This window comes from Heterodontus francisci, chromosome 3 (genome assembly GCF_036365525.1).
Source record: "Heterodontus francisci isolate sHetFra1 chromosome 3, sHetFra1.hap1, whole genome shotgun sequence".
Taxonomy (NCBI): Eukaryota; Metazoa; Chordata; class Chondrichthyes; order Heterodontiformes; family Heterodontidae; genus Heterodontus; species Heterodontus francisci.
In genome coordinates, this window is record NC_090373.1 from 59,807,153 (window position 1) to 59,951,331 (window position 144,179).

Below are 144,179 nucleotides of genomic sequence, written 5' to 3' on the forward strand. Positions count from 1 at the left end.
AGTTAGTTGATCTCAGTCAGTGCTGGGACTGGTGGGAGCAACATTTGATCTTGGCATTATTGGACTAAACAAGGAGTCCTGCTGGAAAGTAGACATTTGTGGACATTTTGTGAGAACTGGATTGGGCTTGGATATGATGGTTTCTATAGTTAAATAGCTATTTGACAATCCACTTTAGCCTCCTACATGAAGAATAGCCACTTGGATGACACACGAGAAGGCTGTTGACACTTGTGGAGCTGAACATCAGGTTTCAAACTTGCTCAGTGATAGCATTCTCACCTGAATCATAGATTTGAGACCCACTCCAGAGATTTGAGCATCTCTGGCAGCTCAATGCAATACCGGGTCTATTGACGGTACTATCTTTTGGATGAAATTGAACTGTTTACGTTCTGGTGGATGTAAAATATCTCATAGCATTATTCCAAGAAAAAAATGGGGAGTTCTGTCAGTGGTATGGCCAATATTTATCACTCAACTTCTCCACTTTTCCAGATTTTCCAAGCTTTCCTCTTCCTCTGCTATTCTGCTGTAACCATTTACACCTCCTCTGGATCCATCTTTTGCCCCACTATCACCCCATTCTGCCTTGTCCAATCATCATTTTTGTCACTCCTGCCCCTTCCCTTTTGTTTTTTCCCTTGGCTCTACTTTGCTTTAAAGCTCTTCAGATTTAACATCTTCCAGTTCTGATAATGTCATCAATCTGAAATATGAACTTAGTTTCACTGCACAGATGTAGCCTGACCTGCTGAGTGTCTCCAACATTTTTTTAAAATTTCACTAAGGAATAGATGGTCTGGTCATTTATCTCATAGCTTCCTTTGGGACCTTGTATAGTGCAAATTGGCTGCCACATTTCCTGCTTTACAACAGTGCCTACATTTCAAAAGTGCCTAATTGGCTGTGAGTCACTTTGGGATGTCCTGAGGTCATGTATGGTGCTGTATAAATCAGTTATTTCTTTCCTACTTCAGCACAAATAAACATCTTTAGGAAAAAATAGGGAGAAATTTGAAAGTGGAGAGAGGGACCTGATAGAACGAATGTCTAAGGATAGGTACAGCAAAGATTATAGTACATTGGATGGTAATAAAGACATTGTTAAATACTCAATTAAATTCAATTTTGAAAACCATTGCCAGACAGATTTAGAAAATAAAGATTGTGTTCAGTTCTGAAGAGCAGGTCTGAACTTTTTGAACGAAAGAGCTGGGTAGAAAATGCCACAGTTTAATTAGAGTTGAAATAAAGGGCTGGATTTTACCAAGCCCTCGACGTTGGGCACCATGGCGGAGGGTGAGGGGGGTGCTTCAAAAGATGGGGCTGGCAGCGGTCTGCCACTGAGGCCAACGCCGGTGGGCCTGACCCGATCCTCCCGGTGGCAGCAAGGCTCCGTGGCGGCCCCTCCACTGTTGAGCGACGGGACCTGGATTTCAATATTTAAATTAATGACATGCATAAATTTAAATGAACTTACCTTCAATCTTCCGGGCCCACCGTGATCTTTGGCACAGTGGCAGGCACTCCTGTGCCTTCAATTCCCCACCCAGGGAAAGCCGCATGACACTGGTGGGGAGGGGAGAGGAGTTAAGATTTTCAGTGCCTGTGGGGTGGGGGGTTGGTGGAATGGGTCAAATAAATGTCATGGGTGTAGGGGATGGTGGGAAGGGGTGAACTTGAAACTTTGTGCAGTCTGGAGAGGGAAGGTCAGATTTAAAAGGTGTGTTTTTTGGGGGGAAGGGCAAATAGTTAATGTAATTGTTATTGGGGGAGTGGGAAAGGGCATTAGAAATTTATTTAATAAATGTTTGGGGAAGTATCTTTAAAAATTCAAATTAACCGACAGGGCTGGCTCCCCTTTAAAAATGGCTGTGCACAGGCAGCTGACGCCATTGCTGGGGACAGAAAGCCCACTCCCTCCACGAGATTGTCGGGGGGTGGGGGGGGCGCGGTGGTGGGTGCGGGCTGACTCAGCTATTTAAATGAGCTGTCGTACTTAAGATCACGGTGGCTCTTTAGCCTACAACCCGCATGCCATTTTTTGAGCTCTCTTAAAATCCAGCCCAAAGATTTGTTGCTCAGAATTGATTCTGAGTCAAATTTTTTTTTAAAAATTCATTCATGGGATGTGGGCATCGCTGGCTAGGCCAGCATTTATTGCCCATCCCTAATTGCCCTTGAGAAGGTGGTGGTGAGCTGCCTTCTTGAACCGCTGCAGTCCATTTGGGGTAGGTGCACCCACAGTGCTGTTTGGAAGGGAGTTCCAGGAATTTGACTCAGTGACAGTGAAGGAACGGCGATACAGTTCCAAGTCAGGATGGTGTGTGACTTGGAGGGGGACTTGCAGGTGGTGGTGTTCCTATGCATTTGCTGCCCTTGTCCTTCTAGTTGGTAGAGCTCACGGGTTTGGAAGGTGCTGTCTAAGGAGCCTTGATGCATTGCCTCAGTGCATCTTGTAGATGGTACACACTGCTGCCACTGTGCACTGGCGGTGGAGGGAGTGAATGTTTGTGGATGGGGTGCAAATCAAGCAGGCTGCTTTGTCCTGGATGGTGTCGAGCTTCTTGAGTGTTGTTGCAGCTGTATCCATCCAGGCAAATGGAGAGTATTCCATCACATTCCTGACTTGTGCCTTGTAAATGGTGGACAGGCTTTGGGGAGTCAGGAGGTGAGTTACTCACCACAGGATTCCTAGCCTCTGACCTACTCTTGTAGCCACGGTATTTATATGGCTACTCCAATTCAGTTTCTGGTCAATGGTAGCGCCTAGGAGGTTGTTAGTGGCCGATTCAGTGATGGTAATGCCATTGAATGTCAAAGGGGAGATGGTTAGATTCTCTCTTGTTGGAGATTGTCATTGCCTGGCACTTGTGTGGCGCAAATGTTACTTGCCACTTACCAGCCCAAGCCTGGATATTATCCAGGTCTTGCTGCATTTCTACACGGACTGCTTCAGTATCTGAGGAGTGACGAATGGTGCTGAACATTGTACAATCATCAGCGAACATCCCCACTTCTGACCTTATGATTGAAGGAAGATCATTGATGAAGCAGCTGAAGATGGTTGGGCCGAGGACACTACCCTGAGGAACTCCTGCACTGATGTCCTGGAGCTCAGATGATTGACCTCCAAGAACCACAACCATCTTTTGACTCCAGCCAACGGAGGGTTTTCCCCGATTCCCATTGACTTCAGTTTTGCCAGGGCTCCTTGATGCCATACTCGGTCAAATGCTGCCTTGATGTCAAGGGCAGTCACTCTCACCTCACCTCTGGAGTTCAGCTCTTTTGTCTATGTTTGAACCAAGGCTGTAATGAGGTCAGGAGCTGAGTGGCCCTGGCAGAACCCAAACTGAGCGTCACTGAGCAGGTTATTGCTAAGCAAGTGCCGCTTGATGGCACTGTTGATGACACTTTCCATCACTTTACTGATGATTGAGATTAGGCTGATGGGGCGGTAATTGGCCGGGTTGGACTTGTCCTGCTTTTTGTATACAGGACATACCTGGGCAATTTTCCACATTGCAGGGTAGATGCCAGTTTTGTAGCTGTACTGGAACAGCTTGGCTAGGGGCGAGGCAAGTTCTGGAGCACAGGTCTTCAGTACTATTGCCGGAATATTGTCAGGGCCCATAGCCTTTGCAGTATCCAGTGCCTTCAGTCGTTTCTTGATATCACGTGGAGTGAATCGAATTGGCTGAAGTCTGGCATCTGTGATGGTGGGGACTTCAGGAGGAGGCCGAGATGGATCCATCAACTCGGCACTTCTGGCTGAAGATTGTTGCAAATGCTTCAGCTTTATCTTTCGTACTGATGTGCTGGGCTCCCCCATCATTGAGGATGGGGATATTTGTGGAGCCACCTCCTCCAGTTAGTTGTTTAATTGTCCACCACCATTCATGGCTGAATGTGGCAGGACTGTAGAGCTTAGATCTGATCCGTTGGTTATGGGATTGCTTAGCTCTGTCTAGCGCATGCTGCTTACACAGTTTGGTACGCAGATAGTCCTGTCCTGTAGCTTCACCAGGTTGACACTTCATTTTGACGTATGCCTGGAGCTGCTCCTGGCATGCCCTCCTGCACTCTTCATTGAACCAGGGTTGGTCTCCTGGCTTGATGGTAATGGTAGAGTGAGGGATATGCCGGGCCATGAGGTTACAGATTGTGGTTGAGTACAATTCTGCTGCTGCTGATGGCCCACAGCGTCTCATGGATGCTCAGTTTTGCATTGCTAGATCTGTTTGAAATCTATCCCATTTAGCACGGTGGTAGTGCCACACAACACGAAAGAGGGTATCCTCAATGTGATGGCGGGACTTCGTCTCCACAACGACTGTGCGGTGGTCACTCCTACCAATACAGTCATGGACAGCTGCATCTGCGGCAGGGAGATTGATGAGGACGAGGTCAAGTTTGTTTTCCCCTCTTGTTCGTTCCCTCACCACCTGCTGCATACCCAGTCTAGCAGATATGTCCATTAGGACTCAGCCAGCTCAGTCGGTAGTGGTGCTACCAAGCCAATCTTGCTGATGGACATTGAAGTCCCCCACCCAGAGTACATTTTGTGCCCTTGTCACCCTCAGTGCTTCCTCCAAGTGCTGTTCAACATGGAGGAGTACTGACTCATCAGCTGAGGGAGGTCGGTAGGTGATATTCAGCAGGAGGTTTCTTTGTCCATGTTTGATCTGATGCCATGAGATTTCATGGGGTCCAGAGTCGATGTTGAGGACTCCCAGGGCAACTCCCTCCCTACTGTATACCACTGTTCCACCACCTCTGCTGGTTCTGTCCTGCCGGTGGGACAGGACATACCCGGGGATGGTGATGGCAGTGTCTGGGGCATTGTCTGTCAGGTATGATTCCGTGAGTATGACTATGTCAGGCTGTTGCTTGATTAGTCTGTGGGACAGCTCTCCCAACTTTGGCACAAGCCCCCACATGTTAGTAAGGAGGACTTTGCAGGGTCGTCAAGGCTGGGTTTTCCGTTGTCGTTTCCAGTGCCTAGGTCGATGCTGGGTGGTCCGTCCAGTTTCATTCCTTTTTATTTACTTCGTCGCGGTTAGATACAACTGAGCGGCTTGTAAGAGTCAACCACATTGCTGTGGGTCTGGAGTTACAATGATAATAATTTAAGGCCTTATCTATATAAACTGGCAACTGGACATGCCATTTAAATCCTTGCCTAGTGTCACCCGATCTGCCTCCCAACGACCATGTCAACCCCTTTGGTAGGTGAAGGAGAAGGTATTGGGTAGGAGACAGAGCTGATGATAGAAACAAAATATATAGGTTGTGCACGAATTGTTTATTGATTGCAAGATAAAAATAAGTATGTTACAAGAAATGTTGCATAGACGTTCCTAAATATCCATAGTCATACTTTACAGAAATGAAAATAAGATTTAAAAGTTGAGATTAGTACGGAGGCACAGTCTGTCTGACAGTATAAATCAAACACTGATGTGGGTCATAACTTTCAGCTGTTACTGCTGGGTAATAGATATCACTGACTGTCTCGTCCATACACAGTGAATTCACATAATCACTCATTTCCTAATATGAAAGGCAAAGTTATTTGACAGATGCAAAGACAACATATCTAGCAATGTTCTTAAGATTGTCACTTCAAATCTTATATCTAATATACAGTTCAGTTTGCTTCTAAGAAAAGTAAGTGTTTTTGGAGTTATTGATTTTTTTTATTCATTCATGGGATGTAGGCATCACTGGCTAGGCCAGCATTTATTACCATAGAGAGATACAGCACTGAAACAAGCCCCTCAGCCCACCAAGTCTGTGCTGGCCATCAACCACCCATTTTATACTAATCCTACATTAATCCCATGTCCCCTACTACATCCCCACCTTCTGTCAATTCTCCGACCTACACTAGGGGCAATTTACAATGGTCTATCAACCTGCAAGTCTTTGGCTGTGGGAGGAAACCGGAGCACCCAATGGAAACCCACGCAGTCACAGGGAGAACTTGCAAACTCCACACAGGCAGTACCCAGAACTGAACCCAGGTCGCTGGAGCTGTGAGGCTGCAGTGCTCACCACTGCCCATCCCTTGAGAAAGTGGACGTAAGCTGCCTTCTTAAACTGCTGCAGTCCTTGGGGTGTAAGCATGCCAACAGTGCTGTTAGGAAGGAAGTTCCAGGATTTTGACCCAGCGACAGTGAAGGAACAGTGATATAGTTCCAAGTCAGGAAGGTGCATGGCTTGGAGGGAAACTTGCAGGTGGTAGTGTTCCCATGCATTTGCTGCCCTTGTCCTTCTAGGTGGTAGAGGTCGTGTGTTTGGAAGGTACTGTCGAAGGAGCCTTGGTGAATTGCTGCAGTGCATCTTAGAGATGGTACACACTGCTGCCACTATGCATCGTTGGTGAAGGGAGGGAATGTTGAAGGTGGTGGACGGGGTGCCAATCAAGCAGGCTGCTTTGTCCTGGATGGTGTTGATCTTCTTGAGTGTTGTTGGAGCTGCACCCATCCAGGCAAGTGCAGAGTATTCCATCACACTCTTGACTTGTTCTTTGTAGATGGTGGTCAGGCATTGGGGAGACAGGAGGTGAGTTACTTGCCGCAGAATTCCTAGCCTCTGATTTTCTCTTGTAGCCACAGTATTTATGCGGCTGGTCCAGTTCAGCTTCTGGTCAATGGTAGCCCCCAGGATGTTGATAGTGTGGGATTCAGCGATGGTAATGCCATTGAATGTCAAAGGGAGATGGTTAGATTCTCTTTTGTTTGAAATGGTCATTGCCTGGCACTTGTGTGGCATGAATGTTACTTGCCACTTATCAGCCCAAGCCTGGATGTTGTCCAGGTCATGCTGCATATGGACATGGGCTGCTTCAGTATCTGAGGAGTCACGAATGGTGCTAAACATTGATCAATCATCAGCGACAATCCCCATTTCTGATCTTATGATTGAAGGAAGGTCATTGATGAAGCAGCTGAAGATGGTTGGGCCTAGGACACTACCCTGAGGAATTCCTGCACTGATGTCCTAGGACTGAGATGATTGACCTCCAACAACCACAACCATCTTCCTTTGTGCAGGTTATGACTCCAGCCAACGGAGGGTTTTCCCCGATTCCCATTGACTTCAGTTTTGCCAGGGCTCCTTGATGCCAAACCCGGTCAAATGCTGCCTTGATGTCAAGGGCAGTCACTCCCACCTCACCTCCGGAGTTCAGCTCCTTGGTCCATGTTTCGATCAAGGCTGTAATGAGGTGAGGAGTGGAGTGGCCCTGGCGGAACCCAAACTGAGTGTCAGTGAGCAGGTTATTGCTGAGCAAGTGCTGCTTGATAGCACTGTCGACGACACCTTCCATCACTTTACTGATGATCGAGAGTAGACTGATGGGGTGGTAATTGGCTGGGTTGGATTTGTCTGCTTTTGTGGACAGGACATACCTGGGCAATTTTCCACATTGCTGGGTAGGTGCCAGTGTTGTAGCTGTACTGTAACAGCTCGGCTGGGGCCATGGCTTGTTCTGGAGCACAGGTCTTCAGTACTATTGCCGGAATGTGTTCAGGGCCCTTAGCCTTTACAGTATCCAGTGCCTTCAGCTGTTTCTTGATATCACATTGAGTGAATCGAATTGGCTGAAGACTGGCATTTGTGAGGCTGGGAACTTCAGGAGGAGGCCAAGATGGATCATCCACTCGGCATTTCTGGCTGAAGATGGACGCAAATGCTTCAGCCATCCAAATAGAAACATAGAAAATAGGAGCAGGAGTAGGCTATTCAGGCCTGCTCCGCCACTCAAAAAAGATCACGGCTGATCGTCTAATTCAGTATCCTGTTCCTGCTTTCTCCCCATATCCCTTGATCCCTTTGGCATTAAGAAATATATCTATTTCCTTCTTGAATATATTTGATGACTTGGCCTCCACTGCCTTCTGCGGTAGAGAATTCCACAGGTTCACCACCCCCGAATGAAGACATTTCTCCTCATATCGGTTCTAAATGGCATATCCCGTATCCTGAGACTGTAAGCCCTGGTCCTGGACTCCCCAGCCATCAGGAACATCCTCCCTGCATCTAGTCTGTCTAGTCCTGTTAGAATTTTATAGGTTTCTATGAGATCCCCTCTCATTCTTCTAAACTCGAGTGAATATAGTCCTAGTCGATCCAATCTCTCCTCATACGTCAATCCTGCCATCCCAGGAATCAGCCTAGTAAATCGTCTTTGCATTCCTTCCATGGCAAGAACATCCTTCCTCTGACAGGGAGACCAAAACTGCACACAATACTCCAGATGTGGTATCACCAAGGCCCTGTATAACTGCAGTAGGACATCTTTGCTCCTGTACTCAAATCCTCTTGCAATGAAGGCCAACATACCATTCGCCTTCCTAACTGCTTGCTGCACCTGAATGCTTGCTTTCAGCGACTGGTGAACAAGGACACCCAGGTCTCGTTGCAACCTCCCCCTTGCCTAATCTTTCACCATTCGGATAATAATCAGCCTTTCTGTTTTTACAACCAAGTGGATAGCCTCACATTTATCCACGTTATACTGCATCGGCCATGCATTTGCCCACTCACCCAACTTGTCCAAATCACATTGGAGCCTCTATTCATCTTCCTCACAGCTCATATTCCCTCCCAGCTTTGTGTCATCTGCAAACTTTGAAATGTTACATTTAGTTCCCTCACCCAAGTCATTAATATATATTGTGAATAGCTGGGGCCCAAGCACTGATCCCTGCGGTACCCCACCAGTCACTGCCAGCCACCCGGAAAAAGACAAGTTTATTCCTACTCTTTGTTTCCTGTCTGTCAACCAATTCTCAATCCATGCCAGTATATTACCCCCAATCCCATGTGCTTTAATTTTGCACACTAACCTCTTTTGTGGGACCTTATCAAAAGCCTTCTGAAAATCCAAATACACCACATCCACTGGTTCTCCCTTATCTATTCTACTAGTTACATCCTCAAAAAACTCCAGTAGACTTGTTAAGCATGATTTCCCTTTTGTAAACCCATGCTGACTTTGTCCAATCCCGTCTATACTTTCCAGGTGTTCTGCTATCACATCCTTTATAATAGACTCTAGCATTTTCCCCACTACTGATGTAAGCCTAACTGGTCTGTAATTCCCTGTTTTTTCTCTCCCTCCTTTTTTAAACAGTGGGGTTACATTTGTTCCCTCCAATCTGTAGGAATTGCTCCAGAGTCTATAGAATATTGGAAGATGACCACCAATGCATCCACTATTTCCAGGGCCACTTCCTTTAGTACTCTGGGATGTAGATTATTAGGCCCTGGGGATTTGTCAGCCTTTAACCCCATTAATTTCCCTGCTAATACTGATTTCCTTCAGTTCCTCTCTCTCATTAGACCCTTGGTTCCCTAACATTTCTGGGAGGTTATTTGTGTCCTCGTTTGTGAAGACAGAACCAAAGTATGTGTTCAATTGTTCTGCCATTTCTTTGTTCCCCATTATAATTTCCGCCATTTCTGACTGTAAGGGACCTACATTTGTCGTCACTAATCTTTTTCTCTTCACATACTTATAGAAGCTTTTACAGTCAGTTTTTATGTTCCCCGCAAGTTTACTCTCATACTCTATTTCCCCCCACTTAATCAACCTCTTTGTCCTCCTTTGCTAAATTCTAAACTGCTCCCAATCCTCAGAGTTGCTACTTTTTCTGGCAATTTTATATGCCTCCTCTTTGGATCTAATACTATCCCTAATTTCTTTTGTAAGCCACGGTTGAGCCACCTTTCTGGTTTTATTTTTGCGTCAGACAGGAATGAATAATTGTTGTAATTCATGTACACATTCTTTAAATATTATCCATTGTCTATCCTTTTAGTAAAGTTCCCTAATCTACCATAGCCAACTCGCGCCTCATACCTTCATAGTTTCTTTTATTTAGATTCAGGACCCCAGTTTCGGATTCAACTACTTCACTCTCCATCTTAATGAAGAATTCTATCATGTTATGGTCACTCCTCCCCAAGGGACTCTGCACAACAAGATTGTTAATTAATCCTTTCTCATTGCACAATACCCAATCTAGGGTAACCTGTTCTCTCGTTGGTTCCTCAATATATTGGTCTAAAAAACCGTCACGTACACACTCCAGGAAATCCTCTTCCACAGTATTATTGCTAATTTGTTTGACCAGTCTATATGTAGATTAAAGTCACCCATGATTACAGTTTTACTCTTATTGCATGCGTCTCTAATTTCCTGTTTAATGCCATCCCTTACTTCTTCAGCCATGAATACCGAAAGTCTAATGAGTAGAAGATAAAGCTTTTTCTTCCAGCTTTATCATGTATGAATGATACATATCTACCAATATAGAGTCAAATAATAGTCCATATTTTCGACTTTAGGACCGATCAATGGAGCTACACTGGTGTCTGTCACCTTTCTAATAAGGTCATCGAGTGGAGGTTGTGCTCGAGAGAGGCTGTTCATATGTACTTTTATTAGAAAGGGAGACACAAACAGGTTTATAGATTATGTTGCAGTATATTTGAGTTTGAATAATCTGTATTCTGATATTTACTTTTTCTGTTTATAGAAGGATTTGATCAATCATTTATACTCCTTACGCTGCATTGCTGCTTACGATAAGATTTTTGTGGTGCTGGCATTAAACGTTTAGTATAACTTTGATGATGCTGGTTTTATGAATCTAACTGAGGCAAACTGACTTTACTTTTCTTCGTATTCCTTGTATTTACTTATCAATGTTTTTTTTTAAAATCGGCTATCTTGTTTCTCAACTTTGTGATCTCTCTGGTCTTTCACACATGGTCTATGGGGCTGAGGAGCGTGATGCCCACTTGGTTGGATTCAGTGAGATTAGCCATATATTTTCTACCAAATGGCCTCAAGTGTTCTGAAGAGTCTCTCTTCAACCATTAGGAAACTAACTGGCAGTTGGAGGGTTCAATGAAGTTGTTTGCAGTTGAGCATGCATGTGTGAAGCTCTGTAACATTTCCAATTCCATATCAGGATAAATGGATGGTATGACTATTTGTTTCCTGCTTACTTCATTACATAAAATTGTGAGGAAAGTGCAGTAAACAATAGCATTAAACATGTCTGGCAGAGCCAGCTGTGAGGCCAGTGTTGTGTTAATGAACAATGACTTATATTTATATAAAATAAAAATCTGTGGAGAGAGATGCTGCCTGACCACCTGAGTATTTCCAGCACTTTCTATTTTTATTTCAAATTTTCAGCATCCGCAGTATTGTATTTATATAGTGCCTTTAATGTATTAAAGGAGGTATGAGGGAAGATGGCAAAAAGCTGGGTCAAAGAGCTAGGTTTTAAGGAGTATCTTAAAGGAGGAAAGAGAGGTAAGGCAGCAGAGAAGTGTAAGGAGGGAATTCCTGAGCTTAAGGCCTTGGCAATTGAAGGCATGGCCACCAATGGTGAAGGGTTTAATATTGGTTTTGCGCAAGAGAAAAAAATTGGAGGAGTGCAGATATCTCGGAGGGTTGTAGGGCTGGGCGAAATTAAAAAGATAGTGAGGGGTGAAGCCATGGACCGATTTGAAAACAAGGCTGAGAATTTTAAAATTGTGGCGCTGTTTAACTGGGAACCAATGTAGGTCAGCAAGCACACTGGTGATAGATGAAAGGCACTTGGCTTGACCTCAAGTTTACAGAGGGTGAAACATGTGAGGCTGGCCTGTATTGTATTGGAATTGTCAAGTCTAGAGGTGACAAAGGCATGGATGAATGTTTTAGCAGCAGATGAGCTGAGGTGGGGAGGAGTAGGTCGATGTTTCACAGGTGGTCTTAGTAAAGGCCTGCTCAGGTCAGGGAAAAAAAACCCAACCCGATCCCAACAGAACCACATCAGACCCGACCTGACCCGGCCCGAGTCTCTCCATTTTTTCCTGCGCCCAACTCGACTTGAGCCTCACCCGACCACCGGAATGTTCCCGATACCTACCCTGCGACTCCAAATCTGCAGGAAGCTGCAGCATGAGCATAATGACATCACAGAGATGCTCACTCGCTCTCTGCACATACTCAGAGATTCCCTCCTTGACATCGCGGACTCCCAGCTCACGTAGGTTTTTTACTTTTAACACTTACCAGCAATACTTACTTTGTGCGCCCGACCCAGACCCGGCTCGACCCGACCTGAGCCCAACACATGTCGTTGGGTCCCGTCGGGTTCGGGTTGGGTAGTAGGCCTTTAGGTCTTAGTGATCGCACAGCAATGCAGTCGGAGGCTCACCTCAGGGTCAAATGTGGCAGCAAGGTTACAAACAGTGTGGTTTAGCCTCGGACAGCTGCAAGGACTGAGGGATGGAGTCAGTAGCTCGCGAATGCAGTTTGTGTCAGGGACAGAAGACCATGGCTTTGGTCTTCCCAATATTTAGTTGGGAGAAAATTTCTCATCCGATTTTGAATGTTGTACAAGCAGATGGACAACTTGGAGACAGGTCGAGGGAGGTGCTGGTGAGGTAGAGCTGGGTGTCATCAGGGTATGTGTGGAAACACACTTTTTTAAAGATGATGTCATCAAGCGGCAGAATATAGATGAAAAATAGGTGTGAACCAAGGATAGATCTTTGTGAAGCACGAGGTAACAGTGCGGGAGTGGGGAGAGAAGCTATTCTCTGATAGAACTAGATATATAAGAATGAAACCAGGTGAGTGTAATCTTACTCAACTGGATGACGGTGGAGAGGCATTCGTGGAGGATGTAGGGAGGTTGGGAAATAAATATTCCAGTATACACAATATTTTGAAAAGACAGGCAGTTTGGAAAAGGAGGAGGAGTAGCCCTGATAATAAAGGATGACATATGGAGTAGTTTGTAGGCCCCCTAACAGTAGCCATACCAGTGGACAGAACATTAAACAAGAAATTACTGGAGCTTGTAACAAAGGCAATGTATTATTTGTGAGGACTTTAATCTTCATATAGACTGGACCAATCAAATTGGCAAAGGTGGTCTGGAAGATGAGATGTAGAGTGCTTTTATGACAATTCCCTGGAGCAATATGTTGTGGAACCAACTAGGGATAAAGCTATTTTAGATCTAGTATTGTGCAATGAGGCATGGTGAATTAGAAACGTCATATGTCACATCCACGCATGGCGGAATTATGAACTATATAATGAATTTATGAAACAAACTGAAAACGGACATTTTCCCTGAAAAACGAGATGGAGTCCAGAGATCAGGTGACTTTATCCTGTACTGCTGCTAATACATGTAGAAACTACAAGAACCCTGAGTCAATCTTCATGTCTGGACCAGCCTTGGAGAAGGCATTAAAATGCAAATAGCCCATTCTGTGTTAATGGCTACCTGTCCTCAACAAATTGGGTTAACAATGGCATGGCAGACTTGGTGTTTCCAAATTCAAATTCAAATGAATGAGTGTGGAATAAACTCCCTTCTGGACTGGCCCCGGCAACCCCGCCTCACCTCCCTCTTGTCTGCGGTTCTAGTGCTGGTCCTGGGTCTCAGGCCTCTGCAGTACAGGCAGTGGCTACTGCTCCTGGTGGCATTGCCAGCCCTCTGATTTGTTGGCAGCTCATGGAGGCGGAATCCCCATCTTTAAAGGGACAGGGATCCCGGATCGTGAATCTTTAATTGAAAACACTGGAGGATTGCTCAGGGAGGCCATGAAAATTCAGAGGTGGGGTCCCCCCTGCCTTTTCAGCCTGGCGGTGGGAGCCCCGCCTCCTACACAACCTCCGGCTCAAAGGATGGTGAATCTTTGGAATTTGTGAAGTGATGCATTTTGGTAGGAAGAATGAGGCAAGGCAATATGAACTAAATGGTACCATTTTAAAGGGGATACGGCAATAGAGCGACCTGGGAGTATATGTACACAAATCTTTGACAGTAGTAGGTTAAGATGAGAAGGCTGTTAGAAAAGAAAATGGAATCCTTGGCTGTATTAATAGAGGAATAGAGTACAAAAGCAAGGAACCTTTACAAAACACTGATTTAGCCTCAGCTGGAGTATTGTGTTCAATTCTGGACACTACATTTTAGGAAGGATGTCAAGGCCTTGGAGAGGATATAGAATAGATTTACTAGAATCAGGGGTGAGGGACTTCTTGTTGCATCTTGATGCAGAGAAGGTTAAGGGGAGATTTAATATAGAGTATTTTGATAGAGTAAATAAGGAGAAACTGGGCGGTGTTTTATGCTCTACCCCATGGTTCTCATACTGCACCCTGGCTGATATTACTAGGATTCTCCCATGGTGGTTTGAAATGACCCAATGCAGCCACCAGCTTCATAGCCAGAGATAGAGAGCAGAGTGGCAGAAGCTGGCAGAGCTCTTCTATTGCCTCTTTAATGATGCGCATTCTCTAATGATCTGTTCCTCCACTTACTCGGCCACTGCACGTGCACCTTGGTGCGACTTCTTCTGTCCTCTCCCTATTGCTTATGTGGAGCCTTTATGTATTGTCACTGTGCTATACTGGTCAGTGTGCCATTAATATTAAAGGAGGATAGTAGACTTTGGGTCAAAGCAACAGGAGTTTATTTACAGGGGTCTTATCTCTAAGGCATCTACATTAACACTGTGCAACACGAGGTTCACTCTTTCGATGAATCTCCTAGGTGCATAAACCTGTTTTTCCTTCTCCGAGTGCAAATATTGCATGAACAGCGTTGGCTGCTCACGTTCTACAAGAGGGTCATGGGACTGGAGTGGCCTTTCTCTTATAGAGAGTCTGCTAGGTGCAATGGGACAGAGAGCATAGAATCATAGAATAATACAACACAGAAGGAAGCCATTTGGCCCATTGTACCTATGCTGGCTCCTGTGATGATGTACACTACATACATAATCCACCCAGCAACAACTTATATTACATTATACTACAGTAACCATTTCTCCTGTTCCTTTAATTCAAACCTGCATCAGAATATCTCCCCATCAGCCTTCCAATCTTGCTGACGCTCCTTCTCATCAGCCTCAAATTTGCACTCCAGCTTCTTTGTAATCTCTAGTTTCAGCGTTTCTTTGTTCTTTGTTTTTTTTCTTCGCAACTCATTGGGAAAACTGTAGCTCACAAGCTACAGAACTTCCTGTAGTAGTTCTGATGGTGTTGTTCTGTTTAATTTATGTGTATAAATTCTAATAGCCTAAATTTTCTCCATTAATAATTATCTAATCTCATTACAGCCTTGGCTGACAAGGAGGATGGAGAAGGCCATCGTTTGTGAGAAGGACTGAGAAAGCCATGATCTATGAGGGGGTTTGGATGGCTAAACAAATACCACGCCACTTTACAATGGTGTAAAAATTAAACAAATATATATTTAAAAATGTCAAAAATTTAGTTTAAATTTAAAATGGGATCATAAGCTGCATTTGTACCTGCTTCTCATGAGCAGAATTCCGTGATTTGAGTATTTCTATTTTGCAATAGAGTCATACAGCACAGAAACAGGCCCTTCGGCCCATTGTGTCTGTGCCGGCCATCAAGCACCTAACTATTCTAATCCCATTTTCCAGCACTTGGCCTGTAGCCTTGTATGCCATGGCGTTTCACGTGCTCATCTAAATACTTCTTAAATGTTGTGATGGTTCCTACCTCTACCACCTCTTCAGGCAGTACGTTCCAGATTTCAACCACCCTCTGAGTGAAAACATATTTCCTCAAATCCCCTCTAAACCTCCTGCCCCTTACCTTAAATCTATGCCCCCTGGTTATTGACCGTTCCGCTAAGAAAAGAAGTTTCTTCCTATCTAATCTATCAATGCCCTTCATAATTTTGTATACCTCAATCATGTCCCCCTTAGCCTTCTCTGCTCTAAGGAAAACAACCCTAGCCTTTTCAGTCTCTCCATAGCTGAAACGCTCCAGCCCAGGCAATATCCTGGTGAATCTCCCCTGCACCCTCTCCAGTGCAATCACATCCTTTCTATTGTGTGGTGACCAGAACTGTGCACAGTACTCCAGCTGTGGCCTAACTAGTGTTTTTCCAGCTCCATCATCATCTCCCTGCTCTTATATTCTATGCCTCGGCTAATAAAGGCAAGTATCCCATATGCCTTCCTAACCACCTTATCTACCTTTGCTGCTGCCTTCAGTGATCTATGGACATATGCACCAAGGTCCCTCTGACCTTCGGTACTTCCGAGGGTCCTACCATCCATTGCATATTCTCTTGCCTTGTTCGTCCTCCCAAAATGCATCACCTCATACTTCTCAGGAGTAAATTCCATTTACCACTGCTCCGCCCATCTTACCAGCCCATCTATATCGTCCTGTATTCTAAGGCTTTCCTCCTCACTATTTACAACACCACCAATGTTCATGTCATCTGCAAACTTACTGATCATACCTCCTATATTCCCATCTAAATAATTAATGTACACTACAAACAGCAAGGGTCCCAGCATTGATCTCTGTGGTGCACCACTGATCACAGGCTTCCACTTAAAGAAACAACCCTCAACCATCACCCTCTGCCTCCTGCCACTAAGCTAATTTTGGATCCAAATTGCCCTGGATCCCATGGGCTATTACCTTCTTAACAAATCTCCCATGCAGGACCTTATCAAAAACCTTATTGAAGTCCATGTAGACTACATCAACTGCTTTACCCTCATCTGCACATCTTGTCACCGCCTCGAAAAATTCAATCAAGTTAGTTAGACACGATCTCCCCCTGACAAAGCCATTCTGATTAATCCCTGCCTCTCCAAGTGGAGATTAATCCTGTCCCTCAGAATTTTTTCCAATAGTTTCCTTACCACTGATGTTAGTCTCACCAGTCTGTAATTACCTGGCTTATCCTTGCTACCCTTCATGAATAATGGTACCACATTCGTTGTCCTCCAATCCTCTGGTATCTCTCCTGTGGCCAGAGAGGATTTGAAAATTTGTGTCAGAGCCCCTGCTATCTCCTCCCTTGCCTCACATAACAGCCTGGGATACATCTCATCTGGGTCTGGGGATTTATCCACTTTTAAGCCCACTAAAACAGCTAATACTTCCTCCCTTTTAATGCTAATATGTTCAAGTACATCACAATCCCCCTCCCTGATCTCTACACCTACATCATCCTTCTCCATCGTGAACACAATGAAAAGTAATCATTTAAAACTTCGCCTATATCCTCCGACTCCACAAACAGATTGCCACTTTGGTCCCTAATGGGCCCTACTCTTTCCCTGGTTATCCTCTTGCCCTTAATATACTTATAAAATGCCTTAGGAGTTTCCTTTATCTTGCCCGCCAGTGTTTTTTCATGTCCCTTCTTTGCTCTCCTAATTATTTTTTTAAGTACCCCACTACACTTTCTATACCGCTCGAGTGCTTCCGCTGTTTTCAGTGCTCCAAATCTGCCATAAGCCTCCTTTTTGTTTACTGACCCAATCCTCTATATCTCTTGACATCCAGGATTCCCTGGACTTGTCAGTCCTACCCTTCACCTTAATGGGTATATGTTGGCTTGAACTCTCACAATTTCCTCTTTGAATGACTTCCACTGGTTTGATGTAGACTTTCCTACAAGTAGCTGCTCCCAGTCCACTTATGCAAAATCCGGCTTTATCATATTGAAATTGGCCTTCCCCCAATGCAGTACCTTTATTTCCGGTCCATCTTTGTCTTTTTCCATAACTACCTTAAATCTTTTAGAGTTATGGTCACTCTCCACGAAATGCTTCCCCACTGACACTTCTACCACTTGTCCAGCTTCATTCCCTAGGATTAGGTCCATTACTGCCCCTTCTCTTGTAGAACTTTCTACGTGCTGGCTCAAAAAGCTCTCCTGTATACATTTTAAGAATTCCGCCCCCCTTAAGCCTTTTGCACTCAGACTATCCAAGTTGATATTAGGGAAGTTGAAATCCCCTACTATTATTACCCTATATTTTTACACCTCTCTGAGATTTGCCTACATATCTTCTCCTCTATCTCTCCCTGACTGTTTGGAGGCCTGCAGTACACTGCCAGCCAAGTGATTGCCCCCTTTTTGTTTTTAAGTTCTACCCATATGGCCTCATTTCAGGAACCTTCTAAGATATCATCCCTCCTTACTGCAGTAATTGACTCGTTGATCAATACCACCTCCTCTTTTATCCCCTCCCCTGTCACGCCTGAAGATTCTATACCCTGGAATATTGAGCTGCCAGTTCTGCCCCTCCCTCAACCATGTCTCTGTGATAGCAATAATATCATAATGCCATGTGCTAATCAACGCCCTCAATTCATCTGCCTTACCAGTAAGACTCCTTGCATTAAAATAGATGCAATCCAGCCTTGCATTTTTCCCTTGTGCCTTAACAGGTCTATATTTGGTCTGCCTTCCAGACTGACTCAGTTTCTTTTCTATTTTTGACTGTGCACCACCCCTTACTGTACCTCCATTCTGTATCCCATCCCCTTTCCAAATTAGGTTAAACCCCCAAATGGTTGTGCTTTGTTACTTAATTGAAAAATGCTCCTTTTATAACCAAAATTTGACTCCAATTGAGAATAGTGGTAGCTGTGTGAAACCTTGGTTACTGTGCAGCTAATGACAGTCAGAAATAGTACTGTAAAAAGGTGATAACACACAGGTGTCGCCATACTGTTTGAGGTCACTTCCTTTGCATAAAAGGATTTGCAGATTTAGTTGCTGATCTCCTGTTATCCTGTCATTATTTTTCTTATCACCTTAAATTCATGAAATGTGGAGGTTATTGCTTGACTCCGGGGATTTGCATTCACTAAATAATTTTCTTATTCTGCATAGGAACATAAGAGCAGGAGTAGGCCATTCTGCCCATCGAGCCTGCTCCGCCATTCAATACGATCATGGCTGATCATCCACTTCAATGCCTTTTTCCCACACTATCCTCATATCCGCTTATGTCATTGGTATTTAGAAATCTGTCAATCTCTGCTTTAAACTTACTCTGTGCTATTTTAATTCTTTGTGGTTTCCATTTCTTTCATTTTGTTTTAATCACCTTGCTGCATTAAAATATATTTAGTTCTCCTCTCTTGCCTTTTAAAACTTTTTATTAATTTCAGATAGATTATTTGCTTTTAGTTGGTTTCTTGTTCAGATGGACCTTTTTCCTTTTTCTCATCCCTTTTGCAAATAATTGATTGTGTTCTTACTCAGAAGGGTTGAGAGAAAAAAAATCAGCACTTTCTGATAAGTGACCTAGTTTAGGTGCACCGAGCACATCCTTTCTTTCTGCCAGGGCCTTAAGACCTGACTCTGCAGAGTTCCAGCAGCAGGGTTTAGCCATCGTTGAGGTAAGTGGAACTCAGCATCAGAATTCACAAGGGGCAGCAGCATTTGGAGTAGATGTGATCTGAAGGCAGCAGTACTCAGGAGGAATTTGCACACCGCTGTCTGATTAGAACATTACAGCGCAGTACAGGCCCTTCGGCCCTCGATGTTGCGCCGACCTGTGAAACCATCTGACCTACACTATTCCATTTTCATCCATATGTCTATCCAATGACCACTTAAATGCCCTTAAAGTTGGCGAGTCTACTACTGTTGCAGGCAGGGCGTTCCACGCCCCGACTACTCTCTGAGTAAAGAAACTACCTCTAACATCTGTCCTATATCTATCACCCCTCAACTTAAAGCTATGTCCCCTCGTGTTTGCCATCACCATCTGAGGAAAAAGACTCTCACTATCCACCCTATCTAACCCTCTGATTATCTTATATGTCTCTATTAAGTCACCTCTCCTCCTCCTTCTCTCCAACGAAAACAACCTCAAGTCCCTCAGCCTTTCCTCGTAAGACCTTCCCTCCATACCAGGCAACATCCTAGTAAATCTCCTCTGCACCCTTTCCAAAGCTTCCACATCCTTCCTATAATGCGGTGACCAGAACTGCACGCAATACTCCAGGTGCGGTCTCACCAGAGTTTTGTACAGCTGCAGCATGACCTCGTGGCTCCGAAACTTGATCCCCCTACTAATAAAAGCTAACACACCATATGCCTTCTTAACAGCCCTATTAACCTGGGTAGCAACTTTCAGTGATTTATGTACCTGGACACCAAGATCTCTCTGTTCATCTACACTACCAAGAATCTTCCCATTAGCCCAGTACTCTGCATTCCTGTTACTCCTTCCAAAGTGAATCACCTCACACTTTTCCGCATTAAACTCCATTTGCCATCTCTCAGCCCAGCTCTGCAGCTTATCTATGTCCCTCTGTACCCTCTGCTATTCGGATTGCCTCTCAACAGTACAGCTTTTATTATCTATTAGGAATAGAACATCAGAGTACAAGGTAGGTCAGAAGGAGGGCTTGGGCACTGATTGAAGGGGAGGTGCGAGCTGGGAGAGTGCAGGGGGAAGGAGTGAGAAAGCAGGGAAGTGGAAAAGAAAAGGTAAAACATGGAAACAAGAGTGGTGAACCAGGACGTGTTAAATGTGGGAGTAAGTGATAAAGTTAAATTATACATAGCTGTAGAAGACAAATTCTTCCCCTTCCCTTCTCCTCCTCCCACCAATATTGATGCATTCCATCATTACTTTTGCTAAAGTTCACGGAAGAGAAAGGTCATTTTGGAATTGAATCAATTTTCAAAATGCCTTCTCATGCAGGAAAGCTTGAAAATCATAGGATCATACAGGGGATTTAGAAAACATCTCCAAAGGTATATCCATTATATAACTTGAAGAGCACGTAGGTAGGCACTAGTGCAAAACCGCAGCACTAGATTGTAGATGTCACAATAATTGGAATATATGATGTAAATGTCAGAGTGCAAATACATTATGTGGGAATTGATGCCTGAAGATTTCACTTGCATATTAATGTTTTTGTGCAATCACTTATCCTGTAGCTGTATCCAGATTGTATGTGTTTTTTATGTGAAATTATGTCCGATTATGAATTAATTATGCTCTAGCTCTTCTCTGCCTCTGATAAATGCAGACCATTCATCATAATGTAGCTAGCAGAGACCCGCAAAATATTTTAAGTCAGATTAATATCTTTATTGCAACAGTACTTCTTTAACTACAGCATTTCTGGTTATTCTTTCACCAAAGACTTTAGTAGAATCAAAACTTCTCACTCTGGAAAAAGCTACATAAAGCTGTCCATGAGTTAAAAACAGGCCCAGGAATATAAATACAAATTTTGTCAAGAGTCTGGCTTTGTGACTTGTTAATAGTCAGAGAATATGAAAGTCTAATTGGGAACTGTTTTCTCCTGAGTTGAAAAGGTAGGTTTACATCTGATGTACTCAATATTATTTGAGGAATAAACACACTCTATTTCCATGAAATCTGCCTGGTATAAGTTCAGCATCTATCACGGAAGAAAACAGCTTCCTAACTCCCAATCTAGTGTAGTGTAGTGGTAATATCATGGGGCTAGTAATCCAGAGGTCCAGGTGAATGGCCTGGGGACACGGGTTTAAATCCCACCACGGCAGCTGGTGCAATTTAAATTCAATTAATTAATAAATTCAATTAGTTATTAAAAATCTGGAATTGAAAGGTAGTCTCAGCAATGGTGCCATGATTGTATCATCGATTGTCATAAAAACCCATCTGGTTCAATAATGTCCTTTAGGGAAGGAAATCTGCCACCATTACCTGGTCTGGCCTACATGTGACTCCAGACCCACAGCAATGTGATTGACTCTTAACTGCTCTCTGAAATGGCCTAGCAAGCCACTCAGTTGCCAAGGGCACTTAGGGATGGGCAACAAATGCTGGCCTTGCCAGTGATGCCACATCCCATGAAAGAATTAAATAAAAAGCTTTCAACTTCTTTATCTATAGAATCAAAGCTGATGTATTCTTTTAATCCACCCAATAGCTTTTCTAAAACTTTTTCATTCAAATCTAGTGAATCTTAATTTTTAACACAAAGAATAACTTTTGAATAATAAGTTGTATCAAATAATTGTCCCTGCCATTTTGCCACACTTAACCAATTCCATCATCTCATGCCACCCCTCCCATGCCATCCCTCCTATGCCATCCCTATCCTGTTCTTGCCATCCCCACCCCTCCCATCAATCCCATCCCATCTCTCACAGAAATAATCTCTTCGGCTGAGTAAATTTTGTTGTGGGGCTCCCCTTACCTTCTGCCGTTTTTGTTCTCCACCAACACCCCCACCCTGCTGTTGCTGTTGCTGCCACTGCCACCAACTGTTGGCAGCCACCCATGTATCACACGCTCTAGTCCTCTGTGCACCCCACGTGCCTCCTTGTGTGACAGGCACCGCATACCAAATCAACTCATCAATAGATAAATCCCTTAAACTGACCAATCAAAACAATCAAGACAGACAAAAACCGAGTATTATTATTATAGATTGCCTTTAATGCCTGATAACGCACCAATTTGTACAAAAATGAAGGGGGAGGGCTCCTTCACACATGAAATTATGTGAAGGTTATTTCTTGCCATTATGTTGTTTTAAAGGACCAAAGTTGTCCACTGCTTTGTTTGTGGTCTAGGGGAAAAGACGAGGTTTGCAATGTACAAGCTGGTCCATGTTGTTTGGGGAAATGGCAACATAATGTCCTGACTTGTCTAAGGCTCAGCACCATAATTAGGAGCTCAATCCTGTGAGATCAAATTGAGTGAACCAACCTATTTTTATTGTACACTCACAGCAAGACTACTTCTCACCAGATATATCTTTATTTGGCCATCATTAAGGGTATCAACAACCTGGTTGAATGACCATTAAGCAATATGCAAATCAAATCATTCAGATAAAACATTTAAATTTTAAAAATACTTACCTTTCAGTCATTCCTCTAGGAGCTGACACTAGTAGCTCGTAAACAAAACTGTCCCACAATGCATCAGATGCTCCCTGTTTCTTCGTCTTTCTGCATCATTGATATTACAGAATGCTTTATCTAATATGCACTTTAATTTCTGTTACTCTTTAAATAAATAAACAAAGGAATTTATTAAACAAAGGGCTCAGAAACTTTGTAACCTCTTAATGAATTTAACAAACCACACTCATAAAGACAAATGACATTTGTCTCAGTGTCCAATTTGACACAGAAACCAGAATGTCTGTGAAAACTGAGTCGCTTTACAAATCACACTTAAAAAATAGTAAATTGGAATTTTGATGCTGAAGGGGTAGATTACCATGATTGAAAATCTAGAGGGTTCCTTTACAGGCAAATGTTTTTACCTGGCTGATTTTTTGATATTTTCTGTGCCCAGGGGATCCAGTGAACCTGTGTCATTGCTCTCAGTTATAGATGCAAAAATGATCTTCAAATAATGAAAAAGAAAGTGGATCACTGACTTGGAGCCTGCTTTTTACAAACAGTTACAACTGTCTTTTTGACTGATCTCTGGAGTCAATAATCAGTTGCATTTACCTACATTTAGAGCAGCAGCCTTAAAGGCAGAGGACAGATTAGCAGCTGAACTTCACAATTGTGCTTCAGATCCAAGACTGCTTGTGATCAATGCTGTATGAGAATCATTGCATTGAGTGTGCAGTGGAACGATTTTCCTGGGCAGGTGGGTCTGGGGCAACAGCTGCATAGAATGCATGGCGGCAAAGAAGTGGAGGAACTGAACTCTGGCTGTGCTGTCCAGAGGCCAAGGAAAAGATGGTTGAAGTTCTGACCCTTGTAATCTCTATTGCAGTGATTCTCAAACCTTTCTCATTAAAGAACCCCTTTTCAAATGGATTTGTAATAGGGACTCCCCAAATAATCATAATACTTGTCACGAAAACGTGCTTTATGTCAAATGATGATTTTTAATACAACAGTTGGAAATGTGAATTAAAACTTTGAAAAAAACAAAGATTTAAGGTGACTCAATGCTTGCACTTAAAGATGGCCACCCCAATTTGCATCACTGTACCTTCCACATTCTAATATAATTTGCATCACTGTACCTTTTACATTCCGATAAATTGAGATGGAGTCAGTATGTCTGCAAGGTCAATGACCTGGGGAATCTGAGTGAACACTTATCCTGTTCCCATGTTCCCATTAGCAAGGCATCGAGGCCATCAACTGTGGTATTCAACTGGTAGAGACGAACCACTCAAACCTAATCAGTTGAATAATGGGACCCTAGCTGTGAGAAGGGGATTCCTAGACATGGACTAATTTAGTTGAAAGAGGGAATACGCTAATAATGACCATGCTTGAATCACTGGGTGACGGTCATGTGACAGGCCAACCCTTCATGTCCTTAAGGTTCTGTTTTCTCTACAGTAAGGAGACAAGCAATTAGACACTGATGAGAGAGGACTCGAGTGGTGTCCCTCTTCCTTTCTCTCTCTCCAACCCTGCTTCGAAAGCTTTTGCAAGCTTCGAACCCTGTTTGCTGACCGTGGCCACCCAGGGATGCCCTTGCTGCAGACAGGGACTCCTTGAAGGAAATCAACCCTGCACTGCTGTCTCCAGGAGAACAGCCAAATCAGCCATCCACATCGTCAAATCAGAAGCCTCAGGACCACCAAAGGAAAGTCGCACATCCACTGAATTCAGCCTGAAATCAGCCAGTCACCAACCTCCACAAACTGCATATATATTTCTCTGGACTTCGAGTTGATCAACCTATCGTTCCCCATTCTGTAACCTGTTTATGTGATGGCACTGGAGAGGGTGCAGAGGAGATTCACCAGGATGTTGCCTTGGCTGGAGAATTTCAGCTTTTAAGAGAGGCTGAAAAGGCTGGGGTTGTTTTCCTTAGAGCAGAGAAGGCTGAGGGGAGATATGTTTGAGGTATACAAAATTATGAGGGGCATTGATATGTTAGATAGGAAGAAACTTTTTCCCTTAGCGGAGGGGTCAATAACCAGGGGGCATAGATTTAAGGTAAGGTGCAGGAGGTTTAGAGGGGATTTGAGGAAAAACTTTTTCGCTCAGAGGATGGTTGGAATCTGGAACGCACTGCCTGAAGAGGTGGTGGAGGCAGGAACCCTCACAACATTTAACAAGTATTTATATGAGCACTTGAAATGCCATAGCATACAAGGCTACAGGCCAAGTGCTGGGAAATGGGATTAGTATAGGTAGGTGCTTGATGGCCGGCACAGACACGATGGGCCGAAGGGCCTGTTTCTGTGCTGTATAACTCTATGAGGTGCATGATGGCCGGCACAGACACCGATGGGCTGAAGGGCCTGTTTCTGTGCTGTATAACTCTGACTCTATAACTCTAAATCATGTTCATAATATGAAGATGCTGCATGTCAGGATTATTTTAATTATGCTTTTAAGAAGACTGGTATTTACTGCCAGATATCAGAGAGATGTGTGTTGTCTGTTTCTCAATGGAGAACCTGTCTTTCCTTGTCAGGAGCATGGAGACCAGGAACCTGGAGATTACAGGAAAACCGAGAAAGCAGGAACCCCGAGAGAGGAGTATGGAGAGAACAGGAATACAGAGAGAGCAGGAGCCTGGACAGAACAGTAGCACAGGGGAAGCAGATCATGGAGAAAGCACTAGAGGAGCAGGGTTTGAGCAGCAGCATGGGGTAGGGGGAAGCAGAGCACACCTACGATTGCCGTTCACTTGCTTACTCTTGACCATGGTGTCCTAGGCTGTCGTCCACCTTTAAGGCTGTCCCTGGAAGTTCTCTGTGGACCCCCAGGGGTCCGTGGAACCCAGTTTGAGAACTACTGCTCTATTGTTCATGGTTGTGCCACCCTTCTATCTCCACTCTTCTAAATTTTCTTTCATCGCCACTCAAAGTGTAAGTATAATAAAAGCTAAAAACTCCCTAGCTTGAATGCCTCTTCAGCAGCATGCAACACATTTCTCTCTCACCAGCTACACTTTTGACTTGTGCTGCTTCAATGGGACTTCACAGTATGTTATTGCTTTTCAACATGAAGAAAGAAAGCCAGTGATTTTCTGTTACTTTTTCTGACCTTGGGTATTTGCAGCCAGCAGCCAATCCACAGAAGAGCAATTACAAACTAATTAATCTCAGAATATTCTTAAAAGCAATTAACTTGTAGTTAGTCTCAGGATATGTTTTATTTACTACTATTAGACCTGCTGCCTCAAAGGGAAAGTTTGCATTAGAATAAATTATTCATTATATGGAGCAATGCTTCAGTCCTTGTAAAACAATGGGGTAGATTTTCATTTGTATCACCAGTGTTGTCTGGACAGAGCACTGAGAGGGAAATTGGTCAGGACTGAACATGTGCCTATAGTAAATCATGCCCAATTTTCCTTTCATTTAAATTAGTGCAACCAAAATTGGACTCCACGAAGGATGAAGAAATGTGGGCTGGAATTTCACTAGGGGGCGGTAAGATACCAGCAGGGGTGGGCAGAGGACGGGCATGGCACCCCGCCATCCAACCTGACTTTACGCCCCCACCCCCAACCCTGCCTCCAGCCCGCTCCTTGGCGTTGTGGGGAGGGGATGTAAAATTCCGGCTGTGACCTTCTGTCAAACCTGAAATAGAAAGACAGTCATATTTCGACTCAATGGTAAAGAAAAATGTAGAGGCACACCAGGGTTTCTGGGCTACATGGTTCAGCTACTAATTTTAACTTTAGGTAAGAATGTAAAATGGGTGATATATAATTGAATCAGTGACCCCTCATACACTTCTCCCACTATTGTCTGTTTTACACTATCACCCAAAGTCAAAATTACCCTCACTGAATGGTCAGAGGAGCATACCAAAACTTAGCTTGCCTCCATTCTGGTTAAGTGCCCATTATCTGTGATTCAACATATTATACTGTTGTGCAGGTTTGTTTTAAACAGTTGATCATTCTAGTGGAAATATTTTGTAGCATATGTCCTAAAAATATTAGGGTTGGATTGTCTCTGTTTCCTGTGTTAATATTGTTTTCTCCATTTAGGCTCAGTGTCTGTAAACTATTTATATAACAGCAGAAGCAATTGAACATCAATCTGATCATGAGTCAGAAGCTGCTGGCATTGTAGCCATCAAGCCTTTTTCTAAAATCATTGAACTTTTGTGAAAAATCAATGCTAAAACATTTCATTGTTTGCAGAATTGCAACACTCAAAATACACTACATGCTTGAAAATCACTGTGATTCCTTCCTGTGTTTTACCTGCCAAATTTGAAAGAGAAATACAATAACGTCAAATAATGTAGTTGTCTTTTTAGCTCAGTATTGACAAAAGTGATGCATACATATATACATAATATATAAAAGTGCAGGTACTGTTGTGTATGAATTTAATACAAACTTTATTCCATGGATAGTTATATAAATCTCCTTCATAAGTGAAATAAATGCTGATTAACTTCATATGTGAAGTTTGACTTCAGTGGCATTCTAATAGATGTCCTGTGGTTCTTTTGGGCCTCCTTATCTCGAGAGACAATGGATACGCGCCTGGAGGTGGTCAGTGGTTTGTGAAGCAGCGCCTGGAGTGGCTATAAAGGCCAATTCTGGAGTGACAGGCTCTTCCACAGGTGCTGCAGAGAAATTTGTTTGTTGGGGCTGTTGCACAGTTGGCTCTCCCCTTGCGCCTCTGTCTTTTTTCCTGCCAACTACTAAGTCTCTTCGACTCGCCACAATTTAGCCCTGTCTTTATGGCTGCCCGCCAGCTCTGGCGAATGCTGGCAACTGACTCCCACGACTTGTGATCAATGTCACACGATTTCATGTCGCGTTTGCAGACGTCTTTATAACGGAGACATGGACGGCCGGTGGGTCTGATACCAGTGGCGAGCTCGCTGTACAATGTGTCTTTGGGGATCCTGCCATCTTCCATGCGGCTCACATGGCCAAGCCATCTCAAGCGCCGCTGACTCAGTAGTGTGTATAAGCTGGGGGTGTTGGCCGCTTCAAGGACTTCTGTGTTGGAGATATAGTCCTGCCACCTGATGCCAAGTATTCTCCGAAGGCAGCGAAGATGGAATGAATTGAGACGTCGCTCTTGGCTGGCATACGTTGTCCAGGCCTCGCTGCCGTAGAGCAAGGTACTGAGGACACAGGCCTGATACACTCGGACTTTTGTGTTCCGTGTCAGTGCGCCATTTTCCCACACTCTCTTGGCCAGTCTGGACATAGCAGTGGAAGCCTTACCCATGCGCTTGTTGATTTCTGCATCTAGAGACAGGTTACTGGTGATAGTTGAGCCTAGGTAGGTGAACTCTTGAACCACTTCCAGAGCGTGGTCGCCAATATTGATGGATGGAGCATTTCTGACATCCTGCCCCATGATGTTCGTTTTCTTGAGGCTGATGGTTAGGCCAAATTCATTGCAGGCAGACGCAAACCTGTCGATGAGACTCTGCAGGCACTCTTCAGTGTGAGATGTTAAAGCAGCATCGTCAGCAAAGAGGAGTTCCCTGATGAGGACTTTCCGTACTTAGGACTTCGCTCTTAGACGGGCAAGGTTGAACAACCTGCCCCCTGATCTTGTGTGGAGGAAAATTCCTTCTTCAGAGGACATGAACGCATGTGAGAGCAGCAGGGAGAAGAAAATCCCAAAAAGTGTGGGTGCGAGAACACAGCCCTGTTTCACGCCACTCAGGATAGGAAAGGGCTGTGGTACTGTTCACTAATAATCTGGAGCATGGAGCATAGATTTTGATGCTTAGCACAAGCCCACAACAGTTGAAATGTGATAGCAGCAAGTCTGTTATTGTAGTGCAGCAAACTTACAGCAGCAATATATAACTGACATGAGTATTATTATTACACACCTTATTAATATTGCAAGATGGCTGCAATACTCTTTACCTATTACTTTTAGAGACTTGCTAAAGATGCATGTGATTTTATTCATTTTTCCTGAAAAACTTTTATTCTCAGTTACTTATGTTCTATTATATACAATACATAAATATATATGAGAAAAGAAAAGAAAGACTTGCATTAATATAGTGCTTTTCACGACCATTGGCCATCCCAAAGGGCTTTACAGCCATTGAAGTACTTTTGACGTTTAGCCACTGTTGTAAGAAATGCAGCAGCCAATTTGCACACAGCAAGTCCCACAAACAACAATGTGATAATAACCAGATAATCTGTTTTGTGATGTTGATTGAGGGATAAATATTGGCCAGGATGCCGGGGAGAACTCCCTGCTCTACTTCGAAATAGTGCTGTGGGAATGTTTGCATCCACCTGAGAGGGCAAGTATTTTGTATGGTGTTTCTCCTGTGGCATTGCTAATAGTTAGTTAGGAACATATTTGTAATGTTTAGCTATTACGTTATACAATTTACATTCTTTTGAATTTACAGTATTTGCTTACAATGCAGTACTTTTATTCATTTGCATATTCTTCTTTTCCCTCCTCAAAACCTTTTATTCCCAGCTATTGACGTAATTAGAAATAACTATTTTTCTTTCCCTTATCTGGATTTATAGCTGTTGGTGAAACTATTGTTGATTTGCAGCAAGGAATGTTTCTCCAATGACCCGCACGTTGAACATTTACCATGGCTTGTGCTTGACCTACTGCTGCAATGCCCAATTCAGCTCTCAAGTGCTTTATAAATATACTCCCCTGGCCCTGGTAAAAATATCGGTTTCCCTAACTACACAAAAAAGCTCATCCCACATCTTGCTAGTTCAGAAATATCATATAACAGTGAAACTGTATTAAATGCTGTAAATATTACATTTTTATTTTTGTTTTTTCCCCACTGCTCATGTTTCATTGCTGTTATTTGTTAATGTTTTGCCTGGTTATTATGTGACTGGATTGTCACTGTACTCTCTTGGGAAGATTTTCTGTTTGTGTAATGCAGGTGTTCTGGTGGAAGATTTAGTAAGTAATTTTCCACTGGGCCCCTGCCCTATTTTGGCCTCATACCAATCTTCTTTGGTCAACTCTGCTAAATGCCAGATGCTGGAAGCACTTGGTCAAATATAAACATGTCAAATTAAGCAGTAAATAACCAAGTGACATCATATATAATATTTTCCATCATTACAATGTTAATAATGTGGGATGCTGGTAATGTCAGCATGTTACTGACATTCAGCATTTCTAATGCTGGGCAGAGGCATTTAAAAGCTAAATGACCGTCCCAGAGTGTGCAATCATTTGATCGATGCACTTTCTGCTACCAGTAAATTTTGCTGACAGGCTCTGAGGCTGATTTTTTATTTTCTGTCCAATGGGTGGCCAGTCCCTTTAAGTTGCTGTGGGGCCCAAGTCAAGCAGCAGCAATAATTTTCCCCTTTCTCCCCAATCGTGGGTTTCCGGATGCAGGGGGAATACTACCAGGACACCACAAAAAAAATTAAATTAGGCTGAGCCAAAAAAATATGCTATGTTTAATGCCAGAAATACAATCACTAAGGAGAGATATAACAATCCAGAATTCCCATCTTGCATGCATTCCCCCCACATACAGAATTTGAACTTGAAATTTCCATTATTAAGGTCTAGTTTTATGTGTAAATTGAAACTAGCTTTGCAAATTGCCTAACTACAACATCTTGCATTTATATAGCATGTTTAATGTAACAAAACGTCCCAAGGCGTTTCACAAGAGCATTAGCAAACAAAATGTGATGCTGAGCCACATAAGAAGATTTTAGGACGGGGGACCAAAGTTCAGTCAAAGGGATATTTTTTAAGGAGCACCTTAAAGGAGGAGAGAGAGATGAAGAGTCGGAGAGGTTTGGGGGGTAATTCCAGAGTTTAGAGGCTAGCCAGATGAATGCATGGTGGAGCGATGAAAATCAGGGATGCGTGAAGCCAGAATTGGTGCAGTGTAGAGATCTCGGAGGGTTGTTGGGTTGTACAACAGGTTGCAGAGATAGGGAGGGGTGAGGCCATGAAGGGATTTGAAAACAAGGATGATAATTTTAAATTCAAAGCATTTTTATGCATTTGTTATGTTAGGAACTCTGGGGTAGAAATTGATTTAAGCTGGTTTTTGGGCACAGTATGTGCTCCATGCTCAGAATGCGTGCTCGATCATTTGGACCCAACTAAGATTCAAAATTGGTACCACTGCCTAATTTAAATAGAATAGGTGGCCTGTCAGTGTGCACTGCACTGTTCATTGGCAGCTCGACTAATGGAGGATGGGGAACGAGGGATAATATTTGCATTGCTGACATAATTTAAAGGCAGCCTGCACTGCTTAAAGGGGAGGTGAATTTTGGCTGCCTGCAGCTGTGACTGGCAGTTTCTTAGAATGGCAGGCACAGCAAAAGTTGCAAGGAACACCCATCGCTTCCCCTTCTCCTTCCCGACCCAGTTTTTCTGATGCTGTGTTGGAAGTATTGGCAGAGAAGGGGTGAGCAGGAAGATATCCAGGCAAGCTGCCTGGCACAAATAGGAAGAGAAGTGAATGAGTGAACACTAGATGCATTGCCCCCAGGAAATGCTGCAATGCAAAGAATAGTTCAATGACCTCACAAGGATAGCTATGGTAAGCCGGATATCTCTCAATACTCTCTGCTTAGCCCTGCGCTATCTGTAGCCCCAACATTCGCAACCCTTTCCTCCCCACTTAGCATCACACTCCTCCAATCACTGCCGCACACTTGACCCACCTCCTTCTGCTCCTCTTGCAGCATTCTACTCCTGCTACTCCCCTAACCTCCTCACATTCTGCCATCTTTCACACACCAGCAACACTATTGTACCCTGACATGCACACCCTCAAAACACCTCATTGCACCAATACTAACATTCTCCCTTGCTTTCTTGCAATAAGAGGGAACAGGCTGCCAGAGAAGGAGGTACATCATTCATTCACGTGCTGTCCCCACTGGAGGAACAAGTGATGGACATTGTGGGCAGAGGGTGACTCTGGAGCATGGTGTCTGGAGAAGCTGCAGCATAAGGCCCCACAGGGCTTTCTCCATCTTTCCTTCATTCCCTTCTTTCTTAAATCTCACCCTGACACACTGTGCATAATAAATTGCTGCTGTTTTTATAAATCATTCATTTGTCTCTGCTTATCCTTGCCATGTAATGCTAACCACCGATCCTTTCTTTGATTTCACATAGCCCTGATGAAGCAGAGGAATAAGCAGGCAGCATTCCAGAAAGGGAAAGGTGAATTTGCACCAGCTTAGAGACTGACACTCCACATACTCTAGAGGGTAGGCTCCAGTGGTCCTCATGTGGAGATTTACACAACTGATGGCAATCCCCATGGACCTTCTAAGTGAACTGGTCTGCCTACCAACAAGCCCAATGTCAGAGAGCATAGAGTATTCCAGCTCCAACTTGTGTGTTATCTTTGTGCGTCAAGACCATGCAGTCTAACATGGAGTGAGTGGTCAACTCAATGAGCATTTCAGGGAGCCCTAGAACAATGAAGAATATGATGAAAGCTTTGATGGGAGCTCAGACTGCTCCTATCTTGGCTCTGGGGTTCAGCATCTCCTCTGAATGACAAAGTCTGCAGGAAAGAGTCTTTGAGAGCCTCCCAGCCTGCCTGTACTCTGTTCTTGTGCAGAGCAGCAGGAGGGCTGAGGCTCAGCCACCTGAGAGTGGTGTTAGCTCCATGGGAGAGGTGCATGCTGGCCTATCTCAGGAAGACAGCATGCTTACTTCCTCAGCAGCCACTCAGCCTGAGTCCTGTGGGAGCCACGCAGCCAGCTGGGTCAGACTACTCTGGCCAAAGCTGAAGTACAGTAGTCTGCAACCAGGCCCTGAATGGTTAAAGCTGCTTGAGGGTTATCCACCATGGGCACCTCAAGTGCCCTCAGTGGAGGTTCCGCATCCTTCCACCTCCTACACTGTATCCACTGGGGTGTACTAGAATGGGTAAACAAGTACTAGGGATTCGCAATGGGTGATCTGTATTTATTCATGATCAATGTAACCACTTGTCAAAACAAAACTGGAGTATTTTGGAGTAGTAAAGTAAACTTCTGTTTTTCATAATCTTAGTGATGTTACAGGAGCACTGTTATAGTTGTATTTTTTGAGAAGACTGAGCTGGCTGGGGTGCTGGACCAGGTGGAAGGAGGACCTGTTGGTGCTCTGGGGAGTTAAGTGTTTCTTCAGGAGAATCTCACTTCAATAATTTGCTGCCTTACAGCTCTGGCAGCTCACAGCAGTGTTGGGCTTTTTTCTTCCTATGCCTCTGCATCCTCTGCATCCTCTGGTTCCTCTGTCTTCCTCCTCTGCTTCTTTCCCCTCTGGAAGCTCCAAGGCAATTTCCCTTTGGATGGCAAAATAGTGGAGAATCTGGACCCTGACTCTGGGTGGTCCTGAAGGACTCCTCCTGAGCTCTCTAGACAGTAAAACATTGTTTCAAACACCAATAGTTTGCTCGATGAGAACCCTGGTTATTGTATGGCTCTGATTAAATCTGTGCTCTGCCTCTGTGCCCAGTTTTCCTGACAGGAGTCCGAAGTCAGATGGTGAGGGGATAATGGTTGTCCCCTGGTGGAACAGAGGGGTTATTGAGGACTGATATATGGAAAATAAAGGCTATGAATGTTAAATCATTCTTTATGCTCCTGTCCTTTGTACCTGTGGCTAGCAGACATTACACTAATACTGCAATATAAAAGTCGAAGCTTATCTTCTGCCCTGATACGATGCCACATAGAGTATAGATTTTAAAACTGGATTTCCCAGGTACTAGGAGATCCCAAGTAGTGTCCGACACCATCAGATTTCTGTCAGGCTGTAATCAGGAATCTGATTTTTTTCTGTATTTGTTGATTTACTGATAGGCTATATCTGTTACTTATATAACTCTTGGCAGTTATTTCAGTGTGTACTTTTGAGTGGCTGATGCTCCCAATCAGGAAATCAGAGTGGGCTGCAGGAGGGGGAGGTGGGGGGCATCCAAGGAGTGTATCAATATTTGCAGGACCCTCCCAGCTGTGTGTTAATACTTGCAGGGATCCCTCATATAGAAAGGTTTGAAAACCATCTAGAATAACTGTCATGCTAGGCCCCCACCTGCCAAGAATGAGGCACCTTAATTTTGTCATGAACATTGATTTTAAACTGTTACTGGAGTGAAGAAAGGACTCGTTAAACAGATCAGCCGTGGCTAGAAAAGACATTTGCATATTAACAGATGGTGATTGGAAGGACAAAGGACCATTCCCTGACACATTCAACCCACAATGGACCTTGATCGCCAGGTATTGTGTGTAAGAGGAGCATTCCAGAGACTGCTAAAGTGATACAATCCAAGACATGGTCAGACCAGTTAGTTGCATGACTAACCTGTGGGAAACCTGGGTTTCTCTGAATTGTACAAACAGTTTGAACTGAGAGTGTTTGTTTGCTCCTGGATTGAGAAGATCTCGCCTGTCTGCTCCCATCTCTTTCTCCCGAGCCTTTGAATCTACTGAACACACATGAACCCAAGAGAGAAAAGTCTCCTACAGTGAACAAGGTTTAAGAAGAATACTGGGCCCCAACGAAAAGCAAGATCTACCTACAATCAAGGACTCTACAGTGAGTTCGAAGAACTGTAACAACCACTCTTCAGATATTGCCTCAAACCTTTCCACTTTTATTTTTCTTCTGCTCTTTTCTTTCTCTATTTGCATGTGTGTATCACGTATGCATGCTCACACGGGCATATTGTGTATCCATAGGCATCAACCGAATTATAGTTTAAGTTTAATAAATTTCAACTTTTCTTCTTTAAACCTAAGAAAGCCTGTTTGTGCTGGTTTCTTTGCCTTATAATTGGAAAGTGGTGAACAAGGATTCATGAAGGGGGAGATAAAACACAGTGTGTTTAAAATTAAACCCTGTTGCAGTAAGACCAGGTGAAGGCTGAAAGGGAACCCAAGGCCTCTTTCTCACCTGGTCGTAACAATAATCTATATGGATCTCTGTTGCTAACTGGAAAATATACTAATGGTCATATGCCATATCTGTTGTTAGTTATGTTTTGCATAATGTATGAATCTCCTATATAATAATACAAATAGTTTTTTTTTAGAGATACAGCACTGAAACAGGCCCTTCGGCCCACCGAGTCTGTGCCGACCATCAACCACCCATTTATACTAATCCTACACTAATCCCATATTCCTACCTGTCCCAATATTTCCCTACCACCTACCTATACTAGGGGCAATTTATAATGGCCAATTAACCTATCAACCTGCAAGTCTTCGGCATGTGGGAGGAAACCGGAACACCTGGAGGAAACCCACGCAGACACAGGGAGAACTTGCAAACTCCACACAGGCAGTACCCAGAATTGAACCTGGGTCGCTGGAGCTGTGAAGCTGTGGTGCTAACCACTGCGTTATATTACACACTTAAACCAATAGTAGGGCAGCTGTTGCAATAATGGCCTTTTTATGTCTCTCTTGTGTGCTATATTTTTGCAAGATACTAATTAGTGCTAAAATAGTAATCTATTTACTTGTAAATATAACCTTGTTATGGCAATTGGTTCAAATTAGTAATAATAAGGCGTGAGTTGATGTTTTATTTTGTTTGAAGTGAGACAAAAATGCATTTTGGTTTTGTTTCGCAACACGAATGTATTTTATTATAATGCAATTATAATATTATTTTCATCATCACCTGTAAGAAGTGTCTCTTGTAAAATCAGATATTGATTTTTGTTCTCATTATGCAATGAAAAAGGAGGTAGATGAAAAGGAGACTGAATTACTTGGACATGCCTCCAGCTCATTTATTTTCTTCCCCCTCCCCTCAATTTTCTCTTATCTCCTGCTGAAAACTGCCACTTACAGTTTCACTGGTCAATCTACTAGTATCTCATGTAACTGCCCGTTCTTCACTTGTGAGTCTAAATGGTGCGTGCCAGTCAGCAGGCTATCAGACCAGAGGGGCATCACTAATAATTCTGATACTGTCCATATTCAGCATCCATATATGCTTTTACCAGCAAGAATTAGGAGCAACTCTTTTTCTGATATTTTTCCTTCTCTAGCCCAAGTCACCACAACCAGCTGTAGCATCCCACCAGTGATCCAGTTAACTATCTTTGATTAATGGTTGAGTATAAGCTCCGTATCAGAAATTGCAGGAAATTTACTGACTGAGCTATTATCACAGAATCTTACAGCACAGAAGGAGACCATTTGGCCCACTGTGCCTGTGTGGGCTGTTTGAAAGAGCTGTCCAATTAGTAACAATCCCCCACTCTTCCCCTATATTTATCCTTTTCACGTTTATCTAATTCGCTTTTGGAAGTTACGATTGAATCTTCTTCCATTCCTGTTTTAGGCAGTGGATTCGCGATCATAACAACTTATTGTGTAAAAATCTTTCTTATCACTTCTGGTTCATCTACAAATTATTTTACATCTGTGTTGTTCTGCCACTGGAAACGGTTTTCCCCTTTTAATCTACTAAAACCCTTCATGATTTTGAGCATCTCTATTAAATTTCCACTTACCCTTCCCTGCTTAAAGAAGAACAATCTCAGTTTCTCTAATCCCTTTACATAATAGAAGTCCCTCATCACTGGTATCATGCTGGTAAATCTCCCCTGTACCCTCTCCAAGATCTAATTCATTTTTCTTAATTTAATGTATGTGAACTGAGGGGGCCTTTCTAAACAAATGTAAATAGTCACATATACAGGGCTCCTCCGTTGAATCCTATATGAACTCTATTTGCTCAGTAAAATGGTCAAGTGTAGCATTGTGGTGCTGTATATTGCAGTCAAATGAGAAATGGTACAAAGTGTTTGAATGCAAGCTCAGATCCAATTGTTGTGCTAGTCTCCGCAGATTATAGTACTTATCAGAAATTTCCCATTACTGGGCAGTGTCGAGCGGAGTGGATGTGTCTCCCAAGTTGAAGTAGCATTTGGGATGACCTGAGGCCATGAAAGCCTTAAATAAATGCATGTTCTTTACTTTCTTTTCTAGATATCAGGTTCTTGTCACCTCCAGGATACTAAGCAGCTCTTGTTAAATATCAAATCTAATATAGTCAATCTTCCAATATCCTGCCAACTATGTTCTGATTGTCATACTTTCTATCCTGTCCAGGGAGAAGCATTTGACCTCCATCAGCACTTCTTCACAAAGGATGTGCTGAGATCAGGAACTCAGAATATAGTGAACTGTGAATAGGGACAATCCCCTGCACCATTCTGGACAGTATACCTGCAGTTTGCATTGTTAATTCATAATGTGATTGCTGTAGCCACATAATGCTTTCAGTTACCAGGGCAAAATCTCTAAAACAGATCTCTATAAAAGCAGAGCTCTCTACATTGAATAACTTCCTTAGTCTCAAAACATTTACAATTACGCATCATATTGGATTCCCTCTTCTCCAGACACTAGACACGATTATTTTGGATTTTTTTTTAAATTCCCTAACTTTTCAGTCAATACCATGTTGCCCCAAAACTGATCCCAAAAGGAATTTCTTCGATCACCCCAGGGGATGGCTTTTTTCCTCATGTTCTTTTTCTAATATTCCCATTTTTCTATACAAGAAATATGCACACTCTTAGGATATGGTTTTACTGGAAACTCACTGTAGTATAAATTTCACAATACTTGAAAGTACAGGCTGTGAGTGTTATACAAAGTTATATAGTTTGTTACGAACAGGTGAGGAAGGAGTCCCAGGCTGCCCTCTGGTCCCTTTCCTGGTTTGGCCGTAACAGTGTTTAACTTTTAAAACACAGGGCTGAATTTTATTCGACAACCGCGCTTCGCGGCAGCGCCCTTTGAACTCGGCGGGGTGCCTGCATTTAGCGGCCGCCGAGAAGCCCCCGAGATATTTTGCGCGGGGGCTCATTTAAATATTGGGGGTGGACTGGCCGCCCCTGATGATGTGGAGGGGCGGCCTCCGCATCCCTGGTAACGGCATCCGGCACCACCGCGCCATTTTTAAAGGGCTGTAAGCCTTTACAATTACTTTGAATTTTTAAAAAGGCAGCAGCACTAAAATTTTATTAAACACTAAAAAAATATGCGGATGGCCCTTCCCCAACCCCCCAATGGTAATTTCAATGCCCGAAATGACCAACACATTCCTTTTTCCCTACCCAAACCTTACCCCCTAAACTTATAACATTTGGCCTATAACCACTCCCAACCATCCCCACATCCAATTAAAATTGATTTCCCCATTCCTCCACCCCTCTAGCTCTGAAATTTGTATTACTCCCCCCTCCCCACCGGGTTCTCACCTTGAAACTCTGTGTGGAGTTCCAAAGGCACGCGAAGGTTGAACGGAGGCTGTAAAATCGTCGTGGGAAGGCAGGTAAGTTAATTTGAATGTAATTGATGTCAATTTAAATATGCAGATGAAGGGCCCACTGCCAGGCGGCATGGGGGCCGCATCAACATCCACCGCCACTGGTAAATTGCGGCGGGCCCTTCTCGACATTGCGGATCGAGGTTGGCTTCTCCCTGTAACATTTTACCAGCCCCACGCCATGACCGGCGGCGTCAAGGGGCCGGTACAATTCAGCCCACTGAGCTTAACACCTTAGTGAGTCCTTGCTCACTGCTCTCTAATTGTAATTGTAAATGAACCAACCAGACAGGTTTTCACAGGTTTAAACAAGAAAGATGCAAGTTTATTAACCTTATCACTCTAACTTGGTTAAAATTACTAAACTATGCAACGCAACCATTCTAGCATGCATATGAGATAAACGCACACACAAATAGATACAGCTGGGGAGAAAGAATGAAAAGGGGAGGTTTAAGTAGTATTGGCAATAAATAGAATTCAGTTACTGTCTTTTGGTTTGGATGTAAAGTCCTTGGTTGGAGTTGAGGTCTTGCAGTTCTCGATGGGGCCCAGTACACACTTTCAAACTTACTTCTCTGGTACCAGAAGGCTCTGTCTTGAGGCTTAAGTTGCTTCTGTGGTCCCTGGGACTTTGCTTGAGAGAGAGAGACAGAGCGAGAGAGAGCTTCCTTTTCTTTGGTCTTCAAATTGCAGTCTGCTCAAACCTTTCTGTGAGGCACAATTCAAATAGTTCCTAGTCTGGCCATCAGGCAAGTCATGTGACCAGCTCTTTGTTTGAAACAGCATCTTTTGCGAGGGTTGTTAATTCTCAAAGTTCTCCAGTCACACTCGGTGGGGTGTGGAGCTCTGACTCTTACAGAGACAAGAAGGTTGATTATCATGATTGCCCAGTCCAATCTTGTTAATTGAATCAGTGAGCACTTCCATTGTCTCTATTCAACTGTCTTTCAGAATGCAAATGTGCAGCCATGTTTCAGCTGTTTAACTCTGTGGTCTTTTTTAAACATGTTCTGTGCAATGTCCAGTAAAAGAGTTCAAATAGTGTTCCATCTGATGAAATTAATATGTTTCCATTTGGCAGGTGTGGTTTCCATCACAAGTTCTATATATTAGGATGAGGGGGGCTTGGCAAGAAAGCAGGTTGTTTTTAAATCATTGGCAAGTTAATCTAAAACTTCTGAAAGGTATAATTTGCTTTCTTAATGTTAGAAAATTAGTAAGTTCTGGTGAAGGGTGATTTGAGCTCTGTTATTCTAAAATTAAGCAATAACTAGCCAATGGAAGCACATTTTCAAATTAGCACTTCCTTCAAATAGCTGAGGTCAGCTGTCAAATCAAATTATTATGAGTTTTGCTGTACAATGCTAATATAACCAAAGATTAATATTCTCCCATAATAGCATTGAGACCTAAATCAAAGCAGAGAGTTGAAATTCCTTTCATTAAGCAGTTTCTTCACTTTGCAGCACTTCAGGATTAGGACGACATTTTCTGTATTTTTAGTGTAGCTCATGGGAATTGTGTATATCACAGTAATGGTAGCAAATAAATATCTTACTCTTGATAATTTCTCATTGGAAGAAGGGGGAAAGAAATGTATCCTTGTGTTAATGTGTTTATGCAATCCCCAGTGGAGTCTGAGGCAAATCAAATACATATCACTACTCTACAATCCTTTTCGTCATCGCATCCTCAACAGATCCTTGCTTTTGCCTGTACAATCATTAAATATACATGTTTGAAAGTATTCGGATATATTGGGCAGCAAGTAATTCTTTGGTCATAATGGCTGGATGCCTGTTAGATGGTAGCTGGACAAACCCTGAGGTAACTTGGTGTTGTCATCCATTTCATGGCTTCCAGCATGTAACTGATACAGCAGTATAATGATAATAGAACCTTCACCCACCAAGCCTCACCTAGCAGCATACTAAGTGAGCTGAGAGGAAGAGGCGCCTTACTGTTCATTTGGAGTACAAACATTTAGTGAACAGATTAGTTGGAACTGTGTATTCACACATAAGGATTGCCTGAACCACTGCAGTACAGAGCTCCAGACTGATAGGTATTTGAAGTTTTTTTCCTCTCATTAAAATAATTGACCTTTGGATTTTAATGATCTGTGGTCTGTTGATGTCGAACTGCCATGCAAAGGCATCAATGGTGCTCAGAATCAGAGTGTTCAGATAATAAAAGTGAATGAGGCTCCAATCAGGCTTTAGGCACCAATCACATCAAAAAAGTAGAGAGCTTCAATAATTTGAATGGGTTCAATTGTTTTCAATGCCAGAAGTTCTAAATGGTAAACTGGTGCAGATCTGTTGCAAAAATGATACCTGGCAGAGTTGAAATAGCCAAAATGAATATAGACTTGTTTGTAAAACTATAGGCCATCAGACAGCTGTAGTCTGAATAGTAGTAGTGTAAACTATAGTTTTTCCTATCGCTGGAAGTTCCTGCTATTAGATCTTATTATAATACATTTTCATATTTGGATTTAATAATAATGACAAAAAAACATTGCTGTCTCCAGGACTGGCATATTAAAAACCAGTGACATGGCAACTAAGTTGTTCAGCTTTTAAAAGCAACCAAAAAGAAGCTAAAAACCATCATTGATCTGACTATTGCATTGAAAATATGAATGTTATTGTAACAATAAACACAAGAAGTCTATGAAACGTATGATTGCTATTAGCTAGGAATTATTTAAAAGATTTAAGATGTTTTCTATTAACCAGGTAATTAGACTGTTGCCTGGTTGCGTGCTCTTTTGTTCGATTTCTCATGGTCTTAGTAATTAGTTTGTGGGAATTTAATCTCCATAACATTCTACTCCTTCTGCTGAGCTGCACTGAGGAAATCCCCTTCTATTGCAAAATGAATGAATGCATGTGGCACTCTCACAGACAGTTACTGAAGTAGCACTGCTTGATTTCAAATTCTGGAAAGTATTTTAACCAAAGTTTTACAGTTGGAGGGACACTTTGTGTGTAAATGATACTTTATAATGTATTTTTATGCACTTGCAGTGAAACTACCTGCATGCATTACAACAGAGCTAAGAACAAAGCTTTCTCTGCATATTTAAAACAGGGTACCTTCTGGTACTACAAGTATTTGGAACCCCAGGTTTGAATATATATCACTGACTTTTATTATTGCTGTATTGTATAAAATCAAGTATTAATCTCATCAAAGGCTCTAATATTCTATTGTACAATGAAAGGTAAATTATCAGTAGAGGAGGTTGCTGGCATAAAGCAATAAGGGCAGAAATCCAATTATCTTACTGTGCACAACACATGCTAAAGGATATTCCCTAGTGGGTGAAAGGCTGTGTTTTCCTGTTTATTTTCTCAAAGTGCTTCGATGGTGCAACAATTTGTATCCGGGTCGATGGGCAAACAGATGCTCCACTTATCTCCCAAATATCTTGGTTTGGCACAATTCAGCCTATCTTCTGTGCATATAACAACAACAACTTGCAACAAAATATAAAACCAAGATTGCGAACAGTCTGGTTCAGCCTTGCTATTGTGTGAGGAGTTCCTGGAGACTGATGTCTCCAATAGTGCTGGGGATGATGCAGTGGTAGCTACTCCCATCAGACTGATTGTGCCTCGATTGCGTCCCTCCCACTCTTGCTGCTTTCCCCTCAGCAGCACTCTCATTACAGACACAGTGAAGGCTGCCAGCTGCCCTTGCAGTGGGGTACGCTCAATTGACCTCCCACCTTATCAGGCCACCTACTGTCCCTAATTGGAAGGTGATCCTGGAGGCGGCTTCTTAATTGGCTGCCCTCTGGAAGATTAAAATGGACGGCGCACTGCTGCTGCAAAGGGGGTCAGGACCCAAAAATGGTCCTGACAGCTGAACATTTACTAAGTTCAGAAAATTCTACCTAATGGCTTCAGCATTTTCAATATTTCTGCTCATCCAGTACTGGATGTCGGACGAGCAGCCTGATAATTTAGCCACAGCGGAGTGGTTAATAGATGTACTAGTGAGGTAGAGCCGAGTATGAATAAGAATGGAGTTCAGATGTACTCCCCAGATTTGTCCTGTGGATCCATCAAAAATTGAGCACATGTCCTCCTCTTCCATATTTTACGAGTAAACTTTGTATTTTTTCATATCTTTGTGGCTCAGTGCATAAATGCAACATGGTGCGACACTAGCTGTATAGATCAGGAGCCTCTTGCGTTCAACTTGTCACTGCAAAGTTAGCTGATTTCAATTGGAGAGGCAGTGCAGTCACCAGTAAATCACAGCTTCCAACAACTCCTTCTGGAAGTATACATGTCTGGATAGAAGAAGAATGAAAGGACTTGTGTTTGTATAGCTCCTGTCCCATCCCCAGAATGTCCCAAAACATCTAAGAGCCAAAGGGCGATTTTTGTCCACGTTTTCAGGCATGGTGGCAGGCCAGAAATCTCAGCACAGCACTGACTGCCCCATTCCCTCTGATATCTGACCCGCTTCATGACGGAGGGAACTGGTAAACAGGTGAGCAGCACTTCTGCCCAAAATAGGTGGGAGCCTGCTTAAAAATACAAATAGGGGTCCTACGAATACTCTTCCATTTGCTACCTCCATATCACTCCAGGATTGCCTCGCCCTCTCCCCTCCTCACCTTCTGACTCAGCCTGCATAGGAGCCACTAGTTTTCCCACATCTCCCAGTTGCGAGCTGATCCTTGGCACTCAATCATTGCTGGCAGCTCGCCGATATTATTGTGAAGAGGTTCGACCATGAAGATGGTTCAGTCCTTTCACTGGTGCCATCGGGCAGCGGGTGGTGGCAGTCCCTCCACCCGCTGCCTGCCCAAGGAGCTGACAGACACAACAGCCAAAACTGCTCACAGCAAGGCCCCACATACAGAGAATGAGATAAATGACCCGTTAATCTGCTTAGTGGTATTAGTTGAGGGATGATACCAGATGAGGACAGGATGAAGCTTTGCTGTGGCCCCCTCATAATGGAATAGTCGACTGACATTCAATGTCATGGTTAATACATGAAGAATAAGCACTTGAACAAGGTATTAGTGAGCCGCCACCAGGACTGGAGATGTCTCCAGCATATGCTGCTGTTTTCAGGTGAGGAGTAATGGGAAATACTGGGGAAAGATGGAGAGATATAAGCAAGTCAGCAATCTAAAATTCAACCATAGATTATGGCCAAACACACACACACATTGCAGGTCAAAAGACTCTATGACTCTATGACAAGCAATGATATGGGTGTGAATAAGTAAATCCCCAATGTGCTTGTAGCTTTCAACCCAGCTAAGATTAGAGACTCATTGTGCGATGAACTAAAGGTCCTCTCTTTTGCTTTACTCGGTTTTCTTATTCTTCCATAGGATGTGACTATCGCTGGTAAGGCCAGCATTTGTTGCCCATCCCTAATTGCCCTTGACAACTGAGTGGCTTGCTAGGCCATTTCAGAAAGCACTTAACACTCAACCACATTGCTGGGTCTGGAGTCACATGTAGGCCAGACCAGGTAAGGACAGCAGATTTCCTTCCCTAAAGGACAATAGTGAACCAGATGGGTTTTTATGACAGTCGATGATAGTTTCATGGCACCATTACTGAGACTAGCTTTCAATTCCAGATTTTTATTAACTAATTGAATTTAAATTCCACCAGCTGCCATGGTGGGATTTGAATCCATGTCCCCAGAGCATTAGCCCAGGTCTCTGGATTACTAGTTCAGTGACATTACCACGACATCACCCTCTCCTCTGAACAAGCTGTTTCTGAAGATAAGACTATTCAATTTTCATATAGGTATTTTTATCAGCAGCTCCATCCCCAACTTTACTGAGTTTCCACACTAGGAAAGTTCAGGTTTGTTGATGACTTAGCTGAACTCAAGCAGAGCCCTAGAAGGAGTGATACAATTTGTCTGGTTCAATAAGAAGGAAAATAGCAAGGATTCCCACTGCTAATGGTTATATATTGATGCCAACTGAAGTGAACAATTGGGGGTACTGAGAGTTTTAATGATGATGGTTGTAGTCAAATAGGGCACTGCGATTTCTTTAAAGATCTTACACAAGAACAATAACTTTGATAAGCTACTGGTGGGCTACTGCTATCTATGGAAATTTAAGACCTCAGGATGTCCCAAAGTGCTCTACAGCCAATGAAGGACATTTGAAGTGTCATCTTGGAGGAAATGTGGCACAGCAAGGTTCCACAAACAGTAATGTGATAATAACCAGATAATCTGTTTTTTAGTAATGTTGATTGAGGGATAAATATTGGCCAGGACACCGGGGATACCACCCTCCCTCCCCCACCCCGGTGCTTTGAAATGGTGCCATAGGATCTTTTATGCCCACCTGAGAGGGCAGACGTGGCCTCAGTTTAACGTCTCATCCAAAAGACAGCACCTCTGACAGTGCAGCACTCCCTCAGTACTACACTGGAGTGTCAGCCTGGATCTTGTGTTCAAGTCTCTGAAGCAGGATTTGGACCAAGAAGCTTCTGACTCAGAAGTGAGAATGTTACCACTGAGTCACAGCTGACTTGTATAACATAAGATGAGCGAAGATCACATCCTCTTAGAGGTTTTGATAAAAGGTCATCGACCTGAAACGTTTAACTCTGCCTTCGTCTCTTCACAGCTGCTGCCTGGCCTGCTGAGTGTCTCCAGCACTTTCTGCATCTCCTGAGGAAGGTTGAGGGTCAATTCACAACAAATTGGATCCTGCCTGCTGTTTGTTTATGTCTTGAATTAGTATCTTGAGACCATTATTCTTTAATGTGCAAATCAGAGAGTCACTGCTGGTAGATTTTACGGGTAGCTGCTGCTCCCAATTGTAAAGGTTGATTAATTATTTAAATTCAACACTCGCAAAACCTCATTATTCACTAACTGCTTGAATAATCACAGCAATTGTCATACTGTTAAGCACATATTTAAATTATCCTCAACTCCCTTACTGTGATAAATATACGACAGCATTTTTCTCAAGAATTTTCAATCATTGATGTAGCACCTGCTGTCTTTGCACATTACAGGGCACTCTTGTCCTGGGATATTATTTGGCTAGTTGTAAATATACATACAATGGTGTCATTCATGCCACAATGTGATTCTTTTGCTGCCTTTAAAATTAATGAAAAATGCTAGAATTTTCTCATGAAAAGTGTGTCATTAATTCAGTAAGAAGTTAATGCGCCATTTTTTATCTGTGGGCTGAAAACCTACAGACTTTCTGCTGCACTTCAACCACTGGGGTCCAATCCCCTCTGCCAGTTTTCACAAGCACTTGTTTAGGGCAGAACTCCTGCCCAGGGGTCCAGGCCAGGGTTGTGGCTTAGACCCAATGAAATGTTAAAAATTTTAAGGTTACTTTTCTGGCCCCCAATAAAGGGGGCCTGTGTGGCATAGCAGACATCTTTCCAGAGATGCCCTCCTTCAAATCAGGCTCCAAACCTTCTGGCTGCCTCGGACAGACAGGCAGCCAAAATGGTCCCTGGTATCATGCGTACCTGTTTGAAATAGTTAAATTAGGTGACATCTCTCTAACCCTAACACCCCCCATACTTTGGCAGGGTCAGAGCTGAAGATCACTGGTGGATGGATCCAGTTGCTCATGCTGTGGATTTTCGGGACTATGTATTAATTTTTTCTGAAAAAGTTAACATAGGTAAGCAAGGAGTTTTATTAGCATAATTATTTTGTGGTTAGCACATTTGCAGGAGTGCATATGTTTAATCAATGCACTTTCTTGGAGTTAAATAATGCACTTTAACCTGTCTCTTTAGCCTGTCTACCTTAGGCCCACTCTGACCTGGGGCTTAGGCTTAGTGGGTGGCTGGCGCACAGAGAAGCCCCCATCCTCATGTCTCCTGTTGCTTTTTTAGCTCTGTACCTAGGCCTTTCATTACTTGCTGTGCTGACAAATATACTTACAGACACTTTGTCTACATGGTTGTAGGCACCTGCAGGTATTGTGTAATGTGTAATATAACATATACTTTCCATCAAACCATGACAGGAAAAATAATGTTAATTCCTTTTTCGAAACATTTAAGAAACAGCAACAACAACTTGTTTGAGTGTATACATATATATATATAAACTCTAAAATAGTAAACCAGCCAAGACGCTTCACAGGAGTGTTATCAAACAGAATTTGACACAAAGCCACATAAAGAGATATTAGGACATGTGACCAAAGGCTTGGTCAAAGAGGTAGGCTTTAAGGAGTGTCTCAAAGGTGGAAAGAGAGGTAGAGAGGTGAAGAGGTTTAGGGGGACAATTGCAGAATGTGGGGCTGAGGCAGCTGAAGGCGTGACCACCAATGGTGGGGTGAAGGAAATCAGGACAGTACAGTAGTCCAGAACTGGAGGAAAACAGAGTTCTCATGGCTTGTAGGGCTGGACAAGGTTACAGAGATAGGAAAGGGAGGGATTTAAACATAATTTTGAGGCGTTCCTGGACCAGGAGCCAATATTGGTCAGTGAGCATTGGGGTGATGGGTGAATGGGACTTACTGTAAATTACAGTACAGGCAGCAGAGTTTTGGATGAGCTGAAATTTACGGAAGGTGGAAGATGGGAGGCCAGCCATTGGAATGGTTGAGACTGGAGGCAACAAAAGTAAGGATGAGAGTTTCAGCAGCAAGTAAGCTGAAGCAGGAGCAGGGATGGGAGGTGGATGTAGGCAGGTCACGGTGATAGAGAGGGTAAAAGAATTACCACAACACCTCTTTTAGAAATATACACTACCATGATATGACAATATTTCTGCATTTGTCACATCAGGGTTATATAGGACCATTTCATGTATCAATGCACATAAATTATGTATTCGATCCCAAGCCATCACTGGTCATAAGGTAGGTCCTGTTGAGAAAAGGCATTCAGCTCATCTAAAAAAACCTCATCACAGTATCTACTTACTTATTAAACAATTTGATGGTTTTTGGCGCCACTCTCCTTCAAAGAGGTCCATTCCATTCTTGGTTTTAAAATCTCTCTTGAGATGACTCTGTGTTATTGTTTAGCTGGAAGTATTGTTCCAGTTTCACTTTTTTTTCTTAAACTACTTACTATCTTACTCACTTCTGTGGAATCACCTTTCAAGGCTGGATAGGCAAAATTTTCTAGTGCTTTTTCAAAACTCTGCCCTCTGATTTTAGGGATCCATCACAATTATGGTTCTTTTCTGCACTGCCACTGGGCTTGAATGTTTCTCAATGAACCAAGGTAGTGAAGGTGTGCTCTGAACAGAATATTGTACAGATATTGTTATAATCGAGGTGGGAGAAGTGCACTGTCTTTTCTAGTTCCACTTCTCCACAGGTCACAATATATGTTTATCTAGTTACCGATACGATCAATCATATACTCTACTCTTTATTCCAGAACAAAATACACCAACCAGGTTTCTTTAATAAACAACAAAATTATCAGTTTATTATAAAACAAGACATAATCAGTAAAGCATTAACACTTCTCAAAGGAATGAAAAAGCTGGAAGACTTTTCAAAGAGATGGAAAAGGCTGAGCTGGGGTTGCTGCTCTCTTGACTGGCTTTTAAAACTCCTTTTATAACACTGTCCAAACCCCAACTGACAGTCCAAAATGAAACCAAAAACAATCTCAAGAGTCAAACCTCCTAACCCCTATAAATCTTGACCTGTCCATTCGCTGCAAACATCTTCTTCAAATCAAAATGCCCCTGCTGGGTATTTATCTGAAGACAGGTGACTTCCAGTAAGAGTTGTTTACAAATCAAGTCCCCCTCAGTGTCCTTTCAATGACCCCAGTGAAAAAAAATCCATGGAATCCTTTTCAGTTTTCCCAAATAAAACAATGTCCATAATTCTAAAATACATGAGTCCTCAAAAAAAAACTTAACAAAAAATATAGAAGTACCATCATAACAATATGGCATGACATCCTCCACTTGTACTTTCCTGTTTTAGGTTCATAATTCCTCCTCCTATTTGCTTTGTTGAGCGCAGCTCCATGGTAACTGGAAATACGAAGCATATTAGCATGTTAAGAAATATTTACATCCCTGGATACCAGGAATTCTCTGGTACTCTTAATGCCTTAGTCTGGCTGTAGTACCAAAAGATGGGAAGTGCCTTGTAAGATACAATCCTATCATTTGTGTTTCATATAATATGCTGGGGAGCCAGCATAACTGCAGAGGGAAATCTGTTATCTTTTAGTGTTATTAAATGTTCCTAAATTGTTTTACTTTATTTAAAAAAGAAATGTGGGAGATTTTCTGTATTAGTAGTCCAGGAGTAACAATAACAACAATAACTTGTATTTCTCTAGCACCTTTGATGTAGTAAAATGTCTCAAAGTACTGCACAAGGGTTTTATCAAACAAAATTTTCACATCAAGCCACATAAGCAGATATTAGGGCAGATGGCTAAAAGCTTGGTCAAAGAGGTAGGTTTTAAGGAGAGTCTTAAAGGAGGAGAGAGAGAGATGGAGATTAGTGTGACAGAAGCACAGAATGGTGGTTCAAACACAGAGATCAGTGGGGCCTACACAACTAATAGATGGAAAATTATTTAAGATGCTGTTGACCTCCTTGCTCAAGTTCCCAATAAGTGCTCCCCTCACGCTAAGCCAGAAGGGCTAATTTATAAAATCTACTCATCTTTTACATGTCAAGCTAATATGTTTCTGTTTTTCAGAATCACGCTTCCGACCTTTGTAAGATATTGGAACATTAGCCATTGCCCAATCTTCCCACTGCCGTATTTAATGAGCTATATTAAAAAAGCTATTTCTGCCCACATTTTTAAAAGTATTCTTGGATGCATTCCATCTGATCCTGCTGTTTTATGAATATTCAAGTGCTCTGGCTTATCTCTAGATTTTAGAGCAAATGATCAAAGAGAATTTTTCTCTCCTCTAATCCATTGATGCTATCTCTGTTATTTTTCATAAGAAGAGTCGGAACCAAAAAGAATCAGTTGCATGAACCAAAGTTGTTTTTAGACCTTGTGAAACAGTCCTCCTTGGGGGAGAATTTGTGCAGGGACTCTCTGACTTCTTACTGTAACCTCGGAGGAAAATTGGTGGAACCCTGAAGAAATGACACAATGACTAAAAACAGACATTTATGCCTTTTGTCCAGCCATTGCTCCAATCTCCCAGAGACATTGTGCTGAATGTTACCAGCCCCTCGACATCACGGATTGCGGCACGGGAGCTGGTAAAATTCTGTGGGGAGAGGCCCACCTCGACCCATGACATCGAGAAGGGACCGCCGCAAATTACCGGCGGCGGGGGTCCTCGGTGCAGCCCCCCCCTCCACCTCACGGCGGCAGCACCCCAATTACAATACGTTAAACGGTACTCACCTCTGCAGATTATGCAGCCCGCCACTTCTCCATGGACACCTCCGGATTTTTCGCTGAACGGGCAGCCGTCACGTGCCGTCCCGTCCATGATTTGAAAAGCCGGCGGGTCCTCAGAGGCAGAAGGTTTCGTGGCAGAAGGTAAGTTCCTTTTCAGGGATCCAACTCTGCAGTCTTAAAGGGAGGGGGGGTGGGGGGGGGGGTGATTACAGGGGTCCCACTCTGAATACTGGAAGGGAGGAGAGAGGGGTCTGGGATTACTGGAGGGAAAGCTCTGCAGGCATGAAGGATGGTACTGTGTACCCTCTCTCTGTAAACAGTGTATGCTGTGCATTTATTCATGTTTGTGAAGGAGCAATGGCACTCTAGTCACCCTGTGTGTGGAGAGGGTGGAAGAAAGGGTAGGAGCATTAATGTTATATGGATGGTGGGGCAATCAATTCAGCTGGTCGGATCTTGATGTGGTCATGCTGTGCCACTCAGTGTTGGCCAAGATGGGCAATGCCATGGCACGCCACATAGTTGATCCAGGAAAGCAGCTGATGTACCCGTCAACACCAATCCCTGCCCTGTTAGGACCCTTCGAATACATGCAGCGTTCAACTTTATTTATCACATGGAAATAGGTATGGCTCATCCTACATTGCGTGATCCTCAGGATCTGTTTGTGCCAGAGGCAAAATCAACAGGCAGGTGCAATCAACGTGGAGGCCCCTGGTCATGAGCAGCAGCCCCCAAGAGGAGCTCGCCATTACAATTGCCGTGCATCTACAGACCCCACATGACATGCCCATCGGATGTCAGAGCACCAGTGTTAGAAAATATTACGCATGGAGAGTGGGTGGTGAGACATCTCTGTGCCCTGCTCAAAGATGACCTGCAGCCCATGGGCTTCGGTGGACATCCCATGCCTTTGTTCCTCATAGTGGCAGCGGTTCTCTAGTTTGATGCCTATGCAGCTTGTCAGGGGCCCACCAGAGACCTTTGCGGGGTCACACAGTCAGCAGTGCACCGCTGCATCAGGGAGGTCACTGATGCCCTGCACCGGAGGACCAGTGAGGATGTCCGCTTCAGGACGGACTCTCTCAGCCAGGCCCAGAGGACCATTGGTTTCGACACCATTGCCAGAGAACCATAGGTTGTAATGTTCATAGACTGCACTCATGTGGCCATCAGGCTTCCTGCCAGGCTACCACCTGCAGAAGCATCATTAAAGGAATCCTCTCAATTTAGGTGCAGCTGATACGTGATCACCACAGATGCTTCATGCAAATCTGTGACTGCAACTCAGGCAGCTGCCATGACACCTGGGTCTTGCGCCAGTTCCAGCTGCCACTGCTGTTCACTGAACTGGCTCAGATGGAGGGGTGGTTTCTTGGAGATAAGGGATATCCTTTGTAGACATGGCTCCCGACACCAGTGAGAGATCCCACCATCACTGCAGAGGAGAGATACAAAGCCAGCCACTGGAGCTACATGAGCCACCATTGAGCAGGAGATCGGCATACTGAAAAAGTGCTTCCAATGCCTGTATGGATAGGGTGAAGCCCTGTACTACGGGCCAAAAAGGTCAGCTAATTTCATTGTTGCTCTGCACTACTACGCACCAAATAGGGGCCAGGCCTGGCATGATGACGAGAGACATCAACAGGATTCCTCCTCGGACGATAAGGATGCTGAGGACCTACAACATGAAAGACGCATGGGAGGGCAGATGGCACCCAGGCTCTGCACGCAGGGCTAGCAGTGAGCTAGGGATGTACAGCAGTGGCTTAGCAGACAAAGGCTGTCTGCTCCATAGGAATCAACATGAGCTCTGCAAGCCACACATCACCCTCGCTCACCTGCTTTGCACCAGTCCACATCTGCAGCATCCCTGTGTAAACCACTAGAGGCAGCAGCTGACTGAGCCAATGTCCATGTCACTGTATCCGTGAAGACGCTCACGTGTAATGGTGGCATGGCAATGAAGTTATTGCATACGTTGGCTCTTCTGAAGGGCCAACGGTACAAAGGGATGTGACATTGGTTCTATATGCTGGCACACATCATTCACACAGAGAAAAGGACACACATGTTGGTGAGGAACATTTAATGAAAGACATATTTACATTGCTGTGACACCCATGCATTCCCATTTGTGTCAGTGTGTTCTCTGTAAACCTCTGTAATACCTTTCATGGTCTATTTAAGTCTCACGTCCTGGAATGTACAAAATTAAGATTATTCACCCAGGTGCGGCACACCTACAAGAAGGAATGTCACACTTGAGTGGGAGAAGAGGATCGTAACTTCACAGGATACTGGGACACAGCAGGGTAAGTATGTGGCAGCAGAGTGGAAATTGTAGGGGTAACGCAGCAGGTCAGGCAGCATCTGTGGAGAGAGAAGCAGAGTTAACTTTCAGGTCTATGAACTTGGACAAGTTAACTCTGCTTCTATCTCCACAGATGCTGCCTGACCTGCTGGATCTGTGCAGCACTTTCTGCTTTGCTGCCAGATTGACAGCAGCCCCACTCTTCAGCAGTCAGGTAAGTATTCTTTAACAGCTGTCAGGAAGCAGGTGCTGGGGCATTTAAAATAGGGTCCCAGCACCTGCTGCACAGCTGTCAAAAATTGCAGCGGTTGCTAAATGAGTTTAAAGGGCACCACCGCGCAGCGTGGCGCCCAAATAAAATACAGCCCATTATGACAGGAGATTGCAGAACCTCCATGGAAATTCAAGGCACCTATCTTTAACCTGCTCCATAATTAAGCCTGGAAAGTATCTTTTCATTCATATTCTTATTTTCTTCTTGAACCATGTCTTGCATTCTGTTCTCACCAAGGTCGGTCAGATGTTAAATTAATCCTTTACATCTGTCTTACATAGGGACAGCAAGAGGAGTAACTGATTCCCTTGTGTTAATGTAGGGGTGTAAGATGCTCCCAATCTAAGATGATTGCCTTTGCCATAGTTAGGGCAGGCTAATTATCAGAATTTGGAAGGCAATGGTCCACTGGATCATGTTTGCAGTTAAATCAGTAGATCTAAATCTGTGCTGTGGTGAGGCACCTCATCTCTCATTCAGACCTCTGAGTAAATTTGAACCTCGTGACTTTAATGCGTGCCTATCACAAAAGGGATGAGCAGGAGATTCAAAGAAATTTCTTAACACAGAAGATTACTACAGCAGAAATGCTTAGCCATTGGGTATGGTTGAGGCTGAGATTATTACATTTTTTAATGGAAAATTGGATAAAAATTTGAAGCAGAGGAAAGTACAGGGTTGTGGGAACATGTGCAGCAGTGTTCCCCTGCACTGATGAGCTCGTCATTGGCTACAGAAAATAGCTTTAACATCATGAACCCTGGGAGCAGGTTAATGGACAGTGGGCCTGCTTAACCCAGATTAAAAGTGAAAGATAAAAGCAGCTCTTGGAAACTGTGGTATTGGAATCTGTGACCTCTGGATTGTGAAGCCAACACTCTTGTTGACACTGGGCAGTGACAGTTGCTGGGTAGGTAAAAGCTGTTTATGTTTATAAAGACTAAAGATACTACCCCATTTCCTAACCTTCCTCTCTGAGCCAAACACTCCCTTGCATTCAGGTTCTAGTTTTCAAATAAATAAATTCTAGCGGAATGAAATCATAACCAAATTGAAGTATTCAGGTGAAATGTAATTTTGGTTTGTTTGCACTTTCCCCTGCCACTTGTAGTGAAAGCTTCATTGTATAAAAGAGTTAGCCAGGCAATGTGTCAGCCCTGTTATTGGGAAATGTGACTATTTTGGGTATTTGTGTCAGCAGTTCTTTAAGAATCTATAAAGCCTGATTGAGAGAATTGGTAACTATGCTGGTTCCGTTTCTCTTTGATTAACTGCACTGTAATAAAATTTCCATAAAACCGATAAATTTAAGTAGATTATACTAAATTGCAGAACTTTTAAAAAGTTTTATTCAACTGGGAAATTATACTAATTATGGCATAAAGAAGACATGAATACTATTTTTCGCATGTTACCTTTTCAATAAAATTAGCAAAAAGAGGAATTTCGGCACTTTATCTTTGAATGATTATTACAGAAGTAGTCATGTGGGAATATTTTTCAGTAAAGTAAAGATTTATATATAGTTTTACTTTGAAAATCAACCAACATTTATTCAGGTTTATAGATACCAACACACACAGAGATATTTTTATATACAAAATGGTGGCAGAGTTGGGAGAGAGAGCTCGAAACTCATTCCACAGCCATCTAGTGGCCAGGGAGTACAACTACATTGTGACAGTTGACAGTTGAATGGGAAATGTTGGCAATTTACAATGGCAAATGTCTACAGAAAAATGACCAAATGTTGTAACATGAAGTACACTTCATGGATGATAAGTATACACATTACACAAGCTTTTTAATAATATATAAGTATACATTGCACTCAATATTCCCAGTAATCAACTGCAGATTGTATCTTGAAAAACCTTCTGTGATTATTTTACAATTAGTAAGCTCCATTAGTGCTATTATCATATGCTGAGGTCAGGGAACACTTTTCCTATTGGTGATTGTGTGCCACAAACAATCCAGACACAGAATAATACATAAAGTTGAGACTGTGCATTTTGAAAACAAAGCAGATACTAGTAAGTTTGCTTTCAAGGAGGTAACCTAATCCCGTACAAACAATGGATGTAAGCCACTTCATTTTTTTTGCTGTTGTGGACTACGTTCTGAAAATTCCACAATTAGGTTAATGTCTCACAATTGCTCTTGAGGATCAATTATTCCACGTTTAATATAGGTATATGACAAGTTATATCATGGTCTACTGCCCACTAGTGTGAAATATTGGCCCAGAAATTGGTGGAAAAATAATGGCGTATTAACGGGGCCCTCCATTATTAGTTAACTCTGTTTTGCTTTCCACAGATGTGCCTGACCTGCTAAGTGTTTGCAGTATTTTCTGTTTATTTTTAAAATTCCAGCATCCGCAGTATTTTGGTTATGTTTTAATAATTAATTATTGTGACACCAGCGCTCAAATATAATGGATTTCTCAGCATTGCAGAAGAACGAGCATCAGTTACGATCAGTGATGCATGTGCAGAGTTATCAGCAAATATTTACTGTGACATTCCAATAATATTTCTTTATTAAAACCTAGTACAGCAATATCTGCATGAAGATAAGAGCAATATACTAGAGCAGTAGATAGGTTCAAGCTTTATTGAATTAGCATATTATTCATTAGTCCTAGCTATAAATCATTGCTTGTACAAACGAGGAACTCATCTTTTAAATGACACATTGGTGTTCAACTTCAAAGTGCTACTTTATAACTACGTATCACTTCATTTATTTAAGCCTAACAGAAATTTAACAAAGTAACAATATTTTTGAATGCTGGGAGGATATTATAAATTAAATATTCTTTGATTCTGAATACTTTTAAAACTCTGCATCATAACATTCATCATCATAAACTTGCAGAAAATAATTTTATATATTATTATAGAAATTGCTGTTGGTAATATCAGCAGATGAAACCTTAACAAATTTTCATGACATTCCTCTGTCCACTCTTTTGACACAAGTCTTTTGCCTCTGTTTAATTTTGCTGCTGAAATGGCAAACAAAAAAAAAGTCAATTTTGCCAATAGTAGGTTCTAGTTAATTATATCAGAGGAAAGAATTTCAAAAGGCAAGTGGACATGTTCTTAGCCAAGATTTACATTACTACAAACAAAGGTGGGTGGGATATTGAGTGATGTGCCTCCTGGCCACTGTGGTCTTCTGGAACTCAGTTTGATTGCCATGAGAGGCTGGAGAGGGATTTTCCAGTTTTATTTCTTGCTCTGAATTGCTTAGGGTTTATTTTTAATCTGTCTTTTGCCTTGCTCATGAGATTACATGGCTGCTGGTGGATATGGAATCTTGGGAATCATGATGCTTAGTTGCAACATGGCTGTATGGGACAATCTTGATGAACTAGATTGCCTTTTCCTGTCCTGTCAGTTTTGTATGTTCATATGTTTTCTAAATACTCCTGGTGCCCTGGCTAATATTGATCAACTAATACCATAGAATCAGAAAATGGTTACAGCACAGAAGGAGGCCATTTGGCCCACTGTGTCCATGCCTGCTCTCTGCAAGAGCAACCCAGCTGGTCCCAGTCCTCCACCATTTCCCCATAGCTCTGCAAATTATCTCCCTTCAGATGCTTATCCAATGCTCTTTGAAAACCCTGATTTTATTTGCCTCCACCACATTCTCAGGCAGTGCATTTCAGATCCTGCATAAAAAAAGATTTTCCTCATGTTGCCTCTGGTTCTGTTGCCCATCAACTTAAATCAGAGTCCTCTGGTTCTCAACCCTTCCACCAATAGGAACAGTTTCTCTCTATTCACTCTGTCTAGACCCCTCATAATTTTGAACACTTTTATCAAATCTCCTCTCTACCTTTCCTTCTCCAAGGAGAACAACCCCAGCTTCTCCAATCTATCCATGGAACTAAAATCCCTTATTCCTGAAATCATACTTGTAAATCTTTTCTGCACCCTCTCTAAACCCTTCATATCCTTCTAAAGTGTGGTGCCCAGAAATGGACACAATACTCCAGTTGAGGCCAAAGCAGAGTTTAATGAAGATTCATCATAAATGTCTTGCTTTTGTACTCTATCCTTCTATTTATAAAGCCCAGGATCCCATATCCCTTTTTAACCACTTTCTCAACCTGCCCTGCTACCTTCAATGGTCTGTGCACATATACTCCAGGTCTTTCTGTTCCTGCACCCCCTTTAGAATTGTATCCTTTATTTTATATTCATCTCCTCATTCTTTCTACAAACATTTACCACTTCACACTTCTCTACATTAAATTTCATCTGCCATATGTCCTCACATTCCAGCAGCCTATGAAGTCTAACACTACAATGATAACAATTTATATTTGTATAGCGCCTTTAATGTAATAAAACATCCCAAGGCACTTTACAGGAGCATTTAAAAACAAAGTATGATGCTGAGCCACAAAAGAAGATACTAGGCCAGATGACCAAAAGCTTGGTCAAAGAGGTAGGTTTTAAGGAGTGTCTTAAAGGAGGAAAGTGAGGTGGAGAGGTGTAGGGAGGTATTCCAGAGCTTAGGGCCTAGGCAACTGAAGGTGTGGCCACCAATGGTGGAGCGATTAAAATCAGGGATGCACAAGGGGCCAGAATTAGAGGACTGCATTCATCTTGCAGGGTTGTGGGGCTGAAGGAGATTACAGAGATAGGGAGGGGCAAGGCCATGGATGGATTTGAAAACAAGGATATGAATTTTAAAATCAAGACATTGCTTAACTAGGAGCCAATGTAGGTCAGCAAGCACATGGGTGATAGGGGAAAGGAACTTAGTGCGAGTTAAGACATGGGCAGCAGAATTTCGGATGACCTCACGTATTTGGTTTACCAGAGAGTAGAATGTGGGGACCAGCCAGCAGTACATTGGAATAGTCACATCTAGGAGTAACAAAGGCATGAATGAGGGTTTCTGCAGCAGATGAGCTGAGACAGGGGTGAAGTGGGCTATCCTCCTCACAGTTCACAATACTTCCAAGTTTTGTGTCATCTGCAAATTTTGAAATTGTGCCCTGTACACCCAAGTTTAGGTAATTAATATATATAAAGAAAAGTAGTGGTCCTAGTACCAATCCCTGGAGAACCCCACTGCATACCTTCTTTCAGTCTGAAAAACAACCGTTCATCACTACTCTCTGTTTCTTGTCACTCAGCCAACTTTGTATCCATGTTGTCACTTTTCCTTTTATTCCATGGGCTTCAACCTTGTTGAAGAATCTATCATGTAGCACTTTATCCAATGCCTTTTGGATGTCCATATACACCACATCAACCGTATTACCCTTATCAACCCTCTTTGTTACCTCATCAAAAACTCAATCAAGTTAGTTAAACACAACCAAAACAAGAAATGCTGGATTCACCCAGCAGGTCTGGCAGCATCTGTGGAAAGAGAAGCAGTGTTAACGTTTCGGGTCAGTGACCCTTCTTCGGAACTGACAAATATTAGAAAAGTCACAGATTATAAACAAGTGAGGTGGGGGTTGGGCAAGAGATAACAAAGGAGAAGGTGCTGATTGGACCAGGCCACATAGCTGACCAAAAGGTCACGGAGCAAAGGCAAACAATATGTTAATGGTGTGTTGAAAGACAAAGCATTAGTACAGATTAGGTGTGAATATACTGAATATTGAACATCAGCAAGTGCAAACCTGAAGAAAAACAACCTGAAAAAAACAGTGGGTAAGCAAACTGAACAAACTAAGATGAAATGAAATAAATGCAAAAAAAGATTGTAAAAAATGTAAAAAGGAATGCAAAAAAAAAAAGGAAGAAAAAATAACTAAAAATGACTAAAAATGAAAGTAAAGTGGGGGGCTGTCATGCTCTGAGACAGTCACTGAGGAAGGAGATGTGGCTGTGAAAACGAGTTTTGGTAGATACCTTATCAAACACCAGGAGGGAAATAGAAAGCAATGAAGGTGAACAAGGTAAAAGAGACAAACGAAAATCCCGTCGGAGAGAAGAGCAGAACTTCTTCAAGGTAGGCATTCCTGGAAGAGAAGTGGCAGTGAATTAAACACTAAAATAAAAGCAAAATACTGCGGATGCTGGAAATCTGAAACAAAAACAAGAAATGCTGGATTCACCCAGCAGGTCTGGCAGCATCTGTGGAAAGAGAAGCAGTGTTAACGTTTCGGGTCAGTGACCCTTCTTCGGAACTGACAAATATTAGAAAAGTCACAGATTATAAACAAGTGAGGTGGGGGTTGGGCAAGAGATAACAAAGGAGAAGGTGCAGATTGGACCAGGCCACATAGCTAACCAAAAGGTCACGGAGCAAAGGCAAACAATATGTTAATGGTGTGTTGAAAGACAAAGCATTAGTACAGATTAGGTGTGAATATATTGAATATTGAACATCAGCAAGTGCAAACCTGAAGAAAAACAACCTGAAAAAAACAGTGGGTAAGCAAACTGAACAAACTAAGATGAAATGAAATAAATGCAAAAAAAGATTGTAAAAAATGTAAAAAGGAATGCAAAAAAAAAAAGGGAAGAAAAAATAACTAAAAATGACTAAAAATGAAAGTAAAGTGGGGGGCTGTCATGCTCTGAGACAGTCACTGAGGAAGGAGATGTGGCTGTGAAAACGAGTTTTGGTAGATACCTTATCAAACACCAGGAGGGAAAAAATAGTTAAACACAATTTGCCTTTAACAAATCCATGCTGGCTTCCTCAATTAATCTGCACTTGTCCAAGTGACTGTTAATTTTGTCCTGGATTATTGTTTCTGAAAGCTTTCCCACCATCGATGTTAAACTGACTGGCCTGTAGTTGCTGGGTTTATCTTTACACCCTTGCAATTCTCCAGCCCTCTGGCACCACCCCCATATCTAAGGAGGATTGAAAGATTATGGCCAGTGTCTCTGCAATTTCCACACTTACTTCCCCCAGCATCCTTGGATGCATTCCATCCGGTCCTGGTGACTTATCAACTATAAGTATAGCCAGCCTCTTTAATACCTGCTTCAGATCAATTTTTAGCCCAGCCAGCATCTCAACTACCTCCTTTTTCACTATGACTTGGGCAGTGTTTTCTTCCTTGGTAAAGACAAATGCAAATTAATCATTTAGTACCTCAACCATGCCCTTTGCCTCTACTTTTTAGTCCCTAATCAGCCCCACCTCCTCTTACTACTCTTTTACTATTACTATTACTTATAGAAGACTTTTGGATTCCCTTTTATGTTAGCTGCCAATCTCTTCTCATATTCTCGGTTTGCCTTTCTTATTTCCTTTTTCACTTCCCCTCTAAACTATGTATATTCAGCCTAGTACTCACTTGTATTATCAACCTGACATCTATCATATGCCCCCTTTTTCTGCTTTGACTTACTCTCTATCTCTCTCGTCATCCAGGGAGCTCTGGATTTGGTTGCTGTCCTTTCGCCTTTGTGGGAATGTACCTTGACTGTACCCGAACCAACTTCTCTTTAAAGCCACGACCAAAACAGATTACCCAGTCAAGTGTTTCACTGTTTTTCATGGGATTATGCTGCAACAGTGATTACACATCAAAAATACTTCATTGGCTGTGAAGTGCATTTGAACATCCTGAGATCATGAGTGGCGCTATATAAATGTAAGTTCTTACTTTATTTATTTTGAATGCCAAACCAGTCAATGAAAAATTGTTCAAATTGTGCAGGGGGCAATTGAAACAAATGGCCTAAGTGTACGCAACTATGATTTAGGAACAACAGCTGAAATACAGAATTGAGAGGGGAAGGGGAAGAGAGGGAGATAGTGAGAGAAAGAGAGAGATAAAGGGTTTCTTAGCAACAACATCCTCATCAAATAACTAAGGACCATTGGCAAAAAAAATTACACTGTGCAAACCAGCAACTGTAATATGACATGACAGCTGAATAATTTAGATTTTACTTTTGCTTTACAGTTCTAAGTATTGCTGTGGATTTAAAAAATATACTTGAGTCAAAATAATTTTCCAATTGGTAATGCACAATTTTCAGACACAAAGTGGTAATTACTGATCAGGAAATCATTGATAGATTCATTGTATCAGGGGCTAGAAATTTGTTGCCATAGTTCCGCCTTGACTGGTGCAACGGACGCTTACCTCCACTTCCCGGGAGCGTAATGTGCTGCTGGCTGCTTCCTGCATGGCCTGCGTAGCATTGCTGCATAAGGACGTATGCAGGTGTGTCTGCTGCGTGCGCCCGAATACCTTGAAGGGTTGCTGTCCTGATGTCACACAACCCTATCGGCTGATGGGACACCAGGATTCCTAATATGGTTGACACATCTGTAGGCAGCTTCTTTGTTGTTCACTGTAGAAACAACAAGCGTGAAGCTGCAAGATGGGCCCTCCATTAGTGCTATTTAAAGGGACAGGCACCCAACTTGCAGATAAGGTGATTTTCTTTGGGAATGTTTTCTATTACAAAGTGTCTGGAAGTACTCTGGGGTGTTTTTGGAGGTGGTAAGTTTTGGCAAGTTCATGGATTTGTCAGAGATTGCTGCTGCATTGTCACAGTGGGGGGAGCCAGAGGAATTGTCTATACAAATGCTGCAACAGGTATGGGGGCGGCAGTGGCAGTGTATCTGAGTCTGCAGCACAACAGAGAGATGGAAAGAGGGCAAACTCTGCATGATGCCTTCTGTCCAGTTTGATCTGGACTCCTTCATGCTCTTTGGCAGTGACATGAGGCTGTTTGGTAGGCCAGCCAATGCATTCAGCATCTTTATGTGTAAAGGCCCATCAACATTCTGCTGTATGCCAATCCATCGAGGTCCTTATCTGAGTCCTCTGTCACAGTACTCGTCTGCGACCACACCCTCCGGTGAGTTGGCAAACAAATCATCCTTTGCCCCTAGCCTGGCTGCAGCTCACTCGTGCCCAGTGACTAACCATGTGCTGATCTGAACTCTATACTAGCCTCCAGGGTGCATGCAGTCATTCTGAGCTGGTGCCTGTGAGTGTCAAATCAAGTGATGAGGCGTCTTCATCAGTGCTGTGTTATTGCTCTCGTTTCTCCTCCTGGGCTCCTGTGCTGGTCAGGCAGCAGTTCTTGGGTGAGTGAAAGCAGGAAATCAGAGGGGAAAGTTGGTGTGAGGGAAGGGGATGGGGTGGAAAGTAAGAAGTTCATGGTCACACCATCAGCACCTTGCTCATCATGCCAGAAAGCAGGATGAGTTTGAGCTGGGAGTTGAGAAGGGGTATAAGGCAGGAACATACCATCATCCTTAATGTTCTCAGCAGCGCCAGATGCCTTGGGCCTGTTGCAGCCTGCCCCATGATGTGGAGAACCATCTCTTCTGTATGGCTCAGGAGGTGCAGGCATCCTTATTCCCCGCCAACTCTGCTCTTCTCTCTTCTACTGTCTGCCACCTTGTCCTGCAAGAGAGAGGGCAGAATGTCAATGGTTGTGTAGCACTGTGTTTGGGTGATGTGCCTGCCATAGCTGAACAGCTGGCGGTATGTGGAGGCACTGAGAGGTGGGTGTGAGGCTGGCAGCATTGGTAGGTGTGTGAGGGTGATTTGGAGTATCTGAATGTTTGGTGTGAGTCCTGAGTGCCAAGGACTGCTGCTGGGTGAGTGATGGGGCCGTGGTTCATTGAGCAGTGTGAGAAGTTAGTGGAGCGGCGGATAGAAGATGTCCTGTGAAGATGTATTCATTGACCTTGGCCACTCATACAAGGTCATTAGGCTTCTTGTGGCACTGCTGCCAAGGTCCTCGGGTCCAAACTCCAGAAGTCGACTTTCCTGGCCACCTACTGCTACTGCCTTCTGAGAATGGTTCTTGAGGGTCTTCTGGCCTCCCCGAGACCATGGCTTCTCTCTCCTTGTCCACCTGCAGCACTAATGCCTCCAGCACTGCATCTGTCACTATGCAACCCTCTCTCTGCCCTGTTGTTCACTTGGCAATATTTTATATTGCAACTGTATTTTTATGCAGCTTCCCTTCAAAATACAGCCTGCCTTTAAGAAGAGCAGGCTGGCTGTACCAATTGATCAGCAAATAACACTGCCGGGGTCCTGCTGTGTGCAGAGGCTGCAGGCAGCATGGAGAACACAGAAGCAGCACTGAAGTCACTTGGGCCAATGTTACAATCATTTGGAGGAGGTGGATACACCAAGTTTGTGTGTTGCACACCTCAATCTGAACAAGCGTGGGCAGGTCTTGAATCATGACAACCCATGCCCAAAAACTGGGGCACACCAATTCCTAACCCAAAATCTCTATTTTGCACATGATGTGCATTTCTGGTAATAAATTTGAAATGATATTCTGTTGGGAATGCATGAACATCACGGAGTTTCCCATATAAAATGGCCATCCATCGGTGGTGGGGGAGGGGAAAGGAATCTAGAACTGGGGACACAGTTTCAAAATTAAAGATCTCCCTTTTAAGACGGAGATGAGGAGGAATTTCTTCTTTCAGAGGATCATTAATCTTTGGAATTCCCTTCCACAGACAGCAGTGGAGGCTGGGTCATTCAATATATTCGAGGCTGAGTGAGACAGATTTTTGATCTACAAGGGAGTCAAGCATTATGGGGGATGTGGGGGGTGGGAGGGGGCCGCAGGTAGGAAAATGGAGTTAAGGCCACAATCATAGAACCATAGAAAAATTACAGCTTAGAAGGAGGCCATTCAGCCCATCGTCTGCATCGGCCGAAAAGTCTAGCTGCCCAATCTAATCCGTAGCCTTGCAGGTTACAGCACTTCAGGTGCATGTCCAGGTACCTTTCAAATGTGTTGAGGGTTTCTGCCTCCACCACCATTCCTGGCAGTGAATTCCAGACACCCACCACTCTCTGGGTGAAAAACCTTTTCCTCATGTCCCCTCTAATCCTTCTACCAATCACCTTAAATCTGTGCCCCCAGTAATTGACCTCTCCGCCTGGGGAAACACGCCCAAATCAGATCAGCCATGATCTTATTGAATGGTGGAGCAGGCTCGACGGGCTGAATGGCCTACTCCTGCTCCTATTTATTATGTTGTTATGATTTTACAATGCCTTCATTTTACAGTGTCCACCATTCCATCAATATCTGACCCTGAATGCCAAGTTTCAGGGTGATTCCTGGCCAATCAAACTATCCTGCAGTCACAGTTCACGACAGTTCTGCAGTATCCCAGGACACCAGGTAAACACAGGTATAATGAAGTGCATGTATCCACCCAAGTGATCATGATGCACACTGTTGTTGAAGTAGCACTTCAGATGCCTAGACTGGAACATCCACTGTTTGCCCATCACTTAAAGACTCCCTATTGAAAGCCTTACCTGGGAGACCAGAGAAGCAGCAGACCTGCGAGGAAACACACTGGAAAGGGAGAGTACAAATCCAGCTGGAGGCTCAGGGCCTACACTTACCTGGGAGAACGGAGAGACAGGCTGTGGCTGTGGCTGGAAGTTGGCGTGCGCTGGGTTTAAAGAAAGAGTGAAAAGATACCCAACAGTTACTTCATAGGAAAGCCATATGCTGATTGGTTGGTAAGTAACTGTTATTAGGGTTTGTACGTAAATAGCTGGAAAATTAGAAAAGCGTAAAATTTTCTTTTAAAAATAACCCTCAAGTAATTACCTTATAAGCAGTAAGATTTACTGGCATTACTAAGGTTTAAATTAGTAATGTCAGTGATTGGTGAGTAGAGGCATTAATTAAAAAATTATTTTAAAAATAATTAAATAATTTAATTAATGAAATAATTAAACAAATAGTTAATTAAAACACAATCAGGATGGCAGGGCAGGTGATATGTTGCAGCTGCAGTATGTGGGAGCTGTTGGACACAAGTGTGATCCATGGCAGACACGTCTGCAGTAAGTGTCTGCAGCTCGAGGAACTTTGGCTCAGAGTCAGTGAGCTGGAGGCTGAGCTACAGACACTGCGATGCATCAGGGAGGGAGAAGGTTACCCAAACGCTTTGTTCCAGGAGGCAGTCACACCCTATCGGATAGCGCCTTCTGATTTGGTCAGTGGTCAGGGATGGAGGTGGGGGTGTGACTGTGACTGTGACTGTGAGTCAGGCAGGTAAGGGGATCCAGAAGCAAGAAGTAGAGGAGGCTCAGCCTTTGCAATTGGCCAACAGGTTTGAGCATCTTTCAACTTGTCTCAATGAGAGCGAGGGCTGCAGCATGGATGAGCAAACTGACCATGGCACCCATGGTACAGGAAGCCATTCAAGTAGGGTGGGGGAGGAGTAAATAGGAATGCAGTGGTAGTAGGGGACAGTATAGTCAGGGGGATAGATACAGTTCTCTGCAGCAAAGAGCGAGAGTCCAGAAGGCTGTGTTGCCTGCCTGGTGCCGGGGTTCGGGACATCTGCTCAGGGCTGGAGAGGAACTTGCTGTGGGAGGGGGATGATCCAGTTGTCTTGGTCCACATGGGTACCAATGACATAGGTAGGACGAGGAAAGAGGTTCTGCATAGTGAATATGAAAATCTAGGTGCTAAATTAAAAAGCAGAATCTCAAAGGTCACAATCTCTGGATTATTACCTGAACCATGAGCAAATTCATGTAGGGTAAATAAGATTAGTGAGTTAGATGTGTGGCTCAAAGATTGGTGTGGGAGAAATGTGTTTTGATTCATGGGGCACTGGCACCAATACTGGGGAAAGTGGAAGCTGTACCATTGGGATGGTCTTCACCTGACTGGGCTGGGACCAATATTCTAGCAAGTCATATAACTAGAGCAGTAGAGAGGACTTTAAACTAATAGTGGGGGTGAATGGTATGTTGGCCTTCATCACAAGAGGTTTTGAGCACAGGAATAAAGAAGTCTTGCTGCAATTGTATACAGACTTGATGAATCTGCACCTTGTCTCCTCATCTAAGGAAGGATAGACTTGCCATAGAGGGAGTGCAACAAAGATTCACTAGACTAATCCCTGGGATGGCGGGATTGTCTTATGAGGAGAGATTGAGGAAACTGGGCCTGTATTCTTTAGAGTTTTGTTATGACCATGTGAAAAAGATGTCTAGGGGTCTGTTACTATCTTCATCTTGTCTTATTGTAACAAGGTTTAATTTTAAACACACTGCGTTTTGAGCTCCTCTTTGTGAATTCTCGTTCACAACATTCCAATTGTAAGGCAAAGAAATGAGCACAAACAGTCTTTCTTTGGTTTAAAGAAGAAAGATGAATTTTATTAAACCTTAAACTTAAACTCTACTACGGTTGACGCCTACCAATATACAACGCGCCTACACTAGCATGCACACACAATACACACATGCAAATAGGGACAGAAAAGATAAGTAGAACAGTTTGAGGCAATATCTTGTTACTGTTTCTCGAGCTCGCTGTAGTCCTTGATTGAAGATATAGTCTTGCGATTTGTTGGGGCCCAGTAGTCTTCTTAAACCCATGTTCACGTAGGAAACCTTTCTCTCTTTGAGTTTCATGTGTTTTCACAAGATTCAGTTCTGTGGGGAAGAGATGGAGGCAGGCAGACAGGAGAGGTTGTAATTCTTGCTTCAGTTCCAGGAGAGATCTTTACTCCATGAGCACACGGCTTTGTCTGACTTCAAAATCCTTTGTTGGAAGTTCAAATTCTCTGCAACAGCCAGTTAGTCATGTGACTAAAACTGGTCTGACCACTTCTGTGTATTGGGGAAGCAACTACTGGGTCCCCATTGTTCCAACAATGCTAGTAATATGCAAATGTTCCTCCAGTCAGAGTTTGCACTTTAAAGTTTTAATGTGCATGTGGCGAAATAATGTGTGCCCCAATTTTGGCAGGTGGGACGTTTGCCTGACACTGCCACACCCAGGGGAATTAAATGTGATTTGAAGAAAAACGGCACATTTCATTACAGAGTTTGAGAGAAATATAAGATACAGAAAGAAAACCATGCATTTCTCTCATTCATTTCCATTCATTCACCAATCTTAAAGCTCATTAAAAATGGCCTGCAGGATGCCAGGGATGTGTTAATTTCTCTCTTTTTTCTCAGGAGAGTTAGTGGGCAGGGCAGGTCAATCCTGAACTCCCTGCTTCATGCAAAGACTTTTGGCTTCATGGAATGGGTGATTCTCTTTTCCTCTGACTGTGGGGGAGTAGTCTCTGTTACTCTCCCTTTTGTTCTCTGGGACACTCCTACTTGCAGGTATTTGTGCAGACTTATTGCATTCTCCTGTGACACTTTGACTAGGTGATGCATCACCCTCATGGTTACTCTGCCCCCTAGAGGTCTCTCTTTGTCTTTGCAGGTTCCTGTAAATGCTGTTAGCAACTCCGGTGGGGTGCTTCTAGAGTCTGCATTCACATAGGAGGATATGGGGTCTAACTGTTCAAATTTTCAGGGTTAGTTGACCGGACAGTAGAGGTTTTCATCCGGGATTCTTCTCGGACTTCCTTTAGCCTGCCCTCTTCTTCACTTTTTCCTTTTCTCTTTCTAAACTTTTACCAGCCATGTACCTGCCTTCTTTTGTTCTCGGTGGGGGAACCTCACTGTTCACCTGCCCTCTGCTGGAGGGTCCTCCTAATACTGATACAGAACTCAGGGGTGCAGGTTTCACTGTATGTTGAGGTTTCCTCTCAAACTGGCACATGTGGCAACTCCTGCAGTATTCCACCACATCCTTGTCATACTGCTGTCTTATACGGGCTTTGGTCTTTCGTATACAGGCATGTACAGCCACTGTAGTCTCGTGGGCCCTTCTTAATATTTATTTCCGGTACTTCTGTGACACCACTAACTGGTGAACTACTGTCCACTCCTTGCCCTCAGGTCTGTAAGGAGAACTCCATTTCCTCATCAGTACCTCATTCTTTAAATAGTAGCAATCAAGGACTCCCTCTGCTTCACTTTCAGACTGGGCAGCCTGTGCTAACTCTCGCAATACTGGGTCGGCTCACTGAGCCTCACCTACGGAAAATCCATTTGATTCATTCCCTGGGTCTCCTAACTTTCTAAAGAAAGTCTCAGACAGGCAGACCTCATGGTCATTTGCCAGCAGTGTCAATGCAGTGGGGGAGCTGGTTTGATCATGGCCTGACCTACTACACTTTCAGGGGCTCGGTGGGAGACCATCTCCTGCCAACACCCTGTCTCTCTGACCTCCTGCGGTCTTTCTTTCACTACTTGGGGGGGCTACCTCCTTCAATCCTGCCAGATCATTACCTAAGAGCAGGTCAACCCCGTCCATAGGCCAACTAGGGACAATCCCTACAGTCACCGGTCCCGAAACTAGGTCGCACTCCAGGTGCACCCTGTGTACAGGTACAGGCATACACTACACTCTAATGCCATTCACCACTATTTTGGTGTTCACTGCACTCTCTGGGGGAAAGGTCAGGCCTTTTCCCAGTAAAAGGATCTAGTTGCCCCTCTGTCCCTGAGAATTACTATGGGCTTGCATGCCCCATTCGAGGGGTATGGGGTTATTTTCCCTTCAAATACAAAACCCTGATAACCTTCAGGAATCCTATTAACTTTTTCTACACTGGCCATAGTAAGCTTCCTGGGTTGCACTCTTACTGCAGTTAAAGCCACAGTTTGTTCTGTGTTTTCAGTCAGGGTCCCATCTGCTCTGAATGGGTGTGCCCTGATTAACCCTACCGGTTTCCATTTTAGTTTCCAGCAGAGAGCTTTTAAAAGTCCTGCTTTATTACAATGAAAGCACACAGGTCTCCAGATCTCACTCTTGTTCACAGCAGCTTCCTTTTTGGCTGGAGGAGGACCCCCAGTTTCTCCTGCTTTCCTTTCTCACCCAGGACTGCCTGGGCTTCTATCACCTTCCCACCCTTTGTCCTTTTCGGATTTGTGGGGGTGATCAGGGAAGGTTCACCCCTGGGAAACCGACTTATAAATTAAAGCAAACTCATCGGCCAGAACGGCTGCTTGCCAGGGTCCTCGAACCTGCTGCTCCTCTGCATGGGTTTTTATTGAGAACGGGAGAGAGTTTTCAAATTCCTCTAATAGGATTACTTCTCTGAGAATCTCATAACTGAGTTGTATTTTTAAAGCCCTCAGCCACTGGTCAAAAGCCAGTTGCTTACTTCTTTCAAACTCCAGATAAGTTTGATTGGCTTGCTTTTTGAGGGTTCTAAACTTTTGGCGGTAGGCTTCGGATACTAATTCATATGCCCTGAGGATAGCATTTTTGGTCAGTTCATAATTTGATGAACTCTCATCTGGTAACAAGGAATAAACCTCATGTGCTTTTCCGGTTAGTTTGCTTTGCAGTAAAAGAAACCAGGTCTCAGCTAGCCATTTTAACTGCCTTGCCAGTTTCTCAAAGGACACAAAAAACTCTTCCACATCTTCCTCATTAAATTTTGGAATTAGTTGGGCGAGTTTTAGCAATCTTGTACCCAGTCCTGAATTATGCTCCTCCATATTGCTTTCACTAAGGTAACTTTGGCACCCCCTAGCTAACGCAAGCCGCCTTAACTCTCTTTCTTCGCATTCCTTCCAAAATATTCTTTCTCTCTCTCTGTGCTCTCTCGCTCTTTCTCCTGTCTTTCATTTTCTTCATGTTCCCTTTGGAAGGCTCTCTCTTTCTCCCTCCTGCCTCTCTCTCTCTCTCTCTCTTTCTCTTTCCCTGTCTTCTAATTCAAGTTTCCTTTGTTCCAATTGTATCTTTGCTAGCAGTTCCCTTTCTGGGTCTGCTTCTAACACTGCTTCTGCTTCTTCGGATTCAAGGGAAAAATGGTTGGCCACTAGTCTTAGGAGTTCAGACTTCCTAGCCTTGCCACTTTCAGTGATCCCACACTGCTCAGCCATTTTTCTCAACTCCTCCATAGACAGTACTTTTAACTTATCCCGAGTTACTGCAACCTGGCTTGCTTCAGTCACACACAACCACAAGAAAACCTGTATTGATATTTTGCTCTTTTTGATTGGGAACTATTTGGCTTCCCACTTCCAATTTAACTCATTTATCTGTGGGTAATAATCCGGATGCTAGCACCCAATTTCTGTTACGACCAGGTGAGAAAGGTGTCTAGGGGTCTGTTACTATCTTCACCTGGTCTTATTGTAACAAGATTTAATTTTAAACACACTGTGTTTTGAGCTCCCACTTTGTGAATCCTTGTTCACAACTTTCCAATTATAAGACAAAGAAATGAGCATGAACAGGCTTTCTTTGGTTTAAAGAAGAAAGATAAATTTTATTAAACCTTAAACTTAAACTCTAATACAGTTAACGCCTATGGATATATGAAGCGCCCACACTAGCATGCACACACAATACACACATGCAAATAGGGACAGAAAAGAGCAGAAGAAAAGATAAGTAGAACAGTTCGTGGCAATATCTTGTTACTGTTTCTTGAGCTTGCTGTAGTCCTTGATTGAAGATCTGGTCTTGCATTTCATTGGGGCCCAATAGTCTTCTTAAAACCTTGTTCAGATAGGAAACCTTTCTCCCTTTGAGTTTCACGTGTTTTCACAAGATTCAGTTCTGTGGGGAAGAGGTTGTAATTCTTGCTTCAGTTCCAGGAGAGATCTTTACTCCATGAGCACACGGCTTTGTCTGACTTCAAAATCCTTTGTTGGAAGTTCAAATTCTCTGCAACAGCCAGTTAGTCATGTGTCTAAAACTGGTCTGACCACTTCTGTGTATTGGGGAAGCAACTACTGGGTCCCCATTGTTCCAACATTGCTAGTAATATGCAATTGTCCCTCCAGGCAGAGCTTGCACTTTTAAGTTTTAATGTTCATGTGGCAAAATAATGTGTGCTTCAGTCTTGGCAGGTGGCGGGTTTGCCTGACAGTTTCAAAGAATGAGAGGTGATCTCATTGAAACTTCTAAAATTCTTACAGTGCGTGACAGGGTCGATGTAGATAGGATGTTTTCCCTGACTGGTGTGACGAGAACCAGGGGACATAGTCTCAGATTAAGGGCAAGCCATTTAAGACTGAGATGAGGAAGAATTTCTTCACTCAGAGTGTGGTGAATCTTTGGAATCCTCTAACCCAGAGGGCTATTCAAGCATGTTCAAGGCAGAATCAAGATAGATATCTGGATACTAATGACATCAAGGGATATAGAGATGGTATGGGAAAGTGGCATTGAGGTAGATGATCAGCCATGATCTAATTGAATGGTGGAGCAGACTCGACGGGCTGAATGGCCTACTCCTGCTCCTATGTTCCTTCATAATGTTAGGAGTTCACCATGAATACTTTATGAAATGTGCACTGAGGATTGTTACTCAGAGGTATCAGTGGATGAAGTGGAGTTTTGGTGCACTTCGAGCTGGTAAAAGCTCCACAAAAAAATCTGGCCCTGAGTGTCAGAAGTCTATTTGTTTTTGGAGCTATCACAGCTAAACTTGATCTTGCTCTCATCCAATATACAGATTTCCAAGTCAAATCATTGGATAGCAATCATGAGCAGAAACCCGGGTAACTCTCCTTCCTACTCCAGGCATATAGAAACCAACTGTAGCATACTTACTGCTGTCTAACCTGAGATCAGCTAATTCAGCACAAGCTTGGGATTAAACCTAGGACCCTCCTGTTGTGCACCATTGTTTTGTGCTATAGACGGAAGAAGAATTCAAGCACATCAATATAATTAACAGCAAGAAAAATATTTAATATATTTTTAATAACATGAATTATTTTAAGCTATAGACAGCCCAGCAGGGAAAGGTCAATCTCCCCTGGGTTCACAGTTCTTAGAGTCAGCTCACACATCTTTATACAATTTTATATCAGTTTCATTGCCATAATATTATCCCTGCATTACATTAGTAAACACAGGAGTTGTTAACTGGCCTCTAAGAATTCTCAATATTGCATTATAGCCCTCTTTGCATCGTATTACTTTCTAATTTGCCTGCATAAATACATGGAATGATGATAAGCAAAGCCACTGTTTTATGAAAAATTGGCAAAAACATGAAATGAGATTCCCAAAATCATGGCACAATTCCTGGGAACTCCTGTAAACCTGTATAATAAAATATAATTTGACATATTCAGTCATCACAAACCACTGACATTGACAACAAATATCATCATGGCATCTTAATTTTTTTTATTCTTTTATGAGATGTGGGCATCGCTGGCAAGGCCAGCATTTGTTGTTCCTCCCTAATTGCCTTTGAGAAGGTGGTGGTAAGCCATCTTCTTGAACTGCTACAGTCCATCTGGTGTAAGTATACCCACAGTGCTGTTAGGATATGATTAGAGAAATATATAACAATATGATAGGTTAACATATGAGCCAATGTAAAATCTACCATTTGCCTGATTTGGTCAAATCCGACCAACTTCTAATTGGCTTGATTGAGGGTAGATTTTATATTTCAGAAAATGATCACATTAATTTTTTTCTCTGGGACTGCAAGTCCAAGTGGGCAAAATGAAAAAGAAAGAAACTGACTGACCTAAGATTTTACTTGTTCGATTTACTTTGCCACAGCAACTACCTCATATGTAGTTTGGATTATGAAGAGCCTGGGGCAGTTTGATCCAAATTAAATTGAAGACTGTTAGGTCAACAACGATCATGCACAGCTATTGCAGGTATTCCTGTATAGCATTAGACGAGCCCTCTACTGCCACAAACTGTCAAAGTCCAACAAGCTATTTAAAAATTACAGCATTAAATGATGTTCAGAGAAAAAGGAATGTGCTGTTTCAAGGATGACTTTTTAATTAGCACTAAGGCAAAGAAGGAGTACATTGTCAGGTTGAATGAAGTCCTAGATCGACTTCAAGAGTATGTCATCAAAGCTAAAAAGCACAAGTGTTGCTTCATGGTGTCGAATTTAACATATCAGGGTCACCAAATAGATGGTGAAGATATCCACCTGAAACAGGAGAAGGTTGAGAGGATTTTGAAAGCAAAGAGACCAGGGCGGCACAGTGGCGCAGTAGTTAGCACCGCAGCCTCACAGCTCCAGCGACCCGGGTTCAATTCTGGGTACTGCCTGTGTGGAGTTTGCAAGTTCTCCCTGTGTCTGCGTGGGTTTCCTGCGGGTGCTCCGGTTTCCTCCCACATGCCAAAGACTTGCAGGTTGATAGGTAAATTGGCCATTATAAATTGTCCCTAGTTTAGGTAGGTGGTAGGGAAATATATAGGGACAGGTGGGGATGTGGTAGGAATATGGAATTAGTGTAGGATTAGTATAAATGGGTGGTTGATGGTCGGCACAGACTCGGTGGGCCGAAGGGCCTGTTTCAGTGCTGTATCTCTAAACTAAACTAAACTAAAACATTTGTGCTATGGCATAAGGTGGGCTTTGGCAGCTAAAAAATACTATAGCAACAATAAGGCTTCCTCCAGTTTTATTCCATTGGAATGGCAGATTGTTGTTTAATTTAATTTTGCATGATGATTGTAATGCTAAAGGGAATCCACAGTGGGAAATAATTAAATTAATTACAGCTGGCAGGTGCAAAGCATTAACTTGTTTTTTTTCTTCCCATAGAGTCCAATGAAAATAGCTGTATGTTTAGTGTGCAGCATTTACTTCATAAAGGGCATCACCGGGGAACGAAGGCAGGGACCTTTCCAATGAACATATTCACCATCTGCTCTCTCAGCAGCACCATTCAGAATGTGGACTTGTGTGAGCTGTGGCTGAGTAAACACTAATTATGCACAGCCATTTTGCAAGGGAGTGGAAGGAAAGATTTCACTGTTACATTTAAAGAGAAACCATTTAGTCATTAGCCCTAAAGAACATATTTAGGAGGATGCATTGGTATCAAATGTTTATTCATTTTAAACTGGGATTAAGCCTGTGGTATCTAAAAGACTCATGTAACCAAAAGCATTTGGTGAATTTTATTTAGGCAAACAACTTCAATTTAACACGTTGAATATTCTTCCAAAATCTACTTCCTATTGATAAATTCAATTTTTGAGTTGAAGCCTCCCCATTTTTTGTCCTATTTTCTTCTCTATCTTAGTTTCTTCCATATCAGGAAATGATATTAGATCTTGGCCTGTGCTTCCCTTGAGCTAGCTGTTAGCAGTCACATGAAAGAGTATAATATGATGCAGCTTCCACTTATTCCTTTCTCTGGGGCCGATTTTCACTTCTATCGCCTGCTGTTAATGGGGTGATGATGGCCTCAGAATGGGGTCGAGAGCCTTACCGCCCCGTTGCATCAACAAAGAGGTCAGCCCCATTTTGAAAAGGGTCTACCACTGACCACTCAAAGTTCTTGCCTGTGTAGGCAGTCGGCCACTTTTAATATTCAAACTGAGGTCCTAGGACTCCAATTGCCACTTAGCTTGGAACTAGTCAGAATGAGGGCTGTCCACGGCCCTGGACAGGATGATGGTGCCAAGGTATTTTTATCTGACGTGGGGCTGGAAGCTTTACAGTCAACCTTCAACCTCATTAGCTGGCTTTCAACTCTGATACTAGTTTCCCTAGGATATTCTAGTACACAATATATTACTTTGTTAATGCATAGCACTACTGCATTGACAGTAGAGGGTGTCGGGGACAGCGGGGACGGGGGTGGGGGGGTGGAGGGGGTGCAGGATTGTGTCCAATTAATGTCCTTCATCGGAATAGGTTATTGCTAGTAGGTAAGCAGAAGAGGAGATTGCTGTGTGCTAATGGGCTACCTACACCTGAAAGAAAAAATACTAAGTTAAAAAGCTCAGAAGACAAATTTCCATATTTCAGGCAACAACAGTAGTGTGACACATTCTTGTGACAAGAGGGTGATATTATGCTCTTGCCAAAGCAACTAATGGCTGGAATCTAGAGAGGAGGCTGTGTTGCAAAGGAAAAATGGCATTTACAATGTTCATTTTAATGGGTTTATATAACATTGGTATTAAAACCTTTTTTCAATTTTTGAAATGATGCACAAACACACAGCAATAGTAAGTAGCAGCTGCGTTTTACATCCTTCAGAAACTTGATTATAAAAATTATATACATGCATAATAAATGCAAATACATCTATTGGGAGGGTGATTGGGCAGTGAAGTGGATAAACATGGACTTCTGAGTAGACTCAATCACTGAGGTATTTGCATTTTTATAAATAATTCAAATTTACTGTTTTTTAGTATGTTATCCTTTCACTTGTTTTCTGCTGGTTTCCCTGCAAAGATGATAGTTTAAAAATCTATTACTAAAACTCAGCCATACTGATCTATAACTAGGATCTGTGTGAAATTGAAGTGAAAGCACAAAATTCTTGTGACAAGCCACAGATGAGCCAACATTTGTGGAGAAAATAAGCTTAAACCTGAAATATGAATCCACTTGTGTTTTCTTGACAGATGCTGCCTGACCTGCTAAGCATCTCAAGAATTTTCTGGTTTCAGCATCTGCAATATTTTGCATTTTCTTGGTGTGTGAAAGTGACCTGAGAGGAACTGAGCCTCCTACACATCTTTTGCTACCTGTTTGAAAGCCTCTTACTTTTGCTTGGTGCCTTCTAATGCGAGGCTTTGCAAGTGCAAACCTTTGTCCGATCGCTGTATGTAACAGGGAAAGGGCCAATGCATTCTGCATCACTTCAATTCAATGTTAGAGGACTTAGTGTCATGGCAGGAAATAAATGCTTCATCAGTAGCAAACAGTTAATATTAATATTTTAAGTCACACTCTCTCTTTAGTTTGTCAGTTAATCTAACATTTCCTGTCTTGTGTGATTGCAAATTCATTTGTTCGGCTTCTGCACACTGGTTAACGAATAGCACACTCAAATCCTGATGTGAAGATATGAGAATGTCAGTTTCTTTTAGATGTCTAATTTATCTCAAAAAATACTTTTTCCAAGAATGGCCTGGCTATTAAAATACTGTGGAGATGTCAGATCTATAATTTTCTGCAGTGCTTCAGAAGGAAAGTGCAAGTTGTGTCCCATGTCATTGCTTTTATAAAGCGTTTGTTTTCATTGCAGGTTGTGGCACTTTATATGCTAAAGTTTTATGGCTTGCAAAATGGAAAACTTTTCATTTCGTTCAACAACAGATTAGATCTCAACAGCACTCCTCGTGTACAGAGATGTCCCTGAGAAACATAACAACTTGTCACTTTAATATAAAAAAATGACCCAAGCTTGTCCCTTTAATGTCCCAAGATACTTTACAGCTGGGCTTTGACAATGGGCCTTGGTGTGGGACAGGACACGAGCAGCAGAAGTTTGCACAAGTTGGAGTTTATGGAGGCTTGGAGCCCAGAAGGAGGGCATTGGAATAGTCAAGTTTAGAAGTGATAGAGACATGTATAAAAGTTTCAGTCATGCATAGACTGAGATAGTGATAGGAACATAGGAAATAGGAGCAGGAGTAGGCCATTCAGCCCCTCGAGCCTGCTTCGCCATTCAATAGATCAAAGCTGATCTTTTACTTCAATACCACTTTCCTGCACTATCGCCATATCCCTTAGATTTCTAGAAATCTACCACCCTCTGACTTGAACATACTCAATGGCTGAGCCTCCACGGCCCTCTGGGATAGATAATTCCAAAGATTCACCACCCTCTGAGTGAAGAAATTCCTCCTCATCTCAGTCCTAAATGGCCTACCTCTTATTCTGAGGCTGTGTCCCCTGGTTCTAGACCCCCTCCAGCCAAGGGAAACATACAAACATACGAATTAGGAGCAGGAGTAGGCCACTTGGACTTTCGAGCCTGCTCCACCATTCAATAAGTTCATGGCTGAACTGATTACTCCACATTTCCACCTACCCCTGATAACCTTCCACCCCCTTGCTTATCAAGAATCTATCTACCTCTGCCTTAAAAATATTCAAAAACTCTGCTTCCACTGCCTTTTGAGGAAGAGAATTCCAAAGACTCAGAAATAATTTCTCCTCATCTCTGTCTTAAATGGGCGACCCCTTATTTTTAAACAGTGACCCCTAGTTCTAGATTCTCCCACAAGGGGAAACATCCTTTCAACATCCACCCTGTCATGACCCCTCAGGATCTTATATGTTTCAATCGAGTCGCCTCTTAGTCTTCTAAATTCCAGTGGATACAAGCCTAGCCTGTCCAATCTTTCCTCATAAGCCAGCCCGCCCATTCCAAGCATTAGTCTAGTAAACCTTCTCTGTACTGCCTCCAACGCATTTACATCCTTCCTTAAATAAGGAGACCAGTACTGTACACAGTACTCTAGATGTGGTCTCACCAATGCCCTGTATAGCTGAAGCATAACCTCCCTACTTTTGTATTCAATTCCCCTCGCAATAAATGATAACATTCTATTTGCTTTCCTAATTACATGCTGTACCTGCACACTAACCTATTGCGATTCATGCACTAGGACACCCAGATCCCTCTGCATCTTAGAGCTCTACAATCTATCACCATTTAGATGATGTGCTTCTTTTTTATTCATCCTGCCGAAGTGGATAATTTCCCACTTTCCCACATTATACTCCATTTGCCAGGTCTTTGCCCATTCACTTAACTTATCTATATCCCTTTGTAGCCTCCTTATGTCCTCTTCACAACTTACTTTCCTACCTATCTTTGTGTCATCAGCAAATTTAGCAACCATACCTTCGTCCCTTCATCTAAGTAATTTATATAAATTGTACAAAGTTGAGGCCCCAGCACAGATCCCTGTGGCACACCACTTGTTATATCTTGCTAACCAGAAAATGACCCATTTATGCCTACTCTGTTTCCTGTTAGCTAACCAATCTTCTGTCCATGTCGATATGTTACCCCCTACTCCAGGAGCTTTTATTTTCTGCAATAACCTTTGATATGGCACCTTATTGAATGCCTTCTGGAAATCTAAGTACAATACATCCACCAGTTCCCCTTTATCCACAGCACATGTAACTCCCTCAAAGAACTCCAATAAATTGGTTAAACATCATTTCCCTTTTACAAAATCATGTTGACTCTGCCTGATTACCTTGAATTTTTCTAAATGCCCTGCTATAATGTCTTTAATAATAGCTTCTAACATTTTCCCTAAGATAGATGTTAAGCTAACTGGCCTGTGGTTTCCTGCTTTCTGTCTCCCTCCCTTTTTGAATAAAGGAGTTACATTCACTATTTTCAAATCTAACAGAACCTTCCACGAATCTAGGGAATTTTGGAAAATTAAAACTAACGTATCAAATATCTCACTAGCCACTTCTTTAAACACCCTAGGATGAAGTCCATCAGGACCCGGGGACTTGTCAGCCCACAGCTCCAACAATTTGTTCAGTACCACTTCCCTGGTGATTGTAATTTTCTTGAGTTCCTCCCTCCCTTCTATTTCCTGACTTACAGCTAATACTGGGATGTTACTTGTATCTTCAATAATGCAAAATATCTGTTCAATTCATCTGCCATCTCCTTATTACCAATTATTAATTCCCCAGACTCACTTTTTGTAGGACCAATGCTCACCTTGTTAACTCTTTTCTAACTATCTATAGAAACTCTTACTATCTGTCTTTATATTTCTAGCTAGCTTTCTCTCGTACTCTAATTCTACCTTCCTTATCAATCTTTTAGTCATTCTTTACTTTTTTAAATATTCTTTCCTATCTTCTGACCTGCCTCTCATCTTTGTGCAATTATAGGCTTTTCTTTAAGTTTGATACTATCTTTAACTGTTTTAGTTAACCATGGATTGCAGGTCCCACCCTTAGAATTTTTCTTGTTGAAATATATCTATTCTGTGTATTCTGAAATATCCCCTTAAATGTTTGCCACTGCATCTCTATTGACCTATCCCTTTACCTGATTTGCCAGTTCACTTTAGCTAGCTCTACTTTCATGCCCTCATAATTGCCCTTATTTAGGTTTAAAATACTACTCTTCTCTCCCTCAAACTGAATGTAAAATTCAATCATATTACGGTCGCTGCTACCTAGGGGTGCCTTAACTATGAGGTGATTAATTAATTCTATCTCATTGCACAATACTAGGTCTAGTATCACCTGCCCTCTGGTTGGCTGTAGAATGTATTGTTCCAAGAAATTATCCCGAAAACATTCTATGTACTCTTCATCTAGGCTACCTCTGCCCATCTGATTTTTCCAGTCTATATGTAGGTTAAAATCCCCCACAATTATCGCTGTACCTTTCTGACAAGCTGCCATTTTTTTTCCTTTATACCCTGTCCTACAGTGTGGTTAATGTTAGGTGGCCTTTACACCATTCCCACAAGTGACTTCTTGCCTTAATGATTTCTCATCTCTACCCAAACTGCTCCTACATTCTGGTCTCTTGAACTTAGATCATCCCTCTCTATTGTGCTAATATCATCATTAATTAACAGAGCTACCCTCCATTTTTTCCTAGCTTCCTGACCTTCCTAAATGCCATGTACACTTCAATATTCAGGTCCCAATCTATGTTGTCCTGCAGCCATGTCTCTGTAATGGCTATCAGATTGTACTTATTTATTTCTATTTGCGCTCTCAATTCATCTGTTTTGTTTCGAATGCTACGTGCATTCAGATACAGAACCTTTAGTTGTGTCCTTTTATTATTTTTGTAACTTCTAGCCTTATCTGTTGATTTACTCTTAGATTTGTATGCTCTTGTCCCTTCCTGTCACAGTCTCTTTATCATTTCCCATGTTAATACCTTTCTCTCTTTCCTTGTCTCTACTCCTGATTTACCATATCTTCCTAAATTTAATCCCTTGCCCCCACTATTCAGTTTAAAACCCTCTCTACTTCCCTAGTTATGCAGCTCACTAAAACACCAGTCCCAGCACGGTTCAGGTGTAGACCGTCCCAACGGTACAGCCACCACTCTCCCCAGTACTGGTGCCAGTGCCCCATGAACTGGAACCCACTTCTACCACATCAGTTTTTGAGCCACGCATTCATTTCTCTAATCTTATTTCCCCTGTGCCAATTTGCATGTGGCTCAGGTAGTAATCCAGAGATTATTACCTTTGAGGTTCTGCTTCTTAATTTGGCGCCTTGTTCTTCATACTGACTATGCAGAACATCTTTTGTTGTTCTGCCCATGTCTTTGGTACCTACACGGACCACAACGACTGGATCCTCCCCCTTCCACTGTAAGTTCCTCTCCAGCCCTGAGTAGATGTCCCGAGCCTTGGCACCAGGCAGGCAACACAGCCATCTGGAATCTCGCTCTTTGCTGCAGAGAATAGTGTCAATCCCCCTAACAAATACTGTCCCCTACTACCACTACATTTCTTTTTTCTCCCTACACTTGAATGGCTTCCCGTACCATGGTGCCCTGGCCAGTTTGCTGATCCACCCTGCAGCCCCCACTCTCATCCAAACAAGCTGAAAGAACCTCAAACCTGTTGGACAATCACAAAGGCTGAGGCTCCTTCACTCCTGCCCTCTGGGTCCCCTTACCTGCCTCAGCTGCAGTCACATTGTCCTGTCCCTGACCACTGACCAAATCAGAAGAACCTATCCTAAGGGGTGTGACTGCCTCCTGGTACAAAATGTCCAGGTAACTTTCCCCCTCTCTGATGTGTTGCAGTGTCTGCAGCTCGGACTCCAGTTCAATGACTCTGAACCGAAGCTCTTCGAGCCGCAAACACTTACTGCAGACGTGTTTACCCTGGATCACAGTGGCATCCAGGAGCTCCCACATGCTGCAGCCGTGACACATCACCTGTCTTGCCATCCTTAATGTGTTTTAATTAACTACTTAATTATTTTGTTCAATTATTTATTTTATTTTCCTTTAACATGCTTCCTGCATCTACCCTGTCGAGCCCTCTAAGAATTATGTATGTTTCAATGAGATCATGTCTCATTCGACGTTTAAGAGACAACTTGAATAGGAAGGGAATAGAGGGATATGGGCCCCGGAAGTGCAGAAGGTTTTAGTTTAGGCAGGCATCAAGATCGGCGCAGGCTTGGAGGGCCGAATGGCCTGTTCCTGTGCTGTACTGTTCTTTGTTCTTTGTTCTTCTGAACTCTGGAGAATACAGACCAAGTCACTTCAATCTCTTCTCTTAGGATAATCCCCCATCCCAGGAATTAGTCTGGTGAACCTTTGTTGCACTCCCTCTGTGGCAAGTATATCCTTCCTTAGGTTAGGAGACCAAAACTGTACACAAAACTCCAGGTGTGGTCTCAACAAAACTCTATACAATTGCAGCAAGACATATTTACTCCTGTACTCAAATCCTCTTGCAATAAAGGCCAACATACCATTTGCCTTCCCAATTGCTTGCTGCACCTGCATGTTAACTTTCAGTGACTCATGAACAAGGACACCCAGGTCCCTTTGGACATCAACACTTCCCAACCTCTCACCTTTAAGAAATACTCTGCATTTCTGTTTTTCCAACCAAAGTGGATAATTTCACATTTCCCACATTATATTCCATCTGCCATGTTCTTGTCCACTCACTTAGCCTGTCCAAATTCCCTTGAAGCATCTTTGCATCCTCCTCACAACTTACATTCCCACCTAGTTTTGTGTTATCAGCAAACTTGAAAATATTACATTTGGTCCCCACATCCAAATCATTGATATAGATTGTGAATAGCTGGAGCCCAAGCACTGATCCTTGTGGTACCCCACGAATCACAGCCTGCCAACCTGAGAATGACCCATTTATTCCTACTCTCTCTTTTCTATCCATTAACTAATTCTCAATCCATGCCATTATATTACCCCAATCCCATGTGCTCTAATTTTGTTTACATACCTCCTATGTGGGACCTATCGAAGGCCTTCTGAAAATCTAAATACCCCACATCCACTGGTTTCCCCTTATCTATTCTGCTAGTTACATCCTCAAAAAACTCCAAAAGATTTGTCAATCATGATTTCTCTTTCATAAATCCATGTTGACGCTGCCCAATCCTACCATTATTTTCTAAGTGTGCAATTGTCACATCCTTATAATAGATTCTAGCATTTTCCCGACAACTGATGTCAGGCTAACAGGACAGTAGTCCCCCGTTTTTTCTCTCCCTCCTTTCTTAAATAGTGGGGTTACATTTGCTACCTTTGAGTCTGCTGGAACCATTCCAGAATCTAGAGAATGCATCTGCTATCTCTACAGCAACCTCTTTCAACACTCTGGGATGTAGATCATCAGGTCCAAGTGATTTACCAAGATCAGTCCCATTAATTTCTCCAGTACTACTTTTTTACTACTAATAATTTCTTTCAGTTCCTCATTCTCACTAGTCCTTTGGTTCTCTAGTATTTCTGGAAGATTTTTTGTATCGTCCTCCGTGAAGACAGACACAAAGTATTTGTTTATTTTCTCTGCCATTTCCTTGTGCCCCATTATAAATTCTCCTGTCTCTGCCTGTAATGGGGTCACATTTGTCTTTGCTAATCTTTTCCTTTTTACATATCTATAGAAACTTTCACAATCTGTTCTTATGTTTCTTGCTAGTTTACTTGCATATTCTATTTTCCCTTTCTTTATCAGTTTCTTGGCCCACCTTTGCTGAATTCTAAAATGCTCCCAATCCCCAGGTTTGCTACTTATTTTTGGCAACTTTATAAGTCTCTTCTTTTGATCTAATGCGATCTTTAACTTCTCTTGTTAGCCATGGTTGGAGCTCTTTTCCTGTTGGTTTTTTGTGCCTCAAAGGAATGCATGTTTGTTGTAAACCATGTATGAATTCTTTAAATGCTAGCCATTGCTTGTCTACTGTCATATCTTTTAATGTCATTTTGAGGCAAACAATGCTGTGGAGATGAAAGTAAATCATTTTGATGATGGATAGAATGAGGGTTTAAAGGCTCAGCCTAAGAGACTGGAGGATGAAATCAATACCAAAGCAATGGCATTTAGTTTAGTTTAGTTTAGTTTAGTTTAGAGATACTGCACTGAAACAGGCCCTTCGGCCCACCGAGTCTGTGCCGACCATCAACCACCCATTTATACTAATCCTACATTAATCCCATATTCCTATCACATCCCCACCTGTTCCTATATTTCCCTACCACCTACCTACACTAGGGGCAATTTATAATGGCCAATTTACCTACCAACCTGCAAGTCTTTGGCATGTGGGAGGAAACCGGAGCACCCGGAGGAAACCCACGCAGACACAGGGAGAACTTGCAGTACAGGCAGTACCCAGAATTGAACCCGGGTCGCTGGAGCTGTGAGGCTGCAGTGCTAACCACTGTGCTACTGTGGCGCCCTGCAGGGACTGAAATTGTCAGCTTTATTCTTATCACTAATGAACTGGAGTAAGCTGCAATTAATTCCAAGACAAGTTGTCTGACAACACACAGGCAGTGGAGGGGGTCAAAGGAAATGGTGGACAGGTAGAATTAGGTGTCATTAGCATGCATGTGGAATCTAACACCAAGCCAGCAGATGATGTTGCTTGCCAAGGAGATCAACAAGAGGAGAGGGCGGAGGACATATCTTCAGAAGAGGCCGGAGGTGACAGGAGAGGAAAGTGAAGAGAAGCTATTATTGGAGATTTGCAGGCTATGTTAAGGTAAGTAGAATGGAAGCATGTAAGGGTAGTTCTACAGAGCTTGAACAGGAGAGGCATGACAGGAAGGTGATGTGATCAACTGTGTGAAATAATGTAGAAAGATTTAGGAGGACAAGGAGGAATAATACATCATGATCCCAGACACAGAGGGCCAGAGTGTTAAAGCCCCCTGGAGGCAGGAGTGGGTGCGAGCGCGATTTAAAGATTGCACTGGGTCCCGCCGCCTCCGGAACACTAAGCTATTTTGAAAGGGCCACCAGCAGGGAGGGAGCAGCAACCTGCACGCCTCCAATTAATTGCCTGTTAAGCTCATTGAAGAGCTCATTAACAGGCTTGTCAGCAGCAGTTTTCAATTTTTAAAGGCTGGGAACTGGGAAGACACCAAGTGTGGAACACAACAGGATTCTAAAGATGTGAACAATGTGGAGGGCCATGAAGGCTATGGGAAGGGCTGATTAAAGCTCAGCTGCTTCAGAAGTGCCTCAGAGTAGTTATTGCTGCAGATGTAAGACTTGCTTTTCTCAGTGGAGAGTGGCAGGAATCAGAGAGGGAAGTGAGCCCACTGGCATCACTGGGATAGCTGGGACTGGCCGGGGAAGGCCTGGCAAATGCACAAACCCCAGCAGAGGGAGGTCAGATGGGAACAGCCTACTCTGACATTGGACAGAGCAGCCAGGATGAGCTGCAGCAGATGCAAACTCTTGGACAGCAGGAGACCAGAGGAGCACAGCGGGGCGGGCGGGGGGGGGAGGGTGGGGGCATGCTGCAAGGGAAGGAAGGAGCTACCCAAGACATCGGGTCTACCACCTAAGAGTCAGCTACCTGCAAATGGCCATAGGAGGCTGTGCCTATCCAGGCAGATGGTCTAGGACATTTGATTTACAATGACCTGAGGTCTCATAGATCCCAGGGCAATCCCCTACCTGCAGCTGCCAGGGTCACCATTGCCCTTAAATTCTATACAACTGGCTCGTTGCAGGGATCAGCTGAGGACCTAGGTGGCATCTTACAGTCAGCAGCTCATCACGCCATCCAGCAGGTCACGGATGCCATAATCCGGAGGGCAGGGGATTACATCCACTTTGACACAGATGGGCCTGCGCAGGCACAAAGGCTTTGCCACCATCGATGGGTTCCCTCAGGTCCGGGGGCCATCAATTGTATCCACGTAGTCAACAAAGCACCGATAGACCAGCCAGTCAGATTCCCCAACAGAAAGGGCTACCGCTTATTGAATATCCAGCTGGTCTGTGACCACACGAAGCGAATCTTGCAGGTCTGCGCTCAGTTCCCAGGCAGTTGTCATGACTCCTTCATCCTGGGAGAGTCTCAGGTGCCGCACCTCTTCAGGCCCACATCCAAACTCCGTGGCTGGCTTCTGGTTGATGAGTGTTGTCCACTAAGGAGGTGGCTCTTGATGCCCATCCGAAACCTCGACACGGATGGAGAGAGGCTCTATAACCTGAGCAATCTCCTAACATGGACCTGCATTGAGCAGACCATTGGCCGCCTGAAGACATGCTTTTGTTGCCTTGACCGTTTGGGTTGTGCCCTCCAGTATGAGCCAGCTAGAGTTTCACACATTGTGGTCATCTGCTGCACCCTGCACAACATGAAAGAGCCCTGGAGATGGATGAGGAGGAGGAGCTGGAACACCACTCCACCTCGGAGGAGGACTGGGAAGAGGAAGAAGAGGAGGAACAGAAGGGGGAACGGCTTGTCCCGAGGCGGCCGTCTACCAGGAAGCGTGGATGCTCTGCCGTCCCAGACCTCAGGATGAGCTGCGGGCTGGACTGGCAGCAAGGGCCACACTGATTAAGCAGCGCTTCCCCTGATCGCCACTGAGCCCTTGCAGCTGAGAAGCCCATTACTAACTTTCCAGTTTACAGAACTATTTCACCATGATGACCCTTAACTGCGAGGTCCCATTGGCAGCCATGAACATGAAGATGGAGGTTCCACCATCCACATATGTCCAACATCACAAAGCATGGGAACATAACATTCTCAGGGCCCCACAGTCCCGCCACCCGCCCACAATGCGACACCCACTTTTGAGAGCAGACATCAACACCTGTCAGTGGTGGAAAAAAAAGTTATATTGTGAGGCATATGAAAAAACAGAAAGATTTGCAGAATAGTACCCACGTGACCCAATAGCACCATGGCGCCGTCCTCTCCCTTACACTTCTACAGGGTGCTCCCACTGTGGCTGAGGATGAGGTGGAGGCCGCCTGCTCCTTGCTCTCTGCCCACGCCTGAGATGCCTTTGACTTCTGACCTCATCTCGGAGGTGCCCATGGGGGCCCCTCCACAGGCTGCTGTGCCTGCATCATGGCAGGGGCTGCCTCTGTCACAGGGCCTTGGTACACAGATGGCTCCTGAGTCAGAGGGGGCAAAAGGCTGAATGGTGAAGCCCGAGCCCCCTGAAGAGTTGCCCCATTGTCTGCCGCTAGGACTGTCTTATCCTTTTCCTGGTGTTTGTGGATGCTGGGACTCAGCTGGTATCCACTCCAAGCAGCTTTGCACCATCAACGACACTGAGCGGTCTATGCTACTGAGAGTTTCACTCTTACTGCACATATCAGTGTGCTGCTCCTGCACCCACTCAGAGAGGTCCTGCATTTGACTCTCCAACAGATAGCCCAATTTCTCAATGGAGGAGCTCATGCGATTGAATCCCTGCATGGACTCCCCTGTTGCCTGCCCATGGCTCCACAAGGCCTCAGAGCACTGACAAATAAGGAATTTATCTGCCTCTGGTTCTCGAGGAAGACCCTCCTTGTCTGTGACATCCGAAGCCCAGCATCTTCGCCCAGCAAAGCATCACTGTGTCTGTCCTCCATCCTCCGAGGGGGCTGCCTACAGCTGACTCTCCCTCACCTTCCTCCTCCTGCTCACGCGTGATGTCAGTTTCAACCAGTGTTCTCTATTCTATGCTGATCTGTGGCCCAACTGAGGTGAGTGTCTCTGTGCTGGTGGAGGTTGCTGAGGTGGGATGTAACAGTGCAAGTTCCATGGATTTCTCCCCAGCCGTGGATTGCAGCGCTGGTATGGCAGGTTCACTTTGGTGCTGTCCCTGCGGGAGTCACAAGAGAATGGTAATGAGAAACTGGTCCTACTCAACAAGTGCCCCAGCACAATCAGCCCCTTATATGACAGTGGTATAAGATCCATAGATTGCATTGGGCAGGAGTCTCCTCCATGCCCTTCACCTCAGGAAAGAGTTATCCAATGACCCTATTGCTCATGGCCTCCTGTCTCGTCATCCCCCATCGAATGCCTCAATGACACCCCGGTGACCTCCAGTGCCGCCTCCTTCACTGATATTAGAGTGTAAAGCTGGGCCATTCTACCTCCCGTTCTGGCCACCTCCCTCATATTACGGGCTCTCTTCTTCTCCAGGGTGAGAGGAGAAAGATTCATAAGTAGGCTGCCTTCCCTCATCCAGTATAACAAATGAGTGGGCTGATGTCCCCCTCAGTGATGTCCCCATCTGAATGTTGCCCTTATGGGTGGCACAGTGGTGCAGTGGTTAGCACCGCAGCCTCATAGCTCCAGGGACCCGGGTTCGATTCTGAGTACTGCCTGTGTGGAGTTTGCAAGTTCTCCCTGTGACCGCGTGGGTTTTCGCCGGGTGCTCCGGTTTCTTCCCACAGCCAAAGCCTTGCAGGTTGATAGGTAAATTGGCCATTGTAAATTGCCCCTAGTGCAGGTAAGGAATATGGGATTACTGCAGGGTTAGTATAAATGGGTGGTTGTTGGTCGGCACAGACTCGGTGGGCCAAAAAGGGCCTGTTTCAGTGCTGTATCTCTAAATAAATAAAAAAATGAAATAAAATTTGTGAGGGTGGCTGCTTCTCTGTGTAGCAGGTGTTCACTTACTCTGACAATGTGAGGGAGAATTATGGGCATTGTGTGAGGTCTAGCATTCTAGTGCTTAGATATTTGGTGCCCAATGAACTAGATGCCGCTGCCGCTCACCTTACCAGGCGTCAGTGGTCATTGAACCTTTTTCTGCACTGCATCCGGTTCGTTCTTGTGGGTCCTCAGCTGCTGACCTCTGTGGTCACCTCAATCCACACCCTCTTGGTCTCGCTGGGGGGATTCCTCCTCCCTGACGCTGGGTAAAACAGCTCTCTCCTCTCAGAGATGGCATTAATGAGAGTGTCCAGAGAGGCATCTGGGATGCATGCCCATGCCCTCACAGGCCCTCCTAGCTCCCTGTTGCTGCATTTGTAATAGTAATGGCGACCAATGATAGCTGCTGTTTGCCTTTTAAAATTGCACTCAACGACCTGTTCCCAGCTTTAGAACGCTTCTAGCACCTCTAATTAGGTGCCAGACTTATTCAGGTTAATTATTTCATTTGCATTTGAAAATAGTGCCATGTCAGCGACACTGATGCAGTGCAGGGTCAGGCCCCAGAAGTGCTCTGGGCATTGGGTTCCCAACCCCATAACAAAAATCCAGCCCAGAGGCTGTCATTCATGACTTTAACAAGGATCATTTCAGTGTCATAAGTGAGATGGAAGCTGGACTGGAGCAGTTTAAAAACAAGGACCACCACCATCTTCACAGGACAACTAGGGATGAGTAATAAGTGCAATCTTGTCAGTAATGTTGGGGGATGGGATGGTGTGGCAGTGATGTTGGATTGGGAATTGCAAAAGGTGAATCTCATGGATGAGAATGACAAGAGACTGGAAAGAAGAAAGTCTAGGGGCCAGAGGGAATTGGTAAAGGCAGCAGCCAACAATCTTAATCTTTGATATGTAGGAATCCATGAGCTACTCTCGCTTGGGATCATAATGGTCGAGTGGGGAGAAGGCTTTTAGGAGGTGGTTTGTCATCAAGAAATAGCAATTTTCCTGACCTTGGATTCAGCCAAACTTTCTAGCCTCCTGAGGAAGGCCACCGACTACAGTAAAATTGCAACTCATTGAAATGTTTCCCATATCTTCAAGGATAATTGAGCAGAATTTCAGTTATCATTCTGCCTATTTGCATTTTACAAGTGTCTTGCCCACCATGCCAGAAGCACCTGAACAACAGTATCCTATTGAGTATTTGATTAGTTCTTACAGTCTTCCATCCCACTTTCCCTGATCCTCACCGTTTGCCTCTCCTGAAGGTGAAGCCTCTGACTGACTGCACCTTGATGCCTTACCAAAGTGGCCATTCTTCATGTGAGAGACAGTGCAGATCAGCAAGTTATTCAACCAAGATGATGGGGATGGGAATGCCACAGTTAAATTTGATCTCTGCTCATGTACACACTTTCCAACAGTTGCTAAATAATAACTTGAATTAGGGAGCCTAGCCCAGAGAAATGGCCATTGATCCAATGAACAAAGAAAGGGGAACTATACAAATTAAAGGAAAGTTCAAAATTAGATAGAAACTGAAAGGAAGAAATACTGAGAAAAACGGAAGAGTAGCAGGATGTGAATTTGTCAGATTCCTGATTCAGTAAATTGCTAATCTGTGCCATCAGGATAAGCTAGTGTATGGGTTGAATGCTGTGCCACAGGAAGAGAGGAAACATTTGGAGGGAAGTCAACCTCATGCTGTTATCTTACCTCCTGGCGTGAGCTAGAATCAGAATGTTGTATATGGCCCTCAGCGAATAAAGGCAAAGATGTTCTGATCCTCAGATCCAAAACAAATTCTGTAGTACTGATCTCCAATTTATGCTCTTACTGATTTGGAAATATCTGAGTAAGGTATTAGGAGCTGCTCAAGAGTGTTGCAACACTGACTGCCTGAACTGACTCTCTCCCACTCTGGAGAAGCACTTGGCCTCTGCTGGCATTTCCCCACAGCAAGCACATGGTGCTCTGCCAGTGTTTTAATGTGATTCAGAGCAAAGACCAGGCAAATTCATCATAGATAATGTATTGAGCTTTCTTGTGCAGTCTATATTTTTTCTGTATTTCTCTATCACAAACCCAGGGCAAAAAAAGCATGGAATAATTTATTTTGCCATCTAAATCTTCAAGAAATAGTTATTTTTGCTATGCTGTCCTGAGGCTTTTTTCTCACTACTGTTCTTATTTCTGTCGACGCATTTTCTGTTATAGAAACCTAGAAAAATAGAAGGTTTATGGCACAGAAAGAGGCCACTTGACCCATCATATTATGTTCTGCTGCTGTTTTCTTTGCTTTCTCCTTGCCTTCCATGTAGCTTACTTTTTTGGGTTGGACATCGTTTATTTTTCTTGGAGTCATTTATCGCCTGCCATTTCTCCATGTCTTTTGTTCCTACTTAATTTTTCTAAACTTCTTTTCCCCATCTCTTAATGTCCCAGTCCATTTCCGTATCCCCAAGATGCAGAATAACTGTCAAAAATCTCTTTGGCCATCTTATTAATAAAGAAAGTAGAGGAAGCCTAAGGGGTTAATTAGCTGTTCTTTGATGCCTTGGCAACTACACGATCACAATATGCTTACAGTTGAGGAAGATCATTCAGCCCAACTTAATACATCCCTTGAGAACAACCCTACACTCCTCATTGCTTCTTCAAAACGCCAGGGTTTTTGCCTCCACCACTCCACCTGGATGTCCATTCCAAGCATTGATAACTTTCTACATGAATAAAAAGCTTTTGATATCTGTCTTAAAATTACCTTTTACCAGTTTGAATCCATGTGCTCTTGTTCTGCTTCTACTGTTTAATTCAAAACAGTATTGTAAATGAACCTTTTCCATACTATTTTATTATTTCATGTATGTCTATAAGAGCACCTCTCAGGTACCTCCTCACCAGACTGAAAAGCCCAAGTCTCTTCCAGTCTTTCTTCTTAGCGGAGACCCCTGATGATAGGGATCAGCATCATGGCTCTTCTCTACACTGCCTCCAGTGTTTCAATTTGTCTATTGTTTCTCAGCCACCAGAACTGGACACACTACTTAAGTGCATTTCATGGTTTATTCACAACTTCCTCTGACATGTATTCTACTGCTTTGGCCATGCAGTTCAATAATCCGTTGGTTATGATTCCTGCTTTGTATTGGTTGAACGTGTTGAGTGTTCAGTCTACTAAGATTCCTAGCTCTCTTTGAACTTCATCCTTAGCTAGTTCAGCGTCATTCATAAAGTATGCATCTTGCCCACTTTTTCTTCCTATGTGCAATATTTTGTATCTGTCTGTATTAAATCTTATCTGCTATTGTTTGATTGCCAGCAACACCCATAAACCAAGTATGCATATTAAAAAATGCACAGCAGGACAAACTGAAAAAAATGGTTGGATGTTACTGCTCACCAAATCTGGCAAGTTGACAAACCTGAAATATTGGTATTCAGATACTGACCAATCTGCTTTTTATTTTGACCATTTTTACAAATAAAATGCAGAAAATGTATATTCTATAAAACTGTCTCTAGAAGACATACAAAAGGTAGAGTATATTGAGACTTTTACTTCATTGGTTTTCCTATTAATAGGGACATAAAAATACATATTTATATATTAATTAAGTACTATATTTTTCTGACTAATGTTATGGCATAATAATAATGCAACTATGAGCTTACTGCATGTATTTATAGAGCACAGAACTATTCTATACATAACTGTAACTGATCTGTAAAATGTTCTAAAACAAGCCAGTAAAAATCTTTCATAGGTTGTGAGCAATCATACATATTACGATGCTTTCCTGTTTTGTGGTTGTGTTACAAGGTAAATGGTCGGTTGCAATTGTTTTAATCATTTTTCTGTGACTTAATTTGATTTCCAAAGGTAAAACTGACTAGCATAGGAGAAATAAAGCAAATACCAAAATGCAAGAGAGAGGGGGCGAGAAATTCTACTCAATAGTGCCCGTTTTTTGGGTGCTACGAGTGGCATTAGGGATACAAAGTGGTGTCCACGATGTACAGATACACTTCTAATGTGAAACACACCAGGCGCCATCTTGTTAAAGGCATTAGCACACATGTAGTTAATGTCCACTGGAAATATGCAAAGTAGACTGATCATGAGATCAATCAGTGTGCAATGTTGATTTGACGCCAGTGCTGACATTTTGGAGCTCCACGCAGCAGCCAAAGCGCTCTCTTAAACTCGCACAGCTGAATATGAATTAAGCACCAAAAGCACCCCACCAGCACTATTAAAGGGGATCATCAACTACTTATCTAGCTGCCGGTTGATTTATTCTGGGTATTGCTACAATTCTACATGTTTTTCATGCTTTCCGTATTTATTTCATGTTTCAAAAGTGTACAGGAAGTGGTCTATAAGGTGCAGAAGGAGTTTTTTCTGACTTCATGGCTTCTGCACAAACCAGATGTTCCATGGAGAGTAGGACAAGCTGCTGGAAGAGGGAGCAGGAGGAGGGGGAGAAGTGCTCTAAGCAGGAGGCCATATACTCAATCCACACATAAGTGCATAGCATGCATGCAGTGAGAGCCAGGCTGCCACAAGAAATGTGATAGAGCCAACCATTGACTTGCTGAAGCAACATTTCTACTGCCTGGACCACTTTGGAGGAGCCCTGCAGTACTCGGCTGAGCAGGTCTCAAGATTTGTGGTGGTAAGCAGTTTACTGCACAACCTGGCCATCACGAGGGACCAGCGTTTGTCACCTATCAGATAACATTCTAAGTAACAGGAACACAAGGAGAAGGAAGAGGAGGACATGGAAGAAGAGGAGATGGATGGGGAGGAAGAGGAGGGGCGGTGAAAAACTGGACAGCTCCTTTCTCCCCATGCTGTGCATAAAAAATTAGTTCGGGTGATATCAGTAACCTCAAGCTCAGTTCCCCGTTCACTAACAGTCCCACAGTCCCCTGTCACTGATCATCACATTGTCCTCTTTCACACAATCCAAAAATAAAAGAAACATTCCAAACCAAATTTATAAATTAAATCATTCCATATTGCATACAAACTTCAACTAATCACCCTTGTGCTGTGTGCCTTTCCCTGTCCTCGTGCTTCAACACAGTGCTACCCGAGTTGCTGGAGCATAACTAGTGGAAGGCTGCTGACTTTCAGTGGAAAAGACTGCAGGTGGCCTTGGAGAGTGACCTTGAGTAGCTTTGGGTTAGCAGGCTTGGCTGCAGACTGTACCATCTCGGCATGCGCGACAGCAGTCTGGACTGGCTTGTTGACAAGCAACAGCAAGGACGCTGGCAGAGTGGCAGTGATGAAAATATGAATGTTGTCATTCTGAGAGAGGACAGCAGGCTTGTTCTCCATGGAGCCGCTACCACTCCCCCAGGGGTGTACTTAAACGAGCCTTGTAATCTGTGGGAGCACACATTGCTGGACTGCTGTGATTTCCTGCCTGCCCCTTTGAACACTGGTATCCACAACCATGATGGCAGCAAGCTGACCTTATATGACAGCTGGGTTGCTGCTGCTTGTGCTGAAATGGAAACTGAAACATCAGCCATCAGATGCTGCATCATGGTTGTGATGATGGAGCTGGTCACCCATTCCATGCTGGAAAGGATGGACTCCAAGCTCTGTACAAAGAGCTGTGCCAAGTTGGTGCTGGACTCTTTCATGCTCCTTGACACTGAACACAGGTTTTCTGGCATGTTTCCCTATGCACCAAGCATTTTGTTGTGTACATCCATCAGCCTTCTTCTGTAGCCTGGCCTATTGAAGTCCTCATCTGCGTCCTCTGCAGCAGAACTCATTGCGACCTCACCCTCTGGCGAGCCACTTTCTTCTGCCAAAGAAAACCTGGGTGCCAGCGCTCTCCCATGTTCAGCCATTCTTTTCACTTTCCCAGGTCAGATTCAGCTCACAAAGGACTCCCAGCACCCACTCTAGCCACATGCACCTCCCCTTTAAGAGGTGCAGGCTAGCTTTAAGTAGTGTTCGCAAGATACAATGTTGGGTCCCCTGCTGATGTGCGCAGCCAATCAACAATGTGGTCACTGCAGGCAGAAATAACGACAATGAACAAATAGCATGAAGATGCCGGGCTGCATCGCAATTCCCACACCCATTTCCAATCTTACTAAATGAATGAATAACCTCAGGCTATTTTTGTTTATAGCTGGGTCGAGATTCTGACATAATCCCACCCTCTTCTGTGTTACACTGGGGTGTGTTTGCAGGTGAGCAGGTAACCCCTGTGCAGCAGTCAGCTAAGTAATTAAAATAATCAAATAATTCATTAAGAACAGTTCTAACCCTCAATTCTGGATTTAAGAGCCAGGGCACCTGTTTGCCAACCTATCAGCAACTTGTCAGAGAGTCACTGAGGCGAGTGCACAGTGGGAAAGTTTCTTCTGTGAAACTCACAAGCTGGGAAGGTTTTGATCAGCTGAAGGGCTCCAGCCATGGCCAGGTGACAGGCTGCTGTTCAAAGCACTTCTTCTCTCAGAGAGTGCTATCACTGCTTTACAGGTGATTGCCAACTTCTTGGAAGGCACTTTACCTGTCTAGCACTTCACTCACATTCAGCTGACCTTCCCTGCTGCCAGCCCTCACCAAGGCATGGCAGCAGCTTATGCAGCCCTACTTTACGCCTCTGCGGAGGGTCAAGAGGAGAACTCCAAAAGCACCAGCAGCAACGGGAGCAATAACAGTAGCAGCACCAACTGTGTTCTCCTCAGCCACATGCCACTTCAAAGAATGGAGGAGATGGACACTAAGATCCAGATGGAAGGAGGTGAGGCCCCCAACCCAACCTCTGCAGGCAGAGGATCAGCTCTCTCGACATGTCTGAGCACCAGTGCCTCAGGAGGCTCAGGCTCTCACAGCAGTTCGCTGCTGACATCTGCAGCCTCCTGGAACAAGACCTCCTTCCCAGTGGGGCAGGTGGACATGCATTGGCAGTGGCTGATAAGGTGCCTGTCACTGGCAGGCCACCCCCCCACTCTGCTGCCTCCCTGAGTCTCTGCCTTTCACCAAGGTTGTGTGCTCTCTTCTCCTGTAAGGAAAGAGGGTACTTGGAGAGAGAGGAATGAGTGGAGCTGCAGGGTGTGCTGTCTTGAGGAGTGATGAGCAGGAGAATGCTGGGAAAGTCAGATTGTGGGGTTTGTCATCTGAAAGCATTGTGCCACTCAGCTTTCCTGCCCTCCTGAGGTCCTGGATCCTCTTGGTGCACCGTCGTCAGGTTGGAGGGACCACACTCCTGCTGTTGACTTCCTTGGCCACTTCCATCCATGTCTGCTTGATTGGAGAGGCTGTCCGTGTCCTCCTATCCTTGGGAAAGCCTACCTCACTGCAGTCCCTCAGATCCTGCAGCAGGACCTCCATGTAAGAATGAGAGACCCGTGGAACAGTTTACCCAGGTCTCCTCTCCATTCCTGTGGTTTCTGCAGCCTCAAAAACCCAAATGCCGGTGAGCCCTTTAAACCATGCCTTGGGGGCTTTAATTCGAAATCCTTCCATTGACAGATCCAGCGAGACATCCCTCCCACCCTCTCTGATTGACTGGGGAACCTGGAGGTGGGGTGCTAATACCGTGGCTCAGTTAGAAAGCCTTGGCAAAGTGTGCTGGAGATTTCAACGGATTCCCGACCTGCTGATGGTCCCATTGATTCATTGAGAAAATTCCACCCTATATTCCCAGAGCTGCGATTCTGTCCGTGGAATGCTGATTGTGCAGTCTGAGCATTCCCAGAATGCACAGCACTATTTAGTCAGGTGTACTGCAAGCACATTTCCTTTAACTTCCAACTGTTTCTGCTCAGTTATTTTTCAAAATTATATGAAGCTTTGTTAAAGCAAAGTTTCTATATTTTTTTTAAAAAGCATGCGAGAGAAATAATAATATACAATTGTTGTAAATTTGATGTTCTATAAAATTCAGGAAGAACATTAATCAGAGAGAGGCAGTGTCTTTCCTTATCCTAATATAGTTCATTTTTCAAATAAATTAGAAATTGAATTTTGAAGCCTCTAATTATCTCATCTGTGTTTTGAAAATATGAATATTCTAGTCACTGACACTTGTGAGATGTGGAGGCAGACCATGTCTTGCCTTATCCTAAGATGATTGCATTTTTAAAAAGGCAAGTTGAATTTTGAAAGCAAACAAAGCCTCAGGTTGAGGGTATTGGGACCTTTGTCCTCTTGCCACAGATCCTTGGGTGGAGGAAATGGGGGTCAGGATGGGGGAGTGATTGGCTTTGAAGAAAAGAAAAAAGAAAGAGTTGGATTTATAAAGCATCTTTCACGACCTCAAGAGGCCCTAAATGCTTAACAATCATTAAGTACTTTTGAAGTATAGTCACTGTTATGTCATGCACGGAAGGAGCTGTGAGGAAATAAACAATGAAATGGAAGAATTATAAACTTAAAAGTCAACTGTTAAACAAAACCACATGGACACTTGTACCACAGTCAAAATGGAGCAGTGGTCACATGATCCCTCCTGTACTGGAAATCATCAAACCTGTCTGGAAAGATGGAACTTGTTAACCTCGACTGAAGTAGCACTGGGGACAACCCCTTTGAAACTGAAAGGCGCGCTATTGCATATTAATGACTCTTAGCAAGATGAAGGAACTAACAAAGGATTCTGGAGACAGATTGATTCATAGCCCAAACCAAAATGATTTGGTATGAAATAGCACCATGTTAACAGAATGGCGCCCATTCAAACATCAATTGCTAGTCATGGTCTCCACATCCTGATCCATTGTGTGGTCACACCAGGGGAGAGGGGAGAAAGGAAATCTTCCATTTTACCTGGTCTGGCCTACATGTGACTCCAGACCCACAGCAATGTGGATGACTCTTAACTGCCTTCTGAAATGGCTGAGCAAGCCATTCAGTTGTCAAGAGCAATTAGGGATGGGCAACAAATACTGGCCTTGCCATTGACGCCCACATCCCATGAATGAATAAAAAAAGGTAACAATATCTACACTACTAGCTCTGTGTTGAGTTGTAACCACATTTATTCTACAACACCTCAACAAGTTCAAGACTACAAACAGCCAGGCCTACACCTTTAAAAAAGACATTCCACCTAAGATGATTCACCAGGTTTACTGTAAACCATGAACATTTACCTCACTTTTGACTTTAAACTACCTCCTACCATTTTCTCTCTATCTGTCTATTCCTGGGTATGTGTGTGTGAGTGAATAGGTGGGCGGGTAAGGTGGCAACCATTTCAGGAATTGTGTAAAAATAGTTATTTTTTTAACCTACGAGAAAACCTATCATTTGTCTGTTTATTTGACCCTAAAAAAACACCCACGATTGCAGTCACTTGGGAGGTGAACAGAGGAAACCACCCATACACCTTTCCACCTTTCCATAACAGTTGTATTATAGGAATGGATGGTAAGTGAAGTGAGTGACAGGAGAGTTTGGAGGATGAGGATACCATGGTTCAAAAGGTTAAAAAGTAGGGATAGGAACGTGAATGAGCAGGGGTAACAATGAGAGTGAGCAACTGGTAGGGAGGGAAAGGAGTAGTGGGAAGGTGGCAGGAATAAATAATGGGAGTGCGAATTGAAGTATTACTGGTGGTAGGAGGGGTCAGAATGGAGATACTGAAGATCCCAATTTCTCTGCAGTCCCTACAGGATAATGCACATACAACTGTCAGCAGCTTCTTTCTCCATCATTTCTCATCACACCATGCCACAACTATCTCCCAGCAACACCATAAGAAATCACAGTAGTAATATAGAAACGCTATATTCAAAATACAATTTCATCATGTTTCCTAAGCTGCAGCCCACCATCGCTTATATGCAATTACTTGTCTATCCTGATTCTTGTGGAGTTGCTGGCTGATATGTGAATGTATTGTAACTCAATGCAAATTGTTTAGACCTGATTGGCTAATAAGCAGATTTATTGTTTGTGATTCAAACTTATTGTTGCAATTAGGTCATAGGCAAATTTATTATTAGGAGAAGGCAAAAAAAAGCAAATCATTCAAATACTAAAACTACTTCCAATTTTTTGTCTTCCATCTTTCCCCCTCGCATTCATGAGGATGAGAGCTTTGTGGACAGCACGTTTATAGATGTGGTCACCCTGCAGCTTAAGAGTATTCAGGAAGAGAGGGAATTGGTGACCACCATACAGTCAAGAAGAAACAGGCAGATGGTGCACTCACTCTCCAACAGGTATTCAATTCCGAATACTGAGGAAGGTGATGGTTCATTTGGGGACTGCAGCCAGAGCCAAGGCCATGGCACCATGGGTGAACAGCTGCACAAGGGGGCACAAGGAAGACTAGAAAAACGATAGTGATAGGAGATTTGATAGTTTTAAAAAATTCATTCATGGGATGTGGGCGTCGCTGGCCAGGCCAGCATTTATTGCCCATCTCTAATTGCCCTTGAGAAGGTGGTGGTGAGCTGCCTTCTTGAACTGCTGCAGTCCCTGTGACATAGGTACACCGACAGTGCTGTTAGGAAGGGAGTTCCAGGATTTTGACCCATCGACAGTGAAACAACAGCGATATAGTTCCAAGTCAGGATGGTGTGTGACTTGGACGGGGACTTGCAGGTGGTGGTGTTCCCATGCATTGGCTGCCCTTTTGTCCTTCTAGTTGGTAGAGGTCACGGGTTTGGAAGGTGCTGATAGGTGATTCGATAGTCAGGGGAATAGACAGATGTTTCTGTGGCCGCAGATGTGAATCCAGGATGGTGTGTTGCCTCTCTGGTTCCAGTGTAAAAGATGTCACTGAGCGGCTGCAGAGCATCCTGAGTGGGGAGGGTGAACAGCCAGCAGTCATGGTCACATTGGTATCACCGACATAGGTAGAAAGAGGGATGTGGTCCTGTGGAAGGCGTTCACCGAGCTAGGTAAAAAAATAGGAATCAGGACCTCAAAAGTGGTAATCTCTGCTTACTCCCAGTGTCACGTGCAAGTGAGTATAGGAATAGAAGGATAAGACAGATGAATGCATGGCTGGAAATTTGGTGAGGGAGGGAGGGAGGGTTTTATATTCTTGAGACATTGGGACTGGCTCTGGGGGAGATGGGACCTATACAGGCCGGGCGGGTTGCACTTGAACTGAGCTGGGATTGAGTTCCTTGCAGGAAGTTTTGCAAGTGTTGTTGGGGAGGGTTTAAATTAGTTTGGCAGAGGGATGGGGACCTGAGGATAGACTCAGTTGGGACAAAATCAGAAAATAAAATGGAAGGCAGAATGTTAATAGATGAGTCAGGAAGGCAGAGGAAACAAAGGTTAGAAAATAAAAAAAAAAGAGTTTGGCAGTGCTCAAGGGATCTACTTCAATGCAAGGAATAAATCAAAAAAAGCAGACGAGCTGAGGGCACAGATAGACACGTGGCAGTAAGATATCACAGCTATTACAGAAACATGTCTTAAGGAGGGACAGGAATGGCAGTGCAACGTTCCTGGTTACAGGGTTTTCAGAAGTGATAGAGAGGTGGATAAAAAAGGAAGGCGGGGGGTTTGGCAATTTTGGTCAAAGAATCAATTACAGCTGTGAGGAGGGATGATATGTTATGAGGCCATATAGATTGAGCTAAGGAACAAAAATGGGGCAATCACACTGCTGGGAGTGTACTATAGACTCCCAAATAGTCAGAGGGAGAAATAAGAGCAGATTTGTGGGCAAATCTCTGAGAAGTGACACCTACCTGGGAGCGGAGCAGAAGTTGGCGGACCCGTGAGGAGACAGGATCGGAGTGGGAGATATAAATCGAGAGCGGGGCTCGAGGCCTACACCTACCTGGGAGCAGAGCAGTGGCAGTCAGCAATCTCTCTCTCTGTGTGTGGCTGTGTCCCCGTACACTGGGTGTGAAAAGTGAAAAAAACTAACAGTGACATCACGGGAAATCTTTAAGCTGATTGGTTGGTAAGTAACAGCTGATATTGCCTGTAAATAGCTTAAAAAAATCAGCGAGAAAAAGTTCTTTTTTTGAAACCCTCAAATAGCTACCTTGTAAGTGGTAAGGTTGGTACTACTAAGGTTTTAGTTAGTGCAATTTATTAGCAATTACTAATCAGAAAGTGCTGTTTGGACAGAGTGTGAGGCTGTGATTTGTGTGTGAGGCGTTTTAATGTAAAGGGGAAGGAGGTGCTCTTTGCAGCATTTCTTTTCTTTTCTGCCTTTTCAGCCTCCACAGGACAGGGGAAGAGGCTGACTGGCAAGTAACTGGTAAGTTATTCTACTTATTGTATTAGCTAAAATTAGTTTGTAAAGCTAAGTAATGGCAGGGCAAGTGGAATGTGCCTCCTGTATTATGTGGGAAGTTGTGGATGCACTATGTCTCCTTGACAAACACATCTGGAGGAAGTGTCACCAGCTGCAGACGCTTGAGCTCCGGGTTTCGGAACTCGAGCAGTGGCTGGAGTCGCTGTGGCGCATCTGCGAGGCAGAGAACTAAGTGCATAGCACGTTTCAGGAGGTAGTTACCCCAGAGCTTAGGAGAGTACAGGCAGAGTGGAACTGGGTGGCTGCCAGACAGACAAGAAGGTCAATGCAGGTAGTGCAGGAGTTCCCGGAGGGGATCCCACTTTATAACCAGTATCCAGTTCTGAGTACCGATGGGACAGAGGGTTCCTCTGGAGAGTGCAGTGAGAGTCATGACCAGAGGACCATGGGTGGCTCAGCTGTGCAGGGAGGGAGTCATAGAGTCATAGAGTTATACAGCACAGAAACAGGCCCTTCGGCCCACCATGTCTGTGTTGGCCATCAAGCCTATCTATTCTAATCCCATTTTCCAGCACTTGGCCCGTAGCCTTGTATGCTATGACATTTCAAGTGCTCATCTAAATATTTCTTAAATGTTGTGAGGGTTCCTGTCTCTACCACCCCTTCAGGCAGTGCATTCCAGATTCCAACCACCGTCTGTGAAAAAAAATTTCCTCAAATCCCCTCTAAACCTCATGCCCCTTATCTTAAGTCTATGCCCCTTGGTTATTGACGCCTCCGCTAAGGGAAAAAGTTTCTTCCTATCTACCCTATCTATGCCCCTCATAATTTTGTATACCTCTATCAGGTCCCCCCCTCAGCCTTCTCTGCTCTAAGGAAAATAACCCAAGCCTATCCAGTCTCTCTTTTCATAGCTGAAATGCTTCAGCCCAGGCAACATCCTGGTGAATCTCCTCTGCACCCTCTCCAGGAGAAAGGACAAGAGCAATCATGGTAGGGGGTTGTATAGTTAGGGGAACAGATTGACATTTCTGTGGTCGCAGACGTGGTTCCAGTATGGTATGTTGCTTCCCTGGTGCAAGGGTCATGGATATCACCGAGCGGCTGCAGAGCATTCTGGAGGGTGAACAGAGATCGTGGTCCACGTTGGTACCAATGATATAGGAAGAAAGAGGGATGAGGTCCTGCAAGCTGAGTTTAGGGAGTCAGGAACGAGATTATCAAGCAGGATCCCAAAGGTAGTAATCTCCGGATTACTCCCAAAGACACAGGCTAGTAAGTATAGAAATAGAAAAATACACCAGATGAATGCATGGCTGGAGAGATGGTGCAGGAGGGAGGGCTTCAGATTTCTGGGGCATTGGGACGGGTTCTGGGGAAGGTGGGACCTGTACAAGCCAGACGATCTACACCTGAACAGGACTGGGACAAATATTCTTGCAGGAAGGTTTGCTAGTGCTGTTGGGGATGGTTTAAACTTGTTTGGCAGGGGGATGGGAACCTGGGGGCAGTTTCAGATAGGATAATTTCAGGGTGGGGAACGGGAGGCAGAAAATTAGCGAGTGACTCTGAAAGACAGAAGAAGCAAAGGTGAAAAAGTGTGCAGCACAGGAATTTGTCAGTGTTAAAGGGTATTTATTTAAATGCAAGGAGCACAGTAAATAAAGCCGATGAGCTGAGGGCACAGATAGACACATGGCAACACGATATCATTGCTATAACGGAAACTTGGCTTAAAGAGGGGCAAGAACAGCAGCTCAACATCTCTAGATATAAAGTTTTCTGGTGAGATAGAGAGGGGAATAAAAAAGGAGGGGGTGTAGCATTATTAGTTGAGGAATCAATAACAGCTTTGAGGAGGGATGATATGCTAAATGAATCATCAAATGAGGCCAAATGGGTGGAGCTCAGAAATAAAAAAAGGGGCAGCCACACAACTAGGAATGTACTATAAACCCCCAAATAGTGAGAGGGAGATAGAAGAACGAATATGTAGGCAAATTTCTGAGTGCAAAAACTCTCGGGCAATAATTGTTGGGGATTTCAACTACCCCAATATCAACTGGGATACAAACAGTGTGAAGGGCACAGAGAGCACTGCATTCAAGAGAACTTTTTTAGCCAGCATGTAACATGCCCAACGAGAGGGGGTGCAATTCTAGTTTTCAATAATGAAGCTGGGCAAGTGGATGAAGTAATAGTGGGTGACCATTTTGGAGATAGTGACCATAATATAGTTAGTTTTAGCATAATCATGGAAAAGAACAAAGATAAAACAGGAGTAAAAGTTCTAATTGAGGGAAGGCAGATTTAAACTGAGAGGTGACCTGACGAAAGTGGACTGGATACAACTATTTGAAGGAAATTCAGTGGCAAACCAATGGGAGGCATTCAAAAGCGAGATACTACAGTCACAGTGTAGACATGAGCCCACAAAGATATGACAATCACAAAAAAACTTAATACTTTAGAAAGCCTAGAGGAGTATAGAAAGTGCAGGGGTAAAGTAAAAAAGGAAATTAGAAAAGCAAAGAGAGGACATGAAAAATTATTGGCAGGTAAAATCAAGGAAAACCCGAAGATGTTTTATCAGTACATTAAGAGCAAGAGGATAACTAAGGGAAGGGTAGGGGCTATCAGAGATGTACAAGGGAACTTATGCATGGATGCAGAAGATGTGGGCAGGGTTCTTAATAAGTTTTTTGTCTCTGTCTTCACAAAGGAGAGGGTTGATGCAGACATTGTAGTTAAAGAGGAGTGTGAAATATTAGATACGATAAGCATAATGAGAGAGGAAGTACTAGAGGCTCTGACATCCTTGAAAGTGGATAAATCACCAGGGCCGGATGGATTGCATCCCAGGTTGTTAAAGGAAGCCAGGGAGGAAATAGTGGATGTGCTAAGGATCATCTTCAAATCCTCACTGGATACGGGCGAGGTGCCAAAGGATTGGAGGTCTGCGAACTTTATACCATTGTTTAAAAAGGGTGCGAGGAATGTGCCAGGTAATTATAGGCCAGTCAGTCTAACCTTGATGGAGGGTAAATTATTAGAATCAATTCTGAGGGACAGGATAAACTGCCACTTAGAAAGGGACAAATTAATCAGGGATAGTCAGCATGGATTTGTTAAGGGAAGGTCATGTTTTAATAACTTGATTGAGTTTTTTGAGGAAGTAACAAGGAGGATTGATGAGGGTAGTGCAGTGGATGTGGTCTACATGGATTTTAGTAATGCATTTGACAAGGTCAGACATGGCAGACTGGTCAGTAAAATGAAAGCCCATGGAATACAGGGGAATTTGGCAGTTTGGATCCAAAATTGGTTCAGGGACAGGAAACAAAGGGTAGTAGTCGACGGATGTTTTTGCGAATGGAAAGCTGTTTCCAGTGGCGTTCCACAGGGCTCAGTGTTGGGTACCTTGCTGTTTGTGGTATTTATTAATGATTTGGACTTAAATGTGGGAAGCATGATTGGGAAATTTGCTGATGCCACAAAAATTGGCCGTGTCATTGATAGTGAAGAGGAGAGCTGGAAACTCCAGAATGACATCAATGGTTTGGTTGAGTGGGCGGAAAAGTGGCAAATGGAATTCAATCCAGAAAAGTGTGATGTAATGCATTTGGGGAAGGCAAACAAAGCGACGGAATACACAATAAACGGGAGGCTATTGAGAGGGTAGAAGAAGTGAGAGATCTAGGAGTGCGTGACCACAGGTCCCGGAATGTGGCAGGACAGGTAGGCAGAGTGGTGAAGAAGGCATATGGAATGCTTTCCTTTATTGACTGAGGTATAAAATACAAAAGCAGAGATGTAATGCTGGAACTGTATAAAACACTGATTGGGCCACAGTTGGTGTATTGCGTACAGTTCTGGACAGAGTACAGAGCAGATTTACAAGAATGTTGCCAGGGCTTGAAAGTTGCAGCTATGAGGAAAGATTGGATAGGCTAGGGTTGTTTTCCTTCGAACAGAGGAGGCTGAGGGGTGACTTAATTGAGGTGTACAAAATTATGAGGGGCCTAGATAGAGTAGACGGGAAGGACCTGTTTCCTCTAGTGGAGAGGTCAATTATCAGGGGGCACCGATTTAAGCTGGTTGGGAACAGATTTAAGCTGGTTGGTAGAAGGATCAGAAGGGACATGAGGAAAATCTTTTTTACCCAGAGGGTGGTGGGTGTCTGGAATTCACTGTCAGGAACAGTGGTGGAAGCAGAAAACCTCAACCTATTTAAAAGGTACCTGGACATGCACCTGAAGTGCTCTAACCTGCAAGGCTATGGACCAGGTGCTGGAAGGTGGAATTAGAATGGGCAGCTAGTTTTTTCAGCCAGCACAGACACGATGGGCTGAATGGCCGCCTTCTGTGCTGTAATTTTTCTATGGTTCTAAGTGCAAAAACAATAGGGCAGTAATAGTAGGGGATTTTAACTACCCCAATATTAACTGGGATAGTTTTAGTGCGAAAGGAATTGAGGAAGCAGAATTCTTGAGGTGCATTCAGGAGAACTTTTTTGGCCAGTATGTAGCAAGTCCAACAAGAGAGGGTGCAGTTTTGGACTTAGTCTTAGGAAATGAAGCTGGGAAGGTGGAAGGAGTGGCAGTGGAAGAGCATTTTGGTAGTAGTGATCATAATTCAGTCAGTTATAATGTAATTATGGAAAAGGACAAGGATAGAACAGGAGTTAGAGTTCTCAATTGGGGCAAGGCGAATTTTACTAAGCTGAGGAGTGATCTGGTGAAAATGGACTGGAAACAACTACTTGAAGATAAATCAGTGTCAGAACAGTGGGAGGCATTCAAAGGGGATATTCAAGGGGTTCAAACAAAGAAAAGGGGTGGGATGGCCATAGCTAGAGCCCCTTGGATGTCAAGGAGCTTACAGGGTAAGATAAGGCAGAAAAGGAAAGCTTATGTCTGACACTGAGAGCTCAATACTACAGAAAGCCGAGAGGAGTATAGAAAGTGGAGGGGTGAAATCAAAAAGGAAGTTAGGAAAGCAAAGAGAGGGATGAAAGAATATTGGCAAGCAAAATCAACCCAAAGATGTTTTATCAATACATTAAGAGTAAGAGGATAACTAAGGAAAGAGTAGGGCCCATAAAAGACCAAAAAGGTAACCTATGTATAGGAGTGGAAGATGTTGGTATGGTTCTTAATGAGTACTTTGTGTCTGTCGTCACAAAAGAGGGGGACGGTGCAAATAATGTTGTCAAGGAAGAGGGGTGTGAAGTATTGGGTGTGATAAACATAAGGAGAGAGGAAGTATTAAGGGAATCACCAGGGCTGGATGAAAGTACCCCAGGCTGTTAAAAGAAGTCAGGGAGGAAATAGTGGAGAGTCTGTCCATCATTTTCCAGTCCTCACTGGATACAGGTGTGGTGCCGGAGGATTGGAGACCTGCTAATGTTGCACCTTTGTTTAAAAAGGGAGCAAGGGATAGACCGAATAATTACAGGCCTGTCAGTCTAACCTAATTTGTGGGCAAATTACTGGAATCAATTCTGAGAGACAGGATAAACAGTCACTCAGAAAGGCATGGATTAATCAACATAGTCAGCATGGATTTGTTAAGGGAAGATCTTGTTTGACTGACTTGATTGAATTTTTTGAAGAAGTAACAAGGAGGATTGATAAGGGTATTGCAGTTGATGTGATTTACATAGATTTTAGCAAGGCTTTTGATAAGATCCCACATGGCAGACTGGTTAAAAATAAAAGCCCATGGGATCCAGGGAAATGCAGCAAGGTGGATACAAAATTGGCTTAGTGGCAGGAGCCAAAGTGTAATTGCTGACAGGTCATAGAGTCATAGAGTTATACAGCACAGAAACAGGCCCTTTGGCCCATCATATCTGTGCCGGCCATCAAGCACCTACCTATTCTAGTCCCATTTTCCAGCACTTGACCCGTAGCCTTGTATGCTATGGCGTTTCAAGTGCTCATCTAAATACTTCTGAAATGTTGTGAGGGTTCCTGCCTCTACCACCACTTCAGGCAGTGTATTCCAGATTCCAACCACCCTCTGGGTGAAAAAAAATGTCCTCAAATTCCCTCTAAACCTCCTGCCCCTTACCTTAAATCTATGCCCCCTGGTTATTGACCCCTGCGCTAAGGGAAAAAGTCTCTTCCTATCTAACCTATCAATGCCCTCATAATTTTGTATACCTCAATCATGTCCCCCCCTCATCCTTCTCTGCTCTAAGGAAAACAACCCCAGCCTTTTCAGTCTCTCTTCAAAACTGAAATGCTCCAACCCAGGCAAAATCCTGGTGAATGTCCTCTGCACCCGCTCCAGTGCAATCACATCCTTCCTATAGGCCCTGTATAATTGCAGCAAGACATCCTGCTCCTGTACTCGAATCCTCTCGCTATGAAGGCTAACATACCATTTGCCTTTTTTACCGCCTGTTGCACCTGCATGCTTACCTTCAGCGACTGGTGTACGAGAACACCCAGGTCTCACTGCATATTCCCCTTTCTCAGTTTATAGCCATTCAGATAATAATCTGCCTTCCTGTTTTTGCTACCAAAATGGATAACCTCACATTTGTCCACATTAGACTGCATCTGCCATGCATTAGCCCACTCACTCAACTTGTCCAAATCAGCCTGAAGCCTCTCTGCATCCTCTTCACAACTCACCCTCCCACCCAGTTTTGTGTCATGTGCAAATTTGGAGATATTACATTTAGTTCCCTCATCTAAATCATTAATGTATATTGTGAATAGCTGGGGTCCTTTGGTCTTTTGAATGCTGACTGCAAGTCCCATCTTCTCATATACCCAACAAATATGTCGGCGATTTTCTGAAGATCTGTTTCAACAGCATCACTGCAGCATCAGCAGCACATTGAAGCTCAATGACTGAAGTCGGGTGGTCTTAATTTTTGTTGGAGTCGCCTGAGATTAAATAGTTTACTCTCCATTCAATAAGTAAGCTGCACTCCAGCAGGGAGCTCGTCTCTTGTCAGATGGAGCATGGCCTCTAGGAAAATCGAAAATGCAGTTGGGATGATGACACAACCTTGTTTAACTCCTGTCTTAACCTCAAAGGGGTCTGTAATGGATCCATTGCTAAGGATCACCGCTTGCATATCATCATGAAGCAGGCGAAGGATGGTGACAAATTTTGGAGGACATCCATACTTCAACAGAATCTTCCAGAGTGCCTGATGATGTACATCATCTAAGACCTTTGTCAAGTCAAAATATGCTAAGTAGAGAAGTTGATGTTGTTCACGGCATTTTTCTTGTAAATGGTGAGCTGTGAAAATTCTATATTATAATGACTCCTAGATTCAATTAATCTAGTCAACAGTGACAAACATCACACAGTATCTCATGTAACCCTATTCAGTGGCTCCAAGGATTACAGGTACAATCCTATGTGCCATTTATCATCTTTTTCGCCTTTGCTATCTCTACTTTGTGGGAAGAATTTAAAAACATACATTGCAAAATTACAACATGGCAGCTCACACTGTTTTTGCAACTGGAAGGCTGTTTCCTGTGGTGTTCCACAGGGCTCAGTACTAGGTCCTCTGCTTTTTGTGGTCTACATTAACAAATTGGGCATAAATGTAGGGGGCATTATCAAGAAATGTGCAGACGACACAAAAATTGGCCATGTGGTAGATAGCGAGGAGGTTAGCTGTAGCCTGCAGGAAAATATCAATGGACTGGTCAGGTGGGCAGAAAAGTGGCAAATGGAATTCAACCTGGAGAAGTGTGAGGTGATGTATTTGGGGAGGTCAAACATCCACAGATTCCTGAAGGTAGCAGGACAGGTCGATAAGGTGGTTAAGAAGGCATGTGGAATCCTTTCCTTTATTAGCCAAGGTATAGAATATAAAAGTAGGGAGGTTATGCTGGAACTGTATAAATCATTGGTTAGACCACAACTTGAGTACTGTGTGCAGTTCTGGTCACCTCATTACAGAAAGAATGTAATTGCACTAAAGAGGGTACAGAGGAGATTTACGAGGATGTTGCCAGGACTGGAAAAATGCAGCTATGAGGAAAGATTGGATAGGCTGGGGTTGTTCTCCTTGGAACAGAGAAGGCTGAAGGGAGATCTGATTGAAATGTACAAAATTACCTGGATAGAGTGGATGTGAAGGGCCTATTTACCTTAGCAGAGAGGTCAGTGACTAGGGTCATAGATTTAAAGTGATTGGTAGAAAGATTAGAGGGGAGATAAGGAAGTTTTTTTCATCCAGAGGGTAGCGGGGGTCTGGAATTCACTGCCTGAAACAATAGTAGAGGCAGAAACCCTCAATTCATTTTAAAGGTGTCTGGTATGCACCTCAAGTGCCATCACCTACAGTGCAATGGATCAAATGCTGGAAGGTGGGATTAGGCTAGGTGGCTCGTTTTTCAGCCAGCGCAGACACGATGGGCCAAGTGGCCTCGTTCTGTGCCGTAAACTTGCTATGATTCTATGCCAGTGTTGTAACTGTACTGGAACAGCTTGGCTAGGGGTGCAGCTAGTTCTGGAGCACAAGTCTTCAGTACTATTGCCGGAATGTTGTCAGAGCCCATAACCTTTGCAGTATCAGCTGTTTCTTGATGTCACGTGGAATGAATCAGATTGTCTGAAGACTGGCATCTGTGATGCTGGGACTTAAGGAGAAGGCCAAGATGGATCATCCACTCGGCACTTCCAGAAGAAGATGGATGCAAATGCTTCAGCCTTATCCTTTGCACTGATGTGATGGGCTCCCCCATCATTGAGGATGGGGATATTTGTGGAGCCTCCTCCTCCTGTTAGTTGTTTAATTGTCCACCACCATTCATGACTGGATGTGGCAGGACTGCAGAGCTTAGATCTGATCTGCTGGTTGTGGGATTGCATAGCCCTGTCTATTGCTTGCTGCTTCCACTGTTTGACATGCAAGTAGTCCTCTGTTGTAGCTTCATCAGGCTGACACCTGGTGCTGCTCCTGGCATGCCCTCCTGCACTCTTCATACTCTTGAAGGTATGGAGATTGGGACTCACCCAAGGGTGATCTAAATATGACAACCAAAATAATCTAGAGTAAAATAAGTTAGAAAAGGCATAAAACATAAGGGATGGGAATTTACATTTATATTCATGGGGCTCACTGAGATCTGACACACAATTAAATCAAGCTGAACATTAATACTAATACGAATAGAAATAAATACAATGTCTGTAGAAAGAAATGAAGATTTAGGGCTATCCCATATACTTGCTGAAGATGAAAGTGTGAATCAGGGTTACTGTGATGGGAACAGCACAGTAGATGTTAAGAGAGAAAATTACACAAACTTGAGGCCACTGAGAAGGAGAAACAGCGTCAGCATGTCACAGTGAGGAGACACAATTTTGGAGTACTCTTGAAGTTGCAGAGAAACCCATCGACAAAGAGTCTGATAGGTGAGGATACCAATTAAAAACCATAACCTTTCTGGGATTGATTTAAATAATTCCAAATTTTGAAGAAGGAGACTTTTTTATACTTTTATGTGCGCTCTTGAATTATTAGCAATCCACCATCAGTGGAAGAAATAATTGGAAATAATAGTAATAAGTGTCAGCCTTGACATAGCACTCTCACCTTTGAACCAGAAGGGTGTGGGTTCAACTCTCACTCCAGAGACCTGAGCACACAAATCAAGGCTGACACTCCAGTGCAGTACTGAGAGGTGCTGGATTGTTGGTGGTGCCATCTTTCGGATGTGACTTTAAACCAAGGCCCCATCTGCCTTCTCAGGTGGATGTAAAAGGTCCCATCGCATTATTTAGAAGAAGAGACGAGTTCTCCCTGGTGTTCTGGGTAAAAGCAAAATACTGCGGATGCTGGAAATCTGAAATAAAAACAAGAAATGCTGGAAATACTCAGCAGGTTTGGCAGCATCTGTGGAGAGAGAAGAAGAGTTAACGTTTCAGGTCAGTGACCTGACCACTGAATAAGAAGGGTCACTGACCTAAAACGTTAACTCTGCTTCTCTCTCCGCAGATGCTGCCAGACCTGCTGAGTATTTCCAGCATTTCTTGTTTTTATTATACTATAAACAGATGATCTGGTCATTATGTCATTGCTGTTTCTGGGATCTTGCTGTGTGTAAATTGGCTGCTGTGTTTCCTACCTTCGAACAGTGACTACAATTCAAAAGTACTTCATTGGCTGTAAAGCACCTTGGGAGTCCTGAGGTCATGAAAGGCGTTATATAAATGCAAGTCTTTCTTCTTTCTTTTCAAGACTAGGTAATTAACATAGCAATATGAAATGACCTCATGAAAGAATAATTTTGGAGCTTTTTAATTGTGGTGCAAAGTACTAGTTTTTATTTGACATATTAATAAAGATTAGGATGAATAGAAAAAGGATGGGAATAAATTCAGGAAGAGCATTAAACAATTTGCTCTTTTGGTTATTTATCTCATTGCAAATCCAAGAAGACTCTGACAAATAGTAATGTAAATGCTACAAGATGCTAACTGTGTTCTCACAATTTTGTAAAGCGAAGACCAGGTATGAAGTTTGAATATCTTATTGGCTTTTCTCCATTTTATTATGTCCAGGCTGCAGCCACAAATGAAAATCAAAAAATTTGTTCTTCTGTCCAGTTAGGTTGTTATGAAATGACCAATGCTTATCTATACTTTTGCAAGGGTGAAACGTTAGCTGTCATCTATCTACATTTGTTACAGCCTTAATAATTATTTGAATTGTGATCTCCCCTCACTGCAGTTTGCCTCCTTCCATTTCCATTATTGCCACATGAAGTGTCAATAATTAAATACTCTTGCATGGTTGTGAGAATGTAATGATATAGGCAACAAAGTCTCAGATGAGTCAAATGCTGTTCTCTCTTTCCATCCTATTAAGTGACCGCTGATGAAAGAGTCTTTTTTTCTTGCAGAGAAGGATGTTAATCATTGATGGGAGAGACAAAAGAAAACAGGTCAAAACAGGTTGCTGAGGGTTTTCTGTGGATATTGTTCTACCTTTTTTACTGGAGATGTGTGGGTTGAGACCTGAAAGTGACTGCTTAGGGAAAGGCAGCAAACGAGCGGTGAGACCATGGTCAGGATTTTGTTCTGCCTTTGGAGGCAGGCACAGAGGCAAACAAAATGGCAGGGGGCGCCATTCCCGACATCGCCCAGGCTCCCTGCCATGTTGGCTGGGGCCTTACTGCCCCAAGCCAATTGAGGCCCTTAAGTTGCCAGTTAATGGCCACTTGAGGGCCTCTTCCCATGTCCACCTCAATTTTATTGAAGGCGGAAGGGCCCGCGGTCTTGGGTAGATGCCACCAGGTAAAGCAGGGGAGTTATCCCAGTGTCCTGGCCAATATTTATCCTTCAATTAACATCACAAGAACAGATTATCTGGTTATTATCACATTGCTGTTTGTGGGGGTTTGCTGTGTGCAAATTGCCTGCTGCATTTCCTGCATTCCGTCTCTAGTTGACGATTGATGCAAATGGCGGCACCAGCTGTGGGCAGGAATTTGCCACCACCACGCCGTGTTGTTTCAGAAGCTCCAAACCCTGCAAACAAGGCATCAGCAGAGATCATCCTGCACCACCGGCAACTTCATGTGTGGCACTTGCCTTTCCAGTATCAGCTTGTTTAGCCATCAAAAGAAGTACAGCAGTTGATCTCATCTGATCTCACCAAAGTTCTGAGATCTCTCATAGATGGAAGGATGCCAATCAACTAGCTGGTCTAGGCAGTCAGCCCCAGGAAAATGTTATCATCGGCACAGGCATTGTAGAAATGGTTGTGCATTTATATAGTGTCTTTCCAAATTCAGGAAATCCCAAAGTGCTTTCCAGCCAATGAAATACTTTTGAAGTGAGGCCATTGTTATGATGTAGGAAATACAGCATTCAATTTGCACACCAAAAAGTCCCACGAAAAGCAATGAGTACATGACCAGATAATCTGTTTTTTAGTGATATTGGTTGAGAAATAAAGATTGATCAGGACACCTACCCTGCTCTTCTTCAAATAGTGCCATGGGATCATTCACATCTACCTGAGGGCAGATGAGGCCTCATTTTAGGGTCTCATCTGAAAGAATGTACCTGCAAAGTACAGCACTCCTTCACGATGGCACTGGAGTGTCAGCCTGGACTATGTGCTCAAGCATTTGTAGTGGGCCTTGAACACACAACCTTCTGACTAGCCGAGCAGTCATTTTCTGTATTGAACTATCAATGATTCTATGAAGACTACCAGCTGGACTGCATAACTTACTGATCACATTTCCCCAGGGTTGTGCAGTGCCCAGGTAGGTCCACAGTTATGTAACCTCTTGCAATCAATGGCATCATTACAGGTCATTGGGCTCCTCCCCATTAGGTATGTCCTCAGAGTAGTCTGGTGGTAACATAACAAGTCTTTGTTAAGGTAAAAGAAAATTAACATTTGAAAAACTTGCCAAGTCTATTTTTTACCAATATATATTTTCAATAGATAATGAGTGTATGTTAACAAAACTACTTAGCTTAGGCTTTCCCCTTTATGTTTAGTTTGTGACCACTTTAGTTTGCAGTTAGGGTTCTTCAACTTCTCTTCATAGCTCAAATGACTTAAAATCAGGACTTATTTTTATACTCAATGGACTGACATATGCAGCATGATGTAATTTATTGATAAATTCTTAACTTTATCTTCACTCAGTATGCATTATATCTGTTAAATTATGATATTGTATTTACAATATAATGTCTGGCTATGTCTCTGTGGATCTTTTGCAAACTTTACACATTTTCTCAGAAAATTCTGCTTTACCAGATGAGCTTTATTTCTTTCCCAATTTTCCCTCCTTTTTATTGATTTATGCTGGGATGTGCCTGTCACCGGACACTGTTGCTGGTGGCTTGAGAGAGCATCATTCTAGGCCTCCCAGAAATAGTTTCAGGGGATGGCTTTTACTGTTTGAGTTTATTAGTACAAGGCCATGAAGGATTTAAAAACAAGGATTAGCATTTTAAATAGGGGTCTGGGAATTAATGTTGGTAGATGAGGACAGGGGTGATGGAAGAGTAGCTCGGTACAATATAGGATATGGTCAGCTGATTTTGAATGAATGAAAAGTTTACAGATGGGGAAGGATAGGAGACTGGCAAGGACAGTATTGGAGTAGTCAAGTCTGTAAGTGACAAAAGCATGGCTGAGGGTTTCGGTAGCAGATGGGCTGAGGGAGGAAGGGAGGCGAATGATGTAATGAGGTGCATCGAAAACAGAAAATGCTGGAAATACTCAACAGGTCAGGCAGCATCTGTGGAGAGAAAAACAGAGTTAACGTTTCAAGTTGATGACCAAGGTGACCTGCTGAGTATTTCCAGAATTTTCTGTTTTTGTTTCAGATTTCCAACATCTGCAGTATCTTGCTTTTGTTGAAATGAAGGTGCAAATAGGAAGCCTTTGTAATGGAGCAGAAATGGTAGTTCAGCTCAGGATCAAAGCTTGTGAATGCCATGGGTTTTGTTGTGTTATCTTAAGCAACACAATGAGGTGCATGGATTCCAGTTTCTTGAAGATCTCTAAAAGTTTTATTAACAGCTAAACTAGTATATACAATGCAGAACAAACTATTTACAGAACCTTTGTCTAGGGTGTGACAGTTGCAGTGTGACTGTGGCTTCTAGTCACATGACTACATCCTGGTACTTAGCTCATTAGCATACCGAGTTCTTAAAGGGACATCACTCTTAAGGTGATCATACAACAGTGAACAATCTGGTTCAGCCAGGGGGAGGATGGAATCAGTTGCAAATTATGGAATTTGTTCCAGGGTATTCATCCTTGTTAATAGTGCTTGAGCCTGTTCTGCCATTCAATGGTCTGCACCTCAAATCCATTTACCTGCCTTGATCCATATCCCTTACCACCCTTACCTAACAAAAATATATCAACATTTCACTGAAGAAAATTGCAGTTCATGCAAGATTTTATGCTGGACAAACAGTTAAATACAAAATGAGTGGAAGGGTTGTGAGATGTGCTGGAGATGTAGAGCTGGGTCCCACTGCCAATTTGTGGGACTCATTTTTCCGGAATCCTGGGTGGTCGCCTAAGACCCTTTATTATGTTAATGAGGGACCTAATGCCTGTTGACGTTACCTCTCTACGAAATGAGTGACAAATGAGTGGGGCAGGTGACAGGTCAGCCCCAGTCAGGATTCTTCAGCCACCCTTGTGGCTGCCTTCTAAAGATATGTTATTTTTTTGTTTAAAGACCTTTATGTGGAGCCAGGAGTAGCAACACTGCTCCCATCATCTCCATAGTCCGAGTGATCGTCTATCCCAGGTCCCCCACCCACCCCCACCTGTTGCCCATTCCAACAGCCCTTCCCAGAACTTAGCTGAGGACCTCTCCCGGCAAGATAGATAACCCAAAATTGATTTACCTCATAGGTTTGATTTTTAGATTTGATTTGATTTAGAGATACAGCACTGAGTCTGTGCCGACCATTAACCACCCATTTATACTAATCCTACACTAATCCCATATTCCTACCACATCCTCACCTGTCCCTATATTCCCCTACCACCTACCTATACTAGGGGCAATTTACAATGGCTAATTTACCTATCAACCTGCAAGTCTTTTGGCTGTGGGAGGAAACCGGAGCACCTGGAGGAAACCCACGCAGACACAGGGAGAACTTGCAAACTCCACACAGGCAGTACCCAGAATCGGAACCCGGGTCGCTGGAGCTGTGAGGCTGCGGTGCTAACCACTGCGCCACTGTGCCGCCCCTGTGCCTGTGGAGGGGAGAGCAGTGCCAACAGTTTGCCTCGCCACCCTGCCCCACACCATCACTATACAGAGGCTGAAGACACACTTTCAGAACAAGACTAATTTTTACCTCCATATCTGCAAATGATTTTTGAGGGCTACCCCTGAGGTTAGTTCCATGCATACCGCCTTAGCTCTGGAATCGACTAATAATATTTATTCAAATAAGCTGATCCTGCAAAATTGTGGGCTGTCAATTTATAATGTAGTTGAATAGTTTTGTGCCATCAGCTTAACCTTCAACTAGTGTTGTGGTCCAAGCTTACAGTTTCAAGGATTTTGTTTCTAATCATTAAAAAAATTGAAAATATTCTAACAATTCCCTAGGGATACAGGCCCCCTATTTAATTAGGCCACAAATAGTACCAAAAGCCAACCTTATTTTTATCCTCATTTCCTTAAGTATTATAGGATACATTCCATCTGGTTGACTTATAAATAGTCAAACACTCCTGTTTTTTAAATAACAATTGCATTATGATTCCATGTAGTTTTTCCTAGAATTCAGATTTATCTCTTATTCTTTCAACTACTACTGGTCTCTGTTCTGGAAACTTGGGAAAAAATTGTTTCAAAAATGTCTGCAATTTTCTTCCCCCACTGCTTTACGCCTCATCATATAGGGGACCCATTTTCTCTTTCCCTCTCTGTAACCCTTTCATTTTTCACATTTTCTCTTGATTTCAGATGATCTTTTGCTGTTCTTATTTTCTGAGGTTTTGTTTTATGTTTCAACCACCTGATGTAACCACTTGAGCCGAACCTTTGAAATCAATCTTATGCCTCCAGATTGTATTGATTTTAATTCATAGTCTGACCAATTTTATATATAACCATTAGATTACAACACACCTATCATTAAATAACTATTATTTTGTTTAAAGTATTAATTTTATTTGGAAGTATCTCCCTTTAATTCCCCTGTTTCAAGCCTCATTGCTTTAGAATTGGCTTTCCTGAATATTATTAACTCTAGCTTTTAGTGTCACAGGATCAAGTCTAATGACAAGATAATTGTTAGTAACCAAGGACCCAAAATTCTTGTGCTCACTAATCTTACTGAAAATATAAATGTAAGGGAACAATGGTGAAATGTCAAGAAGAAAGATTAGTGAATAATCCACTTCACTTGCGTTTAAAAGCTTCCCTGATTATTCCTATCACTCTTTAAAAAGAGACAATAAAACTAGCTTGATTGAATAAAGGATAATTTAATTCGATAATGTCTTGTGAAAGGTCATTAATGCTGAATTTAAGTGGCATTCCACAGTTACAGCCATATTGAAAAGTGTTTTCTCCAGGTCAACTTTGAATTAGTAAGCTTAAAAGAAGATGACTTTGAAGTTTGACAGGAATGATAGTGAATTGTACGGAGGGGATTTCTGTCTGAGAGTAGCATAATAGCCATTGGCAGTTATGTTGCATTGGACTATGGACACAGAGCACATGGCAAAAATGCTATTTGCAGAAAGTACTCACCTTACCAACGTTCTGCATTCCCACAGTGCCTGATGCTTCATCATGGCTGGGTCGACAGGTGCTATCATGGCAGGCTGCTGACTTTCACTAGGGATGAAATGGCAGATGACCTTGAAGGATGCCTTCAAGGGGGCCCGGCTTCGGAAAGCACCACCTCAGCATGGGCTGCACAAGTCTGGGCTGGATGTCTGAAAGGCAACAGCAGGGGCATTTGCTGATTGGCAGTGGTGGGAGCATGAATGTTGTCATCCTGAGGGAGGACAGCAGCTTTGTGCACGACAGAGCCACTGTCACTCCCCTGGGGCAGTGCCTCAGCAATCCTGGTATTCTGCTCGTGCAGAAATTGCTGGTCTGCTGTGAGAGCCTGCAAGCCCCTTTGAGCACTGATATTGGCTGTCATGGTGGCAGCAGTCTGAGTTTGCGTGCCTGGATCTCATGACCTCAGTCTGAGCTTACACTGCAGCACTGAGACGTTGGGTGTCTGCTGCTTGTGCTCCAGTGGAAGCTGAGACTTTGGCCATCTGGTGCTGCATCATGACTGGGTCCACAAGTGCTGTCATGGAGTTGGCCACTACCTCCATGCAGGAAAATGTGGGCTTCAAGCTCTGCGCAAAGTCCTGTGCCAAGTTGGAGCAGGACTGCTCTGTGCTCCTTGAAAGTGAAAACATACTCTGTGGCAGGCCTGCCAATGCACCAAAAAATTCAGTGTGTATGCCTGTCAGCTTTCCTCTGTACACTACCCCATCGAAGCCCTCGTGAATCCTCTGCAGCAGAGCTCATTTGTGACCTTGCCTTCTGGGGAGTCGGCATACGTACTCTCTTTACTCCCTGGCCTCGCTGCAATCTGCCCGATGACTCACCATGTGCTGATCCCAACTTAATACTGCTGCCTAAGATATGCACAGGCAGTATGACTGGCAGTATCTGAGCTGATGGTTGTGACTGTCAGATCAAATGATGGTATTTCTTCACCAGAGGTCTGTTGTTGCTCTCGTCCTTTATGGTAAGGCAGCACTGGCTGATCAGGCAGCAAATTTTGGGTATCTGAAAACAAAAATCCAGAAGGGCTGAAGTTGGGGTGAGGTAGAAAGAAAGAGATCCATGGTCACACCATCTGCAGCTTGCACTTCATGACAGATAGCAGGATGAGGGTAAAGTGATATTTGAGAATGTGCATAAAGAGGAACATACCGTCAGCCTGAAAGTTCTCAGTAACGCTGGATGCAACAGTCTCAGTCATAGCTTGTCCCATGTTGTGGAACACCATCTCCTCTAAAGGGCTCAGTAGATGCAGGCATGCCTGTCCCCTTCTGGTTCTCTGCTGCTCCTGTGGTTATGTGTGACCTTGAGTGTATTGCTATGTGTTTGGATGATGTCACTGCCATAGCTGATTATCTGGAGGAATGTGGAATCTGCAAGATGTGTGTGTTTATGTGTGGGTGTGTGAGTGAGTGAAGCTGGCAGCATTGGTAAGTGTGTGAAGGTGAGGTGGAGCATCTGAATGTTGGGCATGAGTCCTGATTGCTGATAGGTGAGTGATGGGGCTGTGGTACATTGAGCAGCATGAGAGGTTGGCGGTGCAGGGGGCAGGAGATGCCATGTGAAGATATATGTATTTTTTTCCTTTGACAGCACCTTCCAAACCGGCAACCTCTATCACCTAGAAGAACAAGGGCAGCAGATGTCTGGGAACACCACCACCGGCTAGTTCCCCTCCATCCTGACTTGGAACTACATCGCCTTTCCTTTCCTGTCCCTGGGTCAAAATCCTGGAACTCCCTTCCTAACAGCACTGTGGGTGTACCTACACCCCAAGGACTGCAACGGTTCAAGAAGGCAGCTCACCGCCACTTTCTCAAGGGCAATTAAGGATGGGCAATAAATGTTGGCCTAGCCAGCGATGCCCACATCCTGTGAACAAATATAAAAAATATTCACTGACCTTAACCACTCGTGTGAGATCACTGAACTTTTTCTGAATCCTAGGTCCTTGGGCCCAGACTCCAGGAATTCACTTCCCTAGCCACCTGCTCCTATTCTCATCTGGTTGCTGTGGAAACATAGGCCCTCTCCTCCTCTTGACCTCCATCACAAAGGCCTCCAGCACTGCATCTGACAACCTGGGAGTCCTCTCTCTGGCCTATTGCTTAATTTGTAGTCCTCTTCCTTCCATCAAAGCATTCATGAGGCTGTTGCACTAGCTGCTGTCACCTAAGTACACATCAGGAGCTTAAGAGGGGTAGGCTGCCTTTAAGGAGTGTAGGCTAGCTGTGCGTTGTGCCAGCCATACCATGAACTTTGCGTGCTGCCTGCCTCAATGGGACTGGGCACGGGGTAATCATGCATTGTGATCCCCCGCACCTGATAACTAGCCTAATTGAATTTTCCCTCCATTAAAAGTTTAATTTGTGTAAAAAAGCAGCCTGAGGTCAATAAGAGTTTAATCATTGTTTTGTTGAGGGAAGGTTGTAGATTGTAACATTCTAGTGAATTTTTATCAACATTTTTTAGATATATATAAATGACTTGGATATTGGAATACAGAGTAAAATTTCAAAATTTGCTGATGATACCAAGCTTGGAAGAGTGGCAGACAGTGAGGATGATACAAATCGACTGCAACAGGACAGTGAAGACTCGCAAAATGGGCAGACAAGTGGCAGATGGAATTTAATACAGGGAATTATGAGGTCACGCATTTTGGCAGAAGGGATAGGCAGAGACAATATAGACTAAATGGCATAGTTTTAAAGAGTGTGCAGGGACAGAAGGACCTGGAGGTTCATGTGCATAGGTCTTTGAAGGTGACAGGACTTTTTGAGAGCAGTTAGCAAAACGTATGGGATCTTAGACTTCATAAATAGAGGTATTGAATACAAAAGCAGGGAAGTTACGCTGAACCTTAATAAAGCTCTGGTTAGGCCGCAACTAGAGTATTGCATCTAGTTCTGATCACGACACTTTAGGAAGGATGTGAGAGTCCTTGAGAGGGTGCTGTACAGTTTGATGGCTCCACTTCCAACAGTTTCGAAGAATGGAGTGAAACAGGGTTGTATCCAAGCCCCCACTCCGTTTGGCATCTTCTCCATACTCCTGACCTTCGCCTTCCCTGCAGATATGGAAGGAGTCTACTTGTACACTAGGCCAGATAGCAAGCTGTACAATCTGTCAAAGCTGAAAGCAAAGACAAAAACACATCACATCCTGATCAGAGAACTCTTCTACACTGATGATGCTGTGCTAGTCGCTAACACGGAAACTCAGCTACAAAGACTCATGGACAGTCGCTCACATGCCTGTAACTTTTCTCCTTGACTATAAGCATCAAGAAAACCATGCTCATGGGACACGGTGTTGCATCGCCATCCGATCACACTAAATAACGCCCCACTGTAAGTGATTAGCAAATTCTGCTACCTTGGGTCCAAGGTGACAGACAATCTGTCCCTTGATGCAAAGCTTGATACACACATAGGGAAAGCAGCTACCACCTTTGGCCATCTCACAAAACGCAACAGCCACTGCCAGCGACGCAGACAGCTCAACATTAACGTCATTGCTCTGGCAAACCGCCTGTGAAGGCGCAACCAGCAGCGGCAGCTCATGCCGAGTATGTTAATGAGATCTAAGGACCAATTTACGTCACTCCATGGGTCTCTCAGTTCGGGCGGGCCCAGACTAAAATCTACCCTTAAATCTCCAGCATAAGTTGTTTTGCTCATTGAGTTGCAGACTGCAGTGTATAAAATTCCTAAAAAGAGGGAGAAGAGGAGAATCAATAAAAAGAAAATGATTGGAGATAGATCTGTAGGTAGAATGTTTACAGTGAAAGAGCTAACAAAGATTTATGTTCCCGAATTGCATGTAAAGAGACCTGGGGTGGTGACAATTTGTAAAAACACATCCTGAATCTAGCCCAATTTGATGGGATAAAAACCTTTTCTCTCAATAGCAGCAATCTTACACAGCTTTGAATCTAATTCAAACAGAGCACATAATTTGAATTTTGAAATACTAAATTGGCAATTTCATTCAGAAAGCTGGTGTAGAGGTTATACCACTGTTCTAAGATTGAGAATCAGGCACTCTAGAGGCAACTTTATGCTGGATCTGACCCGGTTTTCACACAATCACAGAGCAATACATAGAACATAGAACATAGAACATACAGCACAGAACAGGCCCTTCGGCCCACAATGTTGTGCCGATCCTTTGTCCTCTGTCAAGGACAATTTAATCTATACCCCATCATTCTCCTTTATCCATATACCTATCCAAAAGCCTTTTGAAAGTCCCTAAAGTTTCTGACTCAACAACTTCCCCGGGCAAGGCATTCCATGCCTCGACCACTCTCTGGGTAAAGAACCTTCCCCTGACATCCCCCTTATATCTCCCACCCTTCACCTTAAATTTATGACCCCTTGTAACGCTTTGCTCCACCCGGGGAAAAAGTTTCTGACTGTCTACCCTATCTATTCCCCTGATCATCTTATAAACCTCTATCATGTCACCCCTCATCCTTCTCCTTTCTAATGAGAAGAGGCCTAGAATGTTCAGCCTTTCCTCGTAAGACTTATTCTCCATTCCAGGCAACATCCTGGTAAATCTCCTCTGCACCCTCTCCAAGGCTTCCACATCCTTCCTAAAATGAGGCGACCAGAACTGCACACAGTACTCCAAATGAGGCCTTACCAAGGTCCTGTACAGCTGCATCATCACCTCACGGCTCTTAAATTCAATCCCTCTGCTAATGAACGCTAACACCCCATATGCCTTCTTCACAGCCCTATCCACTTGAGTTGCAACTTTCAACGATCTATGCACATAGACCCCAAGGTCTCTCTGCTCCTCCACATGCCCAAGAACCCTACCGTTAACCCAGTATTTTGCATTCATGTTTGTCCTTCCAAAATGGACGACCTCACACTTTTCAGGGTTAAACTCCATCTGCCACTTTTCAGCCCAGCACTGCAACCTATCCAAGTCCCTTTGCAGACGACAATAGCCCTCCTCGGTATCCACAACTCCACCAACCTTTGTATCATCTGCAAATTTACTGACCCACCCTTCGACTTCCTCATCCAAGTCGTTAATAAAAATCACAAACAGGAGAGGACCCAGAACTGATCCCTGCGGCACGCCACTGGTAACTGGGCTCCAGGCTGAGTATTTACCATCTAAGACCACTCTCTGCCTTCTATCAGTTAGCCAATTCTTAATCCAACTGGCCACATTCCCCACTATCCCATGCCTCCTGACTTTCTCCATAAGTCTACCATGGGGGACCTTATCAAATGCCTTACTAAAATCCATGTAAACCACATCCACTGGTTTACCCTCATCCACTTGCTTGGTCACCTGCTCAAAGAATTCAATCAGGCTTGTGAGGCAAGACCTACCCCTCACAAAACCGTGCTGACTGTCCCGAATCAAGCAGTGTCTTTCCAGATGCTCAGAAATCCTATCCCTCAGCACCTTTTCCATCAACTTGCCTACCACCGAAGTAAGACTAACTGGCCTGTAATTCCCAGGGTTGTTCCTATTCCCTTTCTTGAACAGGGGCACAACATTTGCCACCCTCCAATCACCTGGTACCACCCCCGTCAGCAGAGAAGATGAAAAGATCATTGCCAGCGGCTCTGCAATTTCATCCCTTGCTTCCCATAACATCCTTGGATATACCCCGTCAGGCCCGGGAGACTTGTCTATCTTCAAGTTATTCAAAAACCCCAACACATCTTCCCTCCTAACGAGCACTTCCTCGAGCTTACCAGTCTGTTTCACACCGTCCTCTTCAGTAATACACCCCTTCTCATTCGTAAATACCGAAGAGAAGTACTCATTCAAAACCTCACTTATCTCTTCCGGCTCAACACACAGTCTCCCGCTATTGTCCTTGACCGGACCTATGGTCCCCCTAGTCATCCTCATATTTCTGACATACGCGTAAAAGGCCTTGGGGTTTTCTTTTATCCTACCCGCCAAGCATTTTTCATGCCCTCTCTTAGCTCTCCTAATCCCTTTCTTCAGATCCTTCCTGGCCATCTTGTATCCCTCCAGAGCTATGCCTGTGCCCTTTTTCCTCAACTTTATATACGCATCCTTCTTCTTCCTAACAAGACTCTCAACCTCTCTTGTCAACCACGGTTCCCTCACATGACCATCCCTTCCCTGTCTGACAGGGACATGCTTATCAATGGCCCCTACTATCTGCTCCTTGAAAAAGTTCCACATTTCGACCGTGCCCTTCCCTGCCAGCATATGCTCCCAACTTATGCTCCTCAGTTCCTGCCTGACAGCATCATATCTACCCTTCCCCCAATTGTAAACCTTGCCCTGTTGCACATACCTATCCCTCTCCATTACCACAGTGAATGCTACAGAATTGTGATCACTATCTCCAAAGTGCTCGCCCACCAACAGCTCTATCACTTGCCCTGGTTCATTACCTAGTACCAAATCCAATATTGCCTCCCCTCTGGTCGGGCAGTCTACATACTGAGTCAGAAAAGCTTCCTGGACATACTGCACAAACACTACCCCATCCAAACTATTCGATCTAAAGAGTTGCTAATCAATATTTGGGAAGTTGAAATCCCCCATAATTACTACCCTGTGACTTCTGCTCCTTTCCAAAATCTGTTTCCCAATCTGCTCTTCCACCTCCCTGCTGCTATTGGGGGGCCTATAGAAAACTCCCATCAAGGTGACTGCTCCTTTCCTGTTCCTGACCTCAACCCACAGTGCCTCAGTCGGCAGATCCTCCTCGAAAATTCTTTCAGCAGTTGTTACACTATTTCTAACTAACAATGCCACCCCCCCACCTCTTTTACCACCATTCCTAATCTTATGAAAACATCTATAACCAGGTACCTCCAAAAACCATTCCTCCCCCTCACCTATCCACGTTTCAGTGATGGCCACAACATCGTAGTCCCAAGTGCCCATCCACGCCTTCAATTCACTCACCTTATTCCTGATGCTTCTTGCGTTGAAGTATACGCACTTTAACCCTTCTCCGTGCCCATCTGTCCTCTGTGACAGTGCTACCTTCCCCAATACCTCACTACACTCTTTGTCTTTCTGAGTGGACCCACTGGTCCCTGGATTACAAGTCCGGTTCCCATCCCCCTCCCAAACTAGTTTAAACCCTCCCGAACAGTACTAGCAAACCTCCCTCCCAGGATATTGGTGCCCCTCTGGTTCAGATGCAGCCCGTCCTGTTTGAACAGGTCCCATCTTCCCCAGAATGCAGTCCAATTATCCAAGAACTGGATACCCAATACAGTGCAGAAGAGGCCCATCGAGTCTGCAGCGATGCAATAAACACACCTGACCTGTCTACCTAATCCCATTTGCCAGCACTTGGCCCATAGCCTTGAATGTTATGACATGCCAAGAAAACCCAAACCTATCCAACCTCTCTTCATAGCTTAAATGTTCCATCCCAGGCACCATCCTGGTGAATTGCCTCTGCACCCCCTCCAGTGCAATCACATCCTTCCTATAATGTGGCGACCAGAATTGCACACAGTACTCCAGCTGTGGCCTTACCAAAATTCTATACAACTCCAACATGACCCCCCTGCTTTTGTAATCTATGCCTCGATTGATAAAGGCAAGTGTCCCATATGCCTTTTTCACCACCCTATTAACCTGCCCTTCTGCCTTCAGAGATCTATGGACAAACAGGCCAAGGTCCCTTTGTTCCTCGGAACTTCCCAGTGTCAGGCCATTCATTGAATACTTCCATGTCACATTACTCCTTCCAAAGTGTATCACCTCACACTTTTCAGGGTTAAATTCCATATGCCACTTTTCTGCCCATTTGACCATCCCGTCTATATCTTCCTGTAACCCAAAACACTCAACCTCACTGTTAACCACTCGGCCAATCTTTGTGTCATCCGCGAACTTACTGATCCTACCCCCCACATAGTCATGTATGTCGTTTATATAAATGACAAACAATAGGGGACCCAGCACAGATCCCTGTGGTAAGCCACTGGACACTGGCTTCCAGTCACTAAAACAGCTGTCTGTTATCACTCTCTGTCTCCTACAGCTAAGCCAATTTTGAATCCACCTTATCAAGTTACCCTCTATCCCATGTGCATTTGCTTTCTTGATAAGTCTCCCATGTGGGACCTTGTCAAAGGCTTTGCTGAAATCCATGTAAACTACATCAACTGCACTACCCTCATCTACACACCTGGTCACATACTCAAAAAATTCAATCAAATTTGTTAGGCATGACCTCCCTCTGACAAAGCCATGCTGACTATTCCTAATCAAATTTTGCCTCTCCAAGTGGAGATAGATTCTCTCCTTCAGAATTTTCTCCAATAGTTTCCCTACCACTGACGTGACACTCACTGGTCTGTAGTTCCCTGGCTTATCTCTACAACCTTTCTTAAATAGTGGGACCACATTAGCTGTTCTCCAGTCCTCTGGCACCACCCCGGTGGCCAGAGAGGAATTAAAAATTTGGGTCAGAGCCCCTGCAATCTCCACCCTCGCCTCCCACAGCATCCTGTGACACAAATCGTCCGGACCTGGAGATTTGTCCACTTTTAAGCCTGCCAGAACCTCCAATACCTTGTCACTCCCTATGACAATTTGCTCAAGAACCTCACAGTCTCTCTCTCTGAGTTCCATGTCTACATCCTCATTCTCTTGGGTAAAGACAGATGTGATGTTTTCGTTCAACACCCTACCAATGTCCTCTGGCTCCCTGGTTATCCTCTTCCCATTGATATACTTATAGAATATCTTGGGATTTTCCCTACTTTTACCAGCCAGAGCTTTCTCATATCCCCTATTTGCTCTACTAATTGCTTTCTTAAGCTCCATCCTACACTTTCTGTACTCCACTAATGCTTCCGTTGATTTGCTCTCCTTGTATTTGCTAAAAGCCTGTCTTTTCCTTCTCATCGTACCCTGAATGTTTCTGGTCATCCATGGTTCTCTGGGCTTGTTGCTCCTACCTATTACCCTAGAGGGAACATGTTGGGCCTGGACCCTTCCCATTTCCTTTTTGAATGCCCCCCACTGCTCTTCTGTAGATTTCCCGACAAGTAACTCTTTCCAGTCTACCTTGGCCAGATCCTGCCTTATTTTACTGAAACTCGCTCTCCCCCAATCCAAAACCTTTTTTTGCAACTTGTCTATTTCTTTCTCTATAACAAGCTTAAATTGTACCATGTTGTGGTCGCTATCACCAAAATGCTCTGCCACCAACCCGTTAACCACCTGTCCGGCTTCATTCCCCAGAATTAGGTCCAGCACTGCACCCTCCCTTGTTGGATCCTCTACATATTGAGCTAAAAAGTTCTCCCGTATACATTTTAAGAACTCCACTCCATCTAAGCCCTTAACACGATGACTATCCCAATTAATGTTGGGAAAGTTGAAATCACCTAATATAATTACCCTATTATTTTTACACACCTCTGCGAATTGCGCACATATTTGCTCCTCAATTTCCTGCTGACTATCTGGGGGTCTATAATAAACACCTAGCAATGTGGCTGTCCCTTTTTTATTCTTAAACTCTACCCATACAGCGTCATTTGATGCCCCCTCCAAGCTATCATTTCTCCTTACTGCAGTAACTGACTCCTTAACTAATATTGCAATGTCCCCTCCTCTTTTACCCCCTCCTCTGTCTCGCCTGAAGATTCTATATCTCGGGATATTGAGCTACCAATCCTGCCCCTCCCTCAACCATGTCTCCGTGATGGCTACTATATCACAATTCCACATGTCAATCTTTGCCCTTAACTCATCCGTTTTACCTGTAATACTCCTGGCATTAAAGTAGAGGCCATCCATCCTGGTCTTACTCCCTTGAAACTTACTTCTGCTGTATTCCCTCTGACTTGTTTGCTTTCCTGTGTTTAGCAATGTCCCTATTCTGCTAGGAGTCTGCGTCACCTCCCCCTGCCAAATTAGTTTAAACTCCTCCCAACAGCACTAGCAAACCCGCCAGCAAGGATGTTAGTCCCCCTCTGGTTCAGATGTAGACCGATGGAGTAATCTAGAGATTACAACCCAAGAGGTCCTGCTTTTTAGTCTACTGCCTAACTCCCTGAATTCTTGATGCAAGACCTCATCCCTCTTTCTACCTATGTCATTGGTACCAACATGTACCATGACCTCTGCCTTATCACCCTCCCCCTTCAGGATGCCCTGCAGCCGTTCAGTGACATCCCGGACCCTGGCACCAGGGAGGTAACACACCATCCTGGAGTCACGTTGACAGCCACAGTAGCGCCTATCTGTTCCCCTGACTATAGAATCCCCTATTACTATTGCTCTTCCTCTCTTTCCCCCTTCCTGTGCAGACAGGCTGCTTGTGGTGCCAGAAGCTTGGCTCTGTCCGCACTGCCTGGAGGAACCAGCCTCATCAGTCTCCAAAATGGAATACCAATTTGCAAGCAGGACCCCAGGGGACTCCTGAGCTACCTGCCTGATTCTCTTGGACTGCCTGGTGGTCACCCATTCCCTTCCTTCCTCAAGTCCCTTCAGCTGCGGTGTGACCACCTCTCTAAACATGCTATCCACGATGCTCTGAGACTCGCGGATGCTCCACAGTGTTTCCAGCCGCTGTTCCAGCTCTGAAACCCAAGCTTCCAGGAGCTGCAGCTGGACACACTTCCTGCACACATGCTGGTCCCGGGGACTGGAAATGTTCCCGGATTCCCACATGCAGCAAGAGGAGCAAACCACGGTTTTAAGCTCTCCTGCCATGACTAAACCCTTTCAATTTATAACTTTAGAAGACTGTTATAATAAAAAAAAATCAACTAAGTCTTGCTAAAACAATGACTTACAATTCAATACAGTTTGAAAAATACCCACCAGGACTTACTCACCAGTCAGCTGTGCTCTTTGCAAACTCTCAGCTCCCTTCACGCTCTTTGAGGACAGGTAGGAAATGAAAGGAGCTCTTCGCTCCCGCCTAACCGAACTCCCTCAGTCACAAATCTCCCACTTTAACACTCTAATGCAGCCCTAAGTCAGCACTCCAGTGCAAACGGAGTCAGCACTGTAAGATGGCCCACTTTTATACTGTCTGACTCTCGCCCCTGAAAACTGGTTTAAGTCAGTTATCTAATTAACAAGCTGCAGCTGCAAGCAGAGCCTGAGTGAACTCTGTTTAAAGCTGGTCTAAAACTCACCTTCTCCAACCCAAACAGCAACTGTTAAGTCAATTTGCTAAATAAAAGAAAGACTAGACTTTAGATAAAACTAACCCTTAATTACCCTCAGTCACAAAACTCCCACTTGCTTACACCTCTTAGCCTGAGCAATGCAATACATCAAAACAATTAATTTCAGAATTACACAATCATTGAATTGAATGGCATGGGTCATTGTGACACAACATTTACATATTGCGGAGAGCTTTTATTGCATGACATACAAGTGGAAAAGTGAAAAGCTCACTGTTCAGTCACCTATACAAATTGTTTTAGACATGTTATCCATTAGGTGCCATAAAAGAAGGTGACTGTGAAATATAATTTCACTGAAGTACAGCACATATTATATAGTTTTTATATATAGTGTGCATTTCTCACATACTTCATGTAATACTTTTCCCATCACACTTTGTTGATAATATCCCTACTGTTACAACTAAGGTGGGAGTAATGCACTGTTAATTCATTCCCTCTACTCCACACGTCATAGCATATTAGTAAAGTTTCCCACCTACTGGCAAATAATCAAATTAAACACTCTATTTGTCCCCCAGAATAAAGCACATCAAACCAGGTTTCTTCAAGCAACAACAAAACTAACTATTTATTAATAAACTAAAGCTTAAACAATAATGAGATCACTCTATCTGTGAAAGGATTCTTTTTTAACTTCTCATTCTTCCTAACCCTTATGCACACACACATACATTCAAAAAAAAAGTTAACTGGTAGAAAAGGATGTTTTAGTTTACAACTGTTTCTTATGCATAATAAAATAATTAGGTTGCTACATTTTGGTAGGATATTTCCGGGACCGTGAGGTGACCCAGAGTTGAATAGTCGGATGCCACTCGAAGTCTCTCCAGGCAAGGTTGATGAACAGCCTGTGATGGGTAGGTGTTCACGGCACTTCGTCTGCAGCAAGCATCACACAGATTTTTCAGCAAAGGGTGTAGCAACAGGTCTACTTGGGTTTTGAAATAGCAGTCTAGCAATAGAAGCTTTCTTGAGCTTTCAGGATCTCCCAAAACACAAGAGACAACTGGAATCACTCCTGAGGCAGAGCTTTTTCAGAGACTTGAGGTAATAGGAATCTGCTACCTTTAAAAATGCAGGGCTTCCTCTCAGCAAAGGAGACTTTACCACAGAGAGCAGCAACTCCTCTTTTCCTGGTCTTTTCCTCTCCAGGGGTCTTTTATTCTCTCCAGGCAGACCACAGCCACCACCTCAAATGTAGAATTTCTTTTTACAAGAGAGGCGAGCCTTCTTTTTCAGGGAGAGGTCTTTTCCCTGGTCTGCAAAAAAAGCATGTCCCAGCCAGTTTGTTCTGCCTCCTGCCTATCCAGGTTACAGGTCTCCACAAAGCAAAAGTGAAACCAAAACTCTTAACAACAAGTTATGTGACCTGTCATTTCCTTTGCTGTTGTTTGGAACAGGAGTCTTGCAGTCTGTCCCACTCAGTTCGACCACCAAGTTTCAGCATTCAATGTTCACAGAAAATCCTTTTACTCAGTCTTTTAAAAACACAAAGAATTCTAAGCTTTCAAATAAAAAAAACTCTTGTGACACTACTATAAATCAACATAATATCTGAATCGTTATAAATAATGCCATAGGAGACCCATTGTGTGGCTGTCATTTTTAAAATTTGTATTTTGCTAGAGGAATCTGATAGAACATTGGAACATAGGAAATAGCAGCAGCAGTAGGCCATTCGGCCCCTTGAGCCTGTTCCGCCATTCAACTAGATCATGGCTGATCTGCTACCTCAATGTCATTTTCCCTCACTATCCCCATATCCCTTGATATCTTTATATCTAGAAATCTATCGATCTCTGTTTTGAATATACTCAATGTCTTAGCCTCCGCCGCTCTCTAGGGTAAAGAATTCCAAAGATACACCACCCTCTGACTGAAGAAATCATTGCTCATCTCAGTCCTAAATGGCCTGCTCCTTATTCTGAGACTGTGTCTCCTGATTCTAGACCTCCCAACCAGAGGAAACATCCTTCCTGTAGCTACCCTATTGAGCCCTGTAAGAATTTTGTATGTTTCAATGAGATCACCTCTCATTCTTCTAAATTCTAAAGAATACAGGCCAAGTCTCCTCAATCTTTCCTCATTGGACAATCCTGCCATCCCAGGGATCAGTCTGGTGAACCTTTGTTGCACTCCCTCTATGACAAGTATATCCTTCCTTAGGTAAGGAGACCCAAACTGTACACAATACTCCAGGTGCAGACTCATCAAGGCTTTATACAATTGCAGAAAGGCATCTTTACTCCTGTACTCAAATCCTCTTGCAATAAAGGCCAACATACCATTTGCCTTCCCAATTGCTTGCTGCACCTTCATGTTAGCTTTCAGTGACTCATGAACAAGGACACCCAGGTCCCCTTGGACATCAACACTTCCCAACCTCTCACCATTTAAGAAATACTCTCTATTTCTATTTTTCCTACCAAAATGGATAGAAGCAGAGCGTGGTCAATTATCTAATAGTAACACTATTCTGTATTATATTTTTTCTATTTTTTTAAAATAACATGCATAATTGACTTCAAGTAATTTTTTCTTAAAAAGAGTTTCCTTTCCTTTGTGAGGAAAAGACAATATACAAATACTGTTTAAGAATATCTATACTTCAATGGGAGGCTATTTGAGACCTCCTTAAGGGGAGCCTTAATTCTAATGCTCTCTGGATTGGCCTCCCATTCTCCACTCTCCACTGCTGGCCAAATCTGTAACATCTCCTAGTTCACCATCCACTGTAGCATAAGGGAGGTGACGGATGCTCTTTATGCCATGAGAGAGGAGTTCATTGTGTTCTCCCTGAGAGAGAAGCAAGTGGAGTGTACACATACCTTTGTGGGGTTTCCCATGGTGCAGGATGCTATCAATTGCACATATGTGGCTTTGAATGCGCTGCATCTAAATGCAGAGATGTACCACAATCGCAAAGGTTACCATTTGCTGAATGTACAGTTGTTGTGTAACCATGCTCAGCACATCATGCTGATGAATGCCCATTATCCCAGCAGCAGTCATGCTGCTTTTTTCTGCGCTAATCCACTGTTCCCTCAGCATTTGAACTGAAGGGCAACTGCTGGGTGACAAGGGCTATCCACTTAACAACTGCCTCATAACTCTGATCCGCAACCCAACTGCACATGGCCAGCATGCTGCCACATGAAACATCATAGAGCAGACCACTGGGGTGCTGAAGCAACAGTTCTGCTGCCTGCACCGCTCTGGAGGAGCCCTGCAGTACTCGCCAGTGCGTGTGCATCAATTTGTGGTGATCTGCTGCATCGCCCATAGCCTGGCCATTATGAGGGCACAGACCTTGCCACCTGGGATATGGCGTGCAGCTTAGGAGCAGGTGGAAAAGGAGGAGCAGGAAGAAGGGAGGAGGCAACCAGCACATCCCCTTTCCAGCTGGGTTGTCCATGTTCCACTGAACACAACCTCAAATTCCCATTGTACAACAGGCTAACACCTTACCATCCCTCTGTTGTGGATCATCATAGCGTGCTCATTGCAGGAATGCTGAAATAAAAGCCACCACTAAACAACCATTCCAAACCTACTTTATCTAACAAATTATCCAATATTTCATGCAAAACCCAAGTCATCACCCTTGTGCATTCCTTTAGTCCCTGTCTTCTCATATAGTTTTCCACAACTTCCACACAGGAAAGGATGGGCTGCAAGCTCTGTATAAAACCCAGTGCTAAGATGCAACCGGATTGCTCTCCTCCATGCACCTTGGCAGTGACAGCAGGCTTTCTGGCAATGCACCAAGCATTCCTGCAGTACGCTCATCTGTCTTTTTCAGAATGCAGCCCCATCACAATCCTCATCTGAGTGGCCTGCAGCAGAGCTCTTGCATGGCATCTCCCTTCAAGGAGCTGACACCTGTGCTATCCTTTTCCCCTTCCCTGGCTCCACTCATGCCTGGTGACTCACCATGGGCAGAGGGAAGTGTGTCAGTGATTGTGGTGCAATGTGTTTGGCTGATGTGGCTGTCATGATTGAATAGCTGGCAGTATGTGCAAGCTGTGAGATATGGGTGTGAGGCTTGCAATGTGTGAGGGTGAGGTGAAGCTATGAATGTGATGTCTGACTCATGCTTGTTAGAGACTGCTGGTAGGTGAGTGGTGGGGGTGTGGTGAGTGGAGGAGTATGTGAGGCTTGTCATTCATTTGTAAAGGTATGACATTTGAGGATGAATTCACTGACCTTGACCACTTGTGTCCGGTCATTAAACATCTTCCTACACTGCACCGGATCTTCACAGTTACAATGCTGCCATTGACAGCAATGGCCACCTGCTCCCACTGCCATATTAGTGTCAGCCTGGAGGGCTCCGAGGGAAGATTACCTCTCTCCTCCGATCCACCTCCAGCACTGCATCAGGAAACATTGGAGCACACTCTCTGGCCTGTTGCACACCTCCACCCTTCTTTCTGCTCAGAGACTCTTCTACTACAGCCAGAATGCACCTTACCTTTAATTAGTGCAGGTTAGTTCTAAGCAGTGCTAGCCTCGCACAAACTTGTGCCCCCTACTGAGACCTGCAGCCAATCAGCAGCATGCTTAATGCTGGGCTGCATGCCACTAAAGGTTAAATTAACAGGCAGCATGAAGTTTGCCTGCTGCCTGCATCGCCACAAACGGGTGCTGGTTAATCATGTATCACAATCCCTGTGCCTATTTTCCAGCCTAATTCAATATTTCCCCCTGTGAATTAAAAGAGTGTCACCTCTTGCTGGTAATCCTGGAGATCTGATCACATGACACCTGATCATGTGACATCTGATCACATGATGCCTTCTCACATGACACTTGTCTGTAGTTTGCAAATATCATTGTAAAGGTTGGTCCCTCTGTAGTTCAGTGTCTCTATTCATAGTTTTGTGCCAGCAGTTGTGATGTGAGATGTTCTGGGAATCAGGTGAATAGGGAAAGGAAGTTTACTGGCACAAAGTTCCAAAGTAATGACGTTCTGGGAAAGAATTAGATAAAGTGGAAGATGTTGAGACAAGGCTTGCTTTCAGCACAGCAAGGATGCAAGCAGGAGGAAGAGCTTGCATCAGGAGTGAAAAAGAAACAAGAAAGTTGATGTGACCATAACTGTATTGATGCAATTGGAAGACAGGAAAGGATGTAATTGAGAATAGGAGGTCAGAGCTGAGATGGAGACCTTTTTTGTTGTATCCAGTCTGGAAGAATGGCAGAAGTGGCATTGGGAGAGATGAGAATTGTTGAGGGGGAAATAATTATTTGATGTGAAGGGAGATGCTAAGATTTGGTGAAGTGCAGCTTCAGGTGACATGAGTGAGTGTGAGCATTAGTTTGAGTTTGTGACTGTTTAGAGTTTATGGCATTGAGCAAGGTCAGCGGGGGAGGTTGTTAGTCAAAGAGAGGGGTTGATCATGTTTAATTGTGGGTAGTGTTCCTTCCCACATCCAACTGAATTCTGTCCCTTCACGGAAGTGTTTTCTAATCCCCAAAACAACAAGACTGCAATGGTGGCTTTGAACACCCACAATGCCTCACAGTTCTGAAACCACTCTAGAGTGTCTCCAGAGCAGTCATGCATACACTGAGGCAGGAAGGAACCATTCCAGAAACAGCAGTGGTGGTCACCAGGTGAGCTTGCAGAAACTTCTCCCAGGTTGCTCACAGCAATACCTGGGTGTCTCCTAGACAACCCAGTAGGGTTTTATTTTAATTAATCATGAGATGTGAGCATCGCTAGCAAGGCCAGAATTTGTTTCCCATCCCTAATTCCTCTTGAGAAAATCGTGATGAGCCTTCTTCTTGAACCGCTGCAGTCCATGTAGTGTATAGGTACACCAAAAGTGTGTTAGAGAGGAAGTTCCAGGATTTTGTCCCAGCTACAGTGAAGGAACAGCGATATAGTTCCAAGTCAGGATGACGTGTGACTTGGAGGGGAACTTGCAAGTGTTCCCATGTGTCTGCTTCCCTTGTCCTTCTAAATAGTAGAGATTGTAGGTTTGGAAGGAGGCTTGGCGGGTTGTTGCAGTGTATCTAGTAGATGGTACACATTGTTGTCACTGTGCATTGGTGATGAAGGGAGTGAATGTTTAAGGTGGTGGATGGGGTGCCAATCAAGTGGGCTGCTTTGTTTTGATGATGTCGAGCTTGAGCGCTAATGGGGCTGCATTCATCCAGGCAAGTGGAGAGCATTCCATCACGCTCCTGACTTGTGCCTTGGAGATGGTGGACAGGCATTAGGGAGACAGGAGGTGAGTTACTCACCACAGAATTCCCAGACTCTGACCTGCTCTTGTAAGCACAGTATTATATAGCTGGTCCAGTTAAGTTTCTGGTTAGTGGTAACCCACAGGAGGTTGTTGTTGGGGAATTCAGCAATGGTAATGCCATTGAACATCAAGAAAAGGTGGTTAGATTCTCTCTTATTGGAGATGGTGAAAGTTCCCTGGAACAATATGTTGTGGAACCAAATAGTGATGCAGCTATTTTAGATCCAGTATTGTGCAATGAGGCAGGGTTAATTATTAATGTCATAGTAAAAGATCCACTAGCAAATAGTGATTCTGACACAAATGAATTTCACATTAAGTTTGAAAGCGACATACTCCAATCACAAACAAGAATCTTAAACTTAAATAAAGCCAATTACATAGGTATGAGGGGAGAGCTGGCTAAGGCTGATTGGGTAAATAGACTAAAAGGTATGGCAGTAAATAAACAGTGGGAAACATTTAAGGAAACAATTCAAAATGTTCAACAAAAATACATTTCATTGAGAAACAAGAACTCTGAGAAAGAGCCATCTGTGGCTTGTTAAGGATAGCATTAGAGTAAAAGAAAAGGCCTATAATGTTGCAAGGAATAGCAGTAAGTCTGAAGATTTGGAGTATTTTAGGAACCAGCAAAGGGCCACCAAAAGGTTTATTAAAAGGGAAAAAATGAGAGTAAATTAGCCAAGAATATAAAAACAGATTGTAAGAGCTTTTCTAAGTATATAAAAAGGAAGAGTAGAACCATAGAAACATTATGGCACAGAAGGAGGCCAGTCAGCCCATCGTGTCTGCACCGGCTGAAAAAACTAGCTGCCCAAACTAATCCCACCTTCCAGCACCTGGTCTATAGCTTTGCAGGTTGTAGCACTTCAGGTGCATGTCCAGGTACCTTTTAAAAGTAGTAGATAAAATAAACATTGGTCACATTGATCACTTAGAAGCAGAGACAGGAGAAATTATCATGGGGAATAAGGAAATGGCAGAGCCATTGAACAAATATTTTATGTCCGTGTTCACAGTAGAAGACACCAGTTACCCACCAGAAATAGAGGGTAACCAAGGGGCTAATAAGAGTGCAGAAATTAAAGTAATTAATATCAACTGAGGAAAAAGTATTTGAGAAACCCAAGGGACTAAAATCCAACAAATTCCCAGGACCTGATGGCTTACCTCCTATGGTTCTAAAAGAGATAGCTGCAGAGATCGTGGATGTGCTGGCTATAATTTTCCAAAATGTCCTAGATTCTGGAATGTTCCCAGCAGATTGGAAGTTAGCAGATGTAACACTGCTATTTAAGAAAGGAGGGAGAGAGAAAACATGGAACAAGTCAGCATAGCTTTACAAAAGGGAAATCATGTTTGACAAATTTTATTCGAGTCTTTTGAGGATGTAAATATTAGGGTAGATAAAGGGGAACCAGTAGATGTAGTATATTTGGTTTTCCAAAAAGCATTCAATAAGGAGCCACACAAAAGTTTAATGCACAAGATAAGGGCTCATGGAGTTAGGTGTAATATATTAGCATGGATAGAGGATTGGTTAATGAACAGGAAGTAGAGAGTAGGGATAAATAGGACATTTTCAAGTTGGCAGGATGTGTCTAGTGGAGTGCCACAAGAATCAGTGCTGCGGCTTTAGCTATTTACAATCTATATTAATGACTTTGAAGAGACAGAGAGTAATGTATCAAAGTTTGCTGATGATACAAAGCTAGGTGGGAATGCAAGCTGTGAAGAGGAGACAAAGAAGCTGCGAAGAGATATAGACAGGTTGTGAGTGGGCAACAAGGTAGCAGATGCAGGAGAATGTGGGGAAGTGTAAGGTTATTCACTTTGGTAGTAAGAATAGAAAAGTAGAATCTTTTTAAAAGGTGTGAAACTTATAAATCTTGGTGTGCAGAGACACTTGGGTGTACCCATGCAAGGAACACAAAAAGTTAGCAGAAGTTACAACAAGCAATTAGGAAAGCAAATGGCTTGTTGGCCTTTATTGCAAGGGGATTGGAGTACAAGAATTAAGAAGTCTTGCTACAATTGTACAAGGCTTTGGTGAGACTGCGCCTGGAATACTGTGTGCAGTTTTGGTCTCCATATTTAAGGAAGGATATACTTGCATTGGAGGCAGTACAGCAAAGGTTCACTAGATTGGTCCCTGGAATTTGAGGGTTGTCCTATGATGAGAGGCTGAGTAAATTGGGTTTATACTCTTTGGAGTTTAGAAGAATACGAGATGATCTCATTGAAATATTCATGATTATGAATGGACTTGACAGGGTAGATACTTAGACATTGTTTCTGCTGGCTGGGGAATCTAGAACAAGGGGCACAGTTTCCGGATAAGGGGCTGATCATTTAGGACTGAGATGAGAAATTTATTCACTCAAAGGGTTAGGAACCTTTGGAATTCTCCATCCCAGAGGGTTGTGGATGCTTCATCATTGAATATATTTAAGGCTGAGATAGACAGATTTCTGGTCTCAGGGAATCGAGGGATATGAGGAGTGGTCGGGAAAGTGGAGTAGAAGCCAAAGATCAGCCATGATCATATTGAATGGCAGAACAGGCTTGATGGGCCATATGGTTTACTCCTGCTCCTATTTCTTATGTTCTTATGGTCATTGTGTGGCATGAATGTTACTTCCCACCTGTCAGCCCAAATCTGAATGTTGTCCATGTCTTGCTGCATGCGGTCAGAGACTGCTTCAGTATCTGAGTAGTTACAAATGGTACTGAACACTGTGTAATCATTAGCAAACATCCTGACTACTGACTTTTTGATGGAGGGAAAGTCATTGATGAAGCAGCTAAAGATGGTTGGGCCTCGAACACTACCATGAGGAACTCCTGCAGTGATGTTCTAGGATTGAAATGATTGAACTCCAACAACCACAACCATTTTCCTTTGTGTTAGGTATGACTCCAACCAGTGGAGAGTTTTCCTCTTGATTCCCATTGACTTCAATTTTGCTAGACTCCTTGATGCCAGATTCAGTCAAGTGCTGCCTTGATGTCATGCGCAATCACTCTCACTTCACCTCAGGAATTCATGTTTGGACCAAGTCTGTAATGAGATCAGGAGCCAAGTGCCCCGGTGGAACACAAACTCAGCATCAGTGAGCAAGTAATTGCTGAATAAGTGCTGCTTGATAATACTGTCAATGACACGTTCCACCACTTTGCGGATAATTGAGAGTAGGCTATTGGGGGGCAATTGGTTACATTGGATTTGTCCTGCTTTTTGTGGACAGTGTCGTGTTTGATTGCTCAGTGATTGATTGCTTTGTGCTGTGTTTGTAAGACTGCTCACGATGCTGTCAGCAACCCTGAGGGTTCTGCACACACAGAAATTGTGAGTCTGTTTTCTTCATGCTTATGGTACGAAACATAACAGACAGGACATACTTGGACAATTTTTCATATTGTCGGGGTAAATGCCAGTATTGTAGCTGTGCTGACTAGAGGTGCAGTTAGTTCTGGAGCACAAGTCTTCAGTACTACAGCCTGGATATTATTAGGGCCCATAGTCTTTGCTGTATCCAGTGTCTTCAGCCATTTCTTGATATTATATGGAGTGAATCAAATTGGCTGAAGAATGGCATCTGTAATGCTGGGGACTTCAGGAGGAGGAGATAGATCATCCACTTTGCACTTCTGGCTGAAAATGGTTGAAAATGTTTCAGTCTTATCTTTTGCACTTGCTGGGCTCCCCCACCTTTGAGGATGGTGATGTTTGTAGAGCCTTCTCCTCTGGTTAGTGTTTAATTGTTCACCACCATTCACGACTGGATATGGCAGGACTGCAGAGCTTAGATCTGATCCGTTGTTTTTGGGATCGCTTTGCTCTATTTGTAGCATTCTGCTTCCATTGTTGAGCATGAATGTAGTCCTGTACTCTAGCTTCATCAGGTTGGCACCTCATTTTTAAGTCTGCCCGGTGCTGCTCCTGACATGCTCTCCTTTACTTGTCATCGAACCAGGGTTGATCCCCTGGCTTGATGTAATGGTAGAGTGAAGGATATGCCAGGCCTGAGATTACAGATTATGGTTGAATACAATTCTGCTGCTGCTGATGGCCCACAGTGCTTCATGGATACCCAGTTATGAGCTGCTAGATCTGTTCTGAGTCTATCCCATTTAGCACGCTGGTAGTGCCGCACGAAAAGTAAAGGGGTACTTAAAAAAAGTAATTCGGAGACCGAAGAGGGGGCATGAAAAAACACTGGCGGGCAAGATAAAGGAAAATCCCAAGGCATTTTATCAGTATATTAAGGGCAAGAGGATAACCAGGGAAAAAGTAGGCCCATTAAGGACCAAAGTGGCAATCTGTGTGTGGAGCAGGAGGACGTAGGTGAGGTTTTAAATGATTACTTTTCATCTGTGTTCGCTATGGAGAAGGATGATGTAGGTGTAGAGATCAGGGATTGTGATATACTTGAACAAATTAGCATTGAAAGGGAGGAGGTATTAGCGTTTTTAACGGGCTTAAAAGTGGATAAATCCTCAAACCCAGATGTATCCCAGGCTGTTCTGTGAAGCAAGGGAGGAGATAGCAGGGGCTCTGACACAAATTTTCAAATCCTCTCTGGCCACAGGAAAGGTGCCAGAGGGCTGGAGGACAGTGAATGTGGTACCATTATTCAAGAAGGGTAGCAGGGACAAACCAGGTAATTACAGGCCAGTGGATCTGACATCAGTGATAGGGAAACTATTGGAAAAAATTCTGAGGGACGGGATTAATCTCTACTTGGAAAGGCAGGGATTAATCAAGGATAGTCAGCATGACTTTGTTAGGGGGAGATCATGTCTAACAAACTTGATTGAATTTTTTGAGGAGGTGACTAGATGTGTCGATGAGGTTAAAGCAGTAGATGTAGTCTACATGGACTTCCGTAAGGCTTTTGATAAGGTCCCACATGGGAGATTGGTTAAGAAGGTAAGAGCCCATGGGATCCAGGGCAATTTGGCAAATTGGATCCAAAATTGGTTTAGTGGAAGGAGGCAGATGGTAATGGTCGAGGGTTGTTTTTGCAAGTGGAAGCCTGTGACCTTTGGTGTACCACAGAGATCGGTGCTGGGACCCTTGCTGTTTGCAGTCTACATTAATGATTGAGACATGAATATAGGAGGTATGATCAGTAAGTTCGCAGATGACACAAAAATTGGTGGTGTCGTAAATAGTGAGGAAGAAAGCCTTAGATTACAGGACGATATACATGGGCTGGTAAGATGGGCAGAGCAATGGCAAATGGAATTTAATCCTGAGAAGTGTGAGTGATGCATTTTGGGAGGACTAACAAGGCAAGGGAATATACAATAGACGGTAAGACCCTAGTAAGTACAGAGGGTCAGAGGGACCTTGGTGTACTTGTCCATAGATCACTGAAGGCAGCAGCACAGGTAGATAAGGTGGTTAGGAAGGCATATGGGATATTTGCCTTTATTAGCCGAAGCATAGAATACAAGAGCAGGGAGGTTATGATGGAGTTGTATAAAACGCTAGTTAGGCCACAGCTGGAGTACTGTGCACAGTTCTGGTCACCATACTATAGGAAGGATGCGATTGCACTGGAGAGGGTGCAGAGGAGATTCACCAGGATGTTGCCTGGGCTGGAGCATTTCAGCTATGAAGAGAGACTGGATAGGCTAGGGTTGTTTTCCTTGGAGCAGAGAAGGCTGAGGGGGAACCTGATAAAAAATTATGAGGGGCATAGATAGGGTACTTAGGAAGAAACTTTTTCCCTTAGCAGAGGTGTCAATAACCAGGGGCCATAGATTTAAGGTAAGGGGCAGGAGGTTTAGAGGGGATTTGAGGAAAAAAGATTTCACCCAGAGGGTGTTTGGAATCTGGAACACACTGCCTGAAGGGGTGGTAGAGGCAGGAACATTTAAGAAGTATTTAGATGAGCACTTGAAACACCATAGCATACAAGGCTACGAGCCAAGTGCTGGAAAATGGAATTAGAATAGATAGGTGCTTGATGGCCGGCATGGACATGATGGGCCAAAGGGTCTGTTTCTTATTTATTTATATTTAGAGATACAGCACTGAAACAGGCCCTTCGGCCCACGGAGTCTGTGCCGACCATCAACCACCCATTTATACTAATCCTACATTCCTACCAGTCCCTATATTCCCCTACCACCTACCTATACTAGGGGCAATTTATAATGGCCAATTTACCTATCAACCTGCAAGTCTTTGGCTGTGGGAGGAAACCGAACACCCGGTGAAAACCCTCGCAGACACAGGGAGAACTTGCAAACTCCACACAGGCAGTACCCAGAATCGAACCTGGTTCGCTGGAGCTGTGAGGCTGCTGTGCTAACCACTGCACCACTGTGCCGCCCCCTGTGCTGTATAACTCTATGACTCTAACACGATAGAGGGTATCTTCAGTCAGAAGACAGGACTTCACCTCTACAAGGACTGCGGGGTGGTCACTCCTACCAATACTGTCATGGACAGATCATCTGCAACAGATTGGTGAGGGTGAAGTCAAGTATGTTTTCCCTCATAAAAACAGAAAGTGCTGGAAATACATAGCAGGTTTGGCAACATCTGTGGAGAGAGAAGCAGAGTTAAGGTCTCAGGTCTGTGAACTTTCATCAGAACTGGCAAAGGTTAGAAATGTAATAGACTTTGAGCAAGTGAAAGGGAGGAAGAGGGAAGAAGAACAAAGGGAAGGTGTGTGATAAAGAGGGCAGGAGAGATTAAATGACAAAGATGTCATGGAATAAAAGGCAAAGGGAGTAGTAATAGCAGTAGTAAAAGACAAAGCATTAGTTCAGAGAGAGTGTTAATGGCAGAATAATGAACATTCTTCATGTTTTCCGTCATGTTAGTTCTCTCACCACCTGCTGCAGGCCTAGTCTGGCAGATATGTCCTTCAGGACTCAGCCAGCTGAGTCAGTAGTGGTACTACTGAGCCACTCTTGGTAATGGACATTGAATTCCCTCACCCAAAGTACACTCTATTCCCTTGCTACCCTCAGTACTTCCTCCAAGTGGTGTTCAACATGGAGGAGCACTGATTCATCAGCTGAGGGAAGGCAATAGGTGGTAATAAGGAGGAGGTTTCCTTGACCTGATGTCATGGGACTTCATGGGGTCCGGAATTAATGTTGAAGATTCCAAGGGCCACTCCATTCCGACTGTATACCACTGTGCCACCACCTCTGGTATCTCTGTCCCGCCGGTGGGACAGAACATACCCAGGGATGGTGATGGAGGAATCTGGGACATTGGTTGTAAAGTATGTTACAAAACTACTTCCATTTTTTAATATTTTATTTTTTGAGGACTTGTGTTAAAACTGAAAAGATTCCATGGTTGTTTTTTTTTATCAAGTTCACCAAAAGGATACTTGAGATGTTGTTTGAAATCAACCTTTGCTGGAAATCATGTGTTTTAAGCTCAATAAACAACAGAAACCTGGGTGACCTTTTGAAGATGTTTACAGAGAAGCCACATGTCAAGGTTTATGGAGATCAGGAAGTTGACTTTCTGTTTGTGGTTTCACTTCTGAGATATTATTTTGGTGCAGTTGGGTGTGAACTTTTTGAAGACAGTTGGTGTTTTGCCTGCCAAGGGAAAATAAACCCCAGCTCATTTTTTCTGCACCTCTCTAAGAGACCATGAGAAGTAGTGTGTCAGCTCCTCCCTCCTCCAGTCTTTGGAAAAACCCTGCGATTCAAGTGTGTGTTGGCTGAAACTCCTGATGCCACATGTCCTGGAAAGCCTACCAGACGATTTCTCGACATCTCCAGAACGAATTGCTTCTGAAAAGATCCCAGTGACCCATCTCTGTATACCCGGATGCCAGACCAAAAGGGACAAATGACTTCCTTCCATATCTTCCCTCTTTTTTTCAAGAATTAGCAAGTATTTGGCCAAAGTATTCTTTTTTTTGTCTTTTTTTGTAACAGACCTCTGCAGAGAGAATTTCTGTATTTTTTTCAGTGTGTGTGAGGGAGGAGGGAATTTATAAAGGGAACTTTCATATTTCAATCTGTGTGTTGATCCTGTACTTCATTACTAGATAAGTCTTATTTGATAAACTGATAATTTTGTTGTTTATTAAAGAAATCTGGTTGGTGTATTTTATTCTGGGATAAAAAGTAGATTATATGATTGACTACATCAGTAACTGGGTAAACATTTAAACATATGTTGTGACCTGTGGAGAAGTGAAACTGGAAAAGACAGTGCACTCTTCCCATCTCGGTCGTAACCGGTATGATTTGGTGAGTATGACTATGTCAGGCTGTTGCTTGACTAGTCTGTGGGAGAGCTCTCCCAATTTTGGCATGAGTCCCAGATGTTAATGAAGATGACTTTGCAGGGTTGACTTGGCAGGATGTGCCTTTGTCATTTCTGGTGCCTAAGTCGATGCCGGGTGTTCCATCCTGTTTTATTCTTTTTTGACTTTTCTGTAGTGGTTTGACACAATTGAGTGGCTTGCTGGGCCATTTCAGAGGGCAGTTAAGAGTCAACCACATTTCTGTGGGTCTGGAGTCACATGTTGGCCAGACCAGGTAAGGATGGCAGATTTCCTTCCCTAAAAGACATTAAGTGAACCAGATGGGCTTTTATGACAATCCGGTAGTTTCACAGTCACCATTACTGAGACTGTTTTTTCTAGATTCCAGATTTATTAATTAATTGAATTGTCAATCCTAATGGTTTATGGTGTGTGTAAATGATCTGGACTTAATATGAAATCATTGCTTAGCTCTATTCAAAGCACAATCCAACTTCTACTGCAAGGTGTAATATTTAAACATGGGCTTGCCTTGCTGGCAACACGGGTGAAATAGCTGTTGTGGTAAAATGCTTGGTCCATACTGTTACGATCAGGTGAGGAGGGGCTCGAAAGGCTCCCCTCTTGTCACTCCTTTTTTGACCGCAACAGGGTTTATTCCTTTTTAAACAGTGAATGTGTTTACCAATTCAGTGAGTGTTTAATCCTTTATGTGCTATGATCACAAAAGAATCAATTGGACAGGTTTTCTTGAGTTTAAACAAGAAAGAAGTTGGCTTATTGTACTTAAAATCTAAACCCGCTCTAAGTAAAATAATAAAACTACGCTCCAACTTTCACACACACACACACGAATCACACACACACACACACACGAATCACACACACACACACGAATCACACACACACAAATAGGTTTCAGAGTGATGAAGAATAGTTTGGGTTGGATTAGTGTCCAGAACAAGTAAAAAATAATATACAGTCTGTGGGGTCTGGTAATTCAGTTGTCTTCCGGCTGAATTTATGGTTCTGAGGTCTCTGGCTGGTAGAAGTGCACTGTAGCTGGTTCATCTGGTTCAGAGTTTTCTTGGAGATAGTGATGTAGGTGGTTTTCTCTCCCGGGGTCTCTGTCTGTAGCAACGGTAGACTTGGATGTTCCGCTGTCGTAGAAAGAGTTCGAACTTGTGATGCTACATGAGGAGACAGAGAGAGAGAGACAGCTCCACTGGATAAAAGCAAAATACTGCGGATGCTGGAAATCTGAAATAAAAACAAGAAATGCTGGAACCACTCAGCAGGTCTGGCAGCATCTGTGGAAAGAGAAGCGTTAACGTTTCGGGTCAGTGACCCTTCTTCGGAACTAACTTTTTGTGGGATATGTTGAGCATTCTTTGTTCCAGTCCTACTCAGGCCCCCTCCCCCAACTCTTTTTCCAGTACATTGATGACTGTATCGGTGCCGTTTCCTGCTCCTGCCCTGAACTGGAAAACTTTATCAACTTTGCTTCCAATTTCCACCCTTCTCTCACCTTTACATGGTCCATCTCTGACACTTCCCTTCCCTTCCTCGACTTCTCTGTCTCCATCTCTGGGGATAGGTTGTCTAATAATATCCATTATAAGCTCACCGACTCCCACAGGTACCTCGACTACACTTCTTCACACCCTACCTCCTGTAAGGACTCCATTCCATTCTCCCAGTTTCTCTGTCTTCGACACATCTGCTCTGATGATGCTACCTTCCATGACGGTGCTTCTGGTATGACCTTTTTCCTCAACCGTGTCCGGCCCATTTCCCGTACCTCTGCCCTCAACCGTTCCCCTCCCTCCCAGAACCGTGACAGGGTTCCCCTTGTCCTCACCTTCCACCCCATCAGCCTCCATATCCAAAGGATCATCCTCCGCCATTTCCGCCACCTCCAGCGTGATAATTTCCAGTTCCGAAGAAGGGTCACTGACCCGAAACGTTAACTCTGCTTCTCTTTCCACAGATGCTGCCAGACCTGCTGAGTGGTTCCAGCATTTCTTGTTTTTATTACAGCTCCACCGGAGTTTTGCATGGGTTAGCTTCCAAAAGCTTGTCTGCTGTGTGTACCAAAAAACTCCAAGTTTACACAGACTGGGGAGAGAGGACTATCACATGTTTCTCTCAGTGCCTTTTTTTTTCTTTAATCAGGTCCAAAGTCTAAGACCCAAATCTCTCTCAGGTTTTATTGTGTCAATGTTTACCCCCTGTACCGGTATGTCTCCACTAGTGAATTCTCCAAGATGGCTTTGAATGTCCTGCTAACGGGGGTGATCCTAGATAATTTACTCAACTGTCAATGCCATTGTCCTGGATGGGAGCCTTTTTAGACATGCATCTCCACTTCGATGTCTTGGAATGTGAGGTATTTCGATGCAAATTATGGTGGTCATCTTGGTTGCCAGCTTTTTAAAAGTTAAATGTAGCATTCCAGCTTTCCTTTTTAAAAGTTTAATGTAGTTTCCCAACCCATGAATTAAAAAATCCTCATCCAGCATAGCATGTTTTCATGAAAATACAATTTGTTGGAGGAAAATCTAGGCCTTGAAACAATGAACTTCAGCTGTTAAGGAGAATGAGGGTAAAAGGGGATTACTTGGAAGGGAACAATATTACTGACAACAATGCTTTTTTCCATCAAAGAGATGTTTTATTATATAGGTTTTTAGACTGTTTCTTGAGCAAAGGGTTCCTCTCCATCAGCTCTATGTACTGTAGGACCAGTCTCTTCACCATATGGTTTCTGATGGTGAGAACCAAGTGTGTTTGAAATATGGCTTGGACAAACAATACACTTACAAATTGGGCTTTCAAACAGCAAAGATAGGGTAAATAATAGTTGCTTGATCTGAACTGAATTAGGACCCATGATTGAAAATCAGTGAAAGATATTGATGCCGTTATCAAATGCTGACTCACAGCAAACCATTTCACAGACTTTGGAAACAAGAGTTGCGACTGGTTTTACTGCAAATTTAAAAAGAGCTATCAGAAATGTTCCACAAAATGGAACATTAAATTACAGTGAATAATATTTTCTTTGTCATGGTTTGAGCTTTCACAGAACTATTCTTCGGGTAAATCAAAATCGGTGGTGACGTCTTTGGATTCATCACCCTCATGTAAAATTTAAATTTTAATGTTCCAGGAAGTTGTGGGAGTGGTAATGAAGCACTTTAGATGTAAAATGTTCACAACCCACAGTTGTATAATGGGTTGCTGAGTATTGTATGAAGATATTTCATGTTAAGTGCAAGAATAGTGTGATTAATAGTATAGTAGTGTAGTACATCTCACTAATATTATAACCACACAAAATGAAACGATTTGGGGAACTCATCAGTTTCTGGGCCAGTATCTCTTGACTTGCGTCTGCTGTGAATAGAGCTACATTTATGTTGCAAGTTTAACATCACTGCAAAGTGTGAATCTGGTATCAGGCCCAGAGAGAAGCAATGTGAGAGTCCCTGGAGAAGGCAAACTTACACCACCTTGACTCTGCATGGTAAGTAAATTTACCAAAGTCTGTGGGGCTAATTAAACGTCTTGGATACTTTTAAAACTTAACTAACAATTTAAATGTTGAAAGTGGGAATTCTCCGATTGGTGTCTTTTAAACATTTAAATTTTAACTGTGGGGAAAGGAGTTCTGCACATATGTAACCAACCTTAATTGTACATCTCTCTGGGGAAAGG